This window comes from Pelmatolapia mariae, linkage group LG2 (assembly GCF_036321145.2).
Source record: "Pelmatolapia mariae isolate MD_Pm_ZW linkage group LG2, Pm_UMD_F_2, whole genome shotgun sequence".
In the NCBI taxonomy this organism is placed as follows: Eukaryota; Metazoa; Chordata; class Actinopteri; order Cichliformes; family Cichlidae; genus Pelmatolapia; species Pelmatolapia mariae.
Genome location: NC_086228.1, coordinates 10,101,586 through 10,245,764, shown reverse-complemented (window position 1 = coordinate 10,245,764; position 144,179 = coordinate 10,101,586). Strand labels below are relative to the sequence as shown.

The 144,179-nt window shown below is 42.2% G+C and overlaps 4 protein-coding genes across 8 annotated transcripts; 2 read left to right on the top strand and 2 right to left on the bottom strand.

Moving 5' to 3' along the window:
* Positions 1–37,263: 37,263 nt before the first annotated feature.
* Positions 37,264–53,864, bottom strand: pcdh12 (protocadherin 12). Of its 2 annotated transcripts, none has more exons than XM_063492855.1 (6): positions 53,807–53,864; positions 50,553–53,504; positions 46,569–46,660; positions 43,268–43,419; positions 38,997–39,161; positions 37,264–38,806 (listed from the first exon to the last, which is right to left on the bottom strand). In XM_063492855.1, the coding sequence occupies exons 2-6, from the start codon at positions 53,403–53,405 to the stop codon at positions 38,568–38,570; spliced, it is 3,501 nt and encodes a 1,166-aa protein (XP_063348925.1). In that variant the 5' UTR covers positions 53,406–53,504; positions 53,807–53,864; the 3' UTR covers positions 37,264–38,567. The 2 variants fall into 2 exon arrangements, with proteins under 2 accessions (XP_063348925.1, XP_063348936.1); XM_063492866.1 differs by having other exon boundaries at positions 46,569–46,657.
* A 7,721-nt stretch (positions 53,865–61,585) lies between these two features.
* On the bottom strand, positions 61,586–68,586 carry gm2a (ganglioside GM2 activator). Its single transcript, XM_063484930.1, has 4 exons — positions 68,403–68,586; positions 66,855–67,007; positions 63,461–63,643; positions 61,586–62,711 (listed from the first exon to the last, which is right to left on the bottom strand). Exons 1-4 carry the CDS (start codon positions 68,496–68,498, stop codon positions 62,556–62,558), a joined length of 588 nt encoding a protein of 195 aa, XP_063341000.1. The 5' UTR covers positions 68,499–68,586; the 3' UTR covers positions 61,586–62,555.
* Positions 68,587–87,342: 18,756 nt separating this feature from the next.
* On the top strand, positions 87,343–117,443 carry shtn3 (shootin 3). 4 transcript variants are annotated; one of them, XM_063492793.1, is made up of 17 exons: positions 87,343–87,615; positions 92,678–92,738; positions 104,496–104,590; positions 105,419–105,590; positions 105,794–105,891; positions 106,119–106,200; positions 106,630–106,724; positions 107,428–107,574; positions 108,693–108,846; positions 110,576–110,750; positions 111,055–111,125; positions 111,306–111,412; positions 112,348–112,362; positions 112,633–112,695; positions 113,564–113,690; positions 114,447–114,720; positions 115,109–117,443. In XM_063492793.1, the coding sequence occupies exons 1-17, from the start codon at positions 87,532–87,534 to the stop codon at positions 115,221–115,223; spliced, it is 1,935 nt and encodes a 644-aa protein (XP_063348863.1). In that variant the 5' UTR covers positions 87,343–87,531; the 3' UTR covers positions 115,224–117,443. The 4 variants fall into 4 exon arrangements, with proteins under 4 accessions (XP_063348863.1, XP_063348846.1, XP_063348853.1 ...); XM_063492776.1 differs by having other exon boundaries at positions 113,561–113,690; XM_063492783.1 differs by having other exon boundaries at positions 112,630–112,695.
* A 6,597-nt stretch (positions 117,444–124,040) lies between these two features.
* On the top strand, positions 124,041–127,573 carry thoc3 (THO complex 3). The gene is made up of 6 exons (XM_063484920.1): positions 124,041–124,227; positions 124,786–124,942; positions 125,934–126,138; positions 126,642–126,803; positions 126,987–127,087; positions 127,179–127,573. Exons 1-6 carry the CDS (start codon positions 124,048–124,050, stop codon positions 127,340–127,342), a joined length of 969 nt encoding a protein of 322 aa, XP_063340990.1. The 5' UTR covers positions 124,041–124,047; the 3' UTR covers positions 127,343–127,573.
* The last annotated feature ends 16,606 nt before the right edge of the window (positions 127,574–144,179 follow it).

Here is a 144,179-nt window from a genome sequence, read left to right as displayed (position 1 = left end):
ACATCACAACACGCCTCATATATTCCTCCCCAGTTTAGTCTCCCAAATGTTTAACACATTGACAAATGTTTGAAACGTCCTCATTGACCGGCAGGTCTGGTGCAGACCGAAGGTCCTCAGTAATTGATCAAGTTTGGATGTTGAAAGAAGTCCTGGAGAAAAAAATATGGAAAACAGGAAGCCTTGGTTAAACCCCGAAAAATATGAGAAATGAGCAAGGAGGGTATGATATAGACAAACGGGAAGAAATAATAATTAAAATGAACGGGATCGAGTCAGGAGGGTGGAAAGGGAAGCAATGTGAAAAAATGATACAGGAATAATCTCAGGTAGAAGCAGAGTGGAAGGTGAAATAAGGGAGGAGAATAAAAGGCAGAGTGAAGGGGGAAGGTAAAGTGAGCCAGTTAAGCACTTGCTGTTTGCATCGGGGAGCTGCAGGCCTGAATGACAAAGTCCCCATTAAACTGAGATGGAGTCTCCTGCCTGCAGCAAAGAGCAGCCAGCGCTGAACTCACTCAGGTGGATCCATTACATGGGCGTAATTAGCAAGAGAACACAGTGATTTCCAGAGCCAAGCTACTGCTGCAGTTTACAGAAGAGCTGCTGAAAACCTTCACAGGAAGCTAAATGATTTCTGAGGGGTGGTAACCCCTTATTCAGATTAGGCACTGTTATTACTCTGTTTAAAGTTTTTCAGTCTCACACAACAATCTGCAAGCTCACCATAGCAGTCGTGTTTGAGTTCATTACTAAATCGCCACCGAATGTCGGATGGCTTAAAACATTTTGCCTCTGGTTTATGGTCTTGCTGTTCTGAACCACATGATATCATGATTTTAAGATGGCGCCGAGTATGGCAGCCTCGTCGCGAGCTCCCCCAAGCAACAGCTGTTTTTTGTGTTTAATTTTACTTTTTCTTAATTTTTCACGAGTAGCACATGTCTCCTTGTGTACGACCGACAAACCTTACTGGACATAAAAGATGGACTTTCTCATCACTTTCCGGAGTTCAAGTTTTGCAACACGGACCCTCCGTTTGCAGACCCCCCATTCATCTCACCTGAGACGCCTTTGTTCTGGGCCCGTGGAGGCCGCAAACGCCGACGCAGAGGGAGAAGATCTGGCGTTCTGGTTCGACTGAGACGGCGCACTAACAGACCACCGTTACCCAGTTTATTACTGGCTAATGTGCAGTCTCTGGAGAACAAGCTGTGCGAGCTTCGGGCACGGATCTCATTCCAGCGAGAGATGCGGGACTGCTGCGTGATCTGCCTCACAGAAACCTGGCTATCGGACAAGGTACCGGACTCCGCAATACAACTACCGGGGTTCTCTGTGCACCGCGCGGACAGGTCACAGGAGCTTACTGGGAAAAGCAGAGGCGGTGGTGTATGTTTCATGATCAACAACAGCTGGTGTGATTATGCGAACGTGCACCCGGTCAAATCTTTCTGCTCACCGGACCTGGAGTACCTGATGATTAAGTGCCGGCCATTCTGGCTACCGAGGGAATTCACAGCAGTGATTATTACGGCGGTTTACATTCCCCCACAAGCCGACACTGACCGAGCACTCAGGGAACTGTACAGCGCGATCAGCAGTGAGGAAACCGCACACCCAGAGGCGGCGTTTATCACGACCGGGGACTTTAATAAGGGTAACCTGAAGAAAGTCTCACAAAAACTACACCAACACATCCATTTCAGCACTCGTGGAGACCGGCTTCTTGACCACTGCTACACCTCTTTCCGGGATGCATACAAAGCCCTCCCCCGCGCCCCATTCGGCCAATCAGATCACCGCTCCATCCTGCTCCTGCCCGCCTACAGGCAGAAGCTGAAACAGGAAGCTCCAACCCTGAGGGCGGTGCACCGTTGGTCGGACCAATCGGAGTCTACGCTGCGGGACTGTTTTGATCACGCGGACTGGGAAATGTTTCACGTGGCTGCTAAAGACATTGATGAGTACACAGACTCAGTCTGCGGATTTATCAGAAAATGTGTGGAAGATGTCGTCCCATCCAGAACAGTTAAATCCTTCCCAAATCAAAAACCCTGGATTAACGGAGATGTTCGCACAGCACTGGCGGCACGGAGCACCGCTTTTGCCTCCGCGAACACATCGGACTACAAACACGCACATTACCAACTCCGGAAGACGATCAAAGCAGCCAAACGTGAGTACAGGGACAGGGTGGAGCAACATTTTGACAACCCTCGGAGTATGTGGCAGGGACTAAACACGATCACAGACTTTAGAGGGAAAACCAGCACACCGCAGACCACGGCCTCTCTGTGTGAGGATCTAAACGTATTCTACGCTAGATTCGACACAGCGAACACCACGAGACCGGACAGTGTGCGCACCGCGGATGACGTCAGTGCGCACACTGTGTCTGAGGAGGATGTGCGGAAGTGCTTCAGGAGGGTGAACGCACGCAAAGCTACTGGTCCGGACGGGATTCCCGGCCGCGTCCTCAAGTCATGCGCGGCTCAGCTGGCTGGAGTGTTTACACACATCTTCAACCTTTCCCTCTCTCTGTCTGTAGTCCCAGCCTGCTTCAAAATGGCCACCATCGTCCCTGTACCCAAATCCTCCACCATCTCCTCATTGAACGACTGGCGACCCGTAGCCCTGACCCCCATCGTGAGCAAATGCTTCGAGAAGCTGGTCAGGGACTTCATCTGCTCTGCACTACCCGACTCACTGGACCCTCTACAGTTCGCATACGGCCACAACAGGTCCACTGATGATGCCATAGCCCTGACACTCCATGCTGCCCTGTCACACCTGGAGAAGAGAGACACGTATGTGAGAATGCTGTTTGTAGATTACAGCTCAGCATTCAACACCATCGTTCCCTCAAAGCTGGACAGGAAACTGCAGGATCTAGGACTGAGCAGCTCCCTCGGCAGCTGGATCCTTAACTTCCTGTCTGACAGATGCCAAGTGGTCAGACTGGGCAGCACCACCTCATCCCCCATCACACTGAACACTGGTGCTCCACAGGGGTGTGTACTGAGCCCTCTCCTGTACTCACTCTACACCTACGACTGCACGGCCACTAGAAACTCCAACATCATTGTGAAGTTTGCGGACGACACTACAGTGGTGGGTCTTATTACCAACGGTGATGAGACGGCCTACAGGGAGGAGGTCAGCGCCCTGACCCACTGGTGTCAAGACAACCATCTCACCCTCAACGTCGCAAAGACAAAGGAGTTGATAGTGGACTTCCGGAGGTGCAGAGGAGTACACACCCCCATCACCATCAACGGCGCCGCTGTGGAGAGAGTGAGCAGCTTCCGCTTCCTTGGTGTACATCTGGCTGAGGATCTTACGTGGTCAGAACACATAAACAAAACAGTGAAGAAGGCGCAGCAGCGCCTCTTCTTTCTCAGGAGACTGAAAAGATTCGGCATGAGCCCCCGCATCCTCAGGACCTTCTATCGCTGTGCCATTGAGAGCATCCTCACTGGATGCATCACCACCTGGTACGGCAACAGCACCGCTCACAACCGCAAAGCTCTCCAGAGGGTAGTGCGGTGCTCTGAACGGATAATTGGAGGTGAGCTTCCCTCCCTCCAAGACATCTACAGGAAGCGGTGCCTGAGGAAAGCGGGGAGGATCATCAAGGACTCCAGTCACCCCAGCCATAAACTGTTCAGACTACTACCATCAGGAAGGAGGTTCTGCAGCATCCGGTCCCGTACCAGCAGACTGAGAGACAGCTTTTTCCATCAGGCCATCAGACTGCTGAACACTTCATAGACACCTCACCCTCACTACTGGAACTTCAACATTATGCACTCCATACTGTATATAAATACCACTGTTTTGCACATACCAACCTCTGTATATTTTATATATCTTATTTTATTGTTTACTTTATTTCATTTGTAAAACATGTATATACATACTATATACACACTCAAACACACACACGTAGAAAAACATATTTAGTATACACATTCAGTAATGTATATACCTTTACATATTGTACATATATTTATTACTTTTTAGATTAGCCATTTTTATATTTTGCTTGTTTTACATTATTGTATTTTGCACAACTCTGTTGCTTGTGAAGCTCGCACACAAGAATTTCACTCACATGTACTGTACCAGTGTACCTGCACATGTGATGTGACAATAAAAGTGATTTGATTTGATTTGATTTGATATCATATCTTTTCATACTGTCATATGTGTCCCAACCTTTCTTTATAATGACTTTTTCTCCCTCTCAATCAATCCTAATCATTCCAAGTCCCAACAAAAGAAGGATTCAGAGCATCACTCAGCCATCCACTCTTTATTCAGTACTGGTCTGCTGGAGTAGGAGCTGCTCAGTGCTCACCTATCCATGCTGAGCCATCCTTGTCAGCTTCTTACTGATGGGGACTAGCTTGTTTCCAGATGTCTGTCGTGTTAGCCTCACCAGCTAAGATGCTCCAAGTATTTACAGCAACAGCAAGCTCTAAGCACCATGGCGTTCTGGGGAACATCCAGTGTGGACTGGAGCACAAGAGAAGATTATAGGCAAACTGCAAATTTGAAGCCAAAATCAATCGATGTTAGAATCAAGAAGAACTACTGTCTAGTCTGTTGTGTTTTCACACACAGTTTAAGGGGGGGGTTAAAGTGGACTGGATGGTCGTCTTGTAGTTGGAGCAATCTATTTTCCAGAATTCAGCATGAATATGTTGATATTCTTGATATGTTATGTATGTGAATCTTGTTTGACTGGCATTTTGCTGAAATTATCAGTGGATACATACAACACCTGAATGGAATAAACCTTTGTACAGTGTGTGCACTGCAACAATCTAAATATAAAGGAAAACAATCTTAATTTGAAAAGATCCAGATTATAATTTGCCAGTGCAGTAAGATGACCACACTTGGTGAGATTTCTTGAAATTTAAAAAAAAAAAAAGTATATTTTGGACAGTGAGAAACATTTTAAAACACTCACTGCAGGTACTGTATTAAGTCAAACAAAACTAGCCTGCTCTTCTTTAGTCTTCAATATAAATTTCTAAACTTATCTCACTTTTTTTTTCTTTCAGTGTGGCTTCTTCTCACTTTGAGATAAAAAATCTTAATTTTGATCTGAATTCAACAATTGTTATTGATCAACTTACTGTGTTAAAACAAGACAAAGCATTTACACAAAATGAATGCAAGCACAAAATATAATATACAACAAGCTTTATTTGAATCACTTCTCCAAATAGCAGCAATTTCTTAAAGCATTGCACACATGAACTAACCCCAGATAAATAGTAATATAAATGTGTGCTAATGTCCACCCACCCGTTCTCTTCTGCCTATTCAGAAGAGAACTGGGGGGGGGGGGGGGGGGGGGGGGGGTGGAGCTGGAGCTTATTCCAGTTGCCAAGAGGCAAGGTCCACCCTGGACCCTGCTCGTCACAGGGAGACGGACAACCATTCACACCTATGGATAGTTTAGAATCACCAATTAACCCCACTAACTACTTGTGTTTGGACTGTCGGAGGAAGCCGGAGCACCCGGAGACAGCCCAGAGGGACAACATGCAAACTTCACACAGACAGGCACAAGCCAGATGGTGGAGTCAAAGTCTGGACCTTGTTGCTGTGAGGCAGCAGCGCTAATTACCGCATCACCACGAGCCCTGTGCTAATGTTTGTATGGCAAATGTCTAAGTGTGTGAATTGTCACTAGGAGGTCTTGAAACAAGCTTTCACACCTCAAAACTGCTGTAGCATACATTTCATCTCAAACAGTGTCTTGGTGATATAATTTAGTCCAGTATGCATTTAAGTATTCAGTACTAATGTCAAGACTTGGAAACTAAGTAAAAATTAAAAGACCTATGTTATCAAAATAAAATCTGGGCTGTGATCTTGCTTTGTGCGTCACACTGAAAACAAGATCAAAAAGACTTTTTGCTGGAAATAAAATTGGCCATCTAACCAAGTCGTACAATCTTTGCAGTGTGTAGCAACAAGCAATCAAGTCTGTTAAACCCATACAGGGAAGAGCAGGAACTCATTTCAGGGGTTTGTTGTTGAGCAACATCAAAGGCAGACGCTGAAGCAAAACCTGCACAGTGTCTGCTCAGTTTGGGAGCCCTTAAGGCCCGATCTTTACCGAGATGTGTCTGTCATCAGATCGGCGCATAGCACAACGCAAACAGAAACACCGTGCAGTGAATATGGAGCACAACCAGTGTTATTTGCTGCGGTATCCTTGGTCTGATTGCTGCTCTTCTTTAGTCTTCAATATAAATTTCTAAACTTATCTCACTTATTTTTTTCTCTGAAAAATCTGAAGCACATGAACACAAATTGCTTGCTCGTGGCAGCTGCTATCTTGTTGTTTGTTGATTCAAAGATGTGCCTTGGCCACAGCTACACCTATCTGACAATAATTTCAAGAAAAGCACATTTTAAAAGTGACATGATAGGATACCAATATAATACACGGAAGTCGCTCAGGTTTGAAATAAAGTTTCTCACTGGAGCAGAGAACTTGGCATTGATCACATACTGTAAAAGGAGTCCATAAATGGGAGGTGAAGGGGAAAAAATAATGATGGAAACCTGAGAAGGAGGCAGGGTTCCTAATGGATTCTATATCTCTGTTCAAAAATGAAAATAAAATAAAAATGAATGTTGCCACCACCTACATCAATATACATTTGGTTGTTTTCCCATTGTATCCTTACAAATGAATAAGAATATTCCCCTGCAAAACCATATCAGATGCAAGCAGAAACGAGCGCAGGATATGAGTTGTGTTATAAAACGCAACTGTAATTAACTAACGAGTGTAAGGTGAAAGTAACAATAAGCAGTATGGATTTTGCCAGAAATAACCACAACAGAGCATAACAGAGACGGAGATTAAAAGAAACCCTCGAGGTATACGGACGGAAAAGTATGAAAACGGCCCGAGCACAGGCAGCCGCAGCATCCTGAGACAAAAGGAATAAATGAAAATATAAACAATCTCATCCTCCGGGCCTTCTTCCATCGCTTTTTATCTTCTGTTTGCTCTTTCATATGTGAGAATCTTTCCATCTATCTGTCTCTGTCAGCCACTTTCATTTTCCTGCATCTTCTTCACCATCTCTCATTACATCATCTCTCATTATTTTGCTTTCTCTCGCTCTCTCTGCCCATCCCTCTCTCCCCCGTCTCAGGCTTAATTGAAGCAGTAGCAGTGGGACGAGCGAGGCGATACCTGATTAGGAGGTTAAACCGATGGTGTGGCCCGATGGCATATCAATTTGCTAATAAAACAGGGAAATGATTATATCAGTAGGACGCACTCACCGACACTCTCCCTTATTTGATTTTCAATACAAAGGTGTTTTATTGGTAAAAAAAAAAAAAGTCAAAGGGAACTCATTGCAGTGCAAAGCAATGTGTTTCTTTTAGTTCACTCATTCTATATCAGATATCAAATCACTCAGATGGCAAGAGATAAGACGAGGATGGACCTTTTTGTCCTGTAATGTATGAAGTCAAGCACTAAATTGTAGAGTCTAAGGATTCGTCCTTCCTTCAAGAAAAGGTCTCCAATTCCAAATCCCGTTCATTAGGTGGCTCACAGCCTAAATCATAAATTCAAACGATGAGCAGCTGGGCTAGAAAAATGTTTATTGATGCGAACGGTGTCAATTCAGGGAGTGAAAATCGTAAAAAGGCAGCTTCTTCAGGAAGCACATGTAGGGAAACACGGACAGTTGTGATTGGATGTCACATTGTGATGTCACGTCAGTACAAAAACACATGCGGATATTTAAGGAGTCACACGCCACTGATATGGGTTGGCCCTGGGACCCATGGGTGTTTAATATTTCAAAGCACTCTCTGATAAATTTCATTTATATACAATTAATTTTCAACAGTTAATATTATGTGAAGGGCAGGCGAAATATTCCTAATTAACCCTTTAAACCCTGGGGGTTCCTGTAGCAGTGCCAGACAGCAGCTTCTTATTAAAACTGAAGTCACTGCAGTTTTGAGAAGTTTACCAAGCGTGACAGAGTCGCTGGAGAGGACGCCATACTACAACTACACTCAGACTGAGTGAAGCGTCTTCCTTTCCGATTCATCAAAAACACGAGGTTGATTTTGGTTTGATTACTCTCCAAGGTCTGCATGTTGCTCTGACACGGCGATATTTAAATATTCTCTCAGGTGCCTCGTATACAAAGAGCCAAAGAATTTGGCTTTAACATGTGAAGTGCTTATTGATTTTTCTATTTCTTTTATTTCCTCCAGGCAGATTGATTTGGCGTGACACAAATGTGTTGATACTGAAAGTTTCAGGAATCTGTACTCTAACCATAATGATAGTTTTATTGGTTATCTGATTGCTTACATTTTTTTAAACCACAGAATTTTCATTTTGCAGAGTAAAGATTCCAAGATTCCAAGACCCACAGAGAACAGGATAATGTGAAGAGGTTAGAACTCCATCAGCTCGTAGTAATTAGAACACGCAGCTTTATTGCCTGGATGAACTGTTGCTGGAGTTCTGTTTGATAGGTTGGAAACGTGCAGTCAGCTGAGCTGTAGATGAAAATGCTGAAACGATAACACCCAGAAGAACAGATTCACCTTTCTGGGATTTCCTAACCTGGATGATTGACATGATTAAGCATGTATCAAGACACTGCTGCTGGAGTTTTAACCTCTCAATGTTACTCTAGCAGTAACCACCACCCTTCCTTACCTGTAGTTAGGGGTAAGACAGCTGGGCAGTTTTGTTTTCCATCCATTCTCTTCTTCTTATCCATATCAGTCACAGGGGCTGGAGCCTATCCCAGCTGTCACAGGGCAAGAGGTTGGGTTGTTTTCTTCCCAAAAGAAGAAACACACTATGAAAGTGATGTGAAACATTTAAAGCACTTTTATTCACATTTAACAAAAACATTGATTTTTTTTTTTCCTTAACCGGGCCGCTTGTGTTACCTGAATGCAGCCACAGATGGCAGTCTTGATGTGAACTGTGTGAACTCAGGTGTCTGATGTGTGCTTTATACACCCTCACACACCTCCTGTTGTCACTGACGCAGAGCATAAATGTGGTGTGTGTGTGTGTGTGTTTTGTGAGGATTCCTATGAATATTATTTGCAGTAGATGGATTTGATGATGACACTAGCTACTCACTTATTAGGTGTGTTGTGCATTGTTTTATGCATTGCACACAAATCTCAACCAAAAATCCACTGAGGGCAGCACAGTCCTCACTTCAACGAAGTATTCAGAAGTTGTGTGGTGTAAAGATCTCTTGGACTCAGATGTTACCGAATGCTGTTGTGTTGCTGTTGGTCTGGGGTGCTTCATGACCTCTTCCAGTTGCATTTTTCTTTCATTGTAAACGAATTCATAAGATATCCCTTTGCAAAGCCAGCATCGTGTTGTGATGGTTGAGCTGAAAGATCATTGTGATTGTCCCAAAGATCAATGAAATATTAAAAAAATAATCCAATTCAGTTGCAAGGAGCATTTTAACAAGGAAGGCAAAATCACAGGTGTTATAGGTATACTGACTGTGATAGTGATACAGACACTTCTATTGCCATTCTATTCCATGTTATGTCATTTGTCCTGCCTTCTTTCCCTCACCCCAACCAGTCACAGCAGATGGCCGCCCCTGCCTGAGCCTGGTTCTGCTGGAGGTTTCTTCCTGTTAAAAGGGAGTTTTTCCTTCCCACTGTTGCCAAAGTGCTTGCTTATAGGTGGTCATTCGTATTACTGTAGAGTCTGCTTTACAATATAAAGCCCCTTGAGGTGACTGTTGTTGATATTTGGAGGTGTATAAATACAATTGAATTGAGTTATTCTATTCCACAGATCACTAACAATGGTGACCATGGATTTTAGTTGCTTCCACCTGTGCCGTGTGTGCTGTATGTCAAAATGTCTTCCAGGGGTGTTTTCATGTAGTTTCCTGTAATTTGTTTGATCTAATTCAGTTCACAAATTTGCAAATTAGTAGATCTTTCCTGTTTTTTTCCAGCTACAGCATGGATTTTGCTTTGCACTGGACTGAAACAGCCTCCAAAGGATCTCGACGTGGTTGTTTTGGTCCACGTGTGAGTGCGAACGCTGTGTTCACACCAAACAAACAAACCACACCAAGAGGGAAAACCAACCAGAGTCTGATTTAAACATGCTAAACAGCAGAAGTGTGAAACATATATGAAACTTTCTACTTAGTTGGCAATTCTTTTCCTCTTTAAATTAGACTGGTTACTACATTTAAAGAGGGATCCTAATCTTACAGCTTAAACTTCCAAACAAGCTCTTCTTCTGCTTCAGTGCTCTTTAAAGTTTGGTGTGAAGAAATATGACCGACAACACTTTTGGGATTCACAGGAACCTTGTTACCCAGTCTCCCTTTGGACCATTCAAATGCTTTTTGTCCAAATAGAAGGAAAAGTACAGTCTGAAATCAGAGGAGTGTTGGCTGTTATAGCAACAAATTACTGGCTAAAAGCGTGATTTTCAAAAGCGATGCTCAACTATCACGTATGGGTCTAACATCCATGTGTCAGCCTTCTTTTGGCCCTGCAGCATATCTCAATTTGGACCAAATAGCTGGAACGGCCATTTTCTCCATCTTTTGGTGTAAAAATCTGAGCACTTTGAGGCTCCCAGTCTGTCCATATTAAATTCTGATGTCATTCTGGCCACTTGTGGGAAATCTCAGCCTCCAGACAGGAAGCAACTGATCCAAACTGAAGAGTCGAATCCAAATATTTTCCTAAAGCAGCCACGCAGACTGTTTCCTCCAACTGTTTTCTGCCATATGGGACCGACAAACCAGTTCAATAAATGAGAGAAGTTGGTCACCTAAATATGGTAATATGTAATATGTTGCTGAAGGTTTTGCTGCAGTTGTCGTTTTGTTCTATTAATGTAAAACATGGGGGGGGGGGGGGGGGGGGGGGTGTTACGTTTGGGGTTTTCAAAATCGTTGCATACCTATTTAACCCTGAGAGCTTTGTTTTATTTCATCAGAGCTTCTCTCCCTCTGGTTACACTGCTGTATCACTGAGGCTTCAGACAACATTCATGGTTTTACACACACACACAGCCAATTCTTCTTGATCATGTTGTTCCTCTCCAGGTGATTCTGAATTGCCCATATGTACTGTTACAGTATATGAAGTATGGGAATAAACCTCTCTGAGTTTCTATATACAGTGGGGCAAAAAAGTATTTAGTCAGCCACCGATTGTGCAAGTGCCCCCACCTAAAATGATGACAGAGGCCAGTAATTTGCACCAGAGGTACACGTCAACTGTGAGAGACAGAATGTGAAAAAAAAATCCATGAATACACATGGTAGGATTTGTAAAGAATTTATTCGTAAATCAGGGTGGCAAATAAGTATTTGGTCAATAACAAAAATACAACTCAATACTTTGTAACAACCTTTGTTGGCAATAACAGAGGTCAAACGTCTACTATAGGTCTTTACCAGGTTTGCACACACAGTAGCTGGTATTTTGGCCCATTCCTCCATGCAGATCTTCTCCAGAGCAGTGATGTTTCGGGGCTGTCGCCGAGCAACACGGACTTTCAACTCCCGCCACAGATTTTCTATGGGGTTGAGGTCTGGAGACTGGCTAGGCCACTCCAGGACTTTCAAATGCTTCTTACGGAGCCACTCCTTTGTTGCCCGGGCGGTGTGTTTCGGATCATTGTCATGTTGGAAGACCCAGCCGCGTTTCATCTTCAAAGTTCTCACTGATGGAAGGAGGTTTTGGCTCAAAATCTCACGATACATGACCCCATTCATTCTGTCCTTAACACAGTCGTCCTGTCCCCTTGGCAGAAAAACAGCCCCATAGCATGATGTTTCCACCCCCATGCTTCACAGTAGGTATGGTGTTCTTGGGATGCAACTCAGTATTCTTCGTCCTCCAAACACGACGAGTTGAGTTTATACCAAAAAGTTCTACTTTGGTTTCATCTGACCACATGACATTCTCCCAATCCTCTGCTGTATCATCCATGTGCTCTCTGGCAAACTTCAGACGGGCCTGGACATGCACTGGCTTCAGCAGCGGAACACGTCTGGCACTGCGGGATCTGATTCTCTGCCGTTTTAGTGTGTTACTGATGGTGACCTTTGTTACTTTGGTCCCAGCTCTCTGCAGGTCATTCACCAGGTCCCCCCGTGTGGTTCTGGGATCTTTGCTCACCGTTCTCATGATCATTTTGACCCCACGGGATGAGATCTTGCGTGGAGCCCCAGATCGTGGGAGATTATCAGTGGTCTTGTATGTCTTCCATTTTCTGATGATTGCTCCCACAGTTGATTTTTTCACACCAAGCTGCTTGCCTATTGTAGATTCACTCTTCCCAGCCTGGTGCAGGTCTACAATACTTTTCCTGGTGTCCTTCGAGAGCTCTTTGGTCTTGGCCATGGCGGAGTTTGGAGTCTGACTGTTTGAGGCTGTGGACAGGTGTCTTTTATACAGATGATGAGTTCGAACAGGTGCCATTCATACAGGTAAGGAGTGGGGGACAGAAAAGCGTCTTACAGACGACGTTACAGGTCTGTGGGAGCCAGGGATTGTCCATGTTTGTGGTGACCAAATACTTATTTGCCACCCTGATTTATGAATAAATTCTTTACAAATCCTACCATGTGTATTCATGGATTTTTTTTTCACATTCTGTCTCTCACAGTTGACGTGTACCTCTGGTGCAAATTACTGGCCTCTGTCATCATTTTAGGTGGGGGCACTTGCACAATCGGTGGCTGACTAAATACTTTTTTGCCCCACTGTATAATATGCACACAACTTATTTCATACAAGATAGATAGATAGATAGATAGATAGATAGATAGATAGATAGATAGATAGATAGATATGTATATATATCAGCCTGGCTCCTGGCTTCTGGTTGGTGTACAAGAGTATCATTGAAAGTTCATTGTATCAGTTGCATCAGTTAACTAAAACAATCAATCAAATGTGAAAAGCAAAGATGTTTTGGGTTGCTGAGACAGTTAGCCTGCTAACCAGATAGCAGCACATTTGACCTCTACATCGGAGCGATCCAACATGAAACAATGGAGAAGCAGAGCACTCCAGATGTTGTATTTTTCAGTTCTACCGTCTTGTAAGTCGTGTTAAATACAAGCAGTTAATCAATGGAATGGCAATTAGCAATCGTGCTACGAACTGGAGGTCTCTACTCCTCAGAAATCTGAGCCAAGTCATGCACAGAAGATATGCTGTACATAACTTTAAGGTTGTTTTGATCTTTGCTTGGTTTTACCTCGACTTAGGAAAAATAAATAGTGGCGCGGCTGCCCCTCTGTTGGTCTTCCTTGGTCTCTTGTGTTCTGGGGGCCTCTGGATGTCTGGAGTTTTGATCTCCTCCATACCTGCTTCATGCCCTGGAGGACGGGGCAGTGGCCCCCCACACCCTCTAGCAGATCATTACATGAAGGAACCTTTTAAAAACAAGCGCATTCATGCTCACAGGTGTACACACGGGTGATCACACACACAAACGACACCCTTTTTGGCTCCTACCTCAAAGCACACTGTGCGCTGTCGATCTTACGTGCTGCACAATAATGTTTAATATTTAGTATTTACTGTCATATTCCCATATATCATTGTGATGTTGTTTATTCTATTACTCTCGTTTTCTTCTGCTTGTTTTCTTTTTTCTTTCTCAACAGGTGATCCAGGTGATTGATATATGTATTTTTTGTCTACTTATTCTGTTGGTTTTTGTTTTTTGCCCTTTATCCCCGTCCCTCTTCTCAGCTGTTTTTCTTTCCCTCTTTCTTTCTCCCCTTTCTTTCCCCCAGTCAAGTCTGTCCCGTATTCAGCAAGTGAAAATAAAATAAACAATAAAAGGTGAATCAAATAGACCATTACGGCAAGGCTGGGATGGTCCATTTGGTAAAGTAAATCTGTTGGGCATCTTTCTTCGCCTTTAGACAATAATTCTGATGGCAAAAGAGCCAAACGGGACAGGCAAAAAAAAAAAAGAAAAAAAAAAAAGAAAAATAAATAAAATACTTCCATCCTATCCTCCTGTCCTCTCAAAAAATATCAAATTTTTCAAAATAAAACCTAAACCATGTCAGTACTTGAAACAATCATTAACGCTAAGAGAAGATCAAATTTACCATTTTCTAAGTGAATAAAACTGCAGCAATAAGGCTCTTCAAAGTTTGCTGGCTGCCAAAATCAGTGGTTCTTACCTCATTAACACGTGAATCTGCAGATGTTGCTTTAAGTACATTTTTGGATTCAGTGAGCATAGACTGCAATTCAGCATGTGCAGAGAATTTCAAGGGTAGTCTGTTCGAGAGATGGCGAAAGCATCTGCCGGGTAAAGTTGAGCATGAGGGTCTGTGGCACCGAAGTGAGTGCATACAGCTGCAGTGAGCCCCAAGGGGGGAAAAGATTCAGTGAAAACACAAGCTGCTTAAAGCTAAATGTTGTCACATAAAGCTCAGGTGGGTTAGCAACACTATTTAAGGCTTTCATTTATGCAGCTGGCAGCTCGGTGATATAAAAGCAAAGCAGGTAGGAGAAGGAGGAAGCTTTTCCATGACTGACTTTGTGTGAGTATGCACATCTGGACACCTGGTGTACCTGGACACAAATCAGTGCATGAGACCGGACAGATGAGGAATCATGTTAAGGAATGCTGAAAAACTGGAAGTGGATCCGTGTCTGTAAATGCAAATCAGAAGATTCAGGTTTTCTGAGCTGTCACAGTAACACAATGGAGCATGTCGAGTGTCAGGTGATGGGGTGGAGAGCGTTGTCTTTGACACCGGAGAATTTTTCTGACAACACCTCAGATAAAGATGTTACTCATCAACAGTTTGCTTTTTGTAACATTTCTAAATCAGATCATTTGAAAGCATTTCCAGATCATAAAGATATTCACAGCACCGATTAGTCAGAATTGGCATCTCGAGCGACGTTAGCACTGACGTGTGAATCTTATGTCATTCCCTCAGCTGCCTCGACCCAGCTACCGTAAACACACAAGTAATTTGCCAGGACGAACGTACGAAGGCTGGAAAAAGACTGGCCACAACATCCAAAAGCTGAAGGATGATCTGAAGGTCTTTTTTTCAGAATTAGAACCACTACAGCTGACAGCACCCACAGCCAGTGTGTATCTGCCATAAATAATCAGGTATTAAATGTGTGTGAGGTATTAAAGTATCAGCCTTTATAGTTTTTCTACAGAGAACAATACAGAAAAAAGTCTCTATTTAATTCATAAAGAATACTGTCCCATTGTCCAGCAGCTCTTCCTCTATTGTTTGCATGCAGCACAGCATGTATCAGTACACACACACACACACTAACAGCATAAAAATATCAGTCAGTGCATGCACGCTGGAACTTTTTACTCCCTAAAAATCGTCATTAACTGAAAAAGTCTAACAACACCGGCCTCTAAGCTCAGTGTACGTACAGCATGCAAGCGAAGATTTAAGAGCGAAAAAGTTCTGTTTCAAATAAACACGGACGAATGAAAAGAGACAACGCAAGGAGGGGAAGTGAGCAGAGGATCAGAGAGAGAGAGAGAAGTGAACCTGGAAGATAAACCTCCATCAGCAGCAGCAGCTTAGAGTCTAATAAATGTTTGGTGTGGAGTAAATTGCCTGCTGGCCGCTGGTGTTTGACCACAGTCTGCTCTGTCACAGAGCTTTACAGCCTCTGAACTCGCATCTGAAAAAACCCATATGGGGCTCTTACATACTCTCTCCACTGCTGAGGCCTGGAGAGCAAATAAACATTTATCTGCTCTGTGGACACGGGAATATAGGGAGGAAAAAAGAGCATGTTAATTCGACAAGCTAGACATGGTGTTCTGGCCAGGATTTCATCATCTCCTCGTCCTCTCGCTCCTTCTGGGTTTAACTTGAGTTTTATTGTGTGTAATGCTTACATTCTTCTCATTTCTCTGACTCCATCTGGTTTATCTGCAGCTTTAGTTTTCTATTCCCAACCAGCAAAAAGACCACAACGGAGTCCCGAAGCAAGCGCTAAGCCAGCTTTTATGTCGGGAATACAACATATTTCAGATGAAGCTGGATTGGTTCCTCCTCTGATGCCGCATGTGTTTATCACTGAAATCATCTGGTGGAGGATTTGGCAGCAGTAAAAAACCTGTGTGTATGTTTTTGGCTCCATATGGCACATAAAAGCCCAGGAGGGTCTCTGCGATTTTAGTAATAAACGACACATTTTTAGCTCAGGGTTGTGTTCAGTGCCGAAGCTGTTTTTAGCTTATTGTTATTTATTTATTTATTTATTTATTTTGTGCTTGAACAAAACAAGTTGCTCTTATAAACAGCAACTGTTACACCGAGTTGGTAAACGATGGCAGCACTAGCAAAAAAACATCTCTATGAACACAAAGACACAATACTGGCACTGATAGCATGCATAAAACATTTTTTCAGGTCAGATGACTATTTAAAGCTTTTGTTGTGAAAGAAACTGAAACATAAGCACTAAAACAACAGCAACAATAACAGATCACTGTTATGGAAATCAGTAATAAAGATAAAAATGACAGCATGCTTCTGATAAATTTTTCTGATAAATACGACTTGGCGATCACAACATATTTAGCAGCATGAAGAAAATGGATCAGTTAAAGGATTATAGCCGGGGCGGGGGGGGCAGGAAGATTGGCTCGCCTTTAAAGCTCGTGCAAATTATTTAAACGTTTTACTCTCAACCTCTGTTGTTAAAGTTGGAGAAATGAGGCTCCACCCCCTCCCTACAATCAACGAGATTTACAACCAAAGACGGAGAAAACCTTCAGTGCAAGAAATATCGGGAAACCAATCATATCTCCATGATTAACTACTCTAATTACTCTGATCCAGCTCTAAAAACGATGGTCAAAATCCTGAAATGGCGTAAACGGACATGTAAGGAAGACCAGAATGGATGGTTAAGAAGATGGATGGAAGGCATGGAAGGCACCGTGACTGCCTCCAGCTGAAGGGACACTTATGTGCTCATCTCTGAGCAGCTGTTCAGATAAACAGAGAAGCTAACAGCAGATCTGTGGAGCGTAGCAGCCGTTAGCATCAGTGCTGTTCCAGGAACTGAATCATTTGCATCTGTCCCTGCAGTTGGACATTCTCCTCAGCTCCATGTGCGTCTGGCTGTTTGTTTGTTTGCTGTGCGCTGTCCCTCAGCCACCTGTCAAACACGCTGATTTTACCTGGCAGTGAGCGTAACCGCTGGCCGAGCCAACCGACTCTGAGCCTTGTCCTTTTTCTCACTGCGGAAGGTCATTTACTTTTTTCACTAATAACAACTCAGTGAAGTTTTGTCGTAAAATAATAGAGCTACTTGTTTCACTTGTATTTTATAGTTTTTAATCACGTTCCGGAATAAAAATCCATGGTCCGCGTGACCATCTGGGACTCTGGCCCAGTGCCTGATGGGGTTCAAACAGGTGAGTCTCTCCCAGCTGATCACATTGGGATGCTTGTAAAGAACCCCTGGAATCACATTTAATGCAATGTTTAAGTGTCATTTTTGAACATCCAGCATTTTTCTATCACCGTTTGACCAAAACCACAAACTTTTGCTCTTCTTCTTTCAACTTGTTACTGTAGCGGATCGTCTGCCTCCATCTCCCTATCCTTACATCCTCTCCGTCACACCAACCCTGTGCGTGTCCTCCTTCACTTCACTTCCTTATTCTTGTTTTTAAACATAACCAGACAGTTTCTAACACTTGAAACTAACCGGCAAACACTGTGACTAACACAAACACCTTTCCAACTTCCAAATGCAGATAATTCAGCTCCTTTATCAAATGATTTCCAATACTGTGGTGACCGGAGAGTCAAAGCTTCACATCCAAAGGACACCTGGTGTAGAAATCTGATACATTAGCACCGTCCAACAGAAGGGAAGCGTGTTAGTCGCTGGGATGAGAACACACTGAAGTGGGGAGTAGTTTTGCTGCTTTATCTGAGTCTGCTGTTTTGTAGCTGCTGAACTGATCCCGAGTTTCGAGGTAATTTCATGTTAATCTTTCCAAAAAGATCTTCAGACTCTAACCTCACGCAGCAACAGAATTTCTTCCATTTCACAGCAATTCTGTCATATTGAATTTTTTATGTAACCTCTCCAGTGTTGTTGAGTCCTACACCTTTTGGACCGTGCAGTTTTAGGATATCGTCTTGCTCTGTGCGTTTTTTATCGCTCAGGTCCTGGAGCCGGTTAGTTTCTCCACCAGCTGGACACAAATATACAAACTTAAAATCTGGAGTTGTAGGTTAATGATGATGAAAACTTTGAAGGATTTCTTTTAATCCAATGTGTGCAGTGATACTGCAGTGAAATGTTGAATCTCATAAATGTGATTGTATTTTGTTTTAGGGATTACTGAGGCCTGTAAAGTTAGAGGATTGTTGTTGAGAAGCCACATGCATGGTGAGAACGTTCAGACAGTGAGAAACTCTCCTAAAAATGCAGCAGACATGTAAACTGTGACCAATTAATGTTAAAAAATACATTTTTTATGGATACTGGAAAATCCAAGCCAAACCGTGTGTTCATGTCCAGGCTGGTTCCCATGGTAACAGCTGTAAACAGTCCTGCCCTGTTCAGGCCTCAGCAGGGAGCTGACAGTAACATCTGAGAGGATTGTGTTATTAAAATGCCATCTTTTTTAAAGACTTTGGTGACGGAGTGTGTAGCTGCTGCGTGTAGCCGGTGGTTTATGGTGACAGCTTTGCAGCTGCTGCGTTGACAGAAATACTCCACCCTGTTGTGTCTCTCCAATATGTTATGATATTTTTGGATGCATCTTTATTTTCTGGGTGATTGATTATTGAGCTGTCATGTGTAACTGGGGCCGTTCCCTCTGAAATCCTTCAGTCATTCTGGGAGAATCTGTACATTTTTCACCCGTCTCCTCCAGGTTTGTTCACTGCTGCTCATTCGCAGGCTGCTGCTGCCCTCCAGTGTTTCCTGTATCCACAGCATCACACTGACCAGCATCTTCCTCCTCTCGCAACGTAGGCACTGTTTGTTTCACTGAACACACACACTCATAGGCTCTTACTGATGATAGCAGCTTGTCAAGGGTGAGATGTGTTTCAGAGGGAAAGGAAATATAAAAACCTGGTATTTTAAGACTAAACTGATAGATGACTCATTTACTAATACTCTTTGTTTTTAGCCTATTAGAGTGTCCTTGTAATTCTGCCATCATTCTCACTCGAAGAAAAGGCCGCTAACCTCACAAGAAATCTGAAAATGCAATAAAATGAAATCATGTTTTGATCTATTTACATTTGTTTGCAGAATTCCCTTTGGGTTCCATGATGCTTTAAAAAAATATATATTTTTTTGTCTTTAATGAAAATAAACAGCTATTATTGTAAACTTGGATAATATACTGTCAAGCATTTCAAATGTGGCTGCCATTGGACCACATTACATTTTAGCAGCGTTGTGAGGATTTAAAGCTAAACTGCTTTTTGGGTAGAGTTTTGCACATTTGCACATAAAGTGTATATTTTTAAAAAAGATTCCTGATTCAAGCAAAGCTTTACCAGCATCTGTTTGGTTCTTCCTTAGATACAAGATCAAAAATGAGGCTGAGAAATTCTTTGGTCTGTACATAAAAATGAATTAACCTTACTGAACTGTAAACAACCGTTCACCAAACTTAAGATATAAAGTAAAAGAACTCATTAGTCATCCTGCCCTGTCTGAATAAAGAAATGAGAATCTGTAAAAGAAAGCACCATAAATACCCTTTCCTGCAGCTCAAGGTTGTAAACTTAAGGTGAATTACAGCAAAAGTGAAGAGAACAGCCCAAAAAAGGCTTTTTATCTTTTCTTTTTTACTCCACTTTTAGTCCGCTTGGCAGGAGTTTTTGCCAAAATAATCAATAACTCATGCCCGAGCTGCACACAAGTAACCGAGTTTTTTGGAAGACGTGAGCGTGAAGACAAAACAGCAAAAGACAGCTCAAAGCAGCTGCCTACGGCAAGCCTGGAGGCCAAAAGCCCCCGGCAGTTTTAACAGCGTGGAAGAGTTAGATAATACAAAATAGTTTCACTGTGTTATGTAGTATGTTTACAAAAAACGTGTCAGAGCAGCAGATGTTAACGTGTAGCAGAAATATTCATACTCGTGATCATATGCACATTTATAGAAGTACGTATGCTAACAGCGCCACAGAGCAAAGCACTGTTTGGTTTTAGCGGTTAGAGGGTTGGGTGTGTTTGCTGATGACAAGTTGGTGATAGCTGAAGAGATGAACTTTGTTTTTTGCCTGTTTTTACTTGTTATTATCAGTTCTGAACCAATGAGTCATTTGAGGCTTAATAAATCTATCACAGCATAAGATCAGGCAGTCACACTCAGCTCAGCTCAAACCCTTCAGCACATCCAATAGGCTGTAGGGTGTGCTGTTAATCCTTCATCCCGCCCACAGTTACTAATGCCCTGCTCCACCCCAGCCCATGCTGTATCATCATCATGTCAGCTCTGTTCCTCGCCGCTTCCAATGGTCTGTGTGTGAACATGGCCAGGCACCAAGTTTGCAGGTTCCACAGCTGTCCAAAGACATCCATGTTGGGTTAATTGATGTTTCCAAAATGACTGTAGGTGTAAATGCCTGCCCGTGTCACTGTTTTAATAAATAATAATTAAATTGGCAGCCCACCTTCAATAAATGGGCAGCCAGTCCAAAGTGTAGCACACCTTTGGCAGCTGGGATAGGCCCCAGCCACACCACGACCCTGAAATGATGGTAAAACAAATTAATCGAATGAGGTCACGATGACGTCACTACCCCCTTCTTACATCCACACAGCCCCTGTTGGATATTTTGTCCGAATTATATTAATATAAAATTCAATTCAGTTTTATTTATACATAAGCACCAAATCACAACAACAGTCATCTCAAAGCGCTTTATATTGTAAGGTAGACCCCACTACAATACATACAGAGAAAAACCCAACAATCATATGACCCCCTATGAGCAAGCACTGTGGCGCCATTGGGAAGGAAAAATTCCCTTTTAACAGAAAGAACCGGGCTCAGGGAGGGGCGGCTACTAGCCGCGACGGGCTGGGGTGAGAGAAGGAAGACGGGAGGTCTATTAGCACATAGTGAGTGAGAAAGGTGACTGAAGAATAAAAGAGATTGCATGGTTTTTTTGTTCTTGTATTAGAAATGGATCCGATACTCATCGTGTTCACATGAGCTAGCCTCTCTAGCAGCAATAATTTGAAGTTGGTGTGAAGTTTTTTTGAACAACAGCTTTTCAAAATTGGCTCAGATACTGACCCTGACCTGGATTGAGTCATATCAAGAACCAGCTCAGACACAAATGAATAAAAGGGCTGCTTTCATACAGATATTTCCTGTTATCGACGAGTATGATCACAGACAAAGGTTGAAGTGTTCTAATGGTTTCATTGTGAGCAGTTTCCATGGAGAAATGAACCATCAGAGGCACGAACAGTAGTTTTGTTTTTTCTTCTGTCGATACTGAAACGTGCTGATTTCAAGGAAACATGAATTGTGCAGCGGGAGAAGCAAAATGAACATTCAGAGTTTAGATTTAAAGCTCAGATGCTTCGTATTAGCACTTCATTGTTTGAAACCCAAGCTAAAAACAAAACCCGTCACACCTGTGAAATGCTGTAGTCTCACATACCTTCCTCTGTAGCTACTCCCACAGCGGATCATCTGTCTCCATCTCCTCCTATCCCATCATCCTCCACTGTCAAACCAACCCTGTGCATGTCTCACTTTACTATATCCATATACTTTCTCTGACTTTTCCTCCTTAATCGTTTGTCCAGTATATCCCCCCTCCCTCCTCTGCACAGATCCAAACCATCTCTGACTCTGAGCTGTCCCTCTGACGGACTCCCTATGAACATCTGAGCATCTTCAGCTTTGTGTCACAGCCACTGTCCCCAAACCAAACACCATAGCATAGATTCATTACCTCAGTGACACAAATCAAGACTGTGAAAAGATTTCTACTAACTGCATTCATCTGGAACTACATGAGACTGAATCATCTGAAAATCAGATCTCTGACTGTTGAGTTTTCTTCTTGCAGTAAAACAAATGTAGCCTTTACCATAAAATCGTCACATCAAAGCGAGGTTAGCTTTTCATTTTTGCTGCAGCATATCTTATCTGCTCCCTCTGACACAGGGTATACAGTATAAGTTGTTTAGTTTTGGAACTGAAGCATTTAGAAAGTGCTCGTTATCTTACCCTTGAAGTGACGGCTGCCGCAACTCCTTCCTCGCCCTGACCACACTCTTTACATCTTCCATTTACATGTATTCATTTGGCTTTTGTTCACAGTAAATTACAAATGAGATCCAATCAAAGCGACAGTAGCTGACAGAGAAGCCTTTGAAAATAAATGCCTCTACACCCAGCCTCCAAGATCAACCTGATACAAGTACCTCAAGGTTGCAAGCAACACATGAAATTCCTTTTTTTCCTTTGAAAACACGACTTACCGTTACAGACACCGTCACATTCATACATTCAATACAGCACCTGTTCAGCCACTCGATGCTGTATGATGATCAGACACCATGCTGACTTCATAAATAAGACTCTAAACACCTAAAGCGCCCACAACTTTTGTATAGTCGGTCGTGTATGGGAGTAAATAGCATATAAGGGGAGTAACTACTTTGTAGGCGATTCTGCTGACTGTGGAGAATCGGATTGAAACTTCCTGCCTCGCACTGACCTCAGGTCATTGTTCTTCAGCAGACTGTAGTGAAAGCTCATAAATCTGAATGAGGTAATTCAGGTAGATGGGTGCTGCGCTAGTGGCCACTTTGTAGGCAAACATTAGTGCCTTGAACTTGATGTGGGCAGCTGCAGGGAGCCGGCGAGAGCAATGACAAGTGGAGTGACGAGAGCTGTTGCTGGCTAGTTAAAGACCAGATGAGCTGCTGCACAATTCAGAGGCTGTACAAGATGCCGTGTAACACAAACAAATAAAACCTGCAAGAAAACCTTTTTTTCTCACTGTGTTTTTTTATTTTTTTTTATTTTAAAACTACATTATACTCAGTTTTATCTGTCTATAAAATCAGAGCTAGAGTCAGGTTGTTCCCAATTCACCCAAAACTAAGGTTATTGGATTTGGCCTTAAACATCTGAGAAACGCAGATGTATTTACTCTAGATGGCCTTACTTTGGCCTCCAGTACAGGTGTGAGAACCTTTGGAGTCATATCTGACCAGCAAGCAGTGATGCTGAAACACTAGTTCATGCATGTGTTGGTTCTGCTGGACTTCGCAATGCATTATTATCAGCTTGTCCTAAAAACTCCTTCTTCAACTCTTCACTGGGTGCCGGTTAAAATCTTAGAGACCTCACAGCATCATTTTGTTCTAACAGAGCACATCTCATAGTTTCCAAAAGTCGAACTAGATTGAGAGTCTTCAGCTTTCAGGCTCTTCTTCTGTAGAATCAGCCGCCAGTTTAGATTCAGGAGACTGCATTTTTTCTACTTTTATGACTTTAAACGTTACTTTTTGATCAATCATAATCAATCAATTAATCTTGCTGTGGGTCAAAGAGGCAGAGAAATAAATGAACATGATTGGCAGATATCTGTGAACGATCACGTCCATCAGCGTGGGAATGAATCCCACTCCCACTCCTTTGTCCCCATTTCCCTTCAGCGCAAACAACAGTTCGTTTTCCGTACCTTTAAATGATATTCCGGCTCTTTCATCATCCGAGATGACTGCAGCAAAATTAAACACCTGTTGTTTTAATGCTGTTTCTGCCGCTGCTTTTATTTATCATTTCTTTATATATTTTCACAGAGGACCGGCTGGCTGTGTTTTATTCTGCAGCAGGTGAATCTACTCGTCGTCCTTTTGGGATTCACTCTGCTTCCAAACATGCTCGTATTTCTGCCAGAAATGAGTTTATACTCTGCTCGTATTATTGGAGCTTACAAATAAAGTGTTGTTGTAATCGAGTTTTTATTGGATTTTTGGTTTCTCTCGCATTCAGTAACTCACAGGTGGCACACTTTAATAGCAAAGTGCGCATTAGCAGCTTCCAGATCTATTTCCTACCACAGGGCCACCGATCCTAATCCTGGTGGTTTGGGGGGAAACTGTTTGCTTTGCTGTTTTTGTTCTTGTTGTTCAGTAAATCTAAACTGGACCAGTTTGTCTTTTAAATTAATATTTCCTTTAAATTCAGATCGCTATAAAAGCCTGGAGCGCAATAAAAGTCTCTCCTGAGCCCAGTGAGATTTTGAAGTGGCTACAGAACAAAATGAAGTCCTGCAGACTTTTGCTGACTCTGTGCGTTACAGCGACATCCAAATACTAAAGAAACTAGTGAACAGAAGTTACTGAGACAAATCAGTGAACACTTTTCAAAGTTTCATGATCATTCACAGAAAAATAGACAAAATGAACCACATTAAAATATCTAACATTTTTAATATCTGAAACTTCTCCTAAGAAAAGAATCATTAGACAAATTTGAATTAAAGAAGAAATTTAAGACCTCTAAGTTTACATCAAATGTCAGGAGGACACAGAGAACAATTCAGTAAAGACTAAACCATGAAATGATCATTAGAATTTATTTTTGTGTGTGTGTTTATTGAACATGTAAAGAACAGATAGAAATAATTTACATATTAATGTGCATATATGTGTACATCCAGCATTTCTTTCTCTTTTTTTGCTGCTTATTTCTTAGAAATGTTTTCTGCAATTTATTTACTTTTTGGAGGAAGGCAAAAAATCACATTGACGATGTAGAAGTCTCAAAAGCTCACAAAAATTCATATAGCAAATATAATATTTTAGCCATTAACAGGTTGCAGAAAAATCAAAAAGCAGTTTCTTTGTCTTTTACTGTCACTGTCTACATACAAAATATTCACGCTTACAAATATTCTCACTGAAGTTGCACTCTCAGTTGGTCATCGAGCATCTGCAGAAGGAAATAAACTTATTTTTAGGAATAAAACTTACCTTCTGTGAGCTGGATGAAATGTCGTACAGTGGTACTATCAGCAGGTTGATCCTGGGCTCAGACGTTCACAGGGTCCTTCTCCGTGAAGTCTGCATGTTTCCCTGTGCTTATGTGGAACTTCCGGTTTATCCTGGTTTAATGCTGTCTTATGTTTCCTAATTGGACAGCTGAATGTGTCCAAACTATCAGGTTTGGCTCCATCAGTGTAGGATGGTGTGTTCATCATTCAACGGAAAGGCCGGGAACAACATCAGCACTGATGGTAACACAGATGCTTACCTACTATAAAAAGCAACAGACGTTCATAATCACTGATGTGTTGGGCTATTTGAGGGGTTTGTTCAGTAATTATGCAAGTTACACTGTTGACTTTGCTGTAGAGAACTTTAATAATATGAACGTTCAGAGGCATCATAAATATTCAATGTTTGCAAAATGCAGCAGCTGGCATACAGAGCTGTAAATCAGCAATAAGGTAATGAAATTAGCAGTGTATTTGCAAAACTACTAAAGGAAGAATCCGAACTGAGACACAGGAAATACTTTGAATGCTAAGTTGAATTCCTCATGGAGGTTTATGATTAAATCACTGACAGGAACAAGAACAAGTCAAACAGCTCCAAGCAGACTTTAAATCAGGGTTCTGCTGCTTGCTGTTCAGTTTGGGATCATTATTTATCTCTCACTGCATCAATGCTGTTTATTCTGTCAACAGATTGATCCATTTTAGTTTATGTTTTAAACTTTTTATTCTTTTGTGTTCTTCTGCGTGACAATGTACAGGCCTGTAACTGGCTGACGGTGAACTTTCAGTGTGTGAGTGTTACTTGGTGAAGCAGGACTGTGCTGAAGCATTAGTCTGTTTTGGTTGTTTTTTCACTGACCCTGCTGATCTCAGACCAGGTGCTTCCACCTGCCCCACTTTCCCACTAATTGCATCAGCTGATTCCTCCAGCCTCACCTGCAGCTGCTTCACTTTTTAGCTGCCCCATAAATATAAACTTTACACGTGACCTCGAGGTTGCACATATAGATCAGGATGAGTGTGTTGTTATAACTTTAATGTGTTAATATGCCTTTGTTTTGTATGATTTGGCACCCTCTTGTGGCCGCAGTTGGTACTTGGAAAGTTTGTTATGCCCAGCTAATTTGATACAAGTGCGCAGTGGAGGTGAATATGGAACGCCAGGACTGCCATAATGAATTAATTAAATACACCATTAAATAATTAATTAAATGTGGCAATAATTAATTAAAATTGTAAATAATTAATTAAAATGGGAAATAATTAATTAATTTTTTTTGACACATTTAATTAATTAATTAATTATTGACACATTTAACTAATTATTTATTTATTTCACATTTTAATTAATTATTGACACATTTAAATAATTATTTAATGGTGTATTTAATTAATTCATTTTGGCACAGTTGACTCCTTCAGGTCTCACAATGAAATAATTTTATCTGTCAACCTCACCCATCAAACTCAGGGGGCGGGGTTTACGCTGATCGAGTCAAAACCATTGCTTTGGCCTGGTGGCCATTGTTTTTAGCACACAACAACCGGCATGTGGAAACTAACAGAACTGAACTTTGGAAAAACCCTGTTTGTGTGTCACCAAATACCGTTTTAATATTTTTTAGCCGAGAATGTAGTAGTTTAATCTTCAGATATCTGGTCGGTTTGTCAAGATACAGCCTCTTTGCAAAAGTGCTTCGATGATTTCGGAGATGTCTGCCCAGTCTCACGGCAAAGCGTGGGATAGACCCGCTCGCCTCGCAAGCAATCGAGCTGTTATTACCACCGACAAACGGCAGGCCCCAGTACACAGCTGTAATAACCCCCGCTGACACTGACTTCTTTTACTGAGGTTATTTATCGGGGGTTTTATTTCCTGATGTTCTTATGTGTCCTACGTGTTTCAGTCGCCAATTCTGAATTATAACTAACATTAAAAACATGTTTAAGGAGGAGAGACAGCAAATAAATTCGATTAGCTGATCTTTGGGTTTTTGTTCAGTAATCAGCGTGACCTGTGTATAAACGCATAAAAGAGATAACGTTGGTATTTCCGTCATGTAGTAACTGCTGGCTTTAACTGTACAAAGGTTGTTCGACACTATGAAACACATACAGACTTCATGATGTTCAGCTAATATTTTTATTGTGAATATTAATCATGAGGGTAAACGGCCCTGTACACCATGGAGCGAGGTCAGCATATCCACGATATCTTCAGCTCTCTGAGTTAACCCAGTTTCCCAGCTGACTAATCTAACTGTCATCTACGAATATGTCACGGGTCATATCAATATGATTTTACAGAAAATCATCCTTATTACTGCCAACTATTCCAGAGACGTGAAAATCTACAGCCTAAAGAACAAAAAAATATAGCAGTCTAACGCAACACTGTTGTAACAGAGATAAACGCATCAGTTTGTCACAGATCAAAGTGGAATGAAAGTGATTGGTTGAACAGATGTTCGTGATCTGTGTTATCTGCGTTTTCATCAGCGTAAGAGACTCAGCAGCAGATTAGAATAACAGTTATACATTTAATAAATCACCAAATTAATACACGCAAGAAACTAGCAAACCTGTTCCGACAATTTGAGTTTGTATTCCCTCAGCTGCAGACTCACTGCTGTTTAAATGTTTGAGAGGAAGATTAGATATAAAGCAAACGTCAAACATAGACTTAGTCTGCGTTCACATTTGATATGAGGTCAGCACGTATAGTGGCTGTGTCTTGTTTTAAGATCATATATGTAAAATTGTTGTCTGACCTGCATCGATCCAGCCACTCAGAGTCCGTGGTTACCATGGTTACTGCATAATCAGCTGTAATTTAAACAGCTGGCACAGCGGAAACCTACCGGCGACATGAGTGCTTATGTTTTTCATTGCAAAAGAACTGTCTGAATGGTTAACCGAAGTTAACTTGGATAAATTATAGTTAAGGAGTATCACAGATAACGCCCACGGAGCTGTGTGACTGTACACCACTACACTGAAATAAATAGGCTATTACTGAAATACACGTGCTATATCATAAACTATGATATAAATAGGGAGGTCCTATTAACATGTTTAGTTTTAAAGGACACCTTCCTGCCTTTAGTCTCAGTCTCTTTAGAATACAGTTGAATAACTATCAAAAAACAGATGATATCATATTTCTGTCCAGGTTGCAGTCTTCATGATGAACACGCTGTTGCAAACTCTGCTCCTCTCAGTGGAAATGCGCCTCCTCTTTCCTCTTTGTATAAAACATTTTAAAAGTCAGTTTAATCTCAAAATTCACTGTTAAATCCAAAACACACCAGATAAAGAAAAGCGAATGGTTCCGTCTAACACATGTGCCAGTGAACCATTAAACTTCAGTAAAACTATGCACTTATGAAACGTAACTTTAACCTCAGCCAAACCGATTTGCTCAGTTGTAAATAAAACAGCGAAATAAACGTGACCCGACAGACAAAACCTGAGTGAATTAAGTCCAGTGTTTAACCACTGAGAGCTAAAACTCAGGTGAGGTTTCAAAGCTGTGTGCCGGTGATTGGACATCAGCCGCTGATAAAGCTGGTTCGCCTATAAAGTGCTCTGTAGGGAAACAAGCTCCAGCAGCTCTGCGCTCGGGAAAAAAACTATATTTACTTATCTTGTGCAGAAAAATGCGCCGACATTGCGTTATATCGAGCACCAGCTGCCCAGTCAAACTGTGACTATCACCAGGTAATGTGGGCGTGTTTCTTGAATTAGCAGCAGGTGTTAAACAGCTGACAGGTGAGGAGAAGGATGCATGCAGGTAAACTGAGGGCCTGTTGAGCTGATCGCTGGTGCCATTAGAAAAATGTGCTCGTTCTTTATGTTACAGTAAGCACAGAGACACAAGACCAGGCGGAAAGAGACGATCGTTCGGTGAAAATGAGAATCTGCGAATGCAACATGTGGAACACGGAGAGTGGAATATGTAAACAAACGTAACCCCCCCCCCCCCCCCCCCCCCCAAAAAAACTAACAAACAAACTAAAAACAAACAAAAAAAACAGTTAAGCTGGAACACCGGGGCTGTGAGCTCAGTACACTCATCAGCTGACTGTTAGCAGAGCTAGTGACATCTCTGAAAACATCTGAGCACTTTTGCAAACATGTTCTTTGTTGACAACCTGACCAGACGTGAAGATTACGCCGCGACATTCGCGGCTAAAACACTGTTAAAAGTGTAGTTGGTGACAGAAAAACGGGATATTTTAAAACTTTACACCACCACCATTGCTGCCTGTGATTTGAAATGCATTCTGGGATACCTGGCTGCCTCAAGTCTACAGAAGCAATCGATTATCTAGGATCGACCTGTTTTGACTTACTTTGCACGGCAACCAATCAAATGTTAGAGAAGCTGCATGGGCAGCGTTAACCCCGCCCACTTAGTTTGATGGGTGAGGCTGACAGATAAAATTATTTCAAGGAGAGAGATGAAGGGGACAAAGGTGCCAAAATGAATTAAATAAATAAATCATTAAATAATTAATTAAAACTGTCAATAATTATTTAAATGTGTTATTAATTAATTAAATATGTCAATAATTATTTAAATGTGTCAATAATTAATTAAATGTGTCATTAATTAATTAAATATGTCAATAATTAATTAAATGTGTCAATAATTAATTAATTACATGTGTCGTAAATATTTATGTAATTAATTATTTCCGATTTTAATTAATTATTTAATGGTGTATTTAATTAATTCATTATGGCAGTCCTGGTGTTCCATAGGTGAAACCTTTGCCCACGCATGCCTGTAAGTTTCCATTACGTATTATAACCTTAACTATCTGGTCTGTGATGCATGTGTAATGTGAGTATACTGAGTTACTATTTCAGCTGTGTGGTCATCACTCATTTGTAAAGCTATTTGTGTGCTAGCGACTGTATATTATGGTGACCATATTTTGATTTCCAAAAAAGAGGACACTTAGCTCAGTCATGAAGAACTTGCTTAAAGAAACATATTTAACATATTTAAACGATGCCTTCTCTGTGCGGTTAATGAATTATGAAATAAAATATGTCATATAGGCTTTTACAAGTCAACAAGTGCAAAAAAAATAACTTAAAAACCTCTGGAATTAAATAATGGTACAGAAATAATGCCTCATCTGCATAAGAAAAATTACCAGTACTGGGTCGGTATGAGGGCTGGACTGGGACAAAAAATTGACCAGGGCATTTTGACTAGAGACCGGCCCACCAGGTATTATAGGAAAAGCCATAAAGCCTTTAAATGAAAACAAACACTGTTGTGACAGTGATGTACACTGTCTTGTTGGTATATGTATGATTTCTATACATTTTACATCAGATGACCACTTTGGTTGTAAGATTCAGGAAATTATTTATTAAAAGCTAGACATTTAAAATGAGAATAAGAAAGAAAAGTACTTCTTTGTGCCCCCCTTTCCCTGTTAATGCTCTACCTGGCCCGCTGGCAAAACTTTGCTACACTCGCCCCTGCACAGTTACCAGCTGTCAGCTACATAGAAAAGGATCCTGGTGTTATTGTCTCTCAGAAACAGTTCATAACTTCCCTTCAACTCATTCATGCCACCTTAAAGGTAACCCTGTTTCTCCATCACCTGTTCAGCTCTGATGATTCAGTAAGGACATCTCCTGGTTTCATCTTCATTTTTCCCTCTCACCACATATCCAAACCGATATCATATCACTATCAGTAACTTCATAGCACCCGCCCAGCTGTATAGAAACTCCGTCATGCTAGCTAGTACGCAGTACGAGTTATTGTAACTGACTGTAAAATGTCAGCACAACGAAAATAAACTCCACCTAAACTTGGTTGAGATAGACTGCAGGGCCCTGTTTCAGAAAGCCGGTTTAGAAAACTCAGAGTTAAAAATGATACTCAGGGTTGAGTAACCCCGAACTGTCCAACTCGGAATATTCGGTTTCAGAAAGGCTGATAACAATTAGTTCAATCAACGCGGAGTTGCTTTAACCCCAAGTTAAGCACGCGCATAAAGCCCTGATTAGTGGAGCACAGATTAAGCGAGTCACCATGGAGACGGAGGGAAAGAAGGCGCGGTCAATGTATTTTACAGCGCTTGAGGCCGAAATTCTGATGGCAGCATATGCCGATAACATGCAAATTTTGCGGAAAAAAAGTAACACAGCCTCAGCTGCAAAAGAAAGGGAGCAGGCATGGCAAAACATAGCCGACAGAGTCAATGCGTGAGTGTTAATTTAAACATTGATCTAGGGATTTCCACCCATTTAACACGTTATTTTATTATATTTCATTTTTATGTTATACATTTTATTTTGTGATGTGATGTGAGCGCAGGTGCAACCCAACAGGCCCCAAACGTTCCTGGCAGCAAGTAAAAATGAAATATAAAAATATAGTCCAAACAGGTAAAGTGTAATTGTATTATGAGCCATAGTGCTTGGTCTGTTTGTCCTATGTAAATCAATTGCAGTTAGAGGCTACATTAATTTTCTTTCTGTAAGCACTTATTGAAATTATCTGAGCACATTACAAGTACATATTTGCTTACTCAGTATGCTCAAATGTGACCCGTTATAGCCAACAGAAAAAAAGCGGAGGCCCGAAAAACAGGTGGGGGTCCTCCACCACCACCACTCACAGAGGCGGAGCAGTTGGCCCTCAGCCAAAACAGTGGGCGCCCTGTGGCTGCAGGCATCTCTGCGGGGACATCCTCTGAGTCAATAACCCCGCAAGACACAAGTGCCTACATAAGAGGTAAATTACTGTATTCCATTACTATAATGAAATAATTTGTTAGTTTGAAATACTACAGGGAACTATGTACCTGTACATTAATGCTGTGGAAAGACTTCCTGCTCACATAGTCTCCTTCATTTAGTGAAGGAGCAATGATTGGAATGTGAGTGCCATCTACACAGCCAATCACGCCTGGGAACCCTGAAAATAAATGTAAAATCTAAGTAGTAGTTCAAGTATCACCACATCATGAATTAAGTTTTGTTCATCCTGATACCTGCAATTTTGTGGAATCCCTCTTTGATAAATCGTGTGGGTCTATGACCGGGGAACACCACAAACGAGTACAGGAGACGTTTCAGTGCAACTGTCACATTCCTGACTGCCCGACAGACGGTAGCCTTGGAAACGTGCTCAGCGTCACCAGTATTATACAGAAAGCTCCCGTTTGCAAAAAAATGAAGTGCAATACAAATAATATGTACAGAACTGAGAGAATGTCCGCGATGTGTCACATGAGCAATATAAGGCCTGAGGATGTTATTCAAATAAATTATAGATTGTGCTGACAAACGGTAACGTTCACACAGAAAATCATCAGGAAATGATAAAATGTCCAAACGCGCTCTAATCACTCTCCCGGCGGAGAGCTCTGCGGAGAATTTGGGCTTCAACATCTACTGGCTCTTCAAGTAAGGGGCACGCCATGTCTGACACTTCCTACAGTCAGGTTTCCGACAAAGAGGGGGAGAAGGTCAGGGTTAGTTGAAGTAAACCTGCTAGGGGGCAGGTTAGCTTCACGGAGTGTGTCGTCATAGTAACTCACCCAGAATTAATCTAAACTCGCTTTGTGAAACCGAAAACCCAGAGTTTTCGTTAACTCAGGGTATACTTACTCAGAGTTTGCACTAAACCGGCTTTCTGAAACAGGGCCCAGGTCATAACTTCTTACCTAAAGTTCAGTTCACCTGACACTCGGACCGGCGGCCGCCTCGAGTCTCTCCTCCTCCTGCCTCCCCTTTCCCTCATCCACCCGCTGGCCTCTGTGGAAGCTCCGCCATAGACACCACCAAATAACTGAGTTATTTTTACACATCGGCTAGCATCTGGCCAATCCACCACCTTTCATTGTTTATACCGTTACAAAAACAACAACAACAACAAAACCATCGGCCCGTAAAAACGAAAAATCACCATCGGCCCACCAGGCAAATGCCCGGTATGCCCGATGGCCAGTCCAGCTATGGTCGGTACAAGGGAAATTTCTTTTGCCGTTTGTCTGAAAAGATGCACTTGGGATCTTTTAAACATCATTAGGCGCGTTGCTGCGCGCTGTCAGTCCCATCTGTGAGCGCAGAACAAGCGCTCACAAAGCAGCAGTTTGGGGATGACGTCTCACACATGGGTCCTCTGTCGGAATATAGGAAAACCCGGACATTTTTATGAATCTCGAAAATCCCCCCGGACACCCTGGACAGAACGTGAAAAGTGGACATGTCCGGGGAAAAGAGGACGGTTGGTCACCCTACTGTATATTAGCATGTGTTTGCTAACTTGCTATGAGCAATAATGCTAGTTAACTGAAGGTGATGTTTATGTTTAATTTAGGCAACCTTAAGATTTATGTTGTTGCTGGTTGTCATTAAAACTAAGTTTCAATTAGTACATTATGTATGCTCAGTGAATGAGAAGGTAATTATCTGTTTTGTGTTTATTTAGTTTTACAAAAGAAAAGAGAAAGGAGAGACAGTGAAAAAAAATAAGGAATACCACGCATAAGAAGCCTTAAGTAACATGGCATTGTAAACTGGAGATGCAGATCAAAGTGAAGAAGAATCTGAGTTCAAAACATTCTCTTCTTCTCATTCTGTTCTAGTGATGTGTCGGTCGCGAAAGAAATGGCTCTTAGAGCCGGATCTTTGACGTGAACGACGCGAGCCGTGGGTTGTTTTTTTTTTTTTCTTTCTCTCACCCTCTCTCTTGCACTTTTTTCCCGCTTCACTCCGCACGCAAGCCTTGTGCTTTGCGCTGGGAAGAGGGGGGAGGGGCGGTAGTTACACTCAGTAGCACAGGAACAGAGCAGGAGGGAGAGAGAGAGAAAGAGAGCCAGGGACAACAACGTCACATTAGAAAGGTATAGTAATCATCCACAACTATTTTCAGTTGCAGATGATAAAGGATTCAGAAAGTTTACTCATGCAGGCCCATATGACAGAGAATATGCATGTTGTTTTTGTTTTCATGTTTTAATTTATATTTAATTGTGTTGTGGTTTGTAGTGTTTTGTGTTGTTTCACTTTAAATTTGTAAAAGGAAAAAGCTGAAAATTTAAAAAGTTAAAAGTTGAAATGTGAATAGTTGGTTTTTGTATTATATGATTTATTTATTACATTTTATGTGGAGTGAATAAATAAAAGTATTTTTACGGTGGCCCCTAGAGACAAAACACGTACAAACCCCAAAACACGTACAAACTCCAAAACACGTAAAAACTCAGAAGCACATAAAAACTCAAAACACGTACAAAAGACAACAGAAGTGCTCCAGGATGCTAGGTGCAGTGTTGAGCTTTTGTTACCTAGTGGCTGAGCCCGTTCTCACTCCCGAGGCGTAACATCCCGACGTTTTGTCACGTCCTGCGGCGTTCCTGAGGAACGCGAAAGGTGACCTTCCACGTTGTTATGGTACACGGCGGTTTCCAGCCCTGTACTGCAGCCCTAAACTTAACCTTATCACTAAGCCTAAGCATAACCTTATGCCTAACCATAACCTTATTCCTAACCTTAACCATAACCGTATCCCTACGCCTAAACCTAACCTTATCCCTAAACCTAACCATAACCTTATGCCTAAACCTAACCATAACCGTATACCTAAGCCTAAACCTAACCTTATCGCTAAACCTAACCATAACCTTATTCCTAACCTTAACCAGCACTTTAATGAGGTGAAATAGTGTTTTCTAAAGCAATTTTAAGGGAAAAAGCGAAGATGTGTAGATTGAGTCCAAACGGTTCTCATGTGTCTGCAGTTTTCCGATGTCGTGACGTAGGAACGCCTTGGGTGCCCAAAAACGTAATATGTTGACGATTTGTCACCTAGCGTAAAATGTTACGATTTGGGAGTGAGAACGGGTTGAGTGGCTACACAAGCCAGCAAGTACCAACGACCGGATTTGGTGTGTGGTAGTAACAGGTAAATGAACATTTTTTTTTAAAATTATTTGAATATATATGAGTGCTTGTGTATACATACACAAACAATACACATATGCTTTCAATTGTGTAATTTAAGTGATCTAGGTAGCTCTGTTTTGGAAGTTCAGTTAATGCTAGAAATGTGTTTTGGAATTTGTACGTGCTTTTTGGAGTTTGTACGTGTTTTGTCTCTAGGGGCCACCGCATATATTTATATATAAACATATATAAATAAAACCACTTTTTTTTTTACATTAGTAATTCCGTTTGTGCATAATTTTATATTATTGTTAATAATAAATTAATTAAAGCAACAAAACAACCTGAAGAGCCGGTTCGGAGCCGAAAGAGCCGGCTCTTTTTAGTGAGCCGAGCCGAAAGAGCCGGTTCTCTAAAAAGAGCCGGAAATCCCATCACTATTCTGTTCACTGTCTGTCAAACTGGATAAGCTAAATCACGCCCACATCTAGTGAGGACAGAACAGTAAAAAGGCATGCAACTCAGCAGATTTCACCATTCAAAGGTGGCTACTGTATTCACAATGTCTGAGCCATCAGCTAATCAAGCCCAGCAGGGAGAGACACTTGGATCTCTGGAGACAAGATCATACTGTTCCAGCTCAAAACTTTCTAACAGGTCAACAGCAAGCGTTGCAGCGCTCAGGGCACGTGCCAAAGCAGAGGCTGCACAAGCGCAGTTGGCTTATGCGGAACAAGAAGCGGAAGCTATGAAACAACAAGCTCAAATCCAAGCTCAGCTGCACATTCTCCAGGTGAAGAAAATGGCTGCTGCTGCATCAGCTGAAGCACAGGTCCTAGAGGCAGCTGTTCAGCTTGAGGAGCAAAATTCCCAGAGAAAGCGGGCAACTCCCAGTCATCCCTGCAGACTGTAAGCAAAGAGTTCAAGATTACATTGACAGTCAGTCATATGTGCAAAATATTTAAGAAAATAATCCTGCTGAAGATAACACACAGTCATCACCATACCTTAAAAAAGGATATCCAAGCTCATCTGTGGCTCTACGCAAAGCACCCTTGTGGAAGGAGGAGGACCTCACACATCAGGAGCTGAGACAGCAACACCCACCCAGCAATCACCACGACCATGGGACATACACAAGTCCAGCACATCAGTTTGAACCACTCACGCCAATACCACCTACCCACAATAACTCATCTGCTATAACGTATGTGGCAAAATATTTAATGAGACGAGAGCTTGTGTCAACTACTATGCAGAAATTTGATGACGAACCCCAAAACTACCTAAACTGGAGATGCAGATCGAAGTGAAGAAGAATCTGAGTTCAAAGCATTGTCTTCTTCTCATTCTGTTCACTGTCTGTCAAACTGGTTAAGCTAAATCACACCCACATCTAGTGAGGACAGAACAATGAGTGTGCATAAGGGGGAACTTTCAGTGTGAAGGTGTGTTGCTGCAGTGAGCTGTGAAACAGTGAACGTGACAGGCTTTGGCACATTTTCTTCTGTTTGGATGTGAAGAGTCATAAAATCAGGACTGATGTTTCTGCAGACCCCTTCGTGTTAAAAATCGGTACAGACAAGGAATTGACTGCAGTGCTTAACTGAGTAATGGCGAGCTCAGCTCACTCCCTGTGAGCCTGAGATCTGTGGACTCGGTGTTCTCTGTCACTCATCTTTTTAAACTTCCGTTACTTTTTCTGCATTTCTTGCTGTCGTCTTGCTTTGTCAGGACTAATCACAGCATAGAGTTTGTGATGCTGTCTCTGTACCAACACAACAGCCTCCTTGACCTTTCTGACATCACTGGTCTGGCCTTGAATTTATTTTTAATGCATGAACACTGCTTTGATCAGAAAATCATTTCTGTTGCTTTCTGCAGGGGGAGCTGGCGATGACTTTTTTCTTTCTTTTATTTTTATTTTTTTTACCATCACACAGTGTAACTGTTTCTTTGAGGCTGCAGAGGGCGCTCTGCACAAAGAAAACATCGGAACAATTAAAGTCCACACAGACTGTTTGTGTGGTGGCTTTAGTGTGCACCGTTAATCATCATCGTCTTAAATAAAGAATGAAGACTAAGATGAAAAAGGCAAATCTGCTTAATGGGAGCAGATGTTTGAACAGCTGGATGAGTATAAACAATTGTGCAAAGGAACAACCTGAAAATATACAAAGAACAGTGAAGCTCTTAAGTGCACATAGAGGTTGTGTTCATAAAGATCCACAAGTTTAAATATGATGCACATTTTATTGAAAAAGTTCATATTACAAAAAGTAAAACTATATACACAGTGCTGGCTGTTAAATGGATAAAATCTGCTACATAGTGAGACAACTTTCAGAAGCGTTTTAAGCCAGAGGTTAAAGGACTGAAGCGGTTTGCTGGCTTACTTTGAGGAGGAAGTTCAGTCTGACATTCAGCATGATGTTTAGTTCATTCTTGAGGAAAAACAAAAGGACAAAGCGACATTTCCTCCCAGTCACTGGTTCGCCTTCTGCCAGCCAAACCCTGAACAACAACAGGGTTTATTAGGTCCTGACAGAAGGAGGTCATCAGGTTACTGCCTGTGTCCGAGTTAAGAACAATGGAGACACTGCAGTCTTCAGGTCCACTTTGGCTGTGTTTTCCCTGCACGTGTTTTAAAACCTGACATCACGACGCACGGGTGAATTTTTGAAAAAATCAGATACTGTAGCACCAGTTTAACAAAATCTGAGCTGATCTTCAGTCTGTGCATCTGTCTAAACCCTGACCCTAAGCATAACGTCTATATTTTATCTTAAAAACTGCACATCAGCATGATGTTGTGTCCAATACTGCAGCTTGTAGAGGAAGAATGTGAAGTGGAAACTGGTGACTTTGAGAAAACATAAAGTCCTGAATCCACGTTCATTATAGGGAAGAGCTAGACATGATTTCAAATGTTGCAGGCTGTGTCTTCCTGCTCCTCTTGTCTGTAGTTTTTGGTTGTGTTTAGCATCAGAGAGGTAGTTTATTTCCTGAGTTACATTTCCTAGTATTGTTTTCTTTTAACATCCTGGCAGCTCATTATAGTCGTACTGTACAGAACTGGGAACTAGAATCATGGAGGTTGTCCCACCATATGATGATTTCATTAAAACAAAAAATGTAATATTTATTTCATGTAATTTCTCTGGTCTCTGGCAATGCTTTTAACATGCTTATAGGATCAATGTATTTTACTCTGATTAACGTGTTGTCTTTGTGGTGCTGTCTTCAGTCTGGTTTGTAAAATAAATAAGCTCATTTCCAGCCAGTGTGAGATGGTTAAGTGCACAAACTAGTCAAGCAGAGGAAAGGGAAGAATGCTGCTGGCTGAGGGGAGTGTGAGGGCTGAGTGTATGTTAATTAAATCCATCACAGATCCACTGTGGTGTTATTTACTGTTGCACATGCCTGAATTATGTTTCTGTGACTGAATGCCTCTAAAATCCTCCACAAAAACAGACACCTGAAAAACACTGTTTGTTGCACAGTTGTCAGTCTGTTCCAGTCTTCAGTGAACAGATGTTGCGGTTATTGACAAAGTCCTGAGGGTGCGGAAGGCCCGGATCTCGCAGAGTTTTTGGCTGCGTTGCCAGCGGCTCCACCGTCCAGGCCCAGAGAGCGACGGTACGCCGCCGACAGCCGGTACAGGACGTCGGGCCGAGGGCCGGGGTGGGCGTCGGCCTTCTGCGTCATCAGCATCTCGAACAGCGTGCTCACCTCAGACAGCAGAGCTCCGCCCAGTGGGCCGTCCTTGTCTGGGGTTTTACCTGAGGAGAACACAAAGAGTCAGAAACTCCAGATTTCTGTTCTTCTTTTTATAAATCGCGCTTCTGGTTCAAGAGAACATGATCAACACGATCTTCAATAATAATCAACTATTATCTTTTTATTTTCAGGATAATATTTCAACTTGGGGGGAAAAAAAAGAGTAAAAGTAAATTTAAATGTAAACTTTACCAAACGTGGAGAAGGATGAAGATTCCAGGCCATCCCGAGGAAGGGTCTCACTTTCGGGGGATGGAGGGCCGTTGGGGACAAACACGTTGTCATGGTAATCGCTGGTGAGTGGGAGGGAGAGTCTGGCCATCCAGGAAGGGTCACTGACCTCTGAGAAAACATCATCTGCAGAAGGAGAAGCGATAGTTTTGTCCTCACACCATCTCAGGTTATTTATAGTGTAATATTATAATATATCTCACAGGTGAGGGCAGTGTAGAGATGAAGGATGCACAAGAAGAAGGAAATGACACAGTGGCTTTATTTGGCGGCTATAAACAAGTTTTTTTTTGTTGAGTGCATCTAAAATGAGTTGCATCCTGCATGCTTGGACCGTATGCCGACGATCACGTCCACGCTGCCATAAAACTCCTCCCGGCCCTGCCGGCTGCCTGGCGGGCGAGTTGATGTCAGAGGCGTAAATGTCGGGTGTGTCTCGGAGCTCTAACCTTGGTTTGTGTGTTTTCACTCAAACATTCAACATGATTACATGTCTGACTTCATTTATTCATCTACTGTAAATACACTGTCTGCTGGACAGAGTGTAAGGGGAAAACACAGAGATATACTCCTCATCCTGTTCCTCACTCTGACAACATCCTGTTGATGTTGTGCGCTTCCTGCTTGTGTTTGTATCAGATGTTGTTGTAAAAACCTGATTTCACATCAGCACTAATAAAGTTTTTGTTGACCTAATTTAATGTAAAACATAAAAGATCTTTACAACACAAACCTGGATGAGCTCAAGTACGAGCAGGATTGTGGAAAACGTTGGGAGAGTGACGGGATGAGCAGAAACACCGGTTTATTTTCTCATTAACAGCATCTGTCAGTGCACATCTGGAGACCTGCTATAGGAAGCTGCTCATTTGTCATATTCCTGATGTTGGATAATGTGCCAGTGAATTCAATAAGAACATACATGTACTCCCAGACTGTATCTGCAGCCGTCGTGGACTAAAAAGCAGAAACTGTGAGAATCAGCCTGCGGACGAGCTGCGGTCTCTTTCATCTAACCGCAACCAGATGGAGGATTAAATGTACCACCACAAACACACACACACACACACACACCAGTGCTTACATGCAGAATGGTAAAGACCGCCCCCAAATCACCCACCCACCGTCCACCCCCTTTCCTCTCTTTGTTTTAGGAGTATTTCACCGCAGAGCACCCAAACTCAAAATCCTCAAAATTACTAAATGTGTCGAGTTTCAGACCATCTTCCTGTTTATCCAAGTGTTCTGCCTGTAATTTGAATCCATCTTTATACTTTATTTAATCTGAACAAGTCTTTCAGGGTTTCTCCTCCAATAGGAAGCTTTAAACACTGAGCTCTCGTCAAAAAACAGCGAGGCCTTCTAAGCCTGTATCTTCTTTACCTGTGAAACAGGAGTCAGCAGTGGAAGTAACAGGTCTCATAGAGACTCGTTTGTGTCCACGTACACAAAGAAAAAATTTGTTTTCTCTGTTTAACAGGGTAAAAAAGACCGCAGGGGTTGATGGTTGAGACCAGAGACGTGCATGTCTCAGATTTTCACACTTCATTTGTATTTTTTAAAATATGTTATGAATTAAATCTCCATTACTTGGATAGACTTGCTGCAGCTGAAACTAGTTTTATAACCAAAGTTATTCTCCCCTACTGGCGCTGAATGCATTGCAAACACACAATATACTTCCTACTGTAATATATTAAAATCTGTGCTGGATATCATGAAGAATGTGCCAGTTTGTGTCAGTGAACACAAAAAACTGCAAATCAAAAAACTGTTTTTTACAACTGTTTTGTTTTTTGCTGTGAGCTCCATAAACTCACAACAATGCTGGCCAGGATGCAAAAGCAGAGCGTGGTAAAATCCATGAACTCATAAACACCAAATACAAAGAAACCAAAGACTCAGGGGGCAAAGCAGCTGTTCTAACAGAGACAGAAAACAGAGTCAATTCACAAGAGAGGCAACAGTAACAAGGTGGGTGAAACATGAGAGACTCAAGGTGGAGAAACCAATCACCGGAGCAGGAAGCCAAGCAGTGCCTGGCTCATTAGTCATTATATCATTTTATTATAATAACCAGAAGGTGCTTTTAACCCCCAAACAGGAGAGCCTAAAGGAACCGAAGGAAGTCAGTGTTTCCTTTGAATGTGTTTTAATATTAACGGGAGGAAGAAGAAAATCTACCTGACTTTAGACCAGGGGTCTGAAACTTCAATGAGCTGTGGGCCACTGTTGGTACTGTCATCTCATTGGAGGGACACTTCAGTGTTCAAGTAGTACAAAAACAAACAATTTTAAGAAATCTTTGTGGGTGTTTTCTTGTTTGTTTGTTTGTTTGTTTGTTTAATTTCAAATATGGTAAAACAAGACAAAACACGCGGCAGCACTTCTGCTATCATTCTGTTCATATTTAACAAAATAAAACTGCAGACATAAGTGTACACATTAGTTTTTAAATGTCTCACTGAACTAACACAGCCAGTCCCTCAGCATGTTTGTACTCTCTGCTCATGTTGCCTTCATATTCAATCATTTTGGGCTTTTTAAAGAACTTATTTTAACATTGCACTCAACAACAAACAAATCCTTCCCAACAAAAAAGTCACTTCAAGGGAAAAATTGCTTTATATTTCTTCATGTCAATATACGGGCCGCATCTAGGGGTGATGTGGGTCGCAATTGGCCCCCGGTCCGCGAGTTTGAGACCCCTGCTATAGATAAACAAACATAAATTCTGTTCATCATTAAATTATTTTACACTAAAAATGACAGTAAGAGCTTTCCTTTTCATAGATATTTTCCTCTCAAAGTTATTGTCAGTCCTAAGAGTGGAAACTTTGATAAAGATTCTTTAGTTAAAGCACAGAAGCAGTAAGAGAACATGCTCATCTACCATGAGTGCAACCAGTAACTACAAAATACAAGACAAACCAACATAAACGCGCAGCTTCTCTCCCCTCAGCAGCCATAACATCATCCTCAGATATGAACAAAGGGACGTGTATTTATGTGTGATTCATAAAGGTGCAGGTCAGGAAAAAGAGGTATGTGCTGCCCTGAAGCTTTCTTCAGAGCTGAGCTGTCTGCAGCAGAGTGTGATTTACACTGATGATGGAGCCTGCGGGCTGAAAGGTGAGTCAAGCGCATACATAACTCAACAAACTCCCACTCGCTCTTTTGTTTCTCTCCCGCGCTCTCGTCCTATCATAAAGTGACGCTCGTTCTTCCATCATCAGGCGGTAACCCCCTCTGCTCGCCTCCAGGCTGTGACCACCACAATGCCAGGAAGAAACTTTTTAACACACCTACGGTACACACTCAGACGCTGGATGAAGCGAGTGTTGGCTTTCATACCGCTGAGGAATTCCCAAGATGTTAGATAGACTTTGGACAATCGACATTTCTTATCCCTCAATCATTACTGCGTTTTCCAAACACGTAGTAATGAAACCAGCTGTTTGTTTACGGGGGAAACAACTGTCTCCTTACGGCAGAAGAATGTAAAAAAGAGTGTATCAGAGATTCAATCTCAAAACACAGCAAGACGTCCTGAGTGGAGTGTGTGTGGGTGGATGTGGATGTAACTTGCCACTGTGTTATTTCCTGCTTTCATCCTGTTTTCTACAGTTGTCTTTGACTGTCCATTGTGAGTGATCAGTCTGCGTGTGTGCTGCAGGGTTAAAGTTTGGCTGCTTTTGTCCGACAAATCAAAGAGCTTCACCGGGAGGTTCCAGCTAAATTCACCAGTTTAGTTTCAGTAGATCTTTAAATAGACTAACCATCAGTCAAACAAACCTGAACATCAAATAACCTTCACACAGAGTCAGGACACACTGTTTTATTTTATGGACCTCTATGGTGGGAGGATGCAAACAATGCTTACAGCTACTCATGCTAAACTAAAGAAATCAGCTAAAAAAGAACAAGAATGAGCTTTTGTGGTCAACAACCTGGAACCTGAGTTCATTACTAAAATATCTACAAGTGCTGAAGAGTTAAACATCATTATTTTACTGCAGTTGAGTCGGTGAGGGTTAGCTGGTTGCTTTTGCTTGGACGTCTGTTTATTTACGTGCTAAGTTGGAAATCTGATTAAGAGTTCTGATGATCCTTTAACGTGTGCTTTCCCATTCAGTGGTGATGACGATGTAATTGATTTAAGATGGGATTTCACTTCCAATTTCCAAGAATTATTGCTAACCTCGGGTGTCCGTCAGATGTTGTGTGCTTACCAGGATTGTTGAGGAGGTTGCTGAGTCCTTCCTCCAGCTGTGGGTCTATCGGTGAGTCTCTTCCTGGTTCCCAGTCCACATCTCCAGCCTCGCTCTCGCCATGTCCACTGTCTTTGGTGCTCTGCCAGTCAGAACAGTCCTGACCTCCATACCTGCAGACAAACGTGAACTTGACTCACAAACTCTCCGTTCATGTATCTGTTTAACTTTGGGCAGTGTGTCTGTTTAAGCTGATAGTTTGAGGTCACAGAGTTCTTGATAGAAACGTTTCAACGGAACTATTAAAGATATTTTTTCTTAATCTAAAATTGCAATGGGAGCATTCACTTTATACAAAGTTAAACAAGTAGTTGGGTATGCAGTCCAAACGCACTTAAGAACAGAATCTGCCCTATTTACCTTTTCTCTGGTTTGGTTGTTTACTTTTAAAATTAAAAACAAAACAATTCTTAATGCTTAATAAGAGCCAGAACATGAAATATAAACATATAAAATCTTTGGTGATGAGTCTGTAAATTAGGGATGATTAGAAGTGCCCAGCTCGCAGTAACAGTGAGGCTCATGCTGAGTTGGCAGGAGCACGGCCATGCAAGGCTTAAAAACAAACATCCAATTCAATCCTCAAACTCAGTGAGAGGCATCGCAAACGTAATGTGGTTAAAACACTTTAAAGCCGGCAGCACTGTTTTATATCAGTTACAGTCTGACTGCTAATTAAAGTCACATCCAAGCAGCACTGCTCTGCTTTGAGTCCACATGATGTTTGGATGCAAACTATAATGTGATATTTAGGATTCCCATATGTCAGTATCATTTTCTAAATGTTGCCAATACAAAGTTTGACCTTATTTGACCTTGAGGAAAAGTTCAGAGGTCAGTGTAACATGATATTTAGAATTCCCATATATCATTCCTTATATGGCCATAGCTTTATATAGCATTACTATCAGTCTGACCTTCAGATCAATCTATGTGATAGAGAGGTCAGAGGTCAAATGTGACATTATAATATAAATATGTACTTTCTATTTGTTGACGTCATGAATCATGGTTAAGTTCTAAGACATTCTTTTCCCACCAATAAATCATGAAGTTGACCTTGAGGTGGATGGATGTCAAATTTTAATGACTGTTTAGGTGACCTCACTCTACAGCCCTACAGAGTTTATCAGAATTCACTCAAAACTTTTTCAGCTATCGTGTTTGCGACACGCTAACGCTACCAAACACAGAACCTGCTTAGTGGAGGTAATGAGCTGAGTGCTGACTGCAAGCTGTCAGCCACAGGTGACCTCGCCCTGCGAGTGTCGGAGCTGTGTAGGAAGCAGAAATCAGAAATCTTTGGGAGACAAATGGACAAGTTTGAAAATGTTGCTAGGCGTTAGAATGAGTTTTTGATATCCAGTTAAAAACATATATTCCTTAAAACACGGTGAGTCACAGGAGACAGAACTCCAAAGTACAGCTGAGGTCTGATGTTTTTAAAAAGGTGATAAAATTCCTGAGGTTTCAGGTGACAAGTCCTTTGGTAAGCACATCTCATCAGAGCAGCAGGCTCGGGCAGGAACCAGCACACAGATAAAGGTGAGCTCACACACAGGAGTTATGCACACTCAGGTGTGTTTTGTGAGTGCGATGAAACAGTGCACCGTGTGTATCAAGGTGATGTCAGATCTTATCTGAGCGCAACAGTGATGCTGAAGTCCTGCTTCCTGTCAGAGCCTCTGAATCACTCTGCTGCAGCCTGCTCTGGCGCACACGCTGCGGGGTTATGAGACACTCTTCCTGCGACACTGACTTTGTGTCCTGTTTTTCTGTTGCTGTTATTTCAGTCACAGCAGGTCAGTCGGTCAGAAACACCGGGGAAGACATTTGTCAGCTGCAGCTTTCACGACTTTAAGCAAAAGCAAAAGTTCCAGCTGAACAGTGTGGCGTTACTGTCACTGCTATGAAGGCACAGATGCTGGAATAATGCACTAACCACATCGAGTCAGGAGCTGCCCAAATTCCCAAGTGCATTTTATTTATATGAAAGCCAGGAGCGTCCCTCACGGCAGCCACTTTGCTGGACACTGAAACACTAAACTGAAGTGAAAAATCTTCTTTAGTCTAAATCAGGTTGAAGAGATGTATTTTCAGTTTTCCATTAAAGAGAGTATTTGAACGCAGACAATGCTTAATACGCATTTCATGGAATTGAAGTCATTTTGTCAGGCTACGTACAAAGATCTGAATTCATTTTAAACTTTTCAAGTTAGATTTAGCTCAGGTGTTTGGTGCACAAAGTAGCGCAGCCATAAAATACTCAGCATGGTGATCTCTAACCTTCACCACTGGGTTTCACTTAATAAAACCACAGAACAACAACACATGTTTGTACATGGATCAGATTGATCATTATAACATATGCAGGTTCTTAAAATTGGTGGGACCCCCCCTCATATTTCTCTCCACGCTGCAATCAGAAGAAGACTGCATCAGAGCGCGCAACAGCGATCACAGTCTGAAGCCAGCAGCCATCTGGCTCTTAAACAAGCCTCTGATTAAAGGAAAAACTAGTTCTGGATCTACATCGGGATCTTTCCTTCAGGATATCAGTCTGTTTTGAAGTCAGTGTGCAAGTGCAGTTCCTATCAGGGCAGCAGGAAGAGACCCGTGGTGACCCGTGTTAGTGTCCGGCCACATTTTTAGCTAGAACAACAAATATTGAAGCCTTGAAGGATGAAATAAAGACACTTTGAAGAAGACAGTGTGCCTGGCATGTCCACTGTGCAGTCGCTTCTACTAGAAAACATCACTCATGTTTGAATTTAAATCATGAGCTGAATAGACTACAAAGAGCTAAAACTAAAAACATGCTGGCATCTGATCAGAGTTAAAACTCTTCGGGAGGTGTGTGTATGTGCATGTGTGTGTGTGGAGTGTGTGTGGGGGGGGAGACGACTGAGTCTTATTTGCTTCTTTTTGATGAAATGATGACCAAATAAACATGAATACCTCATTCGGTCTGAGCGCTCTGTGTCACCTTAAAGAGTGGATTCTTCACTAATCTTGTTTCCAGCTGATTGACCCTTTTTTTTTTTTTTTTAATCACACTTCAGTTTGTTCACATTTTTAAGGCTCCAGAAGTTTAAAAGCAGTTTAAATTCATATAGATACAGAATGTGAATGTATTTCTATTTGGAGCAAATTTTGAGTATAACGTGGTTTTGTGCCAGATAGAAGCAGGTTTGTGACCTTGCTTTGATTTGCTGTGTCTGTACTCCAGAGGAGGAGGATGGAGAGGAGAAGTCAGACTGACCTGCCATTGCGGTGAGAGTATTTGTTTCCACGGAAGTTCGGTCTGGGCTGCAGCTGACCCTGATGGAGGAGCGAGAGGAGCTGGGAGATCTGCTGTAAGGAGGAAAAGATGGAGGGAGAGGAGAGATGAAGGTGAGAAACAAGAGGAGAAAAAAAGGGTTAAACGCACATTTTCAGACGTCACTGAAACATTTCAGTTTATCCAGCTTCACCTGAGGTTCACCTGACAGCAAACCAGAATTACTCCTTTACAGTGAGTACTTCTACCAGAAGTCAGGCACTGGCCGCATAATATTTCAATACACGCATGCTGCACACATATTTGTGCAGGGTCAGACATTATTATTGTATATATATATCTCAGAAAGCTGGTGGGTTATTCATCGGGCCTGTTTGGAAGAGCAGGGTGTAATTTGGTTTCTACAGGTAGATGAAACATGTTTGGAGGTGTAGAACCTCTAAACCTCTAAATCACTGCCCAAGCAAAGCAGTTTCATGGGCAGAAGTCAGCAGGCCAGTGCAGTTATTTTAATTTATTTTAATTTGCTAAAAAGCCATTTCATTGATTTTTTTTTTCACATGTGATGATCCCTCCCACTCTGTGTTTTCTTTATTTTCTTCCTGGTTTTGTGTAGGAGGCAGACAGAGTGGAGCCACTGAGCTGATTGCTACATAAGCTGGTTTTCATGCATTAAATCTCTTTCTGTCTGCTTTGGCTCACTCTGATTGATTTTTATTTCTTTCAAACATTCGAGCTCATCTGCAGTCACAGCCACACACAGCAAGTTTCTGGTTTATGGCACTCTTGAAGCTGTTTTTTGTTGCACATTTACTGACCACAGAGTTAAAAATCAGTGCCTAACGAGTGATAACAGACCCTGTTCACTGCAGGCATTTTGAACTGATTAACACTCAGAGACCCACGACAGTGAACAAGCATCCACAGAGGATCTCCTGAGCTTTTTTCCTGCTGAAGGTCCACTGAATAATCTCACTCCTAAAGTGAAAACATTTTGTTTGCAAATCAAATCGATGTGATTCACAAATTTTCTACAGACTGTGATGATTCATGTCCAGCTTTTATATCCAGCTGGACAAAAGTTTCAAAGGTGAGTTGGTAACAGCTCTGTAACCGAGGGGAAAGGAACTTGTGCATGTGGGATTATTTAATAAGTCGCTGTATCTCCATCACATGCAAAACATCACTTTTTTTATTTAGGTTCATTTTAAATGAAGAAGTAAAAAGTTTTTCTTTTGCTTTCAGAGTTGCAGCAGCTCATGTTTAAAGGCTTAAACTGAAGCTCCAGTGTTTTTACTCTTCAGTAGTTTATAAGTAAATGTATGAACAGCTGAACTTTGAAAGAAGTCAATAGTAAATCAATGTAACTGCCTTGTTAAGGTGAGTGGGTTTCTCTGCTGGTTGAACAAAAAGTGCACGTGATACGAGCGACATTTGTGTAGGAAATGAATTTGTGCTCTTTGTGATTTTTGTTTTAGTGTTGCAGTGTGAGAACCGAGCGGCCGAGTCCGTCTCACTGCTCTGAGCTTTCTGCTGACAACTCTGTTATACAGCGGATACACACTGCACACCAGGGAGGAAGCACACACACATGCACAAGGTGAATAATGTGTGTGTGTGCATGCATGCTAATTTATGACTTTGTTTTAGCCATGACATTTGTGTGTTTTTTCACGTGCACTCTGCTACACTGACAGGAAATGGTCTCTACGTAAAAGCCTATTCTTCTCTGGCTGGTTTCCTTCCAGGACGAACTCCAAAGTATGCACAGTGATGATCGTTTGTGTGTGTGTGCGTGTGTGTGCGTCTGTGTGTCTGTGTCTTTGTGTGGTGAGGTGGAGGTGAACAGTAAATCCCCCTCCTCCAAGGCGTCGAGCAGGCCTCTTCCTCTGTGACCTCGAGGTGGGAGAGAAATATCTGAAGTCCAAGGAGTGCCAACTGGGCCGGCTGGGAGGGTTAAGAAAAGGAACTGGGCAGAACCCAAAAAGGCCTCTTCCCGTTTCTAATGGGATTCACGTGAGGATGCTGGGCCCGGCCAAGGTCTTTGTTCTCTGTCTGCAGGGCGTTGGCAGCGACTTTTGCCCTCAATAATGCAGATCTGTTTTAACAGTGCAGCATTTCCACAGCTGAAAGTTAAATTCTCCATGACTGTGACGCTTGTAAAGCATTTCTAAAATATAAACTGGCTTTTCTTTTTATCATCATTAATTGGTGGCATCCTCTCTACAAAATCAAATGAGGACAAATTAAATGAAGCTTTCAAAATGTGCTTGTAACTCCAAATACTGAAGAATTTATCCCCTTGTGGTCACGTGAAGTGTTAAAATGAAACTCCACATTTCCTGAGTAACATTTTAAGCACATATAACTGATGTTTATTTATAATTCCAATTATCATTGCTTGTCTATGTTCACTGATAGGTTCAAGGAACTGCTGAAAGTCAGTAAGTAAGCTGTAAAAATCCACTGTATGCTATTCACTCAGCACCAAACAACAGACATAACAGGAAACAAAGCTAGTGGCGTATTTAGGAGCCAAGGAACCAGATATTTCCTTTGGGAGATGGTGAAGAAGGAATCCTGAAACTACCCGCCATACAAAGGCCAGTCATCAGGAGAAAGAGTGAACAGTCTGAACTATTTTTCACTGGTGAATTAATGTTCAGTTGGTTTCAGGATCACAACCTAGAACATCACGGCATGAGATATAATGGGGGGGTTTTTAAATAAGAAAAACTATTGCATGAAATAAATCCTGTTTGTTGAGTTATTTTAGGCCTGCCCCGCTGTGCAGACAGGCTCTCTGTAAGTTTTTTTTTTTTTTAAGCCATTTGAAAGTGACAAAGCAGCGTGTCAGAGTAGTGTTAGCTTACACTACAAACACATGACAGCTTATTTTGGCCAGCCTTACACCTCCCTCACACACTCCTCTTCTGGCCCACGTCCTACAGAGCATGGAGCAGCCCTTCCTCCAATATGAATCTGATATGTGAGATTTAGTTTAAAAGTCTGTCGGGGTTTCTCGTGGGGGATTTTTGGCTGTGACACATGAGCACCTGAATAAATGTGCTACTTTTTGGTTTCAGAGTGATCCATCAGCGGGTTATTCTCCCCTACACTCACACGTCTCGGCTGACTCCAGCCTTCAGGCAGTCTGAGTAAGTCATCATACAGAAGGCTGAAAAAGCACAAAGACTGCTGGGAAACTGTAAGGGAAGCTGCTCCGTATATGTGTGCTGCTGTGTTGGTGGTGGTGGTGGAGGAGGTGTGGGGTGCTTTTAATCTCTACTCTCTAATGGACTTCACTTCAGATTAATCTCCAAGCCTCAAAGGAGAACACTTAATTACTCCAACGCTAACTGTAAGCACATGTTGAAATAAATGTGATCACACATTTTAGACCTAAGTAAATGGCATTTAGATGAGAGCCAGCAGCAGCACATTATCCTTAATGTTTAAGCTATAGAAGAGAATGTAAATAAGAGCACATTAAAAAATCATCATGCGGATTTAGTGAAATCATTAACACCAGATAAATGGATAAATATGTCAATTCAACCTGCAGGAAAGTTGTTGTGTTTTGGAACGAACGCGGCTTGTTGTAACGAGTTTCATTCTTGCAGCAAATTTAAATAGTTTTAATGTTTGAAATCAGTCATGTGTGACTTCATTTTACTTAGAGATCTCTCCACAAATGAGACCTTAATTCGTCGTTTTATGCAGGTTTAGTTGTATATACCGGTGAGTAAAGGCTTTAAAACTGAAACAGTGTTAAACACAAAACAGTTTACTTGATTAAAGACACCCAAACTTATTTTATTTTAAAAGACTTGAATTAATAAATACATTCAAGTGGCCAAAATTGTAGATTAATGCCACTGATCATTACCTTAGAGATAAGAAACAAACAACAATAAGATTAAGTCTTGTTAAATATTATGGAATAAGTAAAAGAAGAAAACTCACCTGCACCTCTGGAGAAGCTGAAGAAAGCTCAATGGAGTCTCCAAAAGCAGCCATGGAAAGACGGACCAGGTTTCGAAGGATCTGCCGGTGCTCTGCATCACGTGCTCCATGTCCATCCGAGGTCTTTGGCCTCCTGAGAGTTGCCACAGATGCTGATGAATATTGTGAAACCGTTTCCTCTCTTTCAGAGTTCTTCGGCCTCTTTAAGGTGCTGGAATGCGAGACTGAGGAAGAGGATGAAGTGTTTCTGGATTTGTGAAGAGTCCGGTATGATGTTGCTGGAGATGAAGGCAAGGTTCCATCAAGTTCAATGTTTCCAGGTTTCCTAAGTGTTCTGCAGTGATGGGTGTTGGGCTGAGTGACATCCTCTTCTAGATAGCCTTGGGAATGGAAGCTTGCATTCATAACTGATGGCATTAAGCTATAGTGACTCTCAATCTGCTGATCATCTGAGACTGGAGGTGGAGTTAGTGGCTGGGCCTCACCATCGTCCTCAGGGAGGTCTTCCTTTCTTCCTCGGATTACGGGAATTAACTGGATGTCAGATTTTCTGATGTTCTTCTGTGGGCGCCGAGGATGGCGGGTGTAGGTCGATTCAGCCTGTCTGCAGTTGTAAGCCCGGTTGTCCCTTTTCTCAGGGCGGCAAAATGTTGTCACCAAAGCGATGGCCAATAGAAGAAGCAGGCATGTAGCACCGAGGCAGATTGCCATCATCATAGTGAAGCTGAGCTGTCCACGATTTCCAGGTGATGAGTTCTTTAGATGGTCCTTGAGGTTTATGAAAGTCACCTCCAGAGTTGCCTTAGTAGCCAACCTCGGAGTGCCCATGTCAGAAACAGTGATGTCCACCTTAAAGGTTTTCCCAATGAGCTCGGTAGCGTTAGTGGTATTAACAAACAGCTGGCCTGAGGTGTTATTCAGCCAGAAGAGCTCAGACGGGTTTCCATCAGTAATGAGGTACTGGAGTTTCCCATTGAGTCCCGTGTCCTGGTCTTCTGCTTTGATTGTTGATGCGAGAAATCCAAGCCCCTCTCTGACTGAGTGATCAGTTGCCACATTGGTGGCTTCCTCTTTGATGGCATTCCCCAACTCTGTCACAATCTCACCTCTGTACGCATCAACAGGTACACTGAGAGATGCTACACCTTTTCTTGGTTTTGGCTCCTTGATGACCGGGAAGTTGTCATTTACATCTTCTATGTCAATATGTACTCTAGCTGTGCTTGTGAGTGGTGGATGTCCATGATCAACGGCTTCCACAATGAAAGAGTAGTTCTTGAATGCCTCGTAGTCTAAAGGTTGCTGGACACTTATGACGCCAGTTTTGGGGTGAATTGAGAAAGTCTGTGTTTTAGTTTCCTCAACAATGGAGTAGGAGACTTTTCCGCTGAGCTCCAGGTCCTCATCATGGGCTTCAACTTTGAGAATGTGGTAGCCTGTCATGTTGTTCTCCTTGAAGGAAGCTCTGTAGATGGGGGTCGAAAATACTGGGGCATTGTCATTCTCATCCAGAACATAGACAGGTAGGTGTTCGACACAAGAAAGTAAGGGGTTTCCGCTATCCCGGGCAAAGAGCGTGATATTATACTGCATAACCTTCTCACGATCCAGGGAGCCGCTGGTGACAATCATGTAGTCGTTGCCGTGCATCTTTTTAAGTCGGAAAGGGCCTGAGCCTTGTTGAATCTGTGCAGTCACATTTCCATTTCTTCCTGAATCTGCATCAGAGACCGTCACCACAGCAAGGAGAGTATCCTCTGGAGCTCCTTCCAGCACAGTTATAACCTGCGAGCTGGCTGGGGTCCAGGTCAGACGTATCCTCGGTGCATTATCGTTAATATCTATGAGTTTGACGTGCAATCTGCAGTAAGAGGGGATCGCATTGGGCCCACGATCGCTGGCCTGTACAATTACTTCGTAAGAAGATTGGGCCTCGTAATCCAACGGTGCCCTGATACTCACTTCTCCTGTTTGTGGGTCCACATAGAAGAGCCTTTGAACTTCTGGATGTGTGTGCTTACTAAATGAGTACTCAACCTCCCCATTAGCTCCCTGGTCTGGATCAGTGGCCTTGAGCTTGATTACAGTAGTCCCAAGTGCTGTGTCCTCTGGTAATGACACAGTTGGATTGCTGTCCTCAAATGTGGGGCTGTTATCATTTGAGTCCTGAATACTAACACGGACTAATGTGCTCCCAGATCTGGGTGGGTTCCCTTTATCCCACGCCACGAGGGTTAGATCAAAGGAAGCCTGAATTTCCCTGTCTAATTCTTTGACAACCACCAGCTCTGCCTGTTTTGTCCCACCAGGACCAACTGTCACATCGAGATCAAAGTGCTGGTTGACAGACAGTGAGTAGGTCTGGAGGCTGTTGGAACCTGCGTCAGGATCCACCGCCCAGTCCAATGGGATTCGCTTCCCAAGGCTAGCGGTTTCCGAGATCTCCACTTCTTGCAAAGTGTTGGGGAAGCTGGGACTGTGGTCATTTAAGTCCATTACTTTCACGTGAACCCGCAGGCACTTCACAGCACCTCGTTTCCTGTAGAGGACACTAAACGCCACCTCACACAGGTCAGTCCCTCGGCACAACTCCTCCCTGTCCAATCGGCCCTGGGTGGAGACAACCCCATCTCGAGTGGTGACAGAAAAAGGAAGGGCTTTTCCCTGCTCCACCACCTGGAAATCCTCCAGAGATCCGCCTTCGTCCCTCTGCCGCAGGTCATCCACCAGACAGCCGACCTGGGTTCCCGCCGGCTGCTCCTCCGAAACCTGGTACTGAATAGTTGTTGATGAGCAATGTGAGGAAAGGGTCTTGGAGCAAAGACTAGCAACCACAAGCAGAGCGAGCAGCATGATGATATAAAGTAATAGTTATCTGCTGTCTGAAAAAAGTGTTTTTTTTTTCTGTGAGAGACTAATTAAACAGACATCTCTAAGAATCCATGCGCTGACCTGTAAAGAAGCAAATAAGAGATACTTTAAAATCTATAGTCTGTTAAGTGAAATTATTTTGTGACTCTCTCTGTTGTCAGATAAAATGATTAAATTCACATTTCTCTCAAAATAAACTACCGCTTTTTTCCCCAAACTAACCACCACGACCAAGTCAACAAAGTTAAGAAAAACTGATGGTTTTCAAACACAAATACCTAGAAAAAAAACTCCAACGTGGTCAGGATACAATTATAGAAGCCTACAATTAAGATATCATCCTCTCTTTTCTTCCCTCACGTCTGCCTGCTGTTGTTACTCACACATACAGCTGCTGGCGTCCAGCCTCTCACTTCATCCTCCTTGACTCTGTAAAGTTTGGCTCCAACTGAGAAAGCTTGGAAGTGGGTTTCCACATGCTAGAAGGGCACCAGCCAATCCAAGAGCGGGAGGAGGGTCATATGTAAATGAGTCCAGACTGAACACAAAAGAGACGCTCTCCCCTGTACCGAGGAAACTCAGCTCAACTCTGGAGTGCCTTCAGAGAAATATGACACTGCCTCTCTGTCACTTACCCCCCATTGGTCTGCATTTCATCACAACCTGCAGTGTGGGACCTTAAATCACTTGGAAATTTTGTTGTATCCCAGTAGGAAGATAACTGGCTGCAGGATATATACCCGAGCTTCATCACAGTGGTCTATATCTGATACAAGAACACAAACACAGATAAACCATAACACACAGGCTTATTGTTCACGCTATTAAAAGTGTATTATTACTGCGCAGTCTGCCTGAACACAGTGATGACTTTCCCCCTCTTTGAACAGTAGTCTTTGTTTTATGTCCTTGGAAATATGCAACATTGTTTTATTCCCTCCTGGAAAAGCAATCCTTGAAAAGTTCGTCAGCTATGAAGTAAATGCTCAAAACCAGAAGTCTGTCCTTAATGTGACAAACCCACATTCCAGCCTTCTCCCAAATATAATTACAGAGAGTTTCATCTTCAACCACACTGCCACATGAGGTCAAAACATTTCCAGAAAGCCATGGCAAACACATTTCGCTCATTCCTTTGCACTTAAAGGTTTGTTTATCAGTGAGAGGAGCTGAAAGCTTTGAAAAAAAAGTCAGTTCATGTCAATTTAGAATTGAATTTTATTTAGTTCAGAATTTAAATTGCATTACAAATTTATCCAAATGGGTTATTTACAGCTTCAAGAGTTTTCTATCTAGTTTTCATGTTTCATGCATGACTTTGATGCGCTGTCTGGTGATATTGAGAAATAAGGACAATGAATAAATATTTCAAAGAATTTCACAGAGATTTTAGTCCTGAAGTACATTTCCTATTTGTACTTACTATGTACCTATGTACCTATCCCTTGTATGTGAATATCTAAGTAAAAAGAGTAGAATAGTCTTGTAGTTTAATGTTTTTCCAGCATGTCCTCAGAATATCATGCAGACACACAGAATTATGCCAAGGAAGGTTCAAGCATATCGCTTTCCTTTGGCTCAGACAGAGGGGGACTATTCGAAGCCTAAAGCCATCAGTGCTGTCACCTGCCAGTGAAAGACTGAGAGGAAGATGGATGACTGATGAAATCAAAGAAACGCAAGACGACAGAGCTGAGAGTCCCGTTCAGAAACATATATCAGAGATAATTTATGGAACTCATAGTCACACATAGGATCCACAGATTAGTTTGCCCGAAATGAAAGCAAAGCACAAAGCAACTGAATTTTTTTTTTTATAAAGTTGTAACTAAAGTGTAAAAGCAAAACATGTAATTTGCTGAACAGCCAACAACATGAGTGATTTTAAAAAGCTGAAAGTAATCAGCAGTGATGTGAAATCTCCAAACAACTGTCCAGTTCACTGACATCATAAGGAGATCGTTTCATTTCAAATTCAGTTCTGTTTAATTTATATAGTGCCAAATCACAACAAGAGTTACCTCAGGGTGTTTTATTTTGAAAGGTAAAGATGCTACAATAATTATAAATCATTAGATGCACTTTGGAAAAAAATACTTCTGTGGTTTAGAGTGTTTACTCAGAGGATCAGATTACTTTCTCCATCAGTTCTTATTGAGGTTAAGAACTCAGGTGAAACTGAATGAAGTGACAGCAGAAACTACGGGCTCACTTTGAAATATAAGTATCCTGTGGTCCTTGCTGCAAAATTAAATTAAAAGACACAAAACTGACTTCAAAATGTGATTTAAAGAAATCATTAGCGATAGTGAAAGGGACACAAACATCAGGTTCCAGAATGGCAAGACAGTACTAGAGAACAAAATATCTGAATTACGCCTAAATGTTAAAAAAACAGAATAAATCCTAAATAAAAACATTTAAGTGTAATTTAACCCTCAGTGATGGAAGTCGTCTGTTCAGGCGACACAAACCTGAGCAGGAGTTCAGCCAGGCGGGGCAGAGGTCAGCTGGTCAGATGTGGTTATCTCCTAAACAAACAGCATCACCCGCCTGTCTGCTATGTGTGTGTGTGTGTGTGTGAGAGTGAGAGAGAGAGCAAGACCACATTCCCTCTTGAAGCTGCAGACTAGAATGTTTTCGCAGACACACAGGCATATGTCTGCTTCCAATTAATCTACCACCTGTATGGAAGAATATTTGTGTGTGTGTGTGTGTGTGTGTGTGTGTGTGTGTGTGTGTGTGTGTGTGTGTGTGTGTGTGTGTGTGTGTGTGTGGAGGGGGTTAAGTAGATGTATACCATCAGTCTTCCTGTGTTTTGTACTCGTAGTTGAAGCTGGTTCTTATTAGTGTTTTTCTTTTGGTGTTCCTACGTTCACTTTCATTCATTTTTGATGTTGAAGATGTAGATAAAAATGTCGCTCTTGGGTTATGTTGAAAATAAAAAACAAAACCCCAGACCCTCCACTCTAAAGTTTAATGATTGACATTAATTTTAGTCCCAAAGATGAAGCTCGGGGGCCTGAGGATGGCAAAATGAGTTAACAACAAACAAAACTTCAAGAAAGAGGTGCACATCAATGATAATGTGAGGGTGCTCTCTGATAAGAGAGACAAAATGAACACAAACAGATTAAAATACATGCAACAGACAGAACAGCTGCTGAGACAAGCAAGAGGGACTTAAAGGTCCATAAATGAGCATAAAGAGAAGCAAAGCTACAAAGAAGATGCAGGACACACTAAAACAGATGCAAAAGAAAAAAAACAATTGTAATGATAAGACCAGAACTCATGTAAATCCAAACAGACAGAGGGAAACCAGACAAAAAGATACAAAATGAACAAAATTAGATGCAGAAACAGTGGAAACTGAGGAGAAACGACTGATAAGGCACACCACGAACAGCACTGCAAATAACATGTACGGTTAACATTTACACAAAAACGATCCAGAACTAACATCAGATAGGCTGATGGAGGTCATTCTGTTTTCTTCACTGTTAATCCGGTGCACTGTTGGGTGGGGCTGCTGGAGCCTGGAGAGGTGTGGCACAAGACTAAAACAGACTAAAATGAAATGCAAAACGCAAAATGCTCTTCAGTGGGGCAGACAGAAACACAATGAACAAAATTTACAGTACAACCACAAAAAAACCGACTGAAACATTCTGTCTTCAGGTAAATTAATTTATTAAGTTTGTTCTTTGAGTAAATTGGCAGAAAATAAACAGAAAACAGAATTTTGTATGAAGCAAAAATGATCACAAAGTGCTCAAAAACAACATTCAAGTCTCCAAGTGCAAACCAGCAAATAGATGCAAAATATCCACAGAGAGACTCCCACTGTGCAGAATCCACAAGCAGAACTGATTCTGCTGCAAAAGCTTTTATTCTTTGTGGCTGGAAACTGGACAGAGTTGGTCCCCAAACGATGTGTGAAGATAAAAGGCAGGAGGTGAGAGGAAACTCAAGCTCATTGTTGGTTGTCATCAAGTGGTAGAAGCTTCACCTGACTGTGTGTGTGTGTGAGTGTGTGTGTGTGTGTGTGTGTGTGTGTGCACGTGTGTGTGTTTATTTGTGACCCCATTAGCTCCCATTAGCGGTGAGGTCCCCTGTAAATTCACCTTTTGTTTTACTTGAAGCCTCACTGAAAGCAGCTCAAAAACCCCTCCACAAACAGTGTGTGTGTGTGTGTGTGTGTGTGTGTGTGTGTGTGTGTGTGTGTGTGTGTGTGTGTGTGTGTGTGTGTGTGTGTGTGTGTGTGGTTAAAAGCAGGATGTAACTGATCTGCTGACCTGCATGTTGCTAGATAAGGATCGGAGTGGAGGAAGACAAATACCAAACACTCTGGTGAGAACAAACTCTGTGTGTGTGTGTGTGTGTGTGTGTGTGTGTGTGTGTGTGTGTGTGTGTGTGTGCGTGTGTGTGTGTGCGTGTGTGTGTGTGTGTGTGTGTGTGTAAATTAAATTAACATTCTTACCAAATTTAATTTACAGCCAAACACAGAAACTATTGTCTGCTGCAACTTCAAGTACATTAAAGTGTGTTTTTTGTTCTGCTGTCGAATCAGATTCTCTGATCGTGCTAACGACAGCTGCGTGTTTGTCTGTAGCACATCGATGTGAAGCTTCTAAAATTATGAGACTGTTTCAACATGTAAGAGAAAAATCCTTCTCACTCCCAGTTTATCGCATACTGGCTCTCAGTTAATGAACTGGGTTCTCCTCCGCATCAGGAGGCAGGTGGGATGGCGCTGGCATAGAACACAGGACAAGTTTGGTCTTTGGCTGTTGGTTTACTTTCGTGAAGAGGTTGTCCTCAGTGATCCTTCTGTGATATTTTTGTGTAGGAGCGGTTAAGCTGCTCCTATTGTCCTATCCTTTTGTTTGTGTCCTGTGGAGGACGGACTAATCATTCCAAGGCTGATGGGAGCCACAGTTCAGACTCTCTATGTGTTGCCTGTGTCATTTGGCTTTATTAGTCCCATAACTCTGTTCACCTTCATGTTCTTTTCTTGGAACCTGTCCTGGAAACCAGCTTGCTTGAATGTGGCCATGCCTCCGAACTGTAAGAGCCATCAGCCACTCTCTCCTGCCTTGGTCAGCTTCTCTGTTCTCTGCAGAGGAAACGGCTCAGCTGCTCCCCACTCTCCACCTGTGAACTTCTATTCAACTTGGTTTTTATTCTGCCAGGCCAGTACTCCTCCTAGACTCCAATCCTCACTCCTGGCAAGTAAGACTTTTGCCTTTGATCACAAACAACATGCAATAAACCAACCAACCCCTTCGTGACCATTTGGAAGCTTTTACTCCAGCAGTGCTCCTGGTCCAGCTACTTTGGAGAACTGATTTTATACAAAGACTTTTGCGTTTCAAACATTTCAAACCGCCGACAGTCTGTTATCTGAGTCTGTGTTTAGCCTAATTATGAAAATTGTAATACAAGCTGAAATATCATCACCTAAAGATGACTAGTGTTATTGAACTGCTTTGGTCAGAGTTCCTTATTCTGTGTCTTTCCATTGAAACCATGTTCAGATGACACTTTAATCAGAGGCTTATCCTAAATCAATCTGCAGCCATTGTTCACCTGTTACACTCATGCCCGTGCCTCAGTAACAGAACATTGCTGACTAAGCAGTCCTGCAATTGTGGCAAACGTGGCATCAGACCAGCACGACAGAGTCAGGAGTCAGACTGTTATTCTAATCACAGAGAGGGTTTCTCAGAGTCAGATCGTGGCTATACTTAAAGGAGAAATCAGAGAAGAGAACTGAGGGATAGGAAAGGAACTTCATCCCAATAACACAGTCTGCTAAAGAAAGGAGCAAAGACTGACTGTTTGCTAGCTGAAGCAGCTTTAAGGTGAAGAGAACGTCTTTAGTTAAAAAGCATCATCATGAGTTGATTTTGAAACAAAATCAAATCAAAGAAAAAAATCTTTTATAAATATGGTTCATGTTCTAGAAACCAGTCTGAGCTTTGAGACACGGAGCTTTGTTATCCTACTGAAGACGCTGCACTGAGGTCATAAAAGATGGGCGTGGTCAGCAGCAGCACTCGGGCAGGCTGCGGAGTTAAAACGATTCTCAGGTGGCACTGAAAATCTCCCCCGCACCATCACACCAGCAGCAGCCTGTACACTGACACAGGCATGATGGGTCCATGCTTTAAACTCCGAGCTGACCATCTGAGACTTATTAGACCAGGAAACGTTTTTGTGAGTCTGTGTGAGCTGTAGCCTCAGTTTCCTGTTCTTAGCTGACAGCAGTGGCACCCAGTGTGGTCTTCTGCTACTGTTGTCATCAGCTTGAGGGTTCAGAGATGCTCTTCTGCAGACCTCGGTTGTAACAAGTGCTATTTGAGTTTCTGTTGCCTTCCTATCAACTTGACGCAGTCTGACCTCTGCCATCTACAAAGCATTTGTACTCTGATATTTGTATTAACGAGAAGCCGAACAGGTGTACCTAATGAAGTGGCCATTAAATGCAAACCGTATGACCTCTGATGCCTGGTGTCCACATGCTGCGGTCGGTGTTTAAGTGAAGCCACATTACCTTCTCTGGTTAAAATGCTGCTGCTGCCAAAGTAAAACACTTCCTGTCTGAGATTAGCCCAGAAACAAGTGGTCTGCAGCTGCATCTCACACACACGCACTTTTTTTGAAGGTGGTGTGACACTCGACTGCACTCTAAAACAAAGATCCTGCTCTGTGTGGCCAACGTGTCAGACTGCAGAGGAAGGCGAGAAGAAACCTCGCTGAGCTTTTTATTCTGTGCTGATCATCTTTCTGATCTGATCTGAACTCTGTGTCTCCTTCATCACTGCTGAAACCACAAAAGAAGAACTTCATGAACATTTCCAGACCATGGAGGCTGATTTTCATCGGTAGCTCACCAGCTTCAAAGTCCCAGATGCAGCAGACAGGCAGGAAACATGTGGAGACTTCTCTTTTAACCCGTTCTTGCACAGTCTCATGAATCTTTCATTCCATTGGGTTTTTTCTGGATGTAAACTCAGTGGTGCTGGTCCACTCTATGCTGGGCTGTTTGCTCCTTCGTGTGTAATTCCTCACTTTCCTCCTTTTGTTTCCAGTATTCTTTGGTGTTTCCTGTTAACATTCACTGCTGCCGTGACTTCAACACTAAGTGGGTTTGTTTGGGTCAAAATAAAGAAGGCGGGTAATTTCTATTGTTCTGCATTCTTGAATGTGAGTTACACATTTAGTTTCCTGCAGTGAGAAGCAGATTAAAAATGCCCAAAGCGGACTCTTGGTCTTGACAGTTAAATCAGCAAAATTCAGTCTCAACAAAAATAACTATGAAGCATTTTTATCATCATCTGTTACTGCTGCAGGTCTACACGTGACTCTTTAATGTGAACGCTTAGCAAATGTTTGGATGTGAAATGCTGCCATCTTGTGGGAAAACACAAAAGCACACATAAAAGCTGCAGAGCCCTGCGTTCAGAGATGATCACATGTCCAAAGCGAGTCCCAAAGAGCTTCTTAACCGGTCAATGACTGACCTGGTGACCCGTAAATATTTGGTGTGGCAGAGTTCACGAGGTTAGAGGAAGGCCAATGACAGTCAGCGCGTGTTGTTCACCTAAAAGCTCTTTGGAGCTTTGAGGTGCGTCTCCTGCTGTAGTCTTAATTCTTCTCCACAATGATGCAAAGCAGAGGCCGAATGGTGGCCTGCGTCTCCTTCATCTGGGGGGAGCTAATTCACTGTAGAGGACCAACTCCTGTAGCAACCTTACCTCTACCTAACAGAAACATCCTCTGAACTTTGTTTTAGTCATCGTGAACCTTTTTTTCTGAGGTAACTGATTTTACTGCACCAGAAAAGCACGAATAACTTATGTGATAAAGTTTATTCAAAACTGTGTTGAATCAGTCAAATGTATAACAGCAACATTTTTCTGTGATCATCACACAAGAAAAATCTGAACTCTGATTTACATGAATCAAAGAAAGAATGAATCAGGCACTTAGCAACAACAAAGTTTTTAAAAAAACATTATAGTGATAACAACAATAATAATACTAAAAATACTACTACTACTACTACTACTACCAATAATAATAATAATAATAATAATAATAATAATAATGTCATTCACAATAACTGAACAGTCAAAACTGGCTCCCAGTTAAAATAAGACACGTGACATTATCCCAAAAAAAAAAAAAAAAAAAAAAGCACAGAGTGTTTAAAAATAAGAAATAAATTAGACAAATGTTAGCAGGTTTTTAGACAGTAGCACTAAAATTCAGTGAGTTGCAACATCATTTTGTTCCAAGTTTTGTCATGAGGACCGCTGACGGCTGAATTATGAAGAAATCATAAACAGACAGCCATCCCCTTCATCTTACAGTCTTTATTATTACAGGAGCAAGAGCTCCAGTGATTATTCTTTATGTTAATGCTGACAGGTTTAGTTCCTCAGGAAACATGAAACATGAATAACTGAAGGTTGAGATTTAGACTCAAGTGGAGCTTAAAGCAAAACTAAAAAAGAGATTGGTTTCTATTATTTCATTAAGAGCATTCATGTGGATTTATTTCAGCATATTTATGCATCTCTGTCATCCATGTTTAAATCTATTTCCCTTCATGTGAGCAGATCATTTCATAACTGTGATAATAATAAAGTCATATTTAGACATAAAGGCTTCACTTTTTGCTAATTAGTTTTTCTGTTACTGCAGGAGATGAAAACTATAAAAAGTTGATGAACAACAGGAACTTCAGTAGCTTTTCCAGCAATTAAAAGTAGTTTTAATAAAATTTCAGCTCCTGTAAAATCGTTCTCAATGGTTAAAAAGCACGATAAGGGGTCCAGCAGATACAGTGACGCAGTTTGTGTTCATACAGAGTGAAAGAAGAGCAGCTTGGATGCATCTTAACGTGGAGAAAACCTGTAATTTCGCTAAAGAGAATGTTTCACTGCATCACTGCGCCTGGTTTCGTGCATTCCTGCAGGAGCTCATGTTCTGTGCGTTTCATCCTGTAAAACCTGTTTTTGTTGTTGTTTCTTCTGATTATTATCCCACATCTCCCCTCCCTCATTGGTGAAAACTTTTTTCATTTCCCAGTTTTAAAACCATGAGGCTCCAGCTGACGGCTCAGGCTGAGTGGATGGAGAGTGTAACTTTGAGGCAGCCCAGCTCTTTGCCCTGACTGCCGAGGACCCCCTGAACCCGGTAGTCCCCGTTAGTCAGCCAGTAGGGCAGATCGACGTTGGGCAGGTAGAAGATTGACTGTGGCAACGTGTATGAGCCCTGAGAACAGAGAGGGAGAGTCATGCTGTTTCATCATGTTTAAAGGTCACAGAGCTCAGGGCTCATGTTTCATCCCTAAATGGTTTTCTACATGTTTCAATCCCAGCTACTGAGAAGTGATCTGATTTGACCTGTCCCCAGCATCTCTGCTGGGGACAGGAAGAGACTGAACAGGCTGATCCGAAGGGCCAGCTCTGTTCTAGGATGCCCTCTGGACCCAGTGGAGGTGGTGAGTGACAGGAGAATGGTGGCTAAGCTGTCATCCCTGTTGGACAACATCTCCCACCCCATGCATGAGACTGTGACAGCACTGAGCAGCTCCTTCAGTGGGAGACTGCGGCACCCACGGTGTGGGACGGAGAGATTTCGCAGGTCTTTCCTCCCCACTGCTGTCAGACTCCACAACAAAGACTTTAACTGATCATACACACACATCCACAAATGTGCAATAACACAAACGTGCAATAATCTTTCTGGCACCGTTGTATTTTTCACTCTGTTGTATATAGCATTTGTATTCTATTTTTATCCTATTGTATATTTTATTCTATTTTATTCTACTGTATATAGTATTCTATTTTTATTCTATTCCGTACAGTTGTGTACTGTATTTATTCTTATTTTATTTTATTCTAATTGTCCTTCATAACTTTTGCACTGTCCACTTCCTGCTGTGACAAAACAAATTTCCCACGTGTGGGACTAATAAAGGTTATCTTATCTTATCTTATCTTAAATCAAAGACTTACAGCTTTGAAGGGGCAGTGGCAGGGTAGGCCGTAGGTGTGCAGCGGTTCGGGACAGTCCTGGCCGGGCGGGATCAGCTGGCTCAGAATATCGCAGGCGTCCTGATAGTGACAACTGCCCACCTCATCCAGACAGGGCACCTTCACCCAGAAACCTGCCACCTCCTTCTCCAGAGTTACATTTAGCTAAAGATTGAGAGGAGACAGAGAAACAGCAGCACGTGTGTTAAAAATGCTGCAGCATCACCAGCGCCATGCCGCAAACTTAACCCTGTTGAGAGGAAACTGTGACTTACAACATACTTCCATATGCCTTTATCATAGCTAACGTGCAAGTGGTGGGTATTTGGTTTTTAAATTTAAATCTACAAATCTGCAGGAAGCTTCAGATTATTGCCTCAGTATGTGCAGATTTTTGAAACTCCAGTTTCCTCAGCTCTCCACATAGCAGGTTCCTTCATCAGCGTGAACAAGATGCAACAACAGCCACATAAACATGTCAGAATTATTTTCAATTTTACAAAAAGCATCATAAAAATAAGATAAAATAAAGAAAAACATCAGCAGGATGAAGCAAACGTAAAAACTAAAAGCAGCCAAACATGATGCAGTGACCTTTGATTTGGTGAAGGTAGAATAGAACTCCTCATCACCACAATTGCCTCAGGTTAATTACTCACTGCAGTAAATCCAAGAACCCTAAAAGAAATTTGAGGACACCTTGAAGAGGATCATAATCAGAGTTTTACAGTTCACGCTTATCACGGCACATGTGACAAAGAACAAGTTCTGCTGAGTGATAAAGTTTCTTTTCCCGTTTCAGACGCATGATTGCAGCTTTACAGCTGAAAAAAAAAAAAAAAAAAAAAACTCCAAGTGCCTCTCACATCCTTAAACACACCATCACCATCACTACTACATCATGTTACATTACCTTCTAGCTGCTCTGTAATAAACTGTGACATAATCACCAAAAAACAATAAAAACCTGAGGCCCCACACGACACAAATTCCCATCCTAAAAAGGACACACACCATCTTAGTTTTCAAATATGAACACGGAGCAAAGATGAAAAACAGCAGGCTTCAAAGCGATCGTCATGGCGATTCTACTTTAGAAACAGACTGCTCACACTGTAACAGGATCACTGTTATCTGCTGAAGATCAGGTGTAGCTGTGGGTTGTCTTTGTGTTAGAACGGTGTGTGTCTGCGTCAGCGGTATAATCCAGATGCTTTTATCCTTCACACAGTTTGAATTTTACCGTCACGCTCTTGTCCTTTCATGTGATAAAAATAAAAGTAATGTCCACCATCGTCGTCCTCCCTGCACACAAACTGAAATCAGCTGATCGTAGCGACGTATGCATGAAGAAAACAACGTGGTTGGTGGGGTTTTGTCTCTCTCTTAGTTCGCAGTGCAGGTAACTGAAGAACTTTGGTCACACAAGTAACCACATAATTGTAACTGTGTGATGTGATTACTGACTTTAGTCCAGTAGCTCATTATATTACTGTGATCCTGAAGAATGTAATGTGTCACTGTGTATCAGTCATACACTGCAGTTTTTAATATTGTTGTTAAACATTAGAATATGGCCGTGTCTAGTTTGCAGAATGATTTAAATTTAAAAATCTTAAACCTGTAAAAATAAATGACAGCCCTGATCCGGGGGGTGTCCGTGTGTAGGCCTCACAGGAGGCGATTGGTTGACTATTTAGTTATTTATTTAGTTAATATGTGTACAAATAAACCAATTGAGGAATGAAAGAAAAGAAAACTGAATAAAATCCAATAAAACCTGACTGCTCTGTGCCATCAGGTGTTTCTTCTAAATGCTTTATATATCTTGGCAAACCAGACAGTATTTTTATTCCTCTGTATCAAACACAGATTGGAAACAGGAAGTGGTTTTCATGCGTGCTTCTAAGTAAAGTTGAAATATATAAAGTAATAATACCTTTCTGATATTTCTGTCTCCTCATTCTGATGACGTTAGCTCATTCATCTCTCTTCTGGACCATTTCCAGTTCTTTATTTGGAGCATGTGACCATGCTTCACAGACAAGCTTCTGTTTTCGGTGTACCATGTGACCCAAACAACATTCTTAGTTTAATTTCATTTTCCAAGATTAAAGACTAATCAACTGCTTCAAGTCTACACCACAAGTTGCACACACATTCTGTAGATATAGATATATACATGAAAACTTGATGTTTTTTAAGTTTGCTTAAAAGTTTTTCTTTTTTCTCTTGTTATTTCAGTTATTTTTGCACGTTCAAAATAAATTCTATCCATCTACCTCACAAGTGACTAAAACCAAGACCCTTTCACTCCACATAAACTTTTTTTATTGTTCCACTTTTGGGGAACTTTAACTGTCAAAGTGAAAGTACATGTGGGCAATGAAACAATAAAACAAGGAGCTGTTTCCTCAGGGCCAAGGTCTAACTAAACTCAATAACTGTTAAAAAAATACTCAATAACTGTACTCGATTTAGGGATAGGCACACTTCATTGGGACTTTGTAGGATTCTGACAGACAGTTTGGAACATCTAAACCTGAAAGCTGCTTTTTAGCTCGCATGAAGCTCATGAGGATCAGCGGCAGATCCAGACAAGACGACTTTTTGCTTTGCCAAATAATAATCTGATCGCGGCTGTGAGCAGAATATTATACCAGACAGTTAAACCACTGTTGAGTAACCTTGTGCCTGTTACTTTAGTTAACCCTGTGGAGGATGACACTGCTATAAACTGGTCAGGTTTTTCCTAACATTTCAATACTTAACTAAAGGAATAAAGAGAAAGAATTTTGTCCGTTTCCATCAGCTCTAAGTTTATATATATTCAACCCACTCATTAATTAAAATCCATCAAGTTATTCACCTCAGTCAAGCATCAACAAAATATCCTCTATTTTGCCTACAAAATACAAAGAGTTATAAACAATATTATGCACAGTTTTCTGATGAGTAGGAGACTCACAGTGCACATTTTAACCTTGAAATACTCGTTTGTGTTTGACCACCTGCCCAGGGTGTAGCCCACCTCTCGCCTGACGACAGCTGACAAAGGCTCCATCTCAGCTCAACTGGTTGATCTGGTTAATTTGCCTGTGTGTGTTTGGAACTTGTGAGTATGTGAAGTGTGCTGAATGCAGCTCGCTCTAATGAAAAAATTAAACAAAAACCATTTCAAACTGGGAGACATTTAAGCCCTTTGTTCACTGTGGCTGCGCTGAAAGGGAAGTGCTACATAGTGCTAAAACTAACATAAAGTACCCTACTGCTTCCTTTAAAATCTGCTCCTTTTGATGTTAGTCATAAATAAAAATTCTTTGTGAAACTCGACTTAAAGCATCCTCATGTCACTGCCATACATAAGCATACTCACAGACAGAGGAGCGCTGAGTTCAACGACCGTGGACCCAGAAGCGGAGGCTGTCAGATCACCTGGGATGGAGATTGGGTCTGGAGACATGGTGAGGGTCTTCAGCACAGCTGGAGCATCAGGCGGTCCGCAGTTCTTCCAGTCGAAACCTGAAACCTGCAAAATGCATAAAACAGTGTTTAAACCTCAGATATTTCCCATCACGGTCAGAGCGTTCCCGCATTTCCGTACTCCAGGAAAATCAACTTGTTCAGACCTGAAAGCTGAGTGACGCAGTCCAAACACACCTGCTCTCTAAACACCCACAGACACTGTTTACAAAGCAATGACCTCACACACACACACACACACACACACACACACACACACAAAGCTGAAATATTTCCCATCATTCATTATTTACAGGTGTGCACACTTGTTTCTTTTATTCATTTTAATATTTTTGAGCTCGTTTTTGAAAATGCTGCTTAAACCAGCTTTACTGCTGTTATGTGAAATCCAACCACTGACAGAAGATATAATAAAGATATAATAAAACATGACTGCTTCAGAAAATATGAGACACAAACAGGTCATTTCATTCTTCTTTTATGCAGATACAGAACTGAATCTGACTGAAATGTACAGTTTCATTTTTTTTTTAATAAGACACATTAAGAAGACGAGCTGCTGTCAATGTTTTTATTTCCATCAGAGACAGATTAAAGGAAACCAGCCTAAAAACCCGTCACATAAAATAATTAAAAAAAAAACAAAAAAAAAACACACCATTGCTGTGGTATCTATAAAAACAATCTCTTCATTTTCGTCCTACTTTAATAAATAATTGTGAATTAACTACATCTTAAACACACAAAATCATATTAAGTCCACTGAAATGAGGCTAATGTGGCTGCACAGTAACTCAAACAGATTCAATCCAGCAGGAAACACGTACACCTGCAGGACAGAGGACATACAAAAACCCACACACGCCAAGCAGCAAATGAAGCATTATTGACATGATTACATATTTTAGATGGAGCTAAACCAGCAGATTAGGGCTACTCAGTCCTGCACTGTAACCCGTGTTTACCAGACAAACGTCACTCTGTTTTGGCCATTTTAAAAAATATTGCATGTTAGTACCTGACAGGTAGGTTTCCTTTTCTATCAAAAAAAAAAAAAAAAAATCACCTCCCCACAGCAATCAAAGCCTCATTAGATTCACGACTTTCATGTTTGTTTCTTGGATATTGTAGTTTTTTCCTTTTCGTTTATTTTTTTTTATCTCTAATGTTTCCATTGTGGATCCACTCTCTTCAGCTCAGTTTTTATTGTTTCCGGGTTTAGTTTAGAAGAGCTGTTACAGCTCGACAGTCACAACCCTGGACCTCGCCGAGCCCCCACACGCACGTGCAGTTTTAAGGCTCTACGACGACTTCGGCAGGTTTCACGGATGAACCGTCCACATCTAGTGCGTGAGGTCCCCTAAAACAGCACAGTGGGAGCTTCGGTGAGGATAAATAAAACCCGCACAGAGGCTTTGGTACCCGGCGGGATTTGGCTCACCTGTACGTTCCTGACCTTCTTCCACCCGAAGGAGCCGCAGCTCACCTGAGCTAAAGCGGCAGCTACGAGCACCGTTACCGCCACACGTTTGTCCATCCTCACGTTTGTGCCACAGTTCCACAGTGCCGTTAAACCGAGCGTCGACGGCTTATACCTTGCGGCACTTCCGTGTTTACGATCGAGCTGACCGTAGTCACGTGACGAAACAGCGCGTCTTCTTCTTTATATTATTTATTGGCGGCCAAACAGCAAAATGGTGCATTACCGCCACCAACTGGTGTGGAGTGTGGACAGAAATGTAAAAGAATAAATACAAAATTTAAATCCTCGCAAAAAAATCAGTCTGCCTTAAAAAATTAAGTAAGGCCTGATAACTGTCACTTCTCGAGTTCTTACGAAATAAATCAACCAAGTCCAGTTTCACTTTCATATCAGCAAGCTTTTCGATCAGTTGTCTTCTTTCAGCATCATATTTCTGACAGTGCACTGAAACATGCTCTATTATTTCTTCTTCCCTATTGTACAGCATGGAACTAAATTACGTCATGTATCTGCACCATAACGCCTGTAGATGTCGCTGTAGGACAGAATAGAAATTATCTAAAGTTCTTTATCAAATACATAAAAACACAACGTGCAGAAGAAGTTGAGCTCGCAGCAGGAAGCATCCATTTTGTAAAACTGGTGTGATTCAGCTTCAGTGGACACACATCACTCTGATAGTTACACTGAGCGTGACGTGTTAATGCGGTTCTGTGGTTATTATTCAGATCATGTTTTTAATGTAAAGTAGAATGACAGTTATGATGTGTTAATACGACCATAACACACCACTTTAAATTAAAACACATTGATTTGAACTTGTCCTTCACATGAATCTGATTTTTTTTTCTCCCATTAGCAACTGAACTAGAAACAGCTGTAATATGAAAAAAAGAATACTTATGAATATTATTAGTGCAGTACTCAAGCCCAGACGTTTTATAATCAAATAATAATCATGACCACAATAATAAAGAAGGGAAGAAAAGAACACAAAATAAAGAAAAACAAGCTTTAAACTTCAAAGCAGATGATGTCACACCAGAGTTTATTTAGAGGCATGTGTACTCAGCCGAACACTTATATCTATGAACGGATTTTCAAACGCTATCTTTAACATAGAGAGAGTAAATTCTCAGGAAACAAATACATATTCAAACACAATGGGCAATAACACAGCTAGGAGTAATCCAGACAGTGTCAGGAGTCATGTCACAGCAAATGATGTGAGGCCACTTCTGGACCAATTGCTAAACACAGGAGCAGTGGCAGCACTTGCGGTCTGATAACGCAGAATACGCCCCAGAAAGGATTTGTAATTTTGTAGAGAAAATCATCGACCTGTACTCGCAGTCGGTAGGTGTAGAACTGAGGTTTTGCCAGGACACTCCTGTCAGTAGCAGAAAAACAGCGGCCCCAAAGGAGACTTCAAAACATCACAACAGAAAAAACTGATAATGTCGCAAGAAATGTCACCGTCAATACTAATGTCGATAATGTTCACTTCTTTAACAACTGGCAGTTAACCATCCCATTGTTTCAGGAGTAATGTATATCGATAACCTTGAATCGTTTTAAAACAAAGTAAAATACAGATACTTCAAGTTAACATCAATAAAAGTTTTTACATTTTACACCCTAATTTCTGTTTGTTTTCATTGTAAGTTGAATAAATACATGTTATTTGTTATTCAGTTCAAACTGTGGGTAGAAAATGCTGTGTGACCTGTTCTCTAACGTTTGCCTCTTTTGTTTTGTATATGTTTCTCCTTTTTGTTATTTATTCCTGTAGCTGGTGTGGAATTCACTTTTTCATAAAATTATTTTAGCCCTCTATGGTGTTGATTTTAGTTTTTCACAGAAAAAACTTGTTTTAGATTTCAATTAATAACTTATCATTTTAACAAACAAGCCCTGCGACAGACTGGCGACCTGTCCAGGGTGTACCCCGCCTCTCGCCCTATGACAGCTGGGATAGGCTCCAGCACCCCCGCGACCCTGAAAAGGATAAGTGGATACGAATGGATGGATGGATGGATTTTAACAAACATCAAGTTGATGTTCATAGAAGTACACACATTTGCGCCATCATTTACATACACACACACACACACACACACACACACATATATCAGATATGGTCTTTTACTTTGAAATCCAAAACAAGATGGCCTTGATAATGACAGCGTCCTACTACAGTACAAGGGTGTGTCATTTGGATCTAGAGTGTGGAACAAGACTAACCGATATTTGTTATTATGTATTTAACGTGTCTGTTAATGTTGAAGCTAAATTCACTTGAAGTTGGTCTTTATTTTGAAATGAGGTTTCCACGTCTCTTGCTGTAATAGACTTGGAGAAGGGCTCATGAGCTTGGACAAAGGAATGTGGAGTAGAGCCACTGCTTCTTTGTGTCAAAAGGGAAAAGTTGAAGTGTTTCAGGCATCTTTTTGTAGGTTTTCCAGGTGCATCCAACTGTGAGGAAATTCAGGGGAAGAACCAGAAATCTGTGAAGAGATTATATTTCTTGGCAGACCAGGGAGCACCTTGGAACAGGAGGTGGAGGAAAAATGCTTGGGAAAAGAACATGTGGTACACTGTGCTTAATCTTCTGGCACTTTGGACAAGCAGAGGAAATGGGTGGATTGATTTATGTGTGGTGCTGGAAACATTTTACCAACTTATGAACTTATAAATCTAAAACAAACAAGTTCATGCCGTGATTGCTGAAATTCCCTATCACCTGAGGGTCATGTGACTCAGTTATCTTGGGTCAGATGTTCTCAGATGTTTGTCTTTCTGCACAGAGCTAAAAGGTTTGAGTTAGACAACTTTTCCACCTTCATTCGGTTGGTTTCCTGTGCATGCTCCGTGTGGTGCCCTGCTGTGAGCAGCAGCTGTCCTGCATTACCTGCTGCTGTCACTAATTAAATAAAAGGCTGGTAATTTAATGAAGTCAGACAGGGAGAGCATGTTTTTAGAAGAGCTCGTCCTCGCCATTTCCAAAGTTTCAGGTGAACTGAAGCTGATAAAAGTTAAACTAATGATATTGGTGACTTATTACTGACTTGATTTAGACTCACTATGAGTTTGCTTTGTGCTTATGTCTGAAATTTGATTTTGATGGGAAACACTCATTGAACAGCTTGTGGCTGATGTTGATGTTCAGTCATGAAAAAAGATCATTTTAACAGCATGTTCTGGTCTCTGAGAGACAACCACCCACAAACCAGACCTGGGACATGTGGAAATGAGCAGAAACACAAACACCTCACATCCTGTGTGATCAGAGCACAATCAATACTACTGCTAGGATCTATCAATGCGTGAAGCATCAGTGTGAGAGGCAGCTATTCAATTACAAAAGCAGTTCACTTTTCTGTCATTCATCGGTTATCTGACTTCCCTGTTTCTGACAGAGAGGGATCAACAAGGGCAAAGAGACAGGGTCCAATAGAAGCCAAACAAGAGCTAGCAGCGTACAAGGGGGCACACAAGAACCAGCAAGGGCTAACATGTGGTCCATGTTTGGCAACAAGGCCAAAGTCACTCAATACAGGCCAAATGTGCATCAACTCATTATGCATAAGCGTGAGAGATTAAAAAGGTTTTGAAAGTAGACATGGTTGCAACACGCAGCTTGTTCCAAAGAACAAGACCACAGTAACTGAAAGCACCCTCAGCAGGCTGAGATCTGATTCTGGGAACCGTTAAAAGATCTGAATCTGATTACTTGAGAGGTCTGACTGGGTTAGAGAATCAGCAAGTCAGAGATGGCCCAACACCCGAGCCTCGAGGAACCCCTGACTGGATTTTTTTTTTTAACTACTAATCACAGTTTGGGTCTCTGACCTGAACCACTGAAATCATAAAGGCTTTGAATTAAATGTCATGATCAACAGTGTCAAAGCCAATATTGAGATCAAGCAGAACTAAGAGAATGCAAACAAGGACCAACAGCAAGCAGAGGGTGCACAACATAAAGCAATCATCTGAAATAGTGACATGGTATGACTAATGATCTGCCTAGCCTACCCAGCAATTGGTGATGCTGATTGTTCAACTCCAAACAATCATGGGAAAATAAGCATTTATTGTGTTTCATTTCTTACTTCAATAAAGTTTTGTGTGTATGTTTCAAGTTGAAGTTAATAAATGAAAGAGGTTTTCAAGAGATGTGAAAACCAGCATCTCGTTAGGAGATGGAAGTGGTTTAATTCCTCTTGGCAGCAGCAGACTGAGGCAGCAGCTCCATCAGAACTTGATTCTTTAGCAGCAGCTTCCTGTTCTCCCACAACTAATCACATAAAACAAAACCACATGCAAGAGCAACATCTGCTGTAAACAGCCTCTGGATCCAGCAGAGAACCATCTACACTCAATTCAGCCAAACAGCTCAACAGTTGGCCGCTCTGCATTCAGAATATTTAACTTGTTTCAGGTCCAATTAAACGGTCTCACAGGTGTATTTTGATACATGATGAAACATGACGCTTCTTTACCCTGTGAATTCCAAGTGCTCCTAACCACATCTGTACAGTTGTAGAATTTGTGTGTTTTTTTAATCTGTTCAATAGCCCTAACAGAGAGTTATGGTTAGTAACCACAACTGAGTCGAGACACAAGCAATCTGAAAAGTGTCTCTAACAAACTGTGGAACAAACCACCAAGTAAAGAAATGTCAGTTCTTACTTTTCTGCAGACAAACACTGAGTTTGAGGCCTCCCAGCTCTCATCCAACTCCTGGCCATGGTATAGAGACTTGGATGAAAGCTGCTCCTTCAAGATGTGATTTTTTCATTAATTTTTCTCATGCTGGGAGTCACTGTCATACACAAGGAAACACTGGCTCTTCATACCCACTTCTGATTATCCCTACAGGATGGCAGGAAGGGCCTTTTTGGGGGGACACACGTTAGCCTTTGTTCAGAGAAGCAAGCATGGTCAGAGCCTCAGACCCAGTCAGGTGGGGGGTTAGACCGGCTTCAACAAACATCCTGGTCGCAGTGGAAACAGATGAACTTACAGCCAGCTCCAGGAGAGTTTTAGCTCCAAGAGACAAAGAAATACTAATACTATCTCTGGTACAACTAATAATCTTTCTAGGTAGTAACACTACCTCTGTGGCTTTGACAGAGGTTCTCTGGAGTCTGGGTAGAGTAGGAAGATCTCCCCCAGATCACCTGAGATATCAGAATGCATCACAAAATGCATATAGTCTCAATATCTTCTTGTCTGAGCAAAACATCACCAATTGGCTGAATAATCACCAGGGTCATTTAAGTAAGCAAAAATAAGTAAGTAAATTTTTATTTGTATAGCACCTTTCAAGATAAAAATCACAAAGTGCTGCACAAAGAAGCTAAAAACATAAAAATAAAAATAAACCAAAAGCAAGTTTAAAAAGATGAATTTTTAGCTGTTTTTAAAAGAGACCCCAGAGTCGGCAGATCTCAAGCTCAAAGGGAGAGAGTTCCACAGTCTGGGGGCCACAGTTACTAAAGCTCAGTCGCCTTCCGTTTTCAGCTTCGTATGATGGACAACCAGCAAGCCCTGATCACATGACCTCAGGGACCTGCTGGGGATGTATGGGTGTAAAAGATCACTGATTTATGTTGGTGTTTGTCCATGCAGAGCCCTGAATGTCAGTCATAATCTTAAAGTGGACTCTGAATTTAATAGGGAGCCAGTGCAGCTGGATCAGCAGGGGTGTGGCGTGGGAGTACTTAGAAGACTTGGTCAGGATCTTTGCAGCAGCGTTCTGAACAACTTGCAGACGCTCCAAAGAGGCTTCACATAAACAAGTGAGCAAAGAACAACAATAATACAAACAAGATGAAACAAATGCATGTACGACAATTTCCAATTGTGAGCATGACACAATGGGACTGAGCTTAGCAATATTTCTCAAGTGATGAAAACAGGAGCAAAGCAGAGATTTAGCATGCACGTCCAAAGTCAGAGCTGAGTCAAAAGTTACACCAAGGTTCCTGATAGGTTTGGCAAATGTAGCATGTGGACCTAAGTTTTCCATAACCCTAGGTACAAAATCTTTAGGAGCGCAAACAAGGACTTCAGTTTTTTACCTCATTAAGTTGAAGAAAGTTATCAGCAATCCAACCTCTAAACATCCAAACATCCTCTAAAAATCCACCTTGCAAAAATTTGGAAACATCTTAGGGCTTAAAAAGGAGATATATAACTGAATATCATCTTAATAGCAGTGATAAGAAATGTCGTTAAAAGTGCTCAATAAGAGCTGAAGAGGGAGTATATAGAATAGAAACAATAAAGGCCCCAAAACAGAACCTTGTGGCACACCATAGGCAAAAAAAAAAGTAGAAGAGGACCTATACTTAGAAGTAGCCACAGAAAAGGATTGTTCACGCAAGTTAGATGCAAACCAGTCCAAAGCAGACCCTGATATACCCACCCAGTGTCTCAGCCTATCTAGCAGAATATGATGGTCAACAGTATCACAGTATCAAAGTCAGGTCCAACATCAGCAAGACAGAGCATTCTCCTGCATCACATCTCATCAAGATGTTACTGGAGATTCATAAGAAGTGCAGTTTCAGTAGAGTGAGCTCTACGAAAGCCAGATTGAGTCTCTGAGTCTCAGTTAATTCGTCCTGTGGTGGTTTCACATTGATTACAAATTGCTCTGGTCTATGTTCATGTTATCGTGACAGCTAAACCGGATTCCTGTGCCAGAGTTACAGGCCAGCAATAGTATGTGTTCATTCACCCCGTTGCTGTAGTGGTGTATATGGATGGGGGCATCCTGGTACATGGAAAAGGTGGATCCGTTCTTCAGCTTCTCTGAGGTTAGCTGGCGATTCACCACGTGGTAATAAAGAGCATTCAACAGATCTCCTGGAGAGTGACAACAAACACACAATCGCTCATGGCTCCTCACATAAGGAGCATGAAGTTGCAGTGAGTGGGTCATTTTATTTTATATGCTGGAAAAGTGCAGAAAATAGATTTGTTCAAGTCAAAGACTGTGGCATATAATTTCATTTTTGCTTGATGCAATGTGCGTACAATTAAAAGATTAAAACTAAAAAAACTATTTTTGAAAAGAGACTTTTTCCATTTGATTATCATTCCTATGATTCCATAGAAATGCTTTATTTATGCACATCTGTACCTAATCAAATGACTTGTCTGTAAATGAAACTAAATAATTTAAGATTGTCGACTTTTTTGTAACATTATGTTTAATTTTAAAAAAGACTTCTTGATTAATTTAACAGATGTACCATCGATGTGTGACACCATGAGCATCTGCGCCTGGGTTAGCCCCTCCTGGAGATTATAAAAGTGGATGGTGCTATCAAAGGTGAGGAAGCCCACGTGAGTCCCCAGGCAACCTGCAGCAGAAAACATTCTGTCAACCTGGTTTCTGCCTGTGACACCTGTTAATAATCAGCTTGATTAACTGACAAACTCATGAAGCCGCAACATCAGGACTCACCAATCCCGGTTCTTAAGAAGTGATTCAGAGAAGTACTTCAGGTATCCCACTTCCACAGCATTGTGAGACACATCGAGCACAAACAGGTGGACCACCAGCTGAGGAGGTTGCAACTGAAAAAGATCAACAAAACCAAGAGGAGTTGTGATCATAGATCCCTGAAGGTTTAAAATAAATAAATAAATCCAAATCTTTCTTTATATGAACTTTGCAAGTGTTACTTATTATGCATGTGCCTTCTTTTTTTTCCCCTGTTCACCTCAAACACAAGACTATCCTCTAGTGGACAGAGAAGCAAAGTACATGTAATATCAATAAGAGGTGTGTTTACCATGTAGCCTGAGGAAGCGATGAACTCCACGGTGGAATTCTGGACCTCTGGCCTCTTGTGTGGTTCAAAGTATGACCTTGTGACTGGATTACACATGAGCTCACCTGTTACTGAACAAGAATTTAAAAAGGCATACAACATTAAGGCCGCAAAACACGATACAACAGTTAAGAGACTGCAGGGAAAATAAACAAACAGCGACTGGACTTGTACCATCATTGGCCCGGTAACACAAGTTGCTCTTCCACCTGCACTGGTCCAGAAAGGTGATAAACGGATTGATGTAGGTGTGGCAGGAGCGACAGCACACGATCGTGTTTCATGTGATCACTGGTAACTTCTGCAGAGAGGCAAAAGGGGAAAAAAGCTCAGAGAAAGCTGGACTAACTTCCAAGAAAAAAAAGACGTGTTTATGAACTCAAACTTTTCATGTGTCATGCCTCCCTTTTTTGGCCTCCACTTTCTTTCCTTCCATATCTGGATCCATCCAGAGATGCTCAGACCATCCCCTTTCCTACCACTTTCTGTAGGTGGTGCTTTTCAAAAAAGGTAATGTTAACTCTGTGTTTTGACTTTAACATTACCACAAAGTTTAGTTCCTCTGGATGTTTCCATGGAAAATTGTTTTATCAGGTACTCATCCAAGTGCTTTCTACAGTGTCACAGATGAGTGATGAATGTATCTCCCACTGAAAACCATTGTGTCCAGTTGAATTCAATCAACTTTTTTTAAGGAGAGTGTTAGATGCTGTGCTCATGAGGACAATGGGTTTTAACTTGCAGCACAGCACAAAGATGCCATATTTGATCAGTGATCAAAACACTTAATTGAGCAGAATTAAGTGAAAATGGAATCAGCAATCCTCAGCTTGCAGGTTAGGAAAAGTGGAACCAGAAGTTATTCAAATACATCTCTCCACAGCTGCTGATGAATTATACAAAAAACAAAATTTGTTAAAAACACTTGCAGGTGAATCACCACTGATTTATCAGTGATATCCATTTACTCAAAAATTACTGATAAGTGGATGACTGGAATATATAGTTTATAATTTTAACAATGTACTGTACAAAATGGGACTATATATATGCCAGATGTGGTGTGTGATTTTTAACATGACCCTACAAAACTTTACAGTACTCATGCTACTTTACCAAACTTTTGATTACTAGGTGTGCATTTCCTGCTTTAAATGCATTCACTCTTTAGATTCAGAAATCTAAGTGATAAGAGGCCAGAAATGTTTGCACTCGCTTATGAACCTCAATCAATCAATGTCTTTATGCATGCTCAATCATCTAGGTAAGGAAATCTTAAAAAGCTGATTCTGTTTATCTGGACGTACCTTTTTTTGTGGGAGAAACATTTCATCGCTCATCCAAAAAAGGTACATCCAGATGTACAGAATCAATGTTTTGGGGTTAAATCAACAGTGTCACTGCCCTCTGCTAAGGCTGGAGATAATATAATGAGAGAGAATGAATGAGAGAACTGACAGCTATCATTTTAATCAGCCTGTCTCAGTTGTTTTAACTCTAAGTGTCATAAAATAATGTGGTAACATCTGGACTGATGTATTTACTGTCAGCATTTTAATCGCTAGTTTAAAGGCTGTAAGTTGCAGCCATTGCTCAAACACTGTGACAGGTGAGACCTGAGTTTGGGAACCGCACCTGGTAGGCGGAGCTGGTTTTTGTGCCTTTTATAAGCTCAGGTATAGACAAATAGGTATTCTCTGGAGCAAACCTGAAGCTGTGAGTGCTTGGTCCAAGCCGTGCAAGTTGGCACTTAACTTTTTTTAATGAAAGCTTGATGCGGTCCCCCTAGCTTCCTGTTAGAACGGTAGGTCATAGAAAATGTACCACTTGAAGTCTGGCTGTTTAGCAGAGATTTAAAGTTATTTGCACCCTTGTAGGTGGGAAACATTGCGTTACTCCGGCAGAGAAACGTGTAGTGGACTCCACCGCCACTGACCAATATTTATTAGGGTGTGACGCGAACTTGTGGACAGGTAACTAAACAATACCGTTGAAGTCAGGTGGGAGGGATACTCATGCTGCGTTTTACTGTCCAGTGTAAGTCATCTCCTGCTTTCATTTACAGAGTACCGAGCTGCTGCTTTGCCAAGTGGATTTCTGGCTGCGGGCCGAGGACCCGATACATCAGTGTATTTTAATTTGTTTTAACCTGGTGTAATTTGACATATTGTGACGGCTGCCGATTTTGTTTGGTTTACTTGTTTTATTTTTCTGTATCAGTGGGCACTGCAGATATAGACTTTATATGTATATATAGTGGCGAGCTCAGACAAGGAGGAGACAGAGGTATCATTTGGTCTTGCTTCCCGCAAGCTAGTAAGGGAGCACAGGCTGTTTATTATCGTCCCCGACAACCCCATTACCCAACACAAAGTCCCGCAAATGTCCAGGATCCTTCTTTCTTTGCACAGGCCGATCTCGACCAGCAGGGGAAGAGTCACTCGGATCAGAACATGGGGTGCCACCAGCATCCCCTGCCCCGGCGCCTGCTGGAGCGGGCGGTCAGTACGGTGAGAGTCTGTTCCGGTGCAACACCAACATGCGCCCCAGGCCCGGCATGCGGATCCGGTACACCACTTCTGTTAGCCGCTCCACGACCTCCGCCAGCCCTTGCCAGTGGCTGCACGGCCTGGGGGACACTCCTCTCTTGCGAACCGGGCAGTACACCCAAACCTTGTCGCCAGGCACGAAAGCTCCCCCTCGGCACCTGGTGTCGCAGGGTCTTCTCTGTTGTACTCTGGCGCTGGCCTGGGCCTGGCGGGTGTTGTCGTGAACCACCCGCAGCCACTCCCTCAGCCTCCTGCAGCAGTCCATGGCCACCAACACGTGCCGGTTCCCTGACTCGGAAACGGGGAAAGGCCCTAGGACGTCCACTCCCACTCTCTCCATCGGGCCCCCCACCAGATACTGCTGCAGGGGGGAAGTGGAGCGTTAAGTGGGGCCCTTCCGTGCTGTGCAGGTGTCACAGCAGTGCACATGAAGTTCCACATCCCGTCGACAACCAGGCCAGTAGAACCGTCCCCTGAGACAGTGGAGAGTTTTGGCATTCCCATAGTGGCCGGCTCCCACCAAGCAATGGACAACCTCAAGCACCTGCGACCGCAGCGACCGAGGCACCAACAGCTGCAGGAGATCCTTGCCCTGGCCGGGGGCCCACCATCTCCTGTATAGGAGGCCGTCGTGGGTCTCCAGATTGTTGTACTGGGAGTAGTAGGCATTCACAAGGCCCAACACCCACGTCCAGTCTGGGCGTAGCGCCGCCTCCAGCCAGGCCCCCACCTGAACCAATGTCGCGTCAGCCTCCTGCTCCCGCTTCAGCTGCTGCGTGGTCAATGGGAGCCATCCCCCTCCGCTGGCTGTGGCCTGAGCAGCAGCCATGCCCAGTGCCTCCTGGGTCTGCTCCTCCTGTCGTTTCGAGAGGAGCAGCCGGTGTGGATGGGGCGGATGGGATGAGCAGAGCCGGTGTTGATGGTGTGCTGAACCAGCTGCGTCTGCCTGCAGTCTTCGTCACTAGCGGCAATGATGTCCACATTCTCGTCCAGGAAGCACTTCAACCGCTGGCGCTGGTCAACGGTGAGGCCTACGCTGCTGCGCTGCCACAGGTCATCAACAGCTTGGGTTGTCTCGGTCGAGGGAGGTTTGTCGGGCCTAGAGGCTGGGGCTGAGACGAGTAGAGATGGTCCAGAGCCACCGGAGTCCGAAGTCTGTTGAGCGGCAGCCCGGCTTGTCTGTCTCTGGTCCCCTCCGTTCCCTGCCTTTGACCGCACTGGAGGGCCAGAGTCTCTGTGTCAAGAGTGATAGCCAGCTTCGCGGTGTCAACGCAGGCCCCCCAGCGGGTCAGCAGATCAAGGCCGATGATGCACTGGTCTTGGATGTCAGCAAGCCAGAAGTCGTGCACCAGCTTCAGATCCTTCACTCGGATCCACAACGGTCTCTTCCCCCGCATGTCAGTTCTCTCCCCCGTCACCGTCATCAGCTGGGTGTCGGTGGGCAACCAACCCATCACAAGCAGCCCGGACGTTCCAGGTCGTATTAGGGAAATGGTAGACCACGTGTCCACCAGGGCCCGGCAGGGCTGGTCCTCAACACAGCAGCTCAGGTAGAGTCCCTTGAGGTGCCCGACTAGGCCCACCACCGTGCATCGTTCTTGGAGGGGGGCAGGAAGCTGGAGCGGTGGTCCCCTCGCTACACCGCTCCCCCTCTCATTTCCCTGAGGCCACATATTTCTGGTCTTTGGGGCGGGCGCCAGGCAGTCGCGCGCCACGTGGCCAGGCTCATCACACCGGGAGAAGTGGTCGGTCGGTTGACAGGGACGCCTCCAGGGCACCGAGGGCTGCAGCTGGCATATCTCCGCGACCTCCCTCTGATTTGGGGGTAGTTTGGGGGAGTCACCTGCTGGTTAGGTCGCAAGGCGAGCACCAGCTCGGCCCTTTCAGCCTCAAGGAGCGCCTCACGGAGAGTTCGAAGCATGGCCAGCCGGACGTGTTGGCGCAGTCGCTCTGGAAAGAGTCCTCGCAGAAAAGCATGCAGGCTAAGCTTCTCACGGGCTGCTGCTGGGAACTCCGGGTAGCCACGACGAGCATATAGCAACACATCAGCTGCAAAGGTGCCCAGGCTTTCCCCTGCCTGACGGCTCCGGTTGGTTAGCTGCTCCCTGCTCTGATCAGTGGAGTGCCGCTGCCCAAATCACCTCTCGAGTGCCATGGTGAGGGCCTGGAGCTCATGCTGCTCTGCCGGGGCTAGGTCAAGCAGGCAGCCCACGAAGCATTGTCCTAGCGTCTGTCACGACGGGCCGCTGCCGCGGTGCGCTCGCGCCGTCGGGACCCATCGGAGGACTTACATGGCCGGTTGCTTCTTCTCTCTTCAATCGCCAGCTCCCCAAGCAGCGAATGCTCTCCTCGACGGCTTGCTCCAGCCTCTGAGTGTCTCTCTCCATTCCGGCGAGGGTGAGCTATCCCACTTCTGACACCAATGTGGCGAGCTCAGACAAGGAGGAGACAGAGGTATCGTTTGGTCTTGCTTCCCACGAGCTAGCCAGGGAGCACAGCCGTTTATTATCATTCAACAGCAAAAAACAACAACAAAAAATGGCACTCTCTCCACCCAGAAACACACAGTCGCAGAGAGCGCGTCACCTGTAACCATGGCAACGTAACGCTGCCGCCTGGAACAACTGAACATAGCTGTCAAACCCCAAACAGCCCTGACCCGCTACTATATATATATATATATATATATATATATATATATATATATATAAAAATCTTATAGATGTGCAAAGCAGCCGGTATTTGTATCTGTATTTGTATTTGTTGCGGAGGGAAAAGTAATTGTATTCGAGTAAAATTCAAAATAGGCGTAAAAATTCAGTTTTTTGCCTTACACTTCTAACAAACATTATGGTGTAAGTATTAAATCCAGCAATAAACATGTAACAAGGAATGTCATTGAAAAAAAAATAACATAACAGCCATTGGCTGTTGTTATTTATGTTATTGCCAGATGGCTCAGCAGCAGCAACACTCTTCTATTTGGTTCCCCCAATCCATGTGAAGAGTTTCAGCTAAGTTAATGAGTGACAGCTACACGAGTATTGTTTTAACTTTTTAACCCGAACGTTAACGTTACTCTGTCAACAGCATATTGTCTAAATTACCGAGCTAACACAGCTACGTAAACAGAACGAACATGAGAGCAACCGACTGCAGACGTCAATAATGCAGCGCAATGGAATAATCTCCCGATCTTCGCGAAAGTTATAAACTGCCTCCGGAACCCAGTTAAGGTACAAAAAAATCGATTCAACAAAAATCTTGATGCAGTTCAGCCTTTTTTCGCTCAGCCGTGCCTTCCCTGTTGCTGTGTGGAGCAACAACATTTTTCTTTCTTTTTCTTTCTTGTTTCTGTTGCTCTTGTAGTTTTTGTCCTCAGATGAGGTTTGAAGTGTCTGTGTTGTGCAGCTGGTCTGGTCCATCTCTAGACAGTCCAGGCTGCACCCACCAGTAAATGGTGGAGACTCACCAGGACATACTCAACACACAAGTTTCTGGCTTTCTGAACTCCTCTGCACGAAGGTTTCTCTAACGAGGGGAGGGCAGTGAGGCACAGCCCCCCATTCCCCGGTGACCCTGCTAGGCCCACCTTCTTAGGGAAACCCTCTGCAGAGGAGCCGAGAGAGCCAGGAACTTGTGAGTTGTGTACGTCCACTCAGGCATCATTCATACTTGCTCTGTAGGCAGTTCCTGTCAGAAGGAGGAGGCACAGCAGAAGCGTCAGGGGGCGGAAGACGGTGCCTCTCTCCTTCTGAGATTGTAAAAAAACCCCATCCATCCATCCATTTTCTTCCGCTTATCCGGGACCAGGTCACGGGGGCAGCAGCCCAAGCAGAGAAGCCCAGACCTCCCTCTCCCCCGCCACCTCCAGCTTATCCGGGGGAACCCCAAGGCGTTCCCAGGCCAGCCGAGAGATATAATCTCTCCAGCGTTTCCTGGGTCTGCCCCGGGGCCTCCTCCTGGTGGGACATGCCCGAAAAACCTCGCCCAGGAGGCGCCCAAGGGGCATCCTTGTCAGATGCCCGAACCACCTCAACTGGCTCCTTTCGATGTGGAGGAGCAGCAGCTCTACTCTGAGCCCCTCCCGAATGGCCGAACTTCTCACCCTACCTCTAAGGAAGAGGCCGGCCACCCTTCAGAGGAAACCCATTTCCGCTGCTTGTATTCGCGATCTTGTTCTTTCGGTCACTACCCACAGCTTGTGACCATAGGTGAGGGTAGGGGCGTAGATCGACCGGTAAATTGAAAGCTTCGCTTTTACGCTCAGCTCTCTCTTTACCACAGCAGACCAGTACAGCGTCCGCATCACTGCAGCCGCTGCACCAATCTGTCTGTCGATCTCCTGCTCCCTTCTCCCATCACTCGTGAACAAGACCCCAAGATACTTAAACTCCTCCACTTGGGGCAGGGTCTCATCCCTGACCTGGAGTAGGCCCGGAGTGGGCACTCCACCCTTTTCTGGCTGAGGACCATGGCCTCAGATTTGGAGGTGCTGATTCTCATTCCCACCGCTTCACACTCGGATGTGAACCGTTCCAAGGCGAGCTGGAGGCCATCACCTGATGAAGCCAACAGGACCACATCATCTGCGAAATGTCAGAAGGAGTGCCTCTCTCCTTCTGACATTGTGAAAAAAAAAAACCCAACTCATATTTATTTATATACTTATATGTAGGTACTGTCCTGAAGTGCTTGATAACCACTCTTTCTCTCTTTTAGGAAAACCCTTTGCAGAAGAGCTGTGAGAGCTAGGAACCTTTCAGTTTTTTGGCCTCAACATCATATTTATATAAAACTAAATTTTCAGTGAACATTTGACCCCCACTCGGTCGTGACAGATGGCCACCCCTTTCTGAGCCTGGTTCTGCCAGAGGTTTCTCCCTGTTAAAAGGGAGTTTTTCCTCCCCACTGTCGCCAAGTGCTTGCTCATAGGGGATTTTGGGGCTTTGTTAAAACAATCGCTGATAAGTTCAGTGGCATCAAATTTAGGACTCAGCAAATATGTAAATGGATGATTCGTCATCAAGTGAGGACTCATCCATTTGAAAACATATTCGCGAGCCATACTTAGTTGTGTATAAATATGATTTCTGGGACAAGGCCAAACACAGACTAATTTGTACAATTGGGGGAAAAATAATAAAAAACAAATTTGGAAGAAATAGATGTGTCATTGTTTCATGTAGATTTCAAATAGCACACCATTTGATGTCAACATATTTTTTTTTTACATTTTCAGTTCTGGTGTTATATTCTTATGATTTTGTTCATTTGATGAGTATATCTTTCTGCCTTGCTTCACATATTTAGTGCTCCTTGGCTAGCATTAGTCATGTTAGCATCAACACAGGTAGAAACCAGTTAGAAAACATGGACGACGCGGCAGCTCCCCAAAAATGAAGCCAAAACATCTCTATCGCCCCCTGGTGTCTAGCTGCAGTATAGGTCATTAACCCCACCTCCTCCATTTAGCGGATGGGACTGGGGTCAGACTAAAATAAATTTTCCTCAGATAAATTTTTTTCCAAACATTTTTGTTATCAGTTCTCATCACGCTGATTTATGTCCAAGGGGTCTCCTTTCCCATAAGTTTGATTCTAATTCCTACCACGGTGATGTTAAATTGGGGTGTAACGTCATCATAACAGCTTTGACTGGCAGCTGCAGTCACGGAGAAACTTGCGTATCTCTGTTCGGGAATAGCAGATAGAGCGTAGGCTCTGAGAGGAGGGCCAGCATTTATGTTACGAAAACACAACAGACTGTTTTAACCTGACAGCCTGAGGTGTTCTTCAGTAAACTGGACTACCCGACAGTAGGACCCGAGGCCCCGCTGCACTTTTTCGGTAAGTTAAACGTGTTTGTAAGCTAATCCATAACTACCGTCCTTAGCTAGGTCCTGAGACCTAAGATGAGCACTCGGCTGTCGGGGGAACTTGTTTTGTAAAGTTTGTTTAGCTAACCCGTGCAGGTGAATGAATTTACCCTGACTAAAGAAATCAAGAGAAAGGCCCCGGGCTGCTCAGTCACTAATTACCTTTACTGTACTTTTAGTACAAGTATTATTCTGTAAAAGCAACAGGCTGCACTCTGCTTCAGCTCCTGTGCAGAGCTGATTATTAAATATCTTCAAACAACAGCATGTTTTCAGTCTCTTGCAACATCTGTAAAGACAGTAATACCATTTTTTTTTTTAAAAAAAGCTTGTACTTCAGTAACTCCTCATTAATCATTAACTATGGATTAAACTCTTGAACTGAAAAAATGTAAGAGAAGAACTTCAGATCCTGGGTGTGTGAGGACAGAGAAGGATCAGCTCTATTTCAGATTTGAGAAATAACCTTTATATTTCAGTTTGTGATGGTTCTGTTCTCTTTGTGATTACAGGAGCTGTCCTCACATACCCAGGATCTGAAGCAGACAGATCATCCAACATGTTCACATGTTAACTGCAAAATTAACTGATGAAAACAGTACATATGCTGTCAGTGAAAGCTGCAACTGTTTTATTGATAAAGTTAAAGACAAAAACTCAAAAGGATTAATCACCCCTGTAACTGTGTCACTATATATCAGCATTAACAGGACCTCAGTTTGGTGTTTCAGAGAGCTGCTGATCTCAGACCTGCACAGCTTCTGTTTTAAACACTTGATGTACTCAGCTGCATGAAGAGCACATTTGATTTTCTCTGACACAATTAAATAAAACCTGATGAAGGTCAAAGGTCGTCACTTGTATGTCGAATTACAAACTGGTGATCTGGAATTCTTTCACAGTTTTTTGCAGATAGTGTGTTATTTACTATAAAATAATTCAGAGTTATTCATACCAGTGTAACCAGAGAGGAGAATATATTTTTTAAATATATAACTTTCTACAGGACTGAATATAATATCTTTATGTAAAAGTCCGGAGCCTCTGGGGAGTATAGGAGTATTTATAACATTACACAAACCAAAGGTCTCATCACAGTGTTCATGAAATGCCAGGTGTATCCATCTTCTGGAGCGGGCCTACAGTGGAGGTCTGAAGATTTCCCTGTGAGAGAGCTGCTTGTGAAGATCATAAGTCCTGCTTGATCAATGCGATGAGCTTCAGTCTTCTTGGTGTTTCTTAAATGATGCCTCTCTCAGTGGGTCAACAGAACTTCTGGCAGAGGACAGCTGTGATGAAAGAAAGGGAAGAAGTTTCTCCAAACCTCTGGACCCAGGAAACCCAGCTTAGTCCTCATGGTCTCCCTCACTAGTTTCTCCCTAGGCTGAATGTAGCTGTTGATATAATATGGACTCTATTATTAAATGAAAAGAACAAATTAGACCACACTACTGAAACCTTCTGCTGCTCTTTTTAAAGTTTCCATGATACCAGGCTGTAGACGGCTCTGAAGATTTAAACAGTTTTAGATCCATTACACTCACAGTCTTATGTTAAAATCTCAAAGGACAGCATTATATTTTTGATATTAACAGTAACTCTGGGTCTCTGTGGAGTGTGCAGCTGATCTTATCGCTTTCTAAAAATGAATAACAAAACCTAAGGAGTCCTGAATCATTCAATAACACAGACTATTAGAGTAACAGGTGTGTAGCATCGCTAACTAGCTAGCAACAAGCCCCAACACATTGCGTATGCTAGCGGCTAATCTAGCAAACGAATTAAAAATGGAGTGATTTTAGATGTTGTAGAACTATAAGATGTTAAGGTGTGTGTCTTTTTCATAACAGTGACATGGTTGTATTTACCTTAATTGAACGAGTCCTCAGTCAGGGTAAACCCATCAGCAAATAAACTGGAGCAGCCGGGCTACGTAAAAAGTGTAGGGGGGCGTGTTTGCGGTCACGTCCAGCGGGTGTGTGGGCGGGAGCCTGACACAGGCGTGCCACCTCAAGTCACTACTGCGCAGACTCTGGCTCCAAAAATGCAAGATGGCAGCCTCCACAAGCGGGATATTTCGGCTTGATTTTTGCACAATGGGAGGAGGTGCTGTCGCGTTGTCCAAGTTTTCTACAGTCATTGATTGTGATGCTAATTTGCATTGCAGCAGTATTTTTAAAATTAAATTGCTAATCCAAACAAACATTAATCCGTGAGCAAACAGGAAAGGGAAATGGATTTTAAAATGAAGAGTGGAATCGCCATTTTAAATTGTGTTTTAAAAAACGTTTTGAAAATCAGTTTAATTTGGAATTCGAAAATGGTTTTTGAAACGAGGTTTTTATTGACATTTAGGTCTTTTCTTTGTAAAATTCATTATCAAATTGAAGTGTTTATTGATGGATTAATAATTCATTTTGAAAAATGTATTTAAAAATAGTGTTTAGATTAAGTGATTTAAAAAATCAATTCAAAAATGAATTTACAAATGCAGAAATCATTCTATAAATTATTATTTAAGCACAGAATTCTTTATTTCGATGTGTGGCTCTTGTGGTCCTCCATAGAAAGGAGGCGATCAGGGGAGCAGGATGACGCTGTCAGTGAAGGGAGGAGGAAGAGGAGGAGGGTCCTGCCCGCCGGCAGCAGCATCGTACTGAGCCGCTCTCCATCCCATGTGCTGCAAAGGGAAGAAAATGGGCTCACGTTCAGACATGTGCTCCTAGAATTTCAGCTCTTTCCTGTTTTTTAAAAAATATAGCTGGTGATAAGAATACATCAGCAGCCTGGAAGATAATTTATCAATCAAAATGCTTCCCTGCTCACCATCCGCGCAGATGGAGGGATGCGAGGAGGAGGAGGAGAAGAAGAAGGACGCACACATGCAAACAGAGGTAAAATGACACAAACGTCTCCTGTGCTGACTTCCGACACTCCAAATCAGCGTGTGAGAGGCGAGCATGTATGCGGGAGCCCGAGCGGCTCTGTTGCCATTGTTGACATTTCGCCGGCCGGCTTATTCTGGAGGAGCTCAGACATCAAAGAGCCGGACCCCTCCCTAAATCATGCTCTTCACGCCATTTAAGCGAACTGAACCAGTCAGTAAGGAGAAATGATACGAATAGCACAGCTACATCTCCCTTCACGGGGAAGTTTCTGGGTTTAAAACACGCTGTGTGTCTTTTTGTGTAAAAATGTGCGGAGTGAATGAGGCTGCCGGTTTATTCTGGAACGTGTGTCTTACTGCGTGCTCCCTTACAATAGACAGAATGAAAAACGCCTTAAATCATGTTCTCACACCATCAGGGCTTGGCTATGACCCCAAACACCTGCATGGTAGCGGTGGGCACAGGGGAAGTGAACCCCAGACCCCATTTCAGTGGTAATGCCTTGCTCTTGGAATTTAGTTGCCCCACCCTTTGACCTCCAAGAGCGAAAAATACACTTAAAGTTGAGGTGGGAACTAAACCATCAACCTTTAGTGCTTATTCACCTGCTTCCTGCCCCCTTTTGATGGCTTTATGCCCACTTACTTACTGGGAATCGGACCCTCAAACCAAAGTGTGTCAGTGCCTTGCTCTGATATTCAAAGGCAGTAATGAGTCACTAAGCTTTATGCTCGACCAGAGTCAGGGTTTCATCAGAAAATTCTGTTTTAGCACCATCTTCTGCTGAGAAATGTATTTGTAGCTGTTTTGTGGGTGAAGAAGAATAGAAAAGAGTCAGAGTCTTACTCACATTCTAATTTAACCTGCTAATATTAAACTAGTTTGCTTTAGTTTCTTCTTGAACTTTGTAAAGAATTAAGTTATAATCCAAGAACAAGAGCAGAGTCTTAGGGACGTATTGCAGTTTTTATAGGTTTCAGCTAAATTTCCTGGTCTTCATTTGGCTCAGGCACTCTCCCAGACACCCACCTCAACCATGATCATACAGTTAAAGATCCACACTTTAACCGTACACGGGTAATTACTGTATTGGCTTATCAAGGCCCAGCTGTGAAGCCTCGAGCTGGATTTTTTAAATGCATGAGCGAGGCGTGGATCCAAGAAACACTGCATGATCACTGCAAAGAAAGAAAAGCACCTACATTTTAGCTAAATCTACCTACCGTTTACAAGGATTCAGCCAAAAGAAAAAAGCTTAACCTTCCAGATATTATCATGTGTGCCAGCATTTATTACTGAAAGGAGAATGGTTGGACCATGTTTTAATACTGTAATTGTCTCGGTGCAAAGAAAATGAAAAAATATTCATAATAACAGTTTGTTTCCATTAAAATGAAAAGGAAATGAGAATCAAATAGCTTGGGACTGCTGCTCTGATAGGTGGGTGTGGAATAGGTTTTTTTTCGTGGTCGCTGGGAAGTGCAGGAGATCGAACCGCTCAACCAGGCAACCTCAGTGCCTTGCTGTGTGCCGATGAACCAGCTGCCCTCACTGTGCTCCTGAGGGAAATCTAAGCTGACAGTGTGTGAGGCTGCAGGTAGAGCCGGGCAAAAGTGGGACAAGTGCTTCCTGCTGCTGGAGGAAAGAGAGAGAGAGAGCACGAGCGAGCGAGCTGGATGCTGAGCGTCCTTTTCGTCCTTTTTTATCTGAGGAATGTCCGTTTTGTCGCAATTCCGCCCTTTTCATGGCCTCGAACTTTGACCACTGATATGAGATCAAGCACCGTTTTCCTGTCAGCATCAGAACACCATGAACACATCTGTGTCACTGACACAAAATAGATCCAATCAGACTGTGTTCATCTGTTTGTAGAGCTTTTTAGGTCACATCTGTGAAATCTAATGTAAGGAGAGCTGAGGATGGTGAAGCATCAGTTTAGGGCTACACCCCAAAAATAGTTGAGGTTCTTAGAGCTCAAACCAGGAAGTGCTGGTGTCTGTCGGTCCTAGATTTTAATGGAATAACATTTAACGGGTTTAAGAATTCCAGAAATTAGCCCAGTTCTCCAAGTAGCTGAAGTTACACCTCTGACATCGGTGTGTGCAGGTGAAATGTGTGCAAATAGGTCTTACATTACAAATCACAAGACGAGCGAGCACCAATTGTAAGGAAAAAAAAGACATCCCAGAATTTATATCCATATGTGGGATTTTGCTGTGTTGTCACTTCTCTGTTTTGTCAAATGTTGGTACGTCATCCACAAAATGTCCTCCATCACTGTCAGAAACACCAGGTAGCTTTAGGATCTTCAGTGGAAAATGTGGTCAAATGTGTCCCTGACCGCCTTGTTTAGTGATCTAAATGACCAAAGAGCTATCTGTCTTGGTGGTCATTCATGATCTAGTCTGCCTGCGACTATAATACTAGGTCATTATGGCCACACAGAGTGAAACTAATGGTGCTCTGTGAAACTCATCAAAGTCAAAAGTTGGTTCATCAGCTGCAAGTTGCTCTGTAATGGCAGATTAAGTCAAATAACTAATATTTGTTGGAACGACCACAGAGTGAATAAAAAGTAAGGGGGGAAGCCACCAATATTAAGTCACCCAGCGGTTTGTAGAGTGTTACGAAGCTTCAGGTTTGGCCTTTCATCCGTCACCATCTTTGTTTCATTTAACCTGCATCATGAGGTGGAGGTGACTGAAAAAGTCTAATCCACCTTTCCAATCCCAAAGCAGCCACACCCTGATGCAAGCACAGCTTCATCTCCTGTGGATCAGAAGTAGAAAGAATAGAGGCTTAAGATGCCTTTGAGCCCTGTGCACACTCTGTGGAAACAGCCAGTCTGTGTTTGCATCACACCCAGCTGCTGCATCAGTCAGATGCTTCTCCTGTATTTACCAGTGACTGATGACCACCTGAACACAAACCCCTGATGAGTACAGTATGGTCACTGTGGGATTTGTCCAGGCTTTACAAGCAGACAGTAACTGCCTGAATGCATCTTTAAATTGCTGATGGGCAAGCGATGATGGACACTAAAAGCCACAAAGGAGACATCATCTTCTATTTCTGAGAACTATAAAAATCGAACGTCTGTAAGTCCAAAAGTTTGAATCATCAGTCCTTGAAGGAGCCTGTATTTGGGCCACCAGGAAAATTCACTTCACCTTGACTGACTATAAAACTCGTCCCCAGTTTCTGCCTTTTGGCTCATCCTATGTCAGTCCAACTGAAGTAGTTACCTCCAATGACTGTGCTAATGACATGCTGCATGTGGACATACCATTTGGCCTAAAAGTTCATCGTTTTAACCTTGTATTTGACATTTCCTTACACCACTATGTGGGGAGTGATGCGCCTTGTCACGTGTGACATCACTGCAGCGGTCCGATGGAGCGTGTAAAAGGTAAATCTTTTTAACGATGCACTCCCTGCAGAGGGTCTGATTCTGATGAATCTTCAAGGTTTGGCTGTTGCCAGTTTGCATCAGTCATATGTTAACCATTATGTTTGTTTCACTACATTGCTCCAGAAAATGAGCTTGAAGCTAATCAGTGTTCTCCTGTATGCAGAGAGTGATGTTTCATGCAGTGCATTTGTACTCTGGAGGTTGTTTAAACCCACAGGGAGATGTTTCTTTGCCTGTGTACTTTTGTTTTTTGCTGTGCAGGAGGTCACTGAAAGCTTTACGAGTTTCAATTACCATTTTAAATTAATTGTGTGCACAGCACAGCAGCACTGCAGATACTCTGTTAGTGGCTGTGGTCACTCAGGAGGGCACTGTACTTCTGTCCTGTAAGAGGAAGGAGATATGAATGATGGGATGATAATCCAACAGTTACTTTTCTGCTCAGTGAGCAAGCACAGACATATATCTGAGAGACGGCTGACTAGAAAGAAACCGTCATCATCCCAAAGCTTCTTGGGGCTGCTCTTTTATTCACACGATGCCACCACACACCTGGCTTCACCTGTTTGATTTAGCAACATGAATCCTTTCATATGTCAGGCAACTCTGTCAATGTTGGTAATACGGGGAGATTCTAACCAGCTGTGCGTGTTTTTCTCAGTCAGACTGGAAATGCATGTTTGGGTGTGGTGGAAAAGTTGATTTGTCTTTGAGTGTGCATGCTGAGTTTCTGTTAATCTGTGACGTTTGCAGCTGCTTTCATTTTTCCAACATTCAAATGCGGCGTCTCCTCAGCTGCTTGTCCGATACACAGCACAAGAAGAGACAGTGGATGCGAAAATAAGCAGTTATGGCCTTTCTGGCTTTTTCTATGGCAGAAGTCAAGTCAGCAGGAGCAGAGTGAGTCAGTCTGTTATCAGAGGTGATGGGCTGTCAGTGTTATTACAGAAAGCCAGGCAGCATTTTAAGACGATGGAAGAGGGCAGCGCAGCCTTCAGCACAGAGGGGTATCGGGCAAAATGAACGTTTATCTGGAGGACGTGGTAGGAAGGAAGTGCTTGTGATGCACTTTCAGTGTTAGCAGTGTTAGCTGCTAACACTGTCGCTGCAGTGTTCCAAGCATTACTTCATATTAGCCACATTCAGAAAAGATTAATATTATTGTAGGATTTTAAACGTTGGTGTCACCAAGTAAAGTAATGCCAGTGAATCTTAGCAATCACAGCTTGAGAATCACCAGATGCATGCAGCTAATCCTGCAGAAATATTCTACAGTGGCAGCAAGGTCATGGTTCATACCCGCCTAACGTGTGAGTGAGTGTTTCTGTGAGGGGTCTACGTGTTCTCCCTGTGCCTGTGTTGGTTCTCTCCAGGTTCTCCAGCTTCCCCAAAGGCGTGCGTGTTAGGTTAACTGGTGACTCTCGATTTGATGTAGGTTCTGAATGATTGTTTGTCTGATGCACCAGCTTCCAGGTACTGCTCATTGTCGGCCTGCTGAAAGTGTTTCAGGATAAAATCGCTGCTTTGTCACAGCTGAGTGTGTAAACTGTTGTGCGTGTGTGGGTGTAACTTCACTCTGCTGGTATCAGTGACCTGTACGTTCAGCCTGTTGTGGAACACGATCTGATGGGTTGACCCTGCTGTCTGCTCCTGCAGTGCAACAGACTGACGGAGGAGAGAGACGAGGCAGAGAGACAACTCAAACACATCAAGAGAGGTGAGTCCAGCTTGTTTACACCTTCTCAAACTCTCAAACGCACAAAAAATGTGTTTTGAAGCAGGAAATTAAATGAAAGAATCTTTGCTAAACAACAAAGTTAACCTTCAGCAGCTATAACAACCAATAATGGAGTGACAGACATTTATTCTGCAGACAGTGCTCTATAGAGGATGAATAATACCAAGTCTTGTGATCTTCTTAGTTTTAAAAGCAGTCAACTCTGAAAAACCTTTACACATATCCCATCAGAATCAGTTGATTGTTTTTTTGTGCAACAACTTGTATATCCAAAATGTTTTACCTTCATACTATGAATATTTTCCCAGTTACAGGCCCTAAAAGTACATGGGTGTGGCTTCGAATTTTTATCAATGGTTTTTAAGCCTTATAACTTTATAAAACAGAAGATATATATACCAAATTTCCTGGTCCTGAAAACAAGCTTTGTACCGTGGATGTTTGATCTGTACCCTGAAGGTCCAGCTACTCCTGGCATTTCCTGTCTGCTCACTTTGACCTTGGGATAAACTGGTTTAGAGTTTCTGGATCAGCCCACATTCATTAATGGTTTCTAACTTACTGCTCATTTTTCTTCACCTGTCAGATTTCCATTTAGTAAAGTCCTCGTCCTCCTAGAGGTTGCAGAAAACTATAATTATCATTTAAAAGTAAAAAAAAAAAAATTGGTGCCATTAATCCTTCAGCGCACACAGACAAATACTTATGTCCAGATATCAAATACCACAGAGCAGCCTGACACCTCATCCCAGCGAGCCTTCACTTCCTCCCTCCCTCTTCGCGTTATTCATCTGTGCCTCTGCTGGTATGACATCACCAACACCTTGTCCTCTGAACAGGTGTGTTTAAGAGGGTGTCACCCGTTTCCATGGTGACTGTCAGTTTAGTCAGCCAGTTGTAGGGGAGCACTTTTGTTCTGAGGAGTTTAACTCCTGATTCTAAAACTGAAGGAGTCTAAAAATGTAGGAGTCAAGTGTTTGCATAGCTACCTGATTATGTGTGGGATGGATAAATTAGTGGTGCTAAATGTCAGTTTAGGATGCTAAAATTCAGACTACCACCTTTTTCATATTCAAAAGGCTTATATTCGATATTCTTGTAGATTTAGCCATATTAACGAACACACAAGCCAACATTTGTCTTCCAAAAAGATTACATTTTAATGATCCTTTTGTGTCTTAGAGAAGCGGGTTCAGTGATGTCAGTTGGTTCAGTCAGCTATGTGTATGTGGGCGAGCTGTTATTGTCCAAAGGTAACAGGAGAACCAGGCGTTCTCCATCTGTGGCTTGTCCTCAGGTGACGTTTCAGTAAAACAGGCCGATTCAGAGTCATCGTCTACCTCCCCTAACTACAGCAGTTCTTCCTAAATCTAACAGTGTCGTGTGAATGTCTGATTTAAGGATATTTTTGTTTTACTGAGCTCCTTTGTTGATTTAATTTAAGTGGAGGCATTCAGATGATCTTACCAAAGTTAGTGTCCCCTGAGGGTGAGCTCTAATGATGCTGTCAGGGCTCATCCTCTACATCTGGTGTCACCACAGGGCATGACACTGTATTTTTTAACCTTCTATGAACATAAGTTAACAGCTGTTGGATAGATTACTGAGAATTTTGATAAACTCCATCTTGGCCCCCAGAGGATAAATCCTAATTCAGCTGACATTTCCCTGACTGCCATCAGGTCAAACTTTTTATTTGACCTTTTAATTTGCACAACGTGGTCATCTACATTCGTGATCCTGCAGTGAGACTGACCTTTTGTATTTTTAAGCATTTAATGCACTGGCATTAAATTTGGCACACAAACATGATCCCAGCAGCATTATATTAATCACACTGGTGATTTTTACTGCCTGGCATCATAAAGTTATAATTAGCGTTACCAGTTATTGGGTTTATGACCAGTTAACAGCCTTTTCTTTCCTTAGTGTTCTGTGAGAATGATTAAACTGACACGCTACAAGCTAAACTAAGATTGCAATCATTGCAGAGATCATTATACTTAAGCATCAGCTTTAACCCTGATGCACCGTTTGTGTTATATAATTAAGAGCACAGAGCTGCCGTTGTGTCTGCAGACTTTCAGTCGGTTGTAATTTTGTCTAACTGAGCCAAGCACGAGCAGCTGTTGTTGGGGCGGGGCCTATGGCTAATGGGGATGAAATAAATGAATAAATTAACAAATGTTTGTTGGTTTAACTGGCGTTTAAAGAAACATGAGCTGAGTTATCCAGCTGGTGTTTTGTTGAGGTCTTCAGTGACTGTCAGATATCGCAGTCCTCTCCTAGAACTCAATAATATTCATATTAAATGGTAATGATGTGGCAGTTTAAAGTGCATGGCATGCTCCTAATGGAAGGGAATGATTGTCTTTCATATTTTGCAGTGTAAAGTAGAGTCAGTATACGATACAACGATCGGCAAAAGCGTATCACTACACACACAACAAAGAGGCCTTCCTGTTTGCAGTCCTTATGTTTAACAGGTGCAAATTAAAATCTGGGTGCTTAAATTTTGTATTAGAAAGGCTTCTGTTCATTTGGGGATTTTTCTCAGAACATTTCATGGAAACCTGTGAGAAAAACATATTCTAGTCTTTTAATCCGACTCAAGCCTCAAACTGCCAGGAAAGTGTCACAAACTTGTCGTCAGCAGCAAAACTGGACCTAAGATCCTCGGCAGTGTCAGCGGAATGCTGATCCTCCTTTTCACCGTGGGTCTCATCACTTCACACACCCAGTCTATCGTTCATTCACTCATTTATTCATTCACCGCCTTCCCCCAGAGAAGACAGCAGTCGCTCTTGTCATGTTATTCTCATGAATTATTAAAACCTCCTGACATGAATAATTCAGCAGCAGAAAACTGGGGACGGACGAGGGTGTGTGTGGGAGGGGGTGGGCTCATCTTGCCTGACTCTTTATCCACTGTGGTCCTTGAAAGGCCCTTTCTACCTGTTCCTCAATAATTGATGACCGTGATCTAATGGCTTTAATAAGGGAGACTTGGCAGCCTCTCAGGTACTTGATTTTGAGCTGTTTTGGAACTCAAAGGCCAGTCTGAGATTAAGTGAGCATAAAACAGTGAAAACATGACCCGAACCGGAGTCTCTGTGAGATAATAAACTGGCCTCAGTGACGGAGGATCCTATTCACACTGAGAGCAAACATAACTAACTGACTTTATTACAATCCTGTGAGTAAAGTAACAGGATACGTACATGATTATGAAACTCACTCAACATTTCACATTTTTGTATTTTTGTTTATATAAGTTTAATTTAAGCATATTTCTGTTAACATATTATAGTTGGTCTCAAAAATGATTGCGGTTAAAAAGTCCACCTCGGCATCACGCTGTTTGCTTCTACTGCTGTTACATTTCTTCTGTGAGTGCAGTTCTTATAAGGTATTTTTAAGGTTTTAACTTTATCTCCATTTATTGATTTCCACTGTAATTGTTTAGCATAAAAATTTCTCAGTTAAATATTTGTTCCTTTTCACAAAATCAGTCTCTGAGTATTTAATGTTTGTTGCTTATAAAAGTTGCAAAAAGCACAGAGAAGAACAACAGCGTGGAAGATCATGGGTTTGATGAGAATGCTACTAATACACATAAATGTGTGTGCAGGTGATTATAATGAGGCTTACTTTGTGTAGAACTGTCCCTCTAGTTGGTCTGTGAGATATCCACAGTCTAATTTGGAGTGGATTTTAATGTGTTGAGAATTAATTGTTCCAAAAATCTAAATATATTTCTGTTGTTTTCCCGTGACTGGACCAAAGATAGTCCAGGCATAGCTGCCCTGTCTCGTCTGGTGCAGCGTTGTGTCATATTCCATGGCAGAAATTGTGAGTTTAGTCCAAGATTACTTCTATAAATATGTTTGCAAGCTGACAAACCCTAAAGTAGGAATAACTAAACAGATTGCAAAGGTCCTAACATGTTTCCTGCAGCAGCGAGCACTGAGGAGCATCTTTTAGGAGGAGGTGATCTGTCAGAAGGTTTCTTTCCCTTTATTTTGCTTTTCTTGAACCTTATATTTTCTCTGTTAAAATGGAAGCTGCCGGGCGCCCTCAGCTCTTTTCCTGAACCTTTCAGCCAGTAGGAAGCAGGCGGAACTGATGTCTCACAGTCTGCAATTTATTCTCTATTAAACCAGTGCAGCAGAGCAAGTAAAAGAGCACAGGAGCAGAGTGACAAACCTGCCTTCCTGGGAGGGATTTTGGCAGCAGCCAAAATTTGTTTGAGCTCAGTTAAAACCAAAGAACAATGAAAAACTCCACAGAACAGAAGACAAAAGAATATGTGAAATGCAGTGAACACATCAGCAAATAAACTTTAGAAAAGAGACAAAAATATATTTCTATGTTCTTCTTCCACCAGTGCTTTGCATCACCTACTGTAATGCTGCATGTAGCTGGAGGCCAACTGTGCAGCACTCAGCTTCACAGGCTGATCGCCTGCAGTGTTATTATCATGTGCAGCCTAGTTATCCAGTCTACTGTACTTAGATAAAAGCCTGTGGCTGCACTTTCCCTGCATTCGAGTACTGCAGGAAGTACTGTAATTACATGCTCAGAGTCCACAGAGGACCTGTGACCATGTGACTCTGGTAGAAACTTTCAAACTACATGAAATCAGGACCCGGGCATAAACATGATGAGCACAAAGGATCCGACACTCAAAAACAGTACAGAAAATAACAATGGCATCAGATTTAATCACAGATTGTTCCCTAAAGCATTGAAGCTGTTGATCATGCTCACAACGAACTTCTAAAGTTAAAACATAATTACACAATTAGACATTCAGTTATCTACAGCTTAGCTTAGTGTTGGAGCTTAAACTCCACAGCTCTCTGTCCTCTCCAGCATTTTAACCCTGTTTTAACACTCTGTGCTGGGATTTTGCTGTTACGCACAGATGAATGTCCAAACCGTTGGCTAATCCTGCAAATCTTCTGCCGATAACACGGACCGCCACTAAAGCGGCTTTACCAGCTGCAGTTCGTCGATGAAAAACAAAAGCCTGCCTCTGTTTTAGCTTCGATTGTCACAGGTTTTAATGGCACGTCATTTATCTCATGAGGCCCTGAGCTCGGAGGAATTACTGACCCAGAACAGCTTCTGCAGGACAAAGTGTGTCTGTGAGAGGACAGCCACGTGTTTTATTTCAAACTGTTCCTGTGATGCTTTCAAAAAAGATGAATCGTCTGCTCTTCAATCCTTCAATCCTTATCTGTCAAATAATGCATCATTTTTCATCATTTGTCATGATCTCAGTCAGCATGAGTACCCCATTTCAACTCTTTGGGGTTCCAGTTTATATTTAGTTAATAAATAACATCTTTAAACTCCTAATAATTCATATTGGTAGCTTACAATTTGTCACCAAAAGGTTGATTCTGCTCATCTGGACGTAGCGTTTTCAGTGGGAGAAACGTTTCGTCACTCGTCACTTATTTAAGCTACTATAGTCAGTGTACGCACACACGAGTAAAATGAAGGAGACACAACAAGCAGGGTCGGTGTGTCGTGTTCTGCTGGATAAAATGCTGAGCATGTGGAACAACCATAAAGACATTAAATATGGATTACAAAACCTACACGTATCCACATATGTAAAGACATCCTCGCAGACATGTGGCGATAGAAATGAATCAATTATGCATGGTTTAATTTTAAAACAACGTAAACAGCCACATTAATGGTTTTTCAATAGAGGAAAAAAATAAAAGAAAGAAGAGGAAGAAGCTTAACATTTCTCACTGCACATTATTAGGTGTGGGATTACTGGGAGATCCAGAGACTGCACCAGCTGAGGGTTTCTCCTGTAAAGTAACATTTGAAAAATCTAATAAAACCAAGCTATAAATAGCTGAGAATGAACTGTTTGCTGCATCTGACCCGCAGAGCTGCAGCTGAGCTGCAGTGAAGTCAAGTGGAGGACGATCCGTGGTGGCATGTGGGCTGAAGCAGTGTTTAAAGGGACCAAACGAATCCCTGAGAGATCTCTGAGGGTTTAAATGAGTCTCTGGATTGGAGGGAATCACACACCCAAAGCCCATCCATGAGCATTAAACATTGAATGAGGGATTAAAAATAGATCCGGAAGCCTTCCCCGTCTCCCTTCTCTCTCATGTCGTCCTCACTGCTGCTTCCTCACCCATATCCAGGCCCTTATGTAAGCATGGCCGACACTCTGGGTCAACGTCTTCTGCAGCTGAAGCTTTTCTGTTTGCAGCTCTTGGCTGCTCAGAAATGTGTGGATGGATTTTATTTGGTCAGAGCTCTCTAATCAGCACTTTTCTTTATTCATTTATTACTTTCATCTTATGATAGGTTTAGAAACAGTTAAATGATGATGTTAACCTAGCTTTATTTGTTTTTGAAAAATATGTACTTAATAGTTAAGTGGTTAACCAACAAATACCATCCATCCATTTTCTGCTGCTTTCTTGGGGCGTGGGGATATAAAACACAGCGCTCACTGGTCCTCTCTCAGCTTCCCAGGACAACCAAGGATGTAATGTCTTCCCCGGCATCTCCTTCCCATATGAAGGAGCTCCCCGCCCCCGACAGTGTCCCTAGGGAGGTGCTTTGGGACTCCAGGGTATATGATCTATTGTTATGGGCCTAGAATTTCAAGGCACGGCCAATTGGAGGATCAGACAAAGCGCCTCTTCTTTTTGCTGATGATGTGGTTCTGTTAGCTCCATCAAGCCGTGACCTGCAGCCTGCACCGGGGCAGTTTGTAGCCGAGGGTGAAGTAGCTTGAATGTAAATTGCACCTCGGGTCAGTTGGTGCCCATATCACAGGCCTGCTTCATTTTTATAATAATTTATAATAATAAATCAAACTCAAAAAACCCAGACCTAAACATTTACATGATGAGGTACATGAGGAAACTATTTTGTTTGGATCGGTTTATTTATTTGCCCCAACAATTTTGCTGTGATTTGGTGCCATAAAAATAAAATTACTCTACTTTAGAGATCCTTCTCATGTTAGTGCAAAGCACAAGCCCTCCTATCTGTGTATATAGTACAAAGGCAGATGTGTTACAGCTTTGTTTTGGGTCTTCTCAGGAAACGGTTCCTTTCCCTGCTCCTCAGCGTCTTCCTGAGGATGTAGTTCAGCTTTATTTCCTGGTGAAGACGATCATTTAAAACAGAGCCCAACAGATTTATGTCATAATTTCTGTTGGCAAAAATATGTTTGATTCAGATCTACACAGATTAAAAAGCATGATTATTTGTGGTTTTGTAACATAGTTTTATAGTTGTTGTAGTATCTTGTCCAGTGCTCTGTTACTATTCTGGATCAGTTTCCCTAACAAATGTGTTGCTTTGCTTTAAAGGAAGTAATTTTTCTGTGGTCTTTAGATCAGATCAATGTCTGAGCCGAGTGATGCTGATCCACAGCTGGAGCGTGACGTCCCGCAGGCCCTTTAAATACAGCTGCTTATGTTTACGCAGAGCTGTTCGTATGTGCCCAGAACGCATCATCAGGCAGAGAAGCGTTAGTCATGTTTCCTGCAGGTCTCACCTGACTCTATGTGATGTAAACTAAAGTGTAATAAGCTCAGGTGACCTGAAGGCGACACAGAGACGGGTTCAGCTTGTGGTCACTGTTGTCATCGAGGGATTTCTATTTTCTTCTCATGGTCTGACATTTTTTACATATGCAGATTTTTTTCATGCAGCAAAACCTTTAAACGTCACTGCTGTTTAATTTACTCCAATCATAAAGTCTCATTTTGTTATAGTTTCATCATAGTGGGAGAAAAACTGCAAATGATACATTAGATATATTAAAACTATCTAAACTAACTAAGCTAAATGTTGTAATGAAGCTACGATGTGTCTGACCTTAAACGTTGCTCTAAAAACAGGAATGTATTTGTGAGAATGGGACACCAAAGAAAGTCTTTGAAGGACATCTATGGATTGGTGAAATTAGAAGTTAAACTTTAGTTTTTGTTACAAATTAAGGAGAAAATATTGTGTATAAGTGTTATTAGCTAATATTTCTGATCACTGTCTGGTCTGAGCACGCCGACTGAGCTAACATCTTTTAAAGATGACGTTCAGGATCAGCTGACGATCTATGTTTCTGCATGTAAGCAGACGCGAAGGTTTCACTTACAGCAGCCTAACAACCGGTCTGGCAAATGATGGAGCAGCAGCCTGTCATTAACTGCTCCGCTCATGTGCTGTGTTATGTAGTCTGCATTCAGCTGGTGATGGAAAGTGTTACTCTGCACATGCTGAGTGCTCAAATACAGGTTATTGAGATTCCTGCTAGGAAACAGTGAACGGGATTCTTCTGTCATACTGCATGTGACAACCACAAAGCAGCAAAGTGCTTCTATTGTGCAGCTAGCTTCTGTTAGGTTTCTGTCAAGTTTGTTTCCTGAGTTTTGTATTAATGAAACTTTATGGTGTTTGTTTGAGATGCTGCTGGAGGAATGTGTACGTGGACCTCTGCAGAGCCATCCACTGCTTTGTTCACCGTAAAGTTACATTGAAATACCCTTAAAACGACAACTTCTTAACATGTTAGATTACCATTAATGGCTCAGAGTGTAAGTTGGTTCATAAAATATAATACAGATGCATCATAGATACGCTGTCTGTGCCTCTAAAGTGAGAGAGTTTGGTTGTAATTTGACAAAAATTAAATTCACAGGACAGTAAAAAAAACATTTTCTGTGACTTTACATACAAAAACATGTCAATTCAACTTTTTATTTTTTTATTTAGCACAAAGAGCAGGTCATTTTGTGTGATGCAGGCTGTGTAAATGATTCAGGGAGTAACTGTGTAAGACTCATTTAAACTTTAGATTCTTTAAACTGAGTACTATGCAAACCCTGAACGCTGATCTAGTTGAACTGACCCTGCATGCTCCCTGTGCAGTTTACGTGCATTTAACTACACATTTCAGCTCTGCAGACCTCAACTGTGATTGGTCTGTGAGTAGCCTGCTGGACACAAGGATAGCACTTCAGAAAAAGGAAATGCAAAATTAGAGGTAGCTGTAGCTCCAGAGACAGAGTAGGCCAGAAGAAGTTAGAAGGTTGGTAGTTTGATCCCCAGCTGCTCCAGTCTGCATGCCAAATATTCTTGAGCAAGATAGTAACCCTGAGCTGCTCTGATGCATTCGCGAGAGTGTGAATGTTACACAGAAAAGGCAAAAAGCCATGCTGTGTAAAGCACTTAACTAGAGTAGAAATAGAAGAACCAGAATGTATTTAGCTTGCTCAGTATGCCAGTCTGTGTATATTTCTCTCCATCCTTTATTCCTGTAAAAGTAACTGTTGTTCTTTCATATTTTAGCGCCAACATGAACTTTTGAGCTTCAGCAGAGCGATGCAGGCACACCAGCAAGTACAAATACAAAAAATACTGAATGCTGCCCACTACAGCAGCTGTTCACTGCAAAGGTGTGGGTTACTCTGGAGTCTGACAGAAGTGTGCCGGTTTCATCTGTTTATGCTACTTCTCTGTTTCACACCACAGACAAGTATGCCCATAAATATTTTGACCAATGCTAAATGCTACTGCAACAACAACAAAGAAAGAGGACAGTACATATCAGAGTTATTACAGAGTCTCTGTGGCAGAGGATGAGGAGGGCAGGAACACATTTCCTCCTGCCTTCAGCTGAAGGAGTGAAGAGTATAATTAGATTTGGAGCTTGTATATTGATCAGGAAGGACTGTGTTAATGGAGCCGGGATTTTAGCAGCGGCTTCCTGTTGGCTCTAATACAATCCAGCTCCAGCTGCTGAGAGAGCCCAGGACTGACTGTGTCGCAATACTGAAACTTGTCATGTAGGGCTAGGCCATATCATACCGTTCACGGTAATACCGGTATAATGTCGGGCAACGATAAGAAAATGAAATATCGCGGTAGAATATGAGTAAAACGCGCATGCGCAGTGCCTTTGTTTTCATACGCACATGGCGGAAAAAGCATGGCGGCGACAGAGAATGAAAAGGGTGAAAGCGGATCGGTGAATGAAACAGATGAACCAGAACTGGTTTGTAAAAATGCTGCAACTTCAGCGGTGTGGAACTGGTTTAGCTTTCATCCGTCAGATACACAACAAAGCACTATTTTTGGTAGCGCATGCTAGCGGGCCGTCGGTATTACCGAGGTTTTAGGAAAATACGGCACACTTAAAATCAATCCTTTGATTTTTCTGAAAATCGACAGTGCCCCTTATAATCCCGTGTGCCTTATGTATGAATTCTGGTTGTGTTTACTGACCTCGAAACGATTTTATGTGGTACACGGCGCTCAAACATCTGTCAAATGTTTTAGTACGACTTTTCTAAGCTACGAATCCACACCGCTTGATGGATTGTCGGAGCATTATGGCTATCGTAGGCAGCAGCCTCGCGGAGTGATACATATTGTGCTTCAACATAATATTACCGTATTGTGTGTCTATAACCTCTTTTTAAGTTTTGTGGATATTATACATGGTTATGCTGAGGATATGTCGGCCAATTTCCGCTGGAAATGCCTTTTGGTTAAACTGTCAGCAAGGAATTTGCATTTGCACTTTTAATTTTTTATATAACTTTAATGCACATAAAAAACAGCTGCTTGTTTAAGTGAAAATATGTTGATTTTTTTTTTTTTTGCACGAATAAATTTGTGGAGTTGTAAAGTATTTTGTCTAGTGTCAATTATATCGTCAGTTATATCGTTATCGCAAATTTTCAAATGTATATCGTGATAAATATTTTTGGTCATATCGCCCTGCTCTATTGTCATGTATTTCAGTTGTATTTGAAATACAGACTTTCAGATTAAAACTCTGGGGATTAATCATCAGAGCTCTCTAACCAGTTACACCCAGAATGCAGCAGAGATGACAGCACAGTGAGACGAGTTGAGCTTTATTTTGACACGATAGCAAAGCTACTTCTCTCCTCTCACTCTCCATTTTTTTCACCAAGTCTCCATATCTGGGTCATTTTAAAATAACCGAGGAGTCGCAAAGGCTCGGTGACACGTTCGACAGCTGTGAGCGTCTAACAACCTCAGGCCTGCTTCTTTCAGCTGTTTGTGTTAGCAGATACTCTCTGAGCAGAACGGCACTCTGCTCAGAGAGTATCTGAGCTGTGCATGCTTCTTCTCTTCTCTGCATCAAGGAGACAGATACTCACTCAAAGGACCTTTCAATGACTCACTTCACATGTTTAAATATCTGTCTTTCTGATTGGTCAAAACCTGCAACTCTTCTGCTCATGTGGACATGTTAATAGAAGAGCCATTGTCCACTTCAGGTTAAATAAAGGTTACGATCAGTACTGGAAACCTGATTTTTGTTATGTTCAAAGGTCGAGTAGCTTCAAATGCATATGTGTGCGTCAAAAGTCGCTTGCAGCTAAAGTGAAAATTTGGTGAGCACTGATTTTATTCACAAATCTCGAGGTTTGATGCTTTTTTTTTAAATGATGTTTTAATATTGGCTTCAGACATTAAAAAATCTAAAACATCTTTGTTAAAGTCAAATAATTCTGTAAATATTGTGTAAAACAGTAACAATAAAACCATATTTATGTACTTGCATTACTCATGCTGTTTTATTATTCAACATTTAGAGTATGAAAGCAAAACTGACACTGTGTGTGTGTGTGTGTGTGTGTGTGTGTGTGTGTGTGTGTGTGTGTGTGTGTGTGTGTGTGTGTGTGTGTGTGTGTACTCCCTCAGTGTCTCAGATGGTGATTGAGGAGGTGAGTGTTCTGCAGACTCAGCTGGAGATCGAGAAGTCGTGTCGGGAGAATGCAGAGGCCCTGGCCACAAAGGTTGCACGCAAACACGCGCGCACACACACACACACACACACACACGCTGCTCAATAATCAATGCTAAGATTAGAATTATCAGGGCTCAGCTGGCAGCAGCTGGCAGTATCAGGAGGAGTGAGTCAGGATGACTGTGCACAGAGACGATTTGACTACATTATCTGTGTGCATTAATGCCTCCACTGCAACAGCTGTGTGGTTACATTAATGATGTAGTAATACTTCTAAAATACTTAGAACAGGTACAGGGATGATGGTGAATAATTATACAGTTTAAAGGTACGGGACAGATTTTCATGTTGAGAAAAGTACTAATAATGCCTTAAAGTGCTGTCACTTTCTATCATTTCTTCCACAAACTGTTTGTCTCTCGCCTCCTGTTGCCGATTGAGTTTCTCAATAAATGAACTGATCGTTTGTCCAGTGTGACGCCTGACATACATGATGCCTGCCCAGATTATTATTATTGACTAAAAATAAGTTCTAAAAGATAAAGAAAACCCCAACAAATCATCATCACAGAGCATTAGAAACATCTCAACTCATAAAATAAAAGCAACCTAACCTGTCAGACCAACTAATGCTGTAAAAAGCGCAATGCTTCATTACTGTTCTGAACAGTAATGAAGTAGACATTTGAAGTATAACGACAAGAAAATAATCCAGACCAGAGCAAAGATTATTATTAAAATCTATTAAAATGTAAATGCAGTAAACAGGAAATGTGTGCTTCAGTATTGATCCCAGTAGTTTGTGATCTATGATTTTTGTGGCTTTAATCTCACTGAGCTGCTCTTACTGTCGACCCCTGTAACCTCTGACCTGCAGCTGAACTGTGAGAACAGGAAGCTGAAGTACCCGAGTCTGTCGTCACGGCCGTGTTTGGACGAGCTGCTCCCCAGCATCTCCGACTGCATCGCGCTGGAGGTCGACGCAGACGCAGCAGACACGGGAGACTGCAGCCCCGACGTCTTCACGCAGTACCATCAGCAGGTTAAAGGTACAGCTCACCAAATGAGGTTCACCTTCCACAAACAGCAGGAACGTGTTCTGGAACAACGTTTTTGTCACGGATTCATTTTTACTCATTCATTCTTGCTAATAATATATTTTTAAATCACTGCACTTGATGAGTTTTCCAATACACTCCATAATTCAGCTGCTAATCTGAATAAATGAATATACTTCACTGTGTTTGCTCAGAGCTGAGGGAGACGGTGAACAGCTTGTTGGAGGAGAAGAAGAATTTTGTCTGTCAGATTCATGACCAGCAGCAAAGGATAGAAGAGCTGATTACACAGGTGAATACTGCACAACACAAACATTACTGTTTATGACATCATGGGTCACATGATTAGTTTATTTCTGGAAACATTTTGTCAGTCCAAACCTTTCTCTTATCATACAAGCTTAAATTGTGGGTCAGTGTCACGATAGTCGCTAAGATTTCATAAATAAAAATAAAAAGAGAAATAAAGTTTCTGTTTTTAAGACGTTTTCTGTGTGTTTGCTCTTCCACTGCGAGCAGTCAGAGAAAGATCAGACAGAGATGAAGCAGCTTCGTGAAACAGTCGAGCAGCAAAGCAAAACCATCAAGAGATTTAACAGAGGTGAGTCGAAACAAACTGCAGGCGAAGAGCAACTTAATGCAAAGCAGAGAGCTGGAGTAAAAGCACACGTAAGGAAACCTCATTCAGCATCACATTTATGCTGCTATTCTAATAACTCCAAACCCTTAGCATAACATCAGCGCCTTTCTAAACATGCATGTTCAACACTCTGTCTGTTTGGTTGTTTTTGAAATTAAAATAAAGGAACGTCGCTGCGTTTTCCATCAGTCACTCGCAGTATTAGAAAAAAAAAAGAAACTCAAATTTATCCACAGATAACAAAAACAGGAGAGATGGCTATCAGCTAATAATCCTTAAAACATCAGTTTTTAACTCTCCCGGTAGAAGGCTGCCTTACATACTGAATATTAATAGCAGTTAGATGAATGCTGTCTTTTTTAACCCCCCCCCCTGGCCCCGTCTCTGCAGTCTCCATGATGGCAGCTCAGGAGTACGAGGGAATGAAGGAGCAGCTTGACTTGGAGCAGAGCCTCCGAGTCAAAGCTGAAACTTATGCACACGAGGTAAAGAGCGAGTCACAGAAATGAGCCGAAACAGAACTGAGAGCGTGCAGCAGGAAACTAACCTTAAAAATCTGGTGACAGTAAAGTAAAGAATAATGTGTAATGTGTTTGCTGTACAGGCAAACACCAAAAGAAGCTTAAAATCTGCCTTTTCCTGTTTGTCTTGGCAGAGCAGAAATTTGAAATATGATTCATGGTGGAATCAAACACTCCTTCCAGTTTTCCAGCTGGCAAACACAATGACTAATCTTTCACTACGTTAATACCTAAAAGCCATGCTTGCTGCTGCGGCTGCTGTCTCACCACAGCTGCAGAACTTAATCTTCATATTTTGCATAATCGTCATTTGAAAGTTTCTCCTCTTCGTCCAGAGCATTTTGTGACTCCCACAGTTTTCTAAAGTCATTCATTCTGATAATCCAAGTAACTGTTTCCATGAACTGAAAGCTGAGCTTTGCTGCTGCTAGCTTCAGTGATAAACAGTGAGCTGTGTTTCTGTGTTTGTAACTGATGTGTGTGTTAATATTGGTGAAATGTCCTGAATCTGGTGTTTACTGATCTGAAAAGTGAACAGTCTGTGGGATTAAAGCAGATTCTGTGATGGTTTGTTTAGAGTAAAGATTCACAGACGGGCATTTCCTTCTCTCTTTCTAAAACTTCCTTTGTTCCCATCATCCTCATCATCGTCCTCGGTCTTCTGCAGATGCTGGTGAAACAGAAGGAGGCCAACAGGCAGAGCATGCTGCTGCTGCAGAGTGCTGAGCCCAGCGTTCAGCTGCTCAAAGCACTTGAAGACGTTGCTGCCATCACCAAAACCCTGGAGGAGGAGCGACTGCAGCATCAGCAGAAGGTAAAATATGAAGCCTCTTCTTCTGCAGCCTTAATTTCACTGCCAGGAAGGCGGTGTTTCTACTGCTGGAGTTGTGTGCATATATCCTGAAACAAGCAAATATGTTCACCATGCATGGTTAAGGATAATAGCAGAGGTGTAATTTTGTTGTGTTTACCTGTGAAATCATGTAGAGCAGTTAAACAATACTCTCAGTCAAAGCGGTGAGTGAGAGCTGTGCCCGTGCTGAAATATTTCAGCTGTGCTGAAAGAGTTTAAATATCTAAATTTAAAAAATTATATTATTTTTCTTGTGCGTCTTGTTGTGTTTTCACTTCCTGGCTTTGCATTTTGTCACTAGTTCCTTTTCTGATCTTCTCCACCCTCATTGGCTCCATCTGTTCTCAGTTAGTTCCTTCTGTAGTCCTGCCTCGGTGCTTCCTGGAGATTCTGCTTTTCTGGACATTTTGGAATTTTTGTTTTGATTTTTAAATGAGTTAAATCGGTTTAGCACTGAAGCTTGCTCTTCAAGCTTCTTTTGTTTGCATGTTGATCAGTCAGTCAATAATATACCCAATAAACAGAAAATATGTACATAGTCTGAAATGACACACTTGTAGTTTACAGTACTACGTATTTCTTGTAACATATTTCACACTAGTACCATCATGACCTTGACTGAAGGAAAAATAAATACTGAAGGAGGACATGCAGAGGGTTGGTGTGACAGAGGAGGATGCTGGGATAGGGTGTGATGGAGGAAGCTGTGGCGACCCCTAAAGGGAGCAGCTGGAAGAAGAAGAAGAAGGTTGTTAAAGGTTGAGTTTTAAAACAGCCGACTTGTGCTGGGAGGTGAATAAAATCCTCAGTAATCCAAAGCAAGGGCACATGTAGTATAATAACTCAGGTAATAGATTTTTATTTTGCTTCAACAGTTGCTGACTGATGGGACATTCTGCAGGTATCATAGGTGAAGCTGGTCCTTTACTTTTTGGTTATTACTTGATGAGATGTGGTGGTCATGTGATTTAATGGGTCTGATGGCCTTTCATCCAGTGCTGCATGCTTGGAAAGCCTTCAGTCTGGTAACGGTGCTTCTGTGTAGCTTGTTCTGAATCATGTGCTACGCCTGTGTGTAGGTGCAGAACCTGGAGGAACAGCTGGAGCAGAGCCGTGTCAAGACACAGCTGGAGGTTCTGCAGAGGCAGCTGGAGCTGTTGGAGGTGGACAAGAAGGAGGCGGAGGGACGACTGGAGCAGGCACTGAAGAAGAATGAGGAGCTGGAGGAAAGAGGTGGGTGGAGGTGGAGACGCACACACATTAAGAGTATCCCATGGAGAATATATACAGGAGGTGCACTTCAGCAGGTCCTCAGGTGAGCATTAAAATAGAAGATTAACATTAAAAGGAGACAGGAGACACACAGCATAGCAACAGAAAAAAACTATCTCTGATTGGCTGGCAAGAGTCCGCCTAAACAAACTGAGTGTAACACAGTGAACTAGATTGTTGCTTTTGTAGGAAGACGTGATGAAGCTAAAGATAGAACAAACACTTTCTCTCAGACCTGTGGGCGCGTCTCTTCTTTCAAAGGACAGAATAATATTTCAGCTGCATGAAAACTGGAGTCCTGTTAAAACTGGGATCAGTGAAGCCTCATGCTGCTACATGTTATTTATGCACCAATACTTTTCCAGCCAATGTGGCACGTGTCAATTGACCCAGTTTTAGTGCTCAGATCAAGCTGCACCAGAATCAGACCGCTTCAACCTTCTGTTTTCCATTTTTGTTCCTAATAAAATGGACGTGCTGATGAATATGCAGAGGATTAGCAGGGGTGGACTCAATAACTCTGCACACCCACAGATTCCTCATTTTGTCAGCTGACCTTATGTGTTGATTAAAGCTTTAATATCACTGCGTGCCTAGTATAGAACACTGGGGGTGAAGGGAGGCTGTATTTACTGAATTGTGCCCACTGTGATCTTCTGGAATGAAAGTTTTCCACATTATAGATGAAAAAATGAGTTAAAATAGGAAAAGGGAGTAACATACAGCAGCAGGCAGGCTGAATGGTAATCTGAGGCACCGATCAGGTCCCACACTCTGACATACAGAGAAAGACCCCACAGCTTTTAAACACAGAAGCAGGTGCCATGAGATGAGGTTCAGATAATTCTTATATTCAAGTAAAATGTCACAAACTCACTAAAGCTGAATATGAGAGACAATAATACAAATATTAACTGTTTAAGTCTGGTTTAACTCGTGTTTTTGTCTGACCTGCTCCCTAATTGGCTTTTATATTCATCCTCCATCTTTCCTTTGGATCACCGGGCAGCTTGTCTGTGTCTGTGTAGAGAAGCAGGTGGATGCTGCTGAAAGAGACGGACAGTCTGTGGGTGAGAGTCCTGCCTGCTGAGATGATCCTGGGAGTTAATCCGCTCATTCCTGCTCTTTATGATATCACTGTTCAAGCTCACAGCAGGTCAACACGGCTGTGAGTCCACCGAGGGTTAGGTCAGCTGCTCGGTCCCTAATGCAGTTAGCAAAGTAATCAATAATTTCTATGTTAGCTTTGAGTCTCTTTCAAGCACTTTTTCCTGAATCTTCTAAAGACAAGGAGCAAGTAAACGAGCTGCAGCAGACTGATTAATGAGAAATAATCTACATTTATAATCCACATTAGGCAAAACTAAGTAAAAATAAAATATCCATGGTACAGTCAATGTTTTACGGTTTTTAGTGATTTTCTATTGTAGTATAATGTGAGGAGGAAACAGCTGACCCGACGGCTGATTAAAAAAGAGGGTTACAGGTCTCGGTGCTTCCAGCCTCACAACACTGTCTGATACTCGTAAATGGGTCACATGATGTCAGGGCTAAAACCAGCAACCAATGACAACCGTTAAAAACATGACCGGATCCTGCTCTCTGAGTTTAGGAAGGAGCTTCAATGAAAGAAAATCATTATTCCAGCAGCTGAGAGGATTTTTAACCGCTCACGTTTTCTCCTCTCCAGTTCACGAGCTCCAGGAGGCCCAGAAAAAAATCGCCATGACGACCAGCACAGACCCCCCTCCTCCTGCACCTGGGGTCGCGCCGCCTCCCGCCCCTCCTCCACAGCCACCGCCACCCCCTCCTCCTCCCCCTCCCCCTCCCCCTCCGCCTCCCCCCTCCAGATGTAACCCCCTCAGGTGAGAGACCAGCGTTTGTCTCGGCCAATCAGAGAGCCTGGTGCCAGTGAGGGCAAACACATGAATAAATAAATAAATATTAAGAGAAGGATTTAAAATCACGTATTTATTTTCCCGTATCTGATACTGAGAGTAACAACAATCTGATAAAAAGCTGATATGGATTTTCTTTCATATGTGAGATAAACATGTCGCTGAAGCTGTAATAGGAAGTAAATTTGACTATTTCCACATAAGTCTGACCTCATGATGTTTCTTTTGTTTCTTGGTTTTTCATTTTTAATCATTTTGCCTGTTTCTTCAGCTCTCTGATAGCCATCATGAGGAAATCTTCCAAGGGTTCCAAAGCCTCCGTGAAGGCTGAGCAGCCTCCTGGTGGGTTTCACCACACTGTTTTATATTCATGTATTGATAAACAGAATGTTGTTGTTATTATTTATCATGATTGTTATGGCCAACAGCATGTTCTCACCCAAAGCCAGCCTCAGAAATAAATGATAACGCTATGTTAATCCAGTAGGTGTAATTTGGGTTTGTCTCCCTCTGGCTGTCCAGCTGCTGCTGAAGGTGTGGATGACGTGAAAGTGAAGGCGGTGAACGAGATGATGGAGCGGATCAAACATGGCGTCGTCCTGCGGCCCGTCAAGAGTCAGGACACCAAGGTGAGATGGAGCAGTGCACGCTGAGAGGCGTAATCCTAACCCTTTTTTTTTCACAGCTAAATTTGGAAAACAAGGACACGACTGGAGTTACGAGTGCTGATGTGAACTCCAGTTTAAACCAGTAAATGTGCTGAGCTGCATTTCCAGCATGACGAGGCACAGACATGCGTCACCTGTCAGGAATAACAGGCGTTTGTGTGTCTTTGTGGTCGACCTGCCTCCGTTTCAGTCACTTGTTTTCTTCTCTTTGTTGTTGTTTTGTGTCCTTTGTGTGTCTCTTCTTTAGTCTTATATGAAGCCAACGACGAAGCTTGGGTCATTGTTGTTGGGGTTTTTGTCTCTGTGGGTATTTTTAGAAACACTGACACCCCTCCATTGACTCCCAAATATATAAATGGATGTAGAAACACCTGAGCTTGATCTATCAGCTGGTAAAGGCTGTGAGGTGAAAGCTCTGACAGGAACCACATACAATCTGATCCAAGAACAAGAAAAACCAGAAAACCTCGTTCATTTTTTTTAATCATTTCCTGCTCACTTTAATATGTAAAGAAAAAAGATCACAGTATTTAATATAGTGTATTTTAATGCTCCAGAATGTGAGTGAAGCATACACTCTATAAGAAGACGTATTTGCTCATCACCATTTTAAACTAATTGTCAAACGGGTTCTTTTGTTGTCAGCTTCCATTGATTTTTTTTACCTTCAACAAGAGTAAGAGATTAAATGTCACAAATATGAGCTGTAAAAAATCAATCTGTACTTCCTGATTCATCCTTCCTGTTTTATCTCAGCTCTGTTGTTCATGTGAAAATGAATCCGGGTGTCTGCTAATACTTTCAGGGCTGTTTTTTCTCGTGCAGTCTGAAAGCACTCTGCCTGATTGCTGTCCTCTCTTTCCTCTCCATGTTTCTTCTTCTTTGTGCCGCTGCAGAGGATAGCAGTAAAAGTGAGTCAAGTCACAGTTGCTCTCTGGCTTTCCAGAGAGATTAACACACACACACACACACACTGCAGGTCCTCTTCCAGTCATTAAAACATGTCACTTTAACGTCCATTGTTAAGCAATGTTAATGGCCCGGACATCATGTGCCTGCTCAGTTACTAGAAGCTTCTTCCCCTTTTCCATGATTCTCTGCTAGTGATGCTGCACAGATCTGTCGGTGGAACATGAAGGTCGTGAAGGTCAAGTGTGATGTTTCTGTTTTTGTTCCAGCAGCCTCCGACCTGTGAGGAGAAACAGCAGCAGGAGAGCGCCATGGAGGAACTGAAAGGGATCCTGGTAAAACGGGCTTATGTTGGCTTTACTGCAGCGTGTTAAATGTTGTTAAATGTGAAAAGAGAATATTCAGACAAACTTTAATCTGCATGGATCTTCCTGTGTAGACTAGAGATGTCAAGAGGAGAAATAAGTGCATTGCCCCCTGGTGGGCGGTACACATCGTAAGCTCTGACCCCACGAATACGCCAGGCTTAACATGGTGCTTGTTTCCATCAGACCTGCTGCAGGGTGTTTGAGGATTGATCTGGATGTGGTTTTCTGTTCCACATCGCTGCAAACAGTGCCGGGTTTCTGTTTCATTGAACCAAGTTGCTCAGAGCAGACAAAGAGCAGAGGAGGCCAGACACGGAAACAACGCAAAACATCAGGTTAACTGTGAAAATACGAGAAACTGCATGAAGGACAATTCAAAACTCCCCCAGAGACAGACCTCATGTCATTCAGTACATTCAGCCCTCCCGAGTGGGAGGGACACTAAACAGCCCACCAAGGAGGTTGTAGCTCTGAGCAGTTGTGTGATCCACTCTGACTCAATGTCTCAGCCTCGTGTTTCCAGCACACCCTCACGACACGTTTGGGTGCGTCGAGACTGGAGCATCTTCCCCCACCACCTGATCGTGCCGGGTGCACTTATGAACACTCTGGTGCTCAAACAAAGTGTTTGTTAAAGGCAACCTGTGACTAGTACAGAGGTCTCAGGTTCAGCTGACTGACACTGTAACAATGTCTAAATGTAGTATTTATCTTTTCTGGACCTGACAGTTAGGATTGTGCAATAGGATCAGTTGTAGCATCGCTGGTTGGAAACAATTTGTTTTCAGATTAAAAAACTGTACTTCCTGCAGTAATGTGTGTACTCCTCCAGGAGACGGTGAAGAGGAGCCCCAGCCGAGGCTCGCAGGAGTCGGGACCGTCACCTCCCGGAAAGAAGGACAGCGAGCTGGAGGTCATCCTGAGACGCCGACGCAACAAGGCGGGCGAGGCCGGCTCAGGAGGTAGCGACCTGTCACCAAGCTGCTCATCAGCGTTGCGTCAGCAGCTATTTTCATTAATTATATTATCCTGATTATACTTACATGCTTTTACTTCAGTAAAAAACAACAATAGTACAAAATAATATAGAACTTTTAGTGACAGTATGCTGACCAACACTATGGCGGCTCTTTGAGGTCCTTGTTGGCACTTTTGATAAAAATTTTCAATATTTCTAAAGACTAAATGTTTTATTGTATATGAATAGAAGAACAAAAGTCTTTCCAAACTGCTGTGTCAGTTTGTGTCCAGTAGAGGGCGCACTGCACACACAGGACAAACACTTCTGCTCTCTGCTTTCCTCGCATTGATTGACCCGTTTGGCAAAAAGAGCCACGACCTTCTGATTTTAAGTGTGCAGAATATTTGAGCTGGATAAATATTCATCTACAAAACTTCTCATTTCTAAAAAAAAAACAATGACACAAAGAAGAGAGAGCAGTAAGCAGTAGGATGTGGTTTGAGTAGGAGAAAAAGTTCAAGGAAGACAAGAACAGTGTTAAAAAGCAAATAAAAATAAAATAAAGATGAGTAGAAATTCAATACATGCAGTCAGAGAATATAAAGCCACAGATGAAACCAACATCTACCCTCTATTATCAGACATCTGATATTCTTTCTTCTAAATAAAGGTTCTGTACCATTTTGAGGTTTTTTTTTAAGTCAGACTCATGTAAAAACCTGCTTTTTGGTTTTTTGTCTGTCTCTTTGATAACCAGATGAGGGCCATATGAGCCACGTCTCATCTTCTGACAGCCTGAATGGAAGGCGAACCAGCAGCGACTCCGGCAAAGAGCCAGAAGGGCCCGGCGGGCTGAGTGCCCCGTCTGACCCATCAGGGCCCAGGCTTAGCCCAGAGAGACGGGGGTCGGGCTCGGGGCCGGTCGTAGCCCGGAGGAAGAGCTCGGACACGGGCAAGGAGAGGAGGTCCTGCAGCTCTCTATCTGAGAAAGAAACAGCCGAGTCTCCAGTCAGCAACGGCTGCATCAACAGGTGGAGCGACACTCATCACAAGCATGCCCTCCATCCCGTCCTTATACTTTCTGACCCGGGTGGAGACACCATCAGTATCCCTGGAAGTGCAGCAGCAGCTTTCCAAAGATGGAGGGGATTCCAGTTTAATAGAGAAATAAATCTTCTCTTGTTATTTCCTTTATGTTTTAATGTATCTAATCTAAAAACCTTTGCATGTGTAAAACAAACACAGAAAAGAATATTTGAAGTCATGCGGTCAAGAAGGAGACTATGTAGTTAGCTGCAGTTTTAGAGTCCAGGTTCCAGCACAAGGTTGATGCTGACCTGGTCTCCACAGATTACAGTGATCGCTGCGTCTCGGCTGTTCTCGGTCTCTGACATGTTGCTCGCTGTCTCTGCTCCACAGTGTCGAGGAGGATCAAATCAAGTCAAACGGAGTCGACCATGCAGTGCCCAGTGATGATGCAGACGCCGCCCTCCCCGCCGGCTCAATCAATGGCAGCGCAGACACAGAGTGCTAGGATGGACTCTGAGTATCTTCGGTTTGTGCGTTTATTGACAAAAGAGTAATGAGATCAGATGATTTGCAGAGTGTTTGCCTTTTGTTTACTGTGTCAGATCAAAAATGGAAACGTTGACTTTGTTGTACTTTTGTATTTATGTTTTTTTGGATTTACACTAACCGACTAACAACTCGCTCAGATGAAGATGCACAGGTAACAGAGCAGTAAGAGCTAATGCACTGGTGACTTTTTGAAAAAAGCAGGGCTCAGATAAGGGGAGGTGATCAGCCATTGTAGAAACTCCACCTGCACAAAGACCGACTGTATCTGCTGCTCCATACGTACCACATGAGGCTAACGCACTCACATTCAATAAAACTGACACTCAGATTTTTGTAGCTGCTTCTAAAAACACCAAAAAGTCTCAAAGGAGCCAAAAGAACAGCGTTAGTGCACTGTTGGCTTTTCTACAACGGCTTTTATCGGCCGCTCGCTTCTCTGATGATTTTTGAACATAAACCTGTGGATCCAGGAGGAAGGATGGGCTGCACTGTACAAGGGAAGCTGCACTATTTTTGCACAGATACTCAGTTTTCTTCAGACACTTTGACTTGTATAAAGACTGCAAAGCTTTAGGTTGATTTTTTTCTATTTGATGCACAAAGATTCTGCTCAGCGTCACTTTGTGTCATCAGCAGGAATGCGCTGTACTGTTATAGAGCCCAGTTCTCTGGCTTCTCCTGCCTTGCCTTCACCTCCTGTAATTTTTCTCCTGGTTAAGTTAGAACTGTGCTGCAGCTGGCATCCTCAGCGGCGCGAGCATAACTGGTTTTTCTCTGTTTATGACCTGGAGTCGCAAATAGTGGAGAAACGCTCTTCTTCTGCTGCTTTCAAACAAACGAAACATTTGTCATGGGTTGCTTTTGAGACGTGCACCACAGATTCTGCTGTGTTCTCCGGCAAACCAAGCAATACCAAATGTACCAACAGACAGATGATTGCAGTTTTAAAAGCGTGTTATTTGGTAATGTGGGGATGTTAAAATCGAAGCTTCTTTTCAGACATGTTCTAGTCAATGATGAAAGCATTGGATGTTTCAGAAAGTTCCAGATGAAGTAAATGAACAGTTTAGTTTTGTCGTGCTGCTTTCAGCTGCCTGCAGCTGCCTGCAGCTCCACCTGTCCAGGTGTTTACCTGAGTATGAGCTCGGGCTGATGAAAACACCTGGGAGTCATTTTTATAGACAGGGTTTAAAAAAAACAAACGCTTCCTGCCTTCTCACACCTTTCAGTCCAGGTTCCAGCACGTCGTCATAAGTCATGCAAGGTGAGAAGGAGGGAAACACAGAAGTGACATGTGACTGATATTTCAGGTTTAGAGGAACACGACACAAGCTTTTTAACGATACATGTCACAGAAATGTTCTCAGGGTCCATGGGTCAGACCTTCATCAAACCCACTTTAGGAGCCTCAGTGAGAAAACGATGAGGAAAGACACAGACCGTTTTTTTGTTTTTCTGGTTAAACGAGCTAAGAATAGAAGTGCTTTGGAGGAATTAGGGTGCTTGTGTACTTTTTCTACCTCTCCATACACCTGCATCTAAACCTCAGCATCCTGAGTTATAGTCTGTGGTGTGAAAACTCATGAGATCGTGTCATAGTCCACCAGAGACGAGATGTCTTCCTCCACTGAATCAGCACTGAGTCCAGAGACCTGTGTGCACGTGTCCTGAAACACCGTCCTCGTTCCTCACCACAACAGTTGACTTTTATTTTGTAGGGCTTGCTGTCTTTACATAGCTTTCCTGGCATGTGCCGCAACATTAAAACAATTTTTTACGAATATGCAAAGACGCAAGGCACGTTTATGTGACGCTTTCACTGCTTGTCATCTTTTCTTAAAACACAGAATCACATTTAAAAAGTGCATTTTGTTCCGTCCATTCGGTGTGTTTTACTCTAGTGCAAAAGGACCACACACTCAACATCAGAAGCTGCCTCAGGCCTGAATATTATGCATATTGAGGCCTTGCACAGGCCTCCGGATGGCAGGGGAGTCCCCCTGCAGATGGTGCAGGTTTTGGGTCCTCGCATCGATTGCTTAGTTGGTAACCAAGTGGCTTCTTAACCGAGGGATATATCGTATTTGACAGAGATGGGGTGACTAGATATTGTGTGTGTTTGAGATATAAATGGAGTGTTGGTTTTTTTTAAACATCACTTGAAATAAATTGGAATTCAAATAAAACGAGAGGTTTCTGTCTTTATTTCAACAATGAATTTGGAAACCTGCAGTGGTTACATCATTGAAAGATATGATGAATGTGTGCAGAGTCAAAGATCACATGTGTGGTAATGTGAACATATAGCATTACTTTGAGTGACAGCGTTACTGCCACTGAATCTTAAAGTCATAGACCAACATGTGAAATATGTCAGAGAAGATGATGTAAAGTTCAAAGGGCATAAAAATCTCGTCTGCACAATCAGTGGATTTATTTTTGTACTCAAACCCATCACGCTGTTGGTGTTCACGTAGGCCTATGTGCAAAGAACTGCTGTATTTTCTTTAGAAAATGAGAGATAGTAAAGCATTTTTTCTGCATTAATTTACAAAAGGAAGGAAAAAATTGAAGAAAATAAAAGCAAAATATTTCACAATAATTTACCTAAAAGCAGATCGTGCCACTTCTTTCCAGTTCTTCCACAAATAGTCACAAAAAAACTTTGATGTATAGATTAACCCACTTTAAACAGCTGATCTATCAGCTGTAGCACATTAAATGCACATAGGCTGCAAACCAGACAGCTATTAAACATGCAGTGTGTTGTGCATAGGTTGTGTCATGTTATGCATTCCACATTATTAATAATGATAGAAACAATACAATGAAGCTGAAGTAATTTTTGTTTTCTGGGATTTAAACTGAGGATCACTGACTGAGCTCTGAACTGTTTCACGTTTTACTATCACAGAGAAACGAGGATCTGACAGTTTGTAAATTATGGATGATGCTCATTCTAAATTTATTAAATAGCCCATTTCCCCAAAGCTCAAAGAAACCTGTTTAAATTCATTCATAAGGTTTATGCAGCTGAAATTTCTTCAAGGTGAAGTCTGGCTTCATGTTTTTCTTGCGTTGTTTTTAGTTATTAGAAAATGCATATCAATTCAAATAAATGACGTCACAGTTTGCGATTTCTTATATATTCTTTTAAATTGATAACTTTAACTTTTCTGTTTCTAATTTGACTGATTAATCATTCTTATGAGCAATATCCTGCAGTAATAAGGCCTTTTCATTTGGTATTTAGAACGATTTAAATATTTTATTCCTTGCATTAAAAAATACAGATAAGATAGATTTACACATTGTCATGATCAGAGGCAATAAGACGCAGGGTTCTCAAGCACGAACCGCTTTTTATTGAATTGTAGCAGCAGTGTACCTGGCTACATCAATTTCTGAAAAACATATACACACCAGTATTCTAGCGACCTCTAGTGGCTGCCCCCATGGTAGCCTTACTAGGACAACATAAACAGATTTCACAACATCTCCCCCTTTAACAAAAGTACTTTAAACATAAAACAGTGTTGACAGAACGCAGGACATCACAGGGGTAGACTACCCTCAGTCCTGATAAGGGATTATTCTGCCCTTAGAATATACAAAGGAGATAGCCCTCAGTCTCTGAATCTTAGAGGTACTTTAATCTCTCGCCCCCTGGAAGTCACTCTCACAGGTGTGGTAGGGCGGAGAGGAGACCCCGGGAGAGGGACTGACAATGCCTGCCTTACTGGTGGTTCTTGGGAAGCAGCCGCCCCTTTAGTTGGAGTAGTCGGTGTGGCTGGAACAGTGCTCTGCTGCTGCTCCTCAGGATCAGTGGTGCCTGGGACAGGCTGAAGGTGTCGTCTGTTACGGCGAGTCACATTCCCATTCGCCATCTCCACCAAGTAGGATCTCGGCTCCTTAGACTTACTGATGACCTTGGCTGGAGTCGTCCACCCCTTTTCCCCGTCAAGCTTCACTACAACATCCTGGCCTGGGAGAAGCTCAGGAAGTGGACGAGCTGAATGTCTGCGGTTGTAGAAGAATCTGTAAGAGTCCTTAGCTGCAGCATCCCTTTGGCACACCGTGTCCCTATTGACTGGACTGGGCAGCAATGTCTTTTCGAGTACTGGGACGGTGGTGTGGATTTGACGTCCTGTCATAAGTTGAGCTGGGCTTGCACCGGTTGCTGCAATTGGTGTAGAGCGGTAACTCATTAAGGCTAAGCAGGGGTCAGGCTGTTTGAGAATGTACTTGGCCGTTTGGACAGCTCTTTCAGCAGCTCCATTTGACTGGGGGTAATGAGGGCTCGACTTAGTGTGGGTGAAGCCATAACTCAGTTTGAAGTCTTGGAACTCTGATGATGTGAACTGCGTCCCATTATCACTGACCAGTTCTAACGGGATGCCCCATCTGACGAACATGTGTTTAAGCTTGTTTATGACCTGTCTGCTGGTTGTTGTAGTGAGGGAAGCAATCTCAATGTCTTTTGAAAAATAGTCAACAACGACAAGAAAGTTCTTACCCTCGAGCTCGCACAGATCAGCTGCAATCTTTTGCCAGGGGCCATTGGGCAGAGGAGTAGTCACGAGGGGTTCCCGTCGCTGTGTAGGCTTGTGTTCTCTGCAAAAGATGCATGACCTCACCTTGTGTGTTATTTGAAGTCCAATGTTGGGCCACCACACTGTTGATCTTGCGCGCTCTCTACATTTAGTTAGTCCTTGGTGGCCTTCATGTAATTGGTCAAGGAAACTGGGTCTGAGTGCTGTGGGAATTACGATGCGATCGTGGTAGAGCACTAGACCACCTGATTCGGAAAGGTGGCTTCTGGCTGCATAAAAGCCTTGCAGTGGTGAGCTCTTTGCCATTCTCCGAGGCCACCCTTGTCTGATGAAGATGATTGCTTTTTGAAGCTCTGGGTCCCTCTGTGTAGCTCTACGAATTTCCTCCAACTTATGTGACTTGATAGGTTTGCTTGTCACTACGTTGCTCACATATGCCTTGACCTGGCTGTCTGTCTCGGACGGGTAGCATCCGTGCAGTGGATGTCTGGAGAGTGCGTCCGCCACCACTAACTGTTTACCAGGAACATGCTCAGCAGTGACATTGAATCGCATCAGCAGTCTCTGACATCTCAGTGGCGTTTTATCAAGGTCGTATGAGTTGATCAAAGGCACCAAGGGCTTATGGTCAGTTTGTAGACGTACATGACCCATGCCTTGGATGTAGCGGGCAAAACGTTCGCAGGCCCAGACAGATGCTAAACACTCTTTTTCGATCTGCGAATATCTTTTCTCTGCGTCTGTGAGCGTGCGAGAAGAAAAAGCAACGGGCCGTAACTCCCCCTCATGGTCCTGTAACAGTGCAGCACCCAGGCCATAGCTGCTGGCGTCCGCACTGACAACTGTTGGTCGGCCTGCATCATAATAACAAAGTGCTGGCGCAGCCACGAGCATTGCTTTTGCTTTGTTGAATGCTTGCTCCTGAGGCTTGCCCCACGCCCATACAGTCTCTTTCTTGAGTAGGTTGGAGAGGGGGTGCAGCACCGTGGACAGGCCCGGCAGGAATTTTCCAACATAGTTTATTAATCCGAGTACCTGCCTGAGTTGTTCTACATTGGTGGGGCTGGGCATCCTAGCAATAGCCTCCACCTTGCCATCATCAGGTTTCACACCATCCGCACTGATGATGTGGCCGAAGAACTGTAGTTCATTCTTTCCGAAGTGGCACTTGGACCTGTTGAGCTTAAGGCCTGATGCTTTGATGGTCTGTAATACTACATCTAAGGTCATGCTCCTCTTTGTTAGCCCCGAAAACCAGTATGTCGTCCATCACGACGACAGTCCCATCTAGGCCCTTGAGCAAGGTGCTCATGAGCCGCTGGAAGATCTCGGGTGCTGAAGTTATGCCAAATGGCAGGCGTCTGAAGCAAAACCTGCCCATGGGAGTTATGAACGTGGTTAGTTTTTGGCAGCTGGGGTCCAGTGGTATTTGCCAGAACCCACTGGAGGCATCCAAAGTGGAGAAAACTTTAGCCCCTGCTAACTTAGGAGTTATGTCATCCAATGTGGGCAAGATGTACCGTTCGCGCTTTACTCCCTTATTCAGACGTTTTAAGTCCACACACACTCTGACCTCATCCTTGTTGCGCTTTGGAGCAGGCACCATGGGTGCACACCAGTCTGTTGGCTCGGTGACTTCCTCAGTGATGCCAAGTTTGAGCATGCGCTTTATTTCCTTTTCCACCTTTGGGAGGAGAGGAAAAGGCACCCAGCGTGGGGTGGTTACACTGTACGGCACTGCATATTCGGTCAGCTCGATTTTTACAGGTTCACAGTTCAGCAGGCCAATTTCTCCAAACACATCCTCTGTTAAGTCACTACTGATTTTGTTAACTCTAGCGACTAGTCCCATGCGCTTTGCCACTGTCTTTCCCAGTAGGTTACTTGCGCATTGCCCTTTTATAACTGTAATCCAGTACTGGTACTTTTGGCCTTTGTACACTGTAGTTGCAAGGAATTTACCCATGCACTTGACTTTCCCACCAGGGCTGTACACAGTTGGCTTACACTGGATAAGTTTGGGTCTCCGCTGTAGCTTATTAAAGGTCGTTTCTGTCATAACAGTGGTGTCTGTGCCTGTAATAATTTTGAAATCAACTGGACTGCCATTTACCAGTAGCTCAATGTCCCAGTCGGCATCTGAGCCTGACTCCTCAATGACTGTTGTTTTTGGCTCAGTTACTGTTCCCAGGAAAAGCTCCCCTATGAAGAATGAATCCTCATCTGAGTCCTCTACAGCCTCAGCCCTGACCTCTTTTAGCATTTTGGTTTTGCATAAAACTTTTACAGTGTCCCAACTTACTGCACTTTCTGCATCTCTTATTGCGGGCTGGGCAGTTTTCTCTTTTGTCATGCACCCTGTTGCATCTTTGGCATTTCGGTATACTCTCACCATGTTGTTGCTCATGTACCTGACGAGGTTGGTAGTAACTCCTTCCCATGCTGTTATAATGCCTCTGTTTCACCTCATTCACAGTGCTTTCCACTCGCTCCGCACTTTGCTGTTTGACTTGTTCACTCTGGCGTGCTAGTTGAATGGCTCTATCCAGAGTTAAGTCCACCTCGAGCTGGAGTTTTTGTGAAACATCTTTGTCAATTAATCCAATGACGATACGGTCCCGGATCTGCTCGTCTTTACTGCCGCCGAACTCGCAGTGCTGCGCGAGCTCGTACAGGCTCCGCACGAAAGCCTCGACCGTCTCCCCGGCCCTCTGGCTCCGTTTGTGAAAACAGGTGCAGTCGTGGATAACGTTTCTCTTTGGGACGAAGTGCTCATCGAACTTTTGTATAACCAGATCATACTCAAACTGCGGACTTGGCCTGGCCTCTGTAGCAGCAGGAAACACAAATGAGCCATATATTGGTTCAGCATCTCTCCCCATGGAGTAAAGAAGCGAGTTCACCTGCACTTCGCCACTCTCCATCCCTAGCTTGTAGTGATGTTCGATTCGTGAACGAATCGTTCAATACTCGAGAATCACTTTACTGACTCGTGAATCATGATTCACAAGCGCAACTGACTCACTGACTCATCCCTGTTGCTGTTAGCAAACTAATTCCATTAGTAGAAATATATCTAGCTTATAATTAAAATTGTGGGGAAAAAAACAACAGCCAGTTTCTTAACAAAAACATTTCTGCTCTGAAATGGAAGGAAAAACCCCGAGTAGAAGCTCACATCAAGACAATAGCTCCTCGGTTCACAGTAGCATCGCTCAGCTAACATGCTAACAGCACATCTGAGTTACTCACCCCCTCCTTTCCTGTGCTGAATCGTAGAATGTACGAATCACTCACTCACCCCCTCCCTCCTGGCTCACAGCTTCTTCTTCTTCTTGGTTGGCAACCAATGTTAAGGCGCATTACCGCCCCCTGGCTCACAGCTCAGTGGACATTTAGATGAGAAAATATATATTTGACACATTTATGGAAAATACTAATAAAATAAAATAAAAATAAATAAATGTTCCCTTTAGAATTTTTTTGCTCTTTTTTGCTCTATAAAATAGTTGTTTTCTTTTACAATCATTCATCTTAGCAGTAGGATTTACATTAAAAGAGAAACAAATTAAGTTTGAGTGAAAATATACATTTTTGCACTCTCTGGTCAACTGACTCAGTGACTCAAATGACTCAAGAAACCCGATTCACTTTGGTGAGTGACTCATTAAAACTCGATTCAGTAAAAAGAATCGAATTTACCATCACTACTAGCTTGGACGCCACTCGAAAACGGGAGAATCTCTGCCGCCATATCGGCCACTCTGCCGGCTGTGTAAAGTCGAACGGCTCCGGAGGTCCAAATTTAGCCATTTCTCCATGTAACTCAGCGTGAAGTCCTCAATTCTGACACCATGTCATGATCAGAGGCAATAAGACGCAGGGTTCTCAAGCACGAACCGCTTTTTATTGAATTGTAGCAGCAGTGTACCTGGCTACATCAATTTCTGAAAAACATATACACACCAGTATTCTAGCGACCTCTAGTGGCTGCCCCCATGGTAGCCTTACTAGGACAACATAAACAGATTTCACAACACACATACTTCATTTCTACTGTTGTTTTCTGAATGTATTTATGTTACAGGACGGTTACAGGACCTTTTATAAAGGTAACCGTCTGAGCAAAGTAAACACGTGTCGGTCCCCTCCGAACCACCAGATGGCGCGCAGCTCCCTTAAACCCACCTACAGTCGGCGGCCACTGTTGTTACGTAGGAATCCAAGATGGCGTCGCAGTATTTCCAAGAGATGCAGGAGAGCTTTAAAAATAACAACAAAAGCCGCGAATTTCCCGCTCATACGGCTAAAGTTCACTCGGTGGCGTGGAGCTGTGATGGTAGGAGGCTGGCCTCCGGGTCCTTTGATAAAACAGCGAGCGTCTTCGTGCTGGAAAAGGACCGTTTGGTGAGTCACATAGCGGCATGTTGCTAGTATGCTAGCGTTAGCCTGGTTAGCTCGCTACCGTGAATGAATGAAAGTTTGACGTTAGAGAGCCGACTGTCACAAAGAACACGGTCCCCCTGGATAATCTCTGTCACTCAATAACTGCCACTAACTGAACAGCCTTGTAGTTATTTAGGAATTTACGTCATTAAGCAGAAACCTATAAGCTCTGTCTGCAGCCCAGCTTTCTACTTCATTTTTTATTCATTTTAATTACGTATATATTTACTGATTAGTATTGTTATCACTGAAATGTCCAAATTTATAAACGTTCATATTTATGTAAAGAGACATGATCAAATGAGAAAGTTAAAGTCACAGCCCTCAAGTTTAAATTAAAACTTGCATAGCTGGATGCTAATTTTTTCTTTCCTTTCCACAAAGTGTGGTATGCAAGATAATCTGAGTCAGATTTCTAAGAGAAAACTTTACAGGTGATCGTCTTGCTGGGCTGCTTGTGGATGTGCTCTGTAAAGTGGCACATGATGGATGCCTGATACAGGTGATATTTGTCTGCAGGTGAAAGAGAATAACTACAGAGGTCACAGTGACAGCGTGGATCAGCTCTGCTGGCATCCCACCAACCCGGATCTGTTCGTCACGGCGTCCGGAGACAAAACCATCCGCATCTGGGATGTACGCACCACCAAATGCATCGCCACCGTCAACACGAAGGGTAGGCTCTTGGGTTTTTGTGGCGGTTGTTGCTGTTTGCTGTTTGCCTGCATTTTCTCTTTGGGAGTTATTGTGGCTGATAGAAGCTGACTGATTCAGGTAACTGACTGGGATCCTTTATGACCCCATCTGTATATTTATGTCAGTTTGTTAACATTGTAGGCTCTGATTTGGTTGTAATTGGGCATTTACTATTGACAGTTGAAGATTTTAGATTAAGATTAAAAGTAATCCTAAGTATTTTTGAGTGCTTATGCACAAAGGCTTTGAAAGATTCCACTTCTTTAAACCGGATGTTCGTTCAGCATGAAACAGAAACATGAAAATAGCAAACCAAGTATGATGACATCATCCAAATTTGTTAATCAGAATGTTACAGAGTCATCTGTTCATGGTGAATTCATGAGTCCGTACCTGCTGATTCATTTTTCCCAGGTGGTTTCTCCTGGGAAGCTTCTGTAATTTGAACATCCCTCAAATCTCATTAAAAATAATTGTCATACAGACTTCGGTAAGGCCTGTTTGTCTGATGTTATCCTCTAAACACACAGCTTGCATTAATGCTGAGTGAGCTACCTGCGCTCTTAGCTGCAGCGCTGCTTACTGTGACTAGATGGTGAAGAGACTCTTTAAAAGACACTGACATAAACCATTGTGAGTTATAGACTTCAGTAAAGCGGGAAAGATGTTTAGTGAGTCGAGCTACAATTATTCCTTCATTCACGGTTACATTAGACAGCGAGTTGTAACCAGATCTTTGAACAAACAAAGTCTCTCTGTGCAGCTGGTCGTCCCAAAAAAATTTAAATGAATAAAAAAAAACCTCCTGGTTATTCAAAGATACAATAGTCTCACCGTCTGAGGAAAGTCTGCTGGGATGATAGCGGGCACTTTTGTATCGGTCATTCAAAATGCCCCCCCGTACAGGAGTCATGACCCTTCTTTAAACCTCGCTCATCACTGTGTGATCAAAACTGAATCTTTGTCTAAAGGTGAAAACATCAACATCTGCTGGAGCCCGGACGGTCAAACCATCGCCGTGGGGAACAAAGATGATGTGGTGACTTTCATCGATGCCAAGACACACCGCTCCAAGGCAGAAGAGCAGTTCAAGTTTGAGGTGAATGAGATCTCGTGGAACAACGACAACGACATGTTCTTCCTCACCAACGGAAACGGCTGCATCAATATTCTGAGGTACGGAGCAGATTTCTGCTCACGTTCATTCCTGACATGCATGTTCATGAAAAGCTGAGCGTCATGTTCTCCGTCGCTTCTCACACACCAACACCGGCCAGCTGCTGAGTGAAAGTGTACAACTAAAGGTTGGGGAGTTTGATTTTTCTTTTTTCAAATCAAGGTGAGAAAATGTCTACAAGCTGATCCCAGAGCTGGTGGGAATGGTCGCCACTTCTTTGTGGTTTGGCTTTAAAATGTGTTTTTGCATTATTAGAAAAACAGGAAGTTTTCTATCTGCTCCTAATTCTGTCTTTGAAAATGAACACGCAAACACTGCAGGTCAATAATAAGTAATGGTCTGAAGGTATTTTACACTGACTCACGTTTTTCTTCACCTGTGCATGAGCCACGTGGACTCCTCTGAAACACCTGGTGTCAAAGTCGTGTCAGAGTATTCTGATTATCTCCATCATATAAATGACGACCTGCACTCATGAAATAAACGGTGGGTTTGTTCGCAGTTATCCGGAGCTGAAGCCCATCCAGTCCATCAATGCCCACCCGTCCAACTGCATCTGCATCAAGTTTGACCCCACAGGGAAGTACTTTGCCACAGGAAGTGCTGATGCGTTGGTCAGCCTGTGGGACGTGGAGGAGCTGGTGTGTGTCCGCTGCTTCTCCAGGTCAGAGACTGTTTATTTTCAGAGTTTTAGGTTTCATGAGATAATTACAGTAATGGTCTTTTAAAAAATAAATAAAAACATCATGGATCACATCTTTATCGTGGAATAGAAATGTGCCGTTATGACTCTAAGGTTATTCTGGATCTCAGAGAGTTTCTTTCTTTTATCGCTCTGACGGTGCAGACTGGACTGGCCAGTGAGGACTCTGAGCTTCAGCCACGATGGCAAGATGCTAGCCTCGGCCTCCGAGGATCACTTCATAGATATTGCTGAGGTGGAAACGGGTCAGTGAGACAGTTTGGAGCTGTAAGTTTGAAATATAATTTTTTTTTCCTAAGCATTAAACACATTCTCTGTCTTCTCCTCGTGTTGTAGGAGAGAAGCTTTGGGAGGTTCAGTGTGACTCTCCAACCTTCACAGTCGCCTGGCACCCAAAGAGGCCCCTGCTGGCCTACGCCTGCGATGACAAGGAGGGCAAGTATGACAACAACCGGGAGGCGGGCACCGTCAAACTGTTTGGCCTCCCCAACGACTCCTGAGGTCATTTCTGCGTTCAGACTTATTTAGCTTGAACTCTGTGAGCGAAACCTGCCAAGGATGGAAGTAGAGAGTCTTCTCCAGCGCCGAGCGCGATCCTAAAGCAGCAATAGCCTTCTCCCACCAGCAGATGGTGCTGCTTTCCTAGCGCTTCCTTTACAAACTCTAACTTCATTCCTCATTTGTGTACATGAATAAAAATGTGCTGTAAGATACTGTTTGTATGTAAAATAAAGTGTTTTGATATTAAAGCTGCTCTCTAAGTCTTTTGTTTTGAGGTCTGATAGCTGAACTTGTGATTATAGTTCAAATATGAAAATGATGAAAGCCTCGGAGGTGTGCGTTAGTTTATTAAGCTTCATTATTTTTATTTGACTTTAGACACTGGATGTTGACTCATCATATCCTTCCTGCAGCCTGTAGGTATACACCAGGTAGGTGTACCAGATAAGAGGAGCTGCACCTGTACCCTGTATAAGTACACACACACTCAAGCCAAGAAAATCCTTTCGCTTTTGCCTTCAAGTCAAAGACTGATTCACTGCTTTTATTACATGTCTACTATTCCTAAATAGTTCATTTTTATTTCTACATCACAAGACCTTTTATTTTTTTAATTAGGCCATCGTTATAAGGTTTAACACTGCCGAGTGTAAAACAGACATCAGCTGACAGCAGAAGTGTCTTCCTGTCTTTTCCTCCTGTGACTGCTTTATCTTCCTCCACCCTGACATACGTTCGCAGCGTGAGCAAAAATTTAAGGCCCTCAGCCCGGGCTGGTGGCAGCTGGTCACTCCCGGTCCCCAGAGCCCGAGAGCAGCAGGCTGCAGGTTGTTTTCCCCTTGCAGCTTCCCGTCATCTTGGCGGGGATGTCAACGGGAACCCTGCTGTCGTGCTTTGATTTCTTTTAATTTGGTTCAACCCCACATGAGAAATGTGCCCAAAAACCTTCCTGTGGAGTGGCTGCCCTCTGCTGCCTCGCCTGTGCTGGCATTAAATTAACCTTTTATTTTATATTCAGAAATATTTGCTGGAAAATGTTTTTAACCCCTGTTAGGCCCTTAAAAAAATGCACCCTTTAAAGACAAAACGGCCACGCCCCAAAAAGTGCAATAAAAATATTATATATTCATATTTTTTTCCACTTTAAATTGGTCAGTCTTTTAAAACTACTTCTCCCTGAAATATTCATATAAAGTTTTAATTATATTTTCGTTGTTTTAACCCTTTAAATCCCAGTTTCATTACATGAGCGCACTGGTTTTTTAGCCCCAAAAAACAAAAAAACTAAATATTTTCCATAAAAAATATTTGAAGTAATATTCGTTTGTTATTATAATTAGGCCTTTAGATGGACCAAAGATTGGCACCAACATTCATTTTGATCCACTTTTATTTTTTTTGCAGGAGCACATTTCAAAAAATGCACCCTTTAAAGGCCCTAAGGCCACAAAACGGCCACGCCCCAAAAAGTGCAATAAAAATATTATATATTCATATTTTTTTCCACTTTAAATTGGTCAGTCTTTTAAAACTACTTCTCCCTGAAATATTCATATAAAGTTTTAATTATATTTTCGTTGTTTTAACCCTTTAAATCCCAGTTTCGTTACATGAGCGCACTGTTTTTTTAGCCCCAAAAAACAAAAAAACTAAATATTTTCCATAAAATACATTTGAAGTAATATTTGATTGTTATTATAATTAGGCCTTTGGATGGTCCAAAGATTACCACTGACATTCAATTTGATACATTACTATTTTTTGGCAGAAGCGCACTAAATGTCATATAGTGCCATATCAGGTTTATCATGTTTTGCTTACACTAAATGCTTATTACCTCGTTTTGTTCTAAAATAAAATAAAAAAATTGTCTAAATTACAATACAAGATCACTTTGAACCAGAAAAACATTTATTTTACAAGGATGAACATGAACATTTATGTTGCTGGTAATCGGGAAAGTTGTGCGTCTGCCGGCGGCTCTCGGTGGCTCCACCAGCCGCAGGCAGCTGCTCCACCGCCCGCTGCCAGTAGCTGCAGCGGTGGGATAGTGGTTGGGTCCCGGTGTCCCCAGCACGACACGTCCGATACCACGTGAAAACAAATATATAATTTTCTATTGTAGCCTTCACACTGAATGTACCGACACTAATTTTTCACTCTTTTTGCTATTCGTATGGGCAGAAATCTGTGCCATCAGAAACTGAATTTGAATAAGTTAAATTTGAATTGCTCAGATTGAATCTGAATTGTAACTTGAATAAATGCTTTTGAAAACTGAATTTGAATTAGTCTAATTTGAAATTGAATTTATGGTTTGAAAATGATCATCACTAAATTGAAATTGAATTTTATATTTTGAAAATGAATTGATTTGCTTTGAAACTGCATTTTATCCTTTAAAAATTCAGCTCTCGAATAATTTCAGTTTCACTTCTCACCATTCAGTTTCAGTTCTACAATTCAATTTCAGTTCCAAAATTCAGTTTTTTGGAACTTACATCCGGTTCCGGTTCAAGCGCAGATTAATAGAACTACATTTTACTAGTGGACCTAAAGTGTTACTGACGGGATTCTACAGCATCTTGAGCTGAATTAAGACTTCAGAAGTCATTCGTCATGTCGAATGACCAGCGGATAAACTCTCAGGTTGGTAATAAATGTATTACATGTATAAGAACAAGCGTCATGTTAACAAATGATAGCCGTAAGGTAACTTTTATGCTTATTGTAGCTGTTAGCTAAAAACGCTAATTTAGCATAGTTTGCCCTGAATTCAGCTTTGACAAACAAATATGATCGACTGTTTCTAGTAGAATTCCAAAGTTGTCATCTTGTACCCTGTCAGAGCCCTGTATGCTTGCAGAGACCCCTACAGTAGGGAAACATGCAAAACTGTGTCCAAACCTTTGTATTTGAGCTTTATTTATGTCTTACACAGCATCTCAACTCTTTAGCTAACATAATAACTTTAGCTAAAGTGAATAGTTAGTCTAATTTATTAGTGCAGCATTACTGGATCACCTCTGTTTGAAGTGATATAATATGATATACAACTATCACTGAAACAGCAAACTTTGTAAATAAACAAACAACACTTCTCATTCTCTAAACGTTTGGCCACAGCTGTAGATTACACTATCAGTGCTTGTTCACTCTTGACAATAATTACATTTCTAAATTCTCTTTGTGCATTTACAGGTAAACAATATTTATCTAAATGACTGCTTTGTCTTTGAAAAGGTGAAGAGCCTGAGGCCGGTGACAGTCCAATTCTACTCTAAGTACATCCTTACGGTGGCTCACAGGACAAGGCCACATTCCTGTCCTGCCAGAAGAGAAGAGAAACTTCAGAGTCTTCATGCAGTTCAACCACACCTGTCATATTCCATATGACAGGGGTCTCAAACTCCAGTCCTCAAGGGCCGGTGTCATGCAACTTTTCCATGCCCTCGAGGACTGGAGTTTGAGACCCCTGCCGTATGGTGTTCATGCTGTTTTCTACCCCACAGTTACAGCATGTCTGACTGCCTGTTCAGCATATGCAAAAATATATGGTGAGTTTAAGCATGTGATGACTAAGGCCTTCCATTATGGTGTTTGTCATCACATGTCACAGACATCTGGATGATCATTTGGAATAAACAAAAAACTAAAAACTTGTTACTTCATCTTTTATCTTTATTATTATTATTGTTCTTATTTTACATTTTTCATTGTTAGGCATTAGGTTTATTTGTAGTAGTCCTTTCCAACTTCTTTCCCTCTTCCATGTTACTGTGTCAGCTTGTCAGCATCTATTTGGGTTTGGGAGTGGAACAGAAAGTAAGGAAATCCAAAGTGCCATTAAAACCAGGAGAGGTTCTTATATTTCAGAAGGGATTAATTCAAAAGAAATGACCTCAATGCCATATTTTATTTAGGAACCCTAGAGAGACTTTGCAAAATAACACATTCTTATAATTTCACCCTCAGATGAGCCAAGCTACGACTGTCAGGGAAGGTCATGTAGATACAGAGCATGTGAGAGTGGTTAAGTTAATGTCTCTTGTCTAGATGAAGGCACAAGAGGGATCAATGGCAAGGCGTAGAGATTCAGTATCTTCAGTCTTCAGTGGACACTCCATTTCTGGCACAAAACACCTGTAAAAGATGGTCGATTTAGGAGGTGACCCGACAACTTCAGCCTGTCAAACATAGCAATGGAGCAGTATGTTTTTTAAAAAAAAATCTAATTAAGCATGCACTCAGTGCCCTAAGAATTATTATGGTAGTTAAACACAGTGATAGTTGTATATCATATTATATCACTTCAAACAGAGGTGATCCAGTAATGCTGCACTAATAAATTAGACTAACTATTCACTTTAGCTAAAGTTATTAAGTTAGCTAAAGAGTTGAGATGCTGTGTGAGACATAAATAAAGCTCAAATACAAAGGTTTGGACACAGTTTTGCATGTTTCCCTACTGTAGGGGTCTCTGCAAGCATACAGGGCTCTGACAGGGTACAAGATGACAACTTTGGAATTCTACTAGAAACAGTCGATCATATTTGTTTGTCAAAGCTGAATTCAGGGCAAACTATGCTAAATTAGCGTTTTTAGCTAACAGCTACAATAAGCATAAAAGTTACCTTACGGCTATCATTTGTTAACATGACGCTTGTTCTTATACATGTAATACATTTATTACCAACCTGAGAGTTTATCCGCTGGTCATTCGACATGACGAATGACTTCTGAAGTCTTAATTCAGCTCAAGATGCTGTAGAATCCCGTCAGTAACACTTTAGGTCCACTAGTAAAACGTAGTTCTATTAATCTGTGCTTGAACCGGAACCGGATGTAAGTTCCAAAAAACTGAATTTTGGAACTGAAATTGAATTGTAGAACTGAAACTGAATGGTGAGAGTGAAACTGAAATTATTCGAGAGCTGAATTTTTAAAGGATAAAATGCAGTTTCAAAGCAAATCAATTCATTTTCAAAATATAAAATTCAATTTCAATTTAGTGATGATCATTTTCAAACCATAAATTCAATTTCAAATTAGACTAATTCAAATTCAGTTTTCAAAAGCATTTATTCAAGTTACAATTCAGATTCAATCTGAGCAATTCAAATTCAAATTTAACTTATTCAAATTCAGTTTCTGATGCCACAGATTTCTGCCCATACCCAGGGCCTTAATGCTTGAGTCACTAAAGTCTTTTGGAAACCTTTAAGGTTTCTGTGCAAAGCAGACATAATGTGGTGAAGTGTCACCACTGAAACTTAAAGGTTTGTGAATTTGATGTTGTGTGCCTTTTGTCTTCCACCACAGTGTTTAACATGAAGATAATCAAGATATTTTAACCTGAGCAGGCATTCTGTAACCTTAACCAGGTCATTTTGATTTATATATATATATAGTTTATATATATTTATATTTTATAAGTTGGATTTGTTATATCTGTGCGATACTAAGAGGCATTCATATGCAACAGGTACTGTTGTAAAGGCTTTCATACATACAAAGAAATATAGCAAAACAAGAGTAACAAACATGTATTAGTTGCCCCCCTTCGCCCACAACCCTAACCCTAATGTCACAACTGCTACAAACAGGTTAATATATAAAAAACATTGTATTTTAGTGCCTCTTACTGTATATTGTGTGAGTATTGCTTTGGAGCAGGCAGTTATGTGTCAGCACAGTCTCATCTGTACCCTCACTGCTTGCTCGTGTTGTGTTTGGAAGTACAGCTGTTAACATGTCTGCAGGGTCCTTTCATCTGTGGCTCTACTGTCTGCTTTTTCCAAATTAACTGACAGTGAGGTTGTACTCTTTATGTGAATTTATAGACTGTCTTTACAATGTGTGGGTGAAGCAAATGGCAGTCACATACAAGTGATTGAGTTTGTATCCTTCTCATGAATCATAACAGCATAAATACACTAACAGCCAAAAGTATTCACTCACTCATCCAAATCATTGAATTCAGGTGTTCCAGTCAGTTCCATGTCCACAGGTGTATAAAGTCAAGCAGCTAGGCATGCAGACTGCTTCTGCAAATACCTGAAAGAATGGCTGCTCTTGGGACCTCAATGAGTTCTAGTGTGATACTGTGGATGACACCTGTGCAACAGGTCCAGTTGTGAAATTTCCTCACTTCTAAATATTCTACTAAGTATTAGTGGGATTATAACAAAGTGGATGCAGGCTACAGACCTCCAAACTTCACATGGCCTTCAGATTAACTCAAGAATAGTGAGCGACCAGCTGCATCCAAGCCTTACATCACCAAGTTCAATGCAAAGTGTTGATGCAGCGGTGCAAAGCACACCACCACTGGACCCTAGAGCAGCAGCAGCATGTTCTGGAGTGACAAATCATGCTTCTCCATCTGCCAATCTCATGGACGAGTCTGGGTTTGACGGTTGCCACGGGAACGGTACTTCTCTGACTGCACTGTGCCAAGTGTAAAGTTCAGTGGAGGGGGGATTATGGTGTGGGGGTGTTTTTCGGGAGTTAGTTCAGGTGAAAGGAACTCTTTGTGCTTTAGCGAAGACATTTTGGACAATTTCATGTTCCCAACTTTGTGAGGACCTTGCTTTGTGAAGACAAATGAGCGATTTAAACCAGCACAGGCTAAACTGATCCTATAAGGATCTTCATTTCGATGCTGACATAAGAATTAGTTAAGTCAAGCACCTTTGATTGAATTTGGCCTCATGAACCTGGAGTGTTACATCCAATCGGTGTCCCTGCTGATCCCAGCTGTTACTCATTGTGTCTGAGTATTGTGAAGAAGGTGGTCAATATCCATATTTGTGATTACCAGTGAGCATCGTGAGTTAATAAATCAAGTATAGTCACCTGCAGGCTATATCTGATCTACCTGGAGCAGCCTCACCGTTTCATTTACTGCTGGCCTGTAAATCACTGATATTTCAGCTTTTTGATGCAGCTCTGAAACCCTGTTAACTCTGCTGCTGCTGCATGCAAAGCTGGAGTTATAAGCCTGTAAGACATTTATTAAACATAATGACAGAAACTGTTAAAAGTCAAATCCAAATTGGACTTTTGCCAGACTTTGTGTCTGGCCTGGGTCATTTCCTCTAGATTAATTTGAGGTAAACAGCAGAGAAGCAAGCAGGACAAATCTGCAGTAACATCACATCTCATACTAGATATCTGCTCTTCATCTCTCAGTATAATGAGACAACGAGTCAGCCTACATGAGCCTGCTCTGATGATGCCGTCTACAATATTTGATGTTATTAGATAAATTCAGACACTAAAAAATGTAAACATCAGCCCAGGGTGTCTCTTGTGTTACTGGTTCAGTCAGCAAATTAGAGTTTTTACTACATGCATTTTTTTTTAGAGCAAAGAAAGGTAGCAAATACAAGGGGATGGTGGCTCAAGACTTGGATGGGGGTTTAAGTGAGGTAATGTGGAAATTAAAAAAAATCTTATTTCACTGTGTGAGGGTGCAGGGTAGCATTTTCCTTGCTAAGGTGAAGCACACACTCGCCATGTCTGAGGTGCCTATTTAAGGAGGTTTTTTTGGGGGCTGCGATGTTCATGTGTGTTGAACCTTGGTATTTATAAAGAGAAATATATTCAGAGCTCTGGGAAACGACTGAAGTCTGTTGTGATTGTTTTTTCTGTCACCTGGTCCCCTTCACGTTAACTACCGACCGCTACATGCTGTAAAACATCAATTCCAACATCTCAAAGATGCTTTCCAACAAAGCTAAGGGCAGCAGGTCTGCAACATGACAGCCATATTAGAATCAGGGAGGTTATTTTGAAGCCCTTGTTCAAATAAATGGGGAGAGAGCCATAATGTCACCAGTCACTGCAACATAAAAATGATATTAATAGCAAAAATTTTATTTTGGCCCAAATAAGAACTTCTAATTCTGTTTGACAGCTTAAAACTGCTTGTTAACCTCTCTGTGTGACTTAATCACTACTGGCTATGTTTACCATTTTGCCTGCTGATTGGTTCTTTGGTGTCAGGACAGTCTCCACCTTAAATATAATAGAATAGAATAGAATAGAATAGCCCTTTATTGTCATAGTACCTGTACAAAAAAACTGAGTGCTCCACACCAACTGTGCCAGAATAAAATATAAATAGTAGTCAATAAAAAACAAACATTAGAAGTATATACAAAACAAGAGAAAGTCGTTGCAAAGTGCTTGGAAGTAGTGCAAAGAGCAGACATGTCTGAGTATAGAGTCTGTATGTGAGTGGCCTGAGTGATGAGGGTTACTCAGACCATGGCTCAGATTGATGAGGCGAGTGGGTACGGGTGGAGTGTGGGGGGATAATGTTTAACAGTCTGAATGGCCAGGGGAAATAAGCTGTTAATGAGTCTGGAGGTGCCATCCAGGGGGCAGCCAGTCCAACGGATGGTGGGCAGGGTGTAGGGGTCACCTGTGATGGCCCTGGTTTTCCTGAGAAAGCAGGATCTGGTGATGGCCTCCAGGGGTGGCAGAGGGCAGCCAGTGTTAATGACCCTCTGCACAGCCTTCCTGTTCTCAGTCATGGCCCTGAGTACCAAACACCAGGCAGGAGGAGAGCACACCCTCCACTGAGGAGTGGTAGAAGGCCAGCAGCAGCTTCTGGTCCAGGTTATTCTTCCTCGGGACATGGAGGAAGCGCAGCTGCTGCTGCTGGGCCTTCTTTACCAGGGCGATGGTGGTGTGGGTCCAGGTGAGGTTGGCAGATATGTGGGTGCCCAGAAGTTGGAAGGTGGAGACAGATACTACCCATTCTCTATTTATAATGAGGGGAGTGGACCTGTCTGTGCCTGCTGAAGTCCATTATGAGTTGTTTTGTTTTAAGGATATTCAGCTTCAGGTTGTTTTCTGAGCACCAGCGGCACATGTTCTCTACCTCCACCCTGTACGCTGTCTCATCTCCATCAGAGTTGAGCCCAGCCAGCCGATGGTGTTATCGGCATACTTGACGATGATGTTGGTTGGATGGGTTGGTTGTGTGCAGTCATATGTGTACAGAGTGTAAAGTAGTCTCTGATGTGCTGAGACGTTACCTGCTCAAAACTTACATGACTACAGACGGGAGGTCTGTAGGTCTGTATTCACTGAGGCTGTCTACGCCAGTCTTTTTAGGGATGGGAATGATAATGGAGGTTGGATGGATTTTGTAGACATCACCAGGCACAGAGTGAGCAGCTGTGCCTGCTCAGACTAAAGTCAGCATTATTGTGACTAAACAGACAAATGTAGAGGTATTTAAGCATTGCCTGTGCTCTCCTAACTTCACATTAAAAAAAAAAAATCCAGCTTCTGAAACACAGTAGGATGCTCACAGACTCCTAAACAGCCTTTCAATAATGCCTTCTTCTTAATGTGCTTAACAGTTTAAACATATGGGAGGTGAAACGTGTCAGGATTGAGCCGCAGCCTGAAGCAGGTTTCGCTGATCAATCGTCTCATTAACTGAACAGCAGCTTTCCCAATGTGATCCTCCTCTATTTCATCAGAGAGCTCAGATGTGCTCCAGCATGCTAATCAATCTATCCAGAAACTAATGCTTTCAGACAAGGTGTATGTAGGTGTGTGTGTGTGTGTGTGTGTGTGTGTGTGTGTGTGTGTGTGTGTGTGTGTGTGTGCTGGTGAAGGCCAGCTGTGTGCTGAGAGACAATCAGACCCGCCCGTCCATTTGCCGCTGCCACAATGAATTAGGGTCCAGATCCATTAAAGGGCACTTCCACTGTTCTGGATCGTCGCCGTGCTGCATTGATTGCAGGCTTCCTGATTGATTTCTGGAGTTTGATGAGAATCTTAAATGTCCCAGCAGTGACCAAATGTGCTTTGTTTCAGCTGGTTAAATTATTCAACAAACATCCGTCAATCAACAATATTGATCAGACTAACATTCGCTGTATTTACATGCCCTTAAGGAACCGGACTACTCCGGCTTTCCAGCTTATTCCTGCCACGTAAACAACAAACCTTGTTACCGTAATGGAAATAGAGGATTAAAGAAATCTGATTTCCCAGGTGGATTTCTCTACAGTATTTGTGAGAAACCAGATGTCTAATTGGACTTTACAAGTGTGTATGGTGGGTATGTGCATGACAGAAGACTGCTGACAGGTATATAACAGTGATGGAAGAGGTGTCCATATCTTTTATTAGATTCACTCCTTATGTGTTAATAGACCTCTCTGCACTGAATCAAACTTGTTATTAATCTCTGTCTCTCTTCCACAGCATGTCTTTATCCTGTCTTCCTTCTCTCACCCCAACCAGTCGCAGCAGATGGCCGCCCCTACCTGAGCCTGGTTCTGTCGGAGGTTTCTTCCTGTTAAAAGGGAGTTTTTCCTTCCCACTGTCGCCAAAGTGCTTGCTCATAGGGGGTCATATGATTGTTGGGTTTTTCTCTGTATGTGTTATTGTAGAATAGAATAGAATTCAACTTTATTGTCATTGCAAATGCCACAAGTACAAAGCAACGAAATGCAGTTTGCATCCATCCAGAAAGTGCTTTAGCCATAATATAGATATATTACAGAATATATTATTAGCAATAATATAGATATATTACAGAAATGGGTCTGTTATAGGTATGAGGGTACAAAATATGGGTCTATTATGGGTATGTTACAATGTGCACGGTCTGAAGGTATGTTATGAATATGCTATAACTACAAGTATGTACAGGCTGTAGTGAGTGTACAAGCTATGTACAGGCTATGAGCAGGATATAAATATTAAAACTATACAGAAATATGAACTATGCAAGTTATCAGTGTTGGGAAGGTGACTTTTAAAATGTATTCCACTACAGATTACAGAATACAGGCCCCAAAATGTATTTTGTAACGTATTCCATTACGTTACTCAATGAGAGTAACATATTCTGAATACTTTAGATTACTTAATATATTATCATGCTTTTTACAACTACATGAATATATTACTGCTGTGTGATTTATTACTATTACTGAAGGCTACTCGCCATACCAATACCAACTAGATTTTTAAATCTTAATATAAACTGAATAACAGTAGGGTGGACACAGTTTTGGGGAAAAATGGAATACATGTACCGGCGTTATGTATTTAAAATACAAAATATGAGTAACTGTATTACAGTTACAGTTACCGTTTAAAAAGGTGGTATTCAGAATACAGTTACTTTGGTGAAATAAATGGATTACACAGCGGTCTTTTCCTGATTCATATGTTAGGCTACGCCCTCTCTATTTTTTGGTAATTCCACACCGGACAAAACACGCATTAAGAGGGTCTAATGCCTGTGTCTCATTCTCGCGGCCCATGTCACCTCTACCTGAGGGCGCATAATGACGTGAAGAAATATTTTTAAAAATTATTTTTCAAAAAATTATTTAATATGAAGGCAATCTGGTCTTTAAGTCTGATGTCATTAGCCATGTCTGGGCCCAAACTCTGCTGCAGACACGGAACCCAACGTATATCCCTTTACTACGGTTCGGAACCTGTTTTATATACGCACGGAATAGTTTTCTATATGAGATTGCTGCAAAAAGTGCAGCCTTACCTAATGTCCACCCTACTGTTACTCATTTTATATTAAGATTTAAAAATATAGTTGGTATTGGTATGGCGAGTAGCCTTCAGTAATAGGAATAAATCACACAGCAGTAGTATATTCATGTAGTTGTAAAAAGTTTGTAAAAAGATTGTTGGTTGTCCAGATGAGATCCTCGGAGATGTGGACTCCCAGGAACTTGAAGCTGCTCACACGCTTCACAACCGTCCGTTTAATATAGATGGGTGAGTGTGGGTCAGCATTCCTCCTGTAGTCCACGATGAGCTCCTTGGTCTTCTCTGTGTTGAGCAGCAGGTTGTTGGTGTTGCACCACTCAGCCAGACGATCCACCTCCTCCCTGTAGGCGGCCTCATCGTTGTCATGGATGAGGCCAATCACCGTGGTGTCATCTGTGGTGATTGGTGATAGGGTCTACCTTACAACATAAAGCGCCTTAAGGCGACTGTTGCTGTGATTTGGTGCTGTATAAACAAAACTGAATTGAATTAATACAAGTAATAATATAACATTACCTACTTTGCTAGCCCCATCAGGAAAATGTGACTGTTTTAATACAGATGTAGTGTTTGGATTCATGTGAGAAGAAATTAATAAAATATTTAAAATGCCACTTCCTCAAAAACTATTGGTCACACGTGGATGGATAAGGTACTAAAAAAATCTGTTCTACAAAAAAAAATAATAAAAAATTAGATGTCAACTTAAAAACCTAAAAGCTTCATAAAGTTCTTTAAAACACTGACTGTTACAGGTTATGTGATAGTTTTTTCGTTTTACTTTTAGAAATATAAGAAAATATAAAGGTCCTGCATGTAGTGAAATATTTTATTTTGCAGTAAAGCCGCTCCTTTTCTTTTTTTTGCATTTTTTGCACGCTGCTATCAACTGTTTATAAAGTAAAACACCCCCCCCCCCCCCCCCCCCCCCCCAAAAAAAAAAAAAAAAAAAAAAATCCAGTTAAACTGTGCAGCAGAAAACAGCAGACAGTTTTTGGAAACAGTGGAGCCAGAGATGTTAGTCTGGTGCTGGTGAACACCAAACCAGACCTAAATGAGTGAATATGGTATATATATGTATATGATATATATATATATATATATATATATATATATATATATATATATATATATATATATATATATATATATATATATATATATATATTGCTTGGTGCACTTCATTGGCTTTTTTCCCCCTAACAGCTTCTCCGATAATTGATTACCTCATTTAAGCCTATGAAGCTCAAACCAGATCTGAGCAGCCTCATTTTCAATCCACACAGGCTTTGTTCAGCAGCTAGTGCTCAAACATTTAATTGTTGTGTCCAGAGTAAAGTTATCGACTTATTTGAGTTGGGATCTGTAGGAGATTACAGACATGTAGAAAGGCTTAATTTTAATTTGAGGTTTGATTTATCAGGAGGGGTTTTTTTTTTCGTTTTTCAATGTCTTTCTTTTATTTTTAATCACATATTTGGATGAAAGCGAGCGAGCGGTGGCGTTTGAAGATCAGAAAGCCCAAACCCAGATGATCACATTAACATGAATTATTTGTGCTTTCACAAAGTAGAGGGCAGGGCGAATGTGCCCCTCGTGTTTGAATGCACATCAGAATGAGCAGTATTCCTTATTCTCAGAAATATGTTTAAAGGATGTGAAAGTTTCCACCTGACAGACACAAAGCTTTATAATTTCTTCAGAATATGTGGTTCTTATGGAGCTCTATGAAGAATGTGAGGTAGAAGTGCTCTTATATATTGTGTGTGTCCCTGAATGAGGATCTGGACACAAGCAGCAGGTCTGGTTCTGGTGAGCTGGGATGAATCTGGAGAGACTTCATGAATATAAACAAAGATGTGTATTTCTACATTGCAGCTTCTAGCTCGGCCCACATAGTTTGCATTTTATATGAAAGGTGCTGAACCGCGTGGAGGGCGATGCCAAGCAATCACTGTATTTCTTTTTTATGGAAAGCAGCAGGTGTGTTCCGCAAGCCCTGCTTGGACAAATAAGGGCTGAGTCTATCACAGACGACAATACGAGACATTTGGGTTTCTAATTTGTGATTTCAACCTCAGGGGACAAGGCGAGAATGACACAGATTACTGCTTTAACTGCATGTGCAGGAGTCAGGACTTTTCTTTCTGGGGAGGCAGTGAACTGCTGACAGCGGCAACCCTCGGCTGACTGAAGCAAATGCTCTGTGTAAAGACGAGAAGCACAGGGACACACAAGCACTCACCTCAGCAGAATTCATCCTAAAGAAAGTCATCTTTTTTACATTTTATTTTTTCTACAATCGCTGCTGTTTGAAAAACACAGAGCAGTCAGTGACTCTGTACACTGCAGTTCATATGGTTTGTTTGTAGGGCTACCCTGTCCTTTAGTCGGGTGCATATTGCATGTAAACTACTGTAACGGTACAAAGACCAACGTCCATTTTAAATGAAGCTATCACCTGTATACTGGTTTGCTTATGTATGCATATATTTTATTACTGGTTTGCTTCTTTCCTCCTGCATTCCTACAGTATATATATATATATATATATATATATATATATAGATATACATTTCAATGCAGCTTAATTTGTTCTACAAAATATTTGCACACCTGAATTTGAACGACGCATCAGGGGGAAAAACCTGAAGATAAATAATATTTCAGTCTGTCTGAACGTCCTCATGGATATCAGGTGCATGTTCTGTTTAAATCATTTCCAATAAGAGCTCATTTACATATTTTTTCACCTTCTGTTGTCGAAATAATGACTAAATAATGACAGGAGTGCAGACTGTTAAGACGAATGTCATTTTAGACTTAATGTTGATTAACTGATTATCATAATTGTTGTAGTGCGACATTCTAGCACATGTAGTTAATGACCAAACTCTGTAGTTAATAAATATAAACTTCAGTATAAAAAATTTATGAGCTCGGTCATAAACAAGTGAATGCAGAAAAAAAACTTGATGCTTGTGTGAGTGGATTTGAACCTTAGCTGTAGCTGCACAGAGGTGAACTGTCAATGAACTCTTGGTTCTTGATTCGAGATGTTTCAAATAACTCTATCAGTCATTTTCTGCTGCGTATCCCCAGGTCTCTTCCTGGGTCTGTGCTGTGGTAAAGGGTGTTGTGCAACGTCAAGACATCTACATCATCATTATCGCCATGCTGGATTATAATTCTGAGAAGGATTTGCTCTTCCATCAGTTTTCAGGTGGACTGCAGATTCAAGACTTTCAAGGTTTTCCCTGTGGATGTGGGCTTTATCAAGGAGTCCTGCCCTCTGGATTACTTCCATGAACACAGAGCACTGAGGTGGAACACATCTGTGCTGGGAGTCTCACCACCAACATCTCTCCCCTCAAAGATAAGAACAAAATCTGCATTAGCTCAGAGTGGGTTTGTTTAATAAGTATAACTGATGCGATTTGATTATTGTTTTTAGTTTTGCTTTTGCTTCACTTCTGCCAAGCTGCTTTCATAAAACCCAATTAAAGTCTAAATTGTGAACATTCACTTGTTAACCCTGAAACAATAAAGGCATAAATCTGTGTATTAATCTATATTAGTCCAAATAGATCTAATAGGTTGCTCTAGCCTTCCAAGTAATACCTTCCCCTGGGGCGATCCAGGCTTCTAAGACCACCCCAGATTAACAAGTGCCACGATCAAGAGGGGAACTGCCATGACAAGTGTGACTGATAAGATCTAACCTGTGAGGTTACTTGGGTTTCTTTGTATCAGGGCGACCAGTAGATGTCAAAGCAGTCGCGTTGGACGAGTCCCCCCCCCACCACATCGGCTCTAGAACCTTACTGCACCCTCTACTGCATAGGATCCAGCTCATATAAGCTGAACCAGACTTTTTCTAATGTGCTTTTGTGGGCCTACCAATTGGCAAAGCTTCACCAGTCCATTTACCATCTTTACCATGCACCTGTGCACTAGCTTTGGCCAGTGCAAATGAGACCACAAATACAAGCCCAGCTCCAAAGAAGCTGGGATGCTGTGTAAAGTATTTTATTCATAGGAAACTCTTTCACTGCTGGCATAGATGCAGTATACGGTTCAGCATCATCCTACTGAACCATGAAGGACTTCGCAGAAAAAGACATCTGGATGGGCGGATATGTTGCTCTCTATAGAACATTCCACATGTGCCAGCTGCCAGTTCCAGTTGCTGCTAAGGGCCTGAAAATCACAGGCATCAAACACTGATTTTCAGCCTTGTCCTATGCACACAGAGATTTCTCTGTATCTCTAAATACTGCAGATGATGAGATATTCAGTCTTCACAATGTTTTGCTGAGTAAGTTTTGGCTCGAGACACGCTCAGTTGTTGATCAGTTTTGTTCTGTCATAAGCAATCCTTCCTCTTGGCTGATAACTGTCATGTTTCCTTTCATAAACAGCCTGATTTACAAACTGTTTACTGCAACCTTTATAGCAGTTGTGATGAAAGATGCAGCAGCAATTCATCTCATGTTTTCTTCTTTGAAGTATTTCCAACAATCGAGGCAAGTGATGGATCGTTTCCCGAAGCAGGAGCGATGGCTTGTTGGCTGATGATAAACTGAGCTCCCCTTGTGACTAATGGACTAATCAGTGCGGTAACGCCACACAACAAAGGAAGAGGAGGAGGTAACCATCCAAAAACAGGGAAAACAAATATAGAAGCTGTTCCACTGAAAAAAGTTAAGCCGATACCAAGGTTTCACCATGCTCCGGTGACTCCACCGTCTTCACTTTCTTGTGAATTACTTCATTTCTTTTGCATTTTCTCCTCCTACATTACCCAGAATGCTGGTGAGAAAAAACAAACGGCTTTTTAAGCTGAACAGGGTTGGCGAAATATGAATCACAATCTGGTGTGAAGCTCATGGAGTAAGATTCAGTCCACTGCTGTGTTTTCGCTTCAGTTTAAATGCTTTATGAAAGATTTTACTGCAGCAGGAGGAAGAACAAAGACCGGATTAATGAGGAGGAAAGGAGATAAAGGAGGGAGAGCGGGTGGGAAAGAGAGAATGGAGGAGGATGAATAAAGGAAGCCTAAATGTGGTCTGAAGAAAGGAAGCAGAGACAGCGCTATGGAAGGAGACAAGACTGAGGAGAAAGTTTATAGGCCATTTATAAACACAACACCACTTCCTCCCACTGTGAGTGAAGCCAGGCAGAAAAGCAGCTGGTCTTTTCTGGGATTGCACATTTATTTTGTAATGATTAAAGATTTGAGGTTGGATTTGTTTCTCGAGGTTCACAGTGGCGTCATCA

Coding starts and splice junctions, on each gene's coding strand:
- pcdh12 (XM_063492855.1), bottom strand. CDS start 53,405: ATGCTGCTCGCTCTGCTTGTGGTTGCTAGTCTTTGCTCCAAGACCCTT. Junction 43,420..46,568: donor TACTCTCACCGCAATGGCAG/GTCAGTCTGACT, acceptor GTTTGTCTGCAG/GTATGGAGGTCAGGACTGTT. Junction 38,807..38,996: donor TTCATCCTTCTCCACGTTTG/GTAAAGTTTACA, acceptor TGTTCTCCTCAG/GTAAAACCCCAGACAAGGAC.
- gm2a (XM_063484930.1), bottom strand. CDS start 68,498: ATGGACAAACGTGTGGCGGTAACGGTGCTCGTAGCTGCCGCTTTAGCT. Junction 67,008..68,402: donor AGAAGGTCAGGAACGTACAG/GTGAGCCAAATC, acceptor TGCATTTTGCAG/GTTTCAGGTTTCGACTGGAA. Junction 62,712..63,460: donor GCCACTGCCCCTTCAAAGCT/GTAAGTCTTTGA, acceptor CTCTGTTCTCAG/GGCTCATACACGTTGCCACA.
- shtn3 (XM_063492766.1), top strand. CDS start 87,532: ATGCTTCCCTGCTCACCATCCGCGCAGATGGAGGGATGCGAGGAGGAG. Junction 105,892..106,118: donor TAGAAGAGCTGATTACACAG/GTGAATACTGCA, acceptor CACTGCGAGCAG/TCAGAGAAAGATCAGACAGA. Junction 113,691..114,446: donor GGGCGAGGCCGGCTCAGGAG/GTAGCGACCTGT, acceptor TTTGATAACCAG/ATGAGGGCCATATGAGCCAC.
- thoc3 (XM_063484920.1), top strand. CDS start 124,048: ATGGCGTCGCAGTATTTCCAAGAGATGCAGGAGAGCTTTAAAAATAAC. Junction 124,943..125,933: donor CGCCACCGTCAACACGAAGG/GTAGGCTCTTGG, acceptor CTTTGTCTAAAG/GTGAAAACATCAACATCTGC. Junction 127,088..127,178: donor TATTGCTGAGGTGGAAACGG/GTCAGTGAGACA, acceptor CTCGTGTTGTAG/GAGAGAAGCTTTGGGAGGTT.